Source organism: Pristis pectinata, chromosome 10 (assembly GCF_009764475.1).
Source record: "Pristis pectinata isolate sPriPec2 chromosome 10, sPriPec2.1.pri, whole genome shotgun sequence".
In the NCBI taxonomy this organism is placed as follows: domain Eukaryota; kingdom Metazoa; phylum Chordata; class Chondrichthyes; order Rhinopristiformes; family Pristidae; genus Pristis; species Pristis pectinata.
In genome coordinates, this window is record NC_067414.1 from 47,158,721 (window position 1) to 47,302,899 (window position 144,179).

General features: G+C 39.6%; 2 protein-coding genes across 2 annotated transcripts; one reads left to right on the plus strand and one right to left on the minus strand.

The window, feature by feature from the left end:
* Positions 1 to 24,690: 24,690 nt before the first annotated feature.
* Positions 24,691 to 65,748, plus strand: hsf2 (heat shock transcription factor 2). Its single transcript, XM_052025484.1, has 12 exons — positions 24,691 to 24,877; positions 25,181 to 25,289; positions 36,176 to 36,303; positions 39,568 to 39,692; positions 42,836 to 42,911; positions 52,356 to 52,417; positions 53,785 to 53,866; positions 53,959 to 54,089; positions 56,208 to 56,444; positions 57,057 to 57,162; positions 62,196 to 62,265; positions 63,018 to 65,748. The coding sequence occupies exons 1-12, from the start codon at positions 24,785 to 24,787 to the stop codon at positions 63,305 to 63,307; spliced, it is 1,509 nt and encodes a 502-aa protein (XP_051881444.1). The 5' UTR covers positions 24,691 to 24,784; the 3' UTR covers positions 63,308 to 65,748.
* serinc1 (serine incorporator 1) lies at positions 64,843 to 86,145 on the minus strand. Its single transcript, XM_052025486.1, has 10 exons — positions 85,993 to 86,145; positions 84,031 to 84,192; positions 82,222 to 82,415; positions 76,308 to 76,387; positions 73,572 to 73,709; positions 73,228 to 73,397; positions 71,537 to 71,627; positions 69,840 to 69,981; positions 66,665 to 66,895; positions 64,843 to 65,987 (listed from the first exon to the last, which is right to left on the minus strand). The coding sequence occupies exons 1-10, from the start codon at positions 86,029 to 86,031 to the stop codon at positions 65,852 to 65,854; spliced, it is 1,383 nt and encodes a 460-aa protein (XP_051881446.1). The 5' UTR covers positions 86,032 to 86,145; the 3' UTR covers positions 64,843 to 65,851.
* Positions 86,146 to 144,179: the final 58,034 nt, after the last annotated feature.

Sequence of the window (144,179 nt, forward strand, 5' to 3'; positions counted from 1 at the left end):
TGCAAGACAATGGGAAAAGGGCAGAGTGGGATTTACTGATTCTCTCTTTCCTGAAGACAGAACAGGGAGAATAAACCAAATAGACTCCTTCTGTGCTCAATAATTCCATTAATACTCAATCAAAATATTAATATTGATTAGCTACCATAACATGAGTCCTGTATTTCACATTTTTCAAAATTATAATAGTCATTTAAACATAAACTGATTATGTCAAAGACTTCTGAAAATATGGAATTCAACAAGTTCAGATAACTGGTCTTTTTAGTTATGATGAAGGATCAGAACCTGAAATATTGGCTCAGTTTCTCTCTCCATAGATGCTACCAGGTGTGCTGAGTGTTTCTAGCATTTTCTGCTTTTTTATTTCAGATTTTCAGCATTTACAGTTTTTTGTAGTTTTCATTTCCTCTTAGTGCCAGCACTGGCCAGTTCATCCACTTATAACATTACCTTAGTTTTTCTCCTTCCACAGTTGCCATCTGACCTGCTGAATTTTTCATCATTCTCTTTTATTTCAGACATTCATCAATCAGAACCAAAATCAGAATCAGAATCAGGTTTATTATCACTGACATAAGTCGTGAAATGTGTTGTTTTGCAGCAGCAGTACAGTGCAAGGCATAAAAATTACTATAACTTAAAAAATAAATAAATAGTGCAAAAGAGGAATAACGAGGTAGTGTTCATGGGTTCATGGACCGTTCAGAAATCTGACAGAGGAGAGGAAGAAGCTGTTCCTAAAACTTGGCTGTGGGTCTTCCGACTCCTGTACCTCCTCCCTGATGGTAGTAATGTGAAGAGGGCATGTCCAGGATGGTGAAGGTCCTTAATGATGGATGCTGCCTTCTTGAGGCACCGCCTCTTGAAGATGTCCTCAATGGTGGGGAGAGTTGTGCCTGTGATGGAGCTGGCTGAGTCTACAACCCTCTGCAGCCTCCATACCAGGTGGTGATGCAACCAGTCAGAATGTTCTATCAATTGGTATGTTCTCATCTCACAGTTCCAGCATATTATTTTTTTCTCCTACTTCCCTCATTCTCCTACTCCCCTTCACTTACACTCTTGCGGACAAATCAGGCATAATTCCCTCTCTTAGATGGCACTGAAAGCAATTGTGTCATCAGTACAACCTTGGTCTCCACCTGATCTCAGACATTCCCTCTGTTGTCTCCACCCTTCTGTTCTCTAAAATTTATAACACACTTGTTTCCTCACTTTTCCACTTCTCATAAAGGGCCCTCAACCTCAAATATTAACTCCTTTTACACTCTCCACTGATGCTGCCTGACCTGCTGAGTGTCTCAACATCTTCTGTTTCTACCTCAAGGATAAACCTGTGCTACAGATGGTGAAGTACGGTCTTTACATAAAAAAGCTTTTGGTGTTTCTAGTATGTGGCAAAATATGCTTCTCACTAAACCAAGATATGGTATGGATAAAAAAAATGGCTAGGACATCAATAGAGGATAATACTGAGCAAATTTTACTGACTGGTTTTATAACTCGAAATGACTTTGGGGTATTTTTTGTTGCACACAGAAATCTGGCAGTGGTGCTGGATAAGAGCATTCCTTTGAAATGCTTGCCAAGGTTAAAGCATGTGTAATGTTGGACTACTGCAACATCATTTGTCTTTGTTCGTATTGTTGATGGTAACTTGATTTATATGATTCAGCAGCCCAAAGAAACACAAAGTAAGGTAATGAACAGTGCTTAATAGGCTGCAATGCCAACAAGCCAGGAAACACTCAACTTCACTGAAAAAGAGTGACATGCTCAGGACACTCCCCTCTCACAATGTTAAATGAAGTCATATCAGCATACTGTGGATCCAAAAGGGACTGCATCCACTGAGAGAGGTGCACTTACATGATACTTAGAGTTGTGTGAGCAGTATATTAACTTCCTGTTGTTAGCCCAAAAATTGAAGTTCCTTGTTTCTTATGAGTTGTCCTTATGAGAGAGACCTGCCTAGAAACACATCCACACATCCTGTGTCTAGCTCCAGAAGTTATGATTATCTTTAGAGCCTGCAAACTCCAGTTTGTCCATCATTTGCCCGGGGACAGATGCTCCAGAGTCAGCACTGGGGGATCTAGCCATTCAGGCAAAAAAATTAAAGTAGGTAAAGTAGACAGAAAACAATTTCCATTCAGCTCAACTCCCTCTCAGCAGCCTAGCCTTCAATGTTACATTAATGTGAATCCAGCAGAGGCAGGAATGATGTCCCGGATTCTTCAGTAACACAACAATACAAGAACATCTTGTATTGATTCTACTTGATCATTAAATTAAGTAAAAATGTTTTATTTTATTTAACTGGATAAATTATGAATCCACTAAAGGTTACATTCATTTTGCAAATGTGGGTTCTAATGGAATGGTTGTTAATGTCAAGGAGTATCACATCATGCTGGGAATTAATTTAATCACATTGTTAGCTGGGAATACCAGAAGTGAACCTTTCCATGAGTTTAGCTGTAACACTTTTCAAATTTCCCTCAGGAATTCTGTCCTCACTACAGATGACACTGCATTTATCACTGCCAAAGCTTTAAGAATGGGTTTGTTCCTTGTTGTGTTTTTATTCTAAAATCCTGAAGAACACCATGCAAATGGACAACCTGCCAAATTTAATGAAACACTTCATTTAAATAGTCCACTGAGACTGGAAAAGGGGAAAGAAACTGAGATTGGTGGAAGCTGAAGATTCCCTTGGTAAACCCAGGAGGAGCATCTCTGCTCCTCTTGACCCTTAAGTTCTGAGCAGATATTTTGAATCTTTGGCACCTTCTATCTCTCTGCTGCCACTGCTTGGGTGTCCCCTCACTTCCCACTGAACTTAAGTCACAATAACTGCTGAATGTTATTTAAGTCTTGCCTATATTTCATGGACATTTAACTGAGGAGTTGATTTGCCAATTAAACTGAGAGGAAGAGGGCTGGACTGTGGAGGGGTTGTTCAATCCTATCCTCTTTCAATGACCCTTCCGAAACATATTGTTAAAGTTGAGCCTTTCCCAACCTCTTAATGGACTTCTCTTTAAGTTGTTACACAAATGAAAATTGTTGCTAAATCACTTTTTTTTGCTAATGGGACCAAACATTTGTTACATTGGTGTATTCTTTGTTTGATAGCTAATTCTGTACTTAACACAAAGACTGCAGTTATTTGGAGCTAATGCAATAAAACTCTATTTACCAATAGAGCCTAGTCATAGTGCATGCTAACCTAATCCTTGCTGATGTGTACAGTAGGTGAAGTGAAAGCAGAACTCTAAGGATGTTTCTGTAAAAGTCTGCTACTGAACTGCTCAATTTTAATGATAAGTGGGATAATCTGAAAACTAATATCAAAAATATACTATTTAAATTCTTTTAAAGGTTCGCTGACTTCTGAGAAGATCATGACTTTGTGCGATTATGGAAAACAGATCATGGTTAGCTAACAACCTATTTTGTTGTCCTGATTTTTTATTTAAATAAATGGAATATTTTTAAATTACACTAAGTCAAAATCTACTTCATCCAGTGAAAAACATAAAAACCTTTGACATAGAATTTCATATTTGGTTGGAGTGATTTTGAATCAATACTGACTTGGATTTAGTGCAGTTGGGAGTTCACATCAGAATCTCACATGTGGTACACACTCTGAACTTTCTCACTGAGGAGGGTGTGAACGATTTCATGGAATTGTTAAAGCATGGAAGGAAACCATATGTCCCACAAAGTTCATGCCAACTCCTCATAGAGCAATTCCATCATCCCTATTTTCCCAAAGTCTAGCAAGTTGTTTTCTTATACTTATAACAACAAAGATGGAGACCATTTGGCCCATTGGGCCCATGTCAGCTCTCAGGAGAGGAATTCAATTTGTCCCATTCCCACTCCTTATTTCTCTGTACCCTTGTAACTTATCCTCTCTCATACACAGCAAATCCCCTTTTGATTATTTTTGTCATTAACCTGCAATAAGGGTATTGTGGGCAAAGACATATGGGGGAAATGGGACCACCCAGAGGAAACCCACATAGTCACAGAAAGAACATGCAAGCTCAGCACAGACAGTACCTGAGCTCAGGATTGAACCTGGGTCACTAGAGTTGGGAGCCGCAGCACCAACTTCTGTGCCACCATCTAATTCCCTTTTGAAAGCCCAGAATTATTCACCACTTTACAGGCAATAGTAGCAGACTATAACTGCTCTCTGTGTAAAAGAAGTTTCTCCTCACATTCATAGAACATAGAACAGTTCAGCACAGGACAGGCTCTTTGGCCCACAATGTTGTGCTGACATAGCTATTCCCTCCTACCTACAGAATGCCCATATCCCTCTATTTTCCTCTCATTCATGTGCCCATCCAAGCCCCACTTAAAAGCCCACAATGCATTTGCCTCCACCACCCTATCAGGCAACACATTCCAGACATCCACCACTGTCTCAGTAAAAAACGTACCGCTCACGTCTGTTCTGAACCTACCTCCTCTCACCTTAAATGCATGCCCTCTGGTATTGGATCGCTCAGTAATGTGAAAAAGATATTGCTTGTCCACCCTATCTATGTCCCTCATAATTTCATACAGTTCCAACAGATCACCCCTCAGCCTCCACCGCTCCAGAGAAAAGAGCCCAAGTTTGTCCAGCCTCTCCTGATAACACATGCCCTCTAATCCAGGAAGCATCTTAGAAAACCTCCTTTGCACCCCCTCTAAAGCCTCGACATCCTTCCTATGGTGTGGTGACCAGAATTGCATGCAATACTCGAAATGTGGCCTAACCAGAGTTCCATAGAGATGCATCATAACTTCTTGACTCCTATACTAAATACCCCAATTAATAAATGCAAGCACTCCATAAGCCTTCTTAGCTACCCTGTCTACCTGTGAGTCATGGACTTGCACCCCAATGTCTCTCTGCTCTTCAACACTGTTTAGGGTCTTGCCCTTAAGAGTATACTGCCTCTTGACATTAGTCCTACCAAGGTGCAATACCTCACATTTATCCTGGTTAAAGTCCATCTGCCATTTCTCTGCCCACATCTGCAGCCGATCTATATCACACTGTACCTCTCGCCAGTCTTCTACACTATTCACAACTCCACCAGTCTTGGTATCATCTGCAAACTTACTAACCCATCCATCAACATACTCGTCCAGGTCATTTATGTGCATCACAAACAGCAGAGGTCCTAGCACAGATCCCTGCAGAACACCACTACTCACAGGCCTCCAGCCCAAATAAGTCCCTTCAACCACCACCCTTTGTCTTCTACAGGCAAGCCAGTTCTGGATCCACTCAGCCAATTCTCCACTGACCCCATGCATCCAAACTTTCTTGATTAACCAATTATGTGGGACCTTGTCAAATGCCTTACTGAAGTCCACATAGATGACATCCACAGGTCTACCTTCATCAATCTCTCTTGTCATCTTGTCAAAAAACTCAACCAGGTTAGTAAGACATGTCTTGCCCCGCACAAAGCCATGCTGGCTTTCCCTAATCAAGCTATTGGATTCCAGATACTCATATATCCTATCTCTAAGAATTTTCTCCAGCAATTTCCCTGCAACTGATGTGAGACTCACTGGTCTATAGTTCCCTGGATTTTCCCTTGTTCCTTTCTTAAATAGAGGAACAACATTAGCCACTTGCCAGCGGTTTCCTTTCTCGCCTCCCTCAGTAACCTGGGTATGTCCCATTTGGCCCTGCGGACTTATCCACCTTAACAGCATTTAGGAGATCTAACACTACCTCCTCATTAACCTCTAAATGCCCTAACATGTCTCTGCCCTCAGTTCCAATTTCTATGTCCTGCATATCCCTTTCCTGGGTAAATACTAAAGAGAAATACTCATTCAGAACCTCACCCACATCCTCTGCATCCAAACAAAGATTCCCTTCTTTAATCTTAAGTGGTCCTACCCTTTCCCTCGTTATCCTCTTATTCCTGACGTAGGTATAGAATGCCTTTGGATTCTCCTTAATCCTACTTGCTAAGGACTTTTCATGGCCCCTCCTGGCTTTCCTAGTTCCTTTCTTGAGTTCATTTCTAGCTTCTCTATAGTCCTCAAGTGCTCTGTCTGATCCTAACTTCCGAAGCTCCATATACTTGTCCTTTTTCTTCTTGACTAAGTTCATTACTTCTCTGGACATCCAAGGTTCCCTTATTTACCTAGTCATGTCCTTCCTTCTAATCAGGACATACCTATCCTGTACTCTGTGTATTTGATCCTTCATCTCTAGCTTTTTCTCAGAATTTTAAACCTGTGGCACCTGGACCTTGAACCATCTACTGGTGAGAACACCTTCCCTGTATTCACCCTTTCTAATCATTGTCATATACATTTGCATCAAATCTTTTCACAACCTTCCTTGCTCTAAAGTGAATAATCTCATTTTGTGGGATTTAATGTGAAAGTGAGAGCATATGCATCCTGAAGCAAGTTGACAAACATCTCATCAGCAGTTTAGGAATCAACTTTGAAGATTCATGCAGTTTTTAATGTGATCAGCATTTGCATGGCGCCATCCAAAGCATTCTGTAGGTAACTGCAGGCACTGTCCGGATAAACATGATTGAGCTGGCACAAGCCAATAAAGCAAGACTTGCTATGTTACGGTGTTCTGGCTGTAGCTCTGTTATGCATGGTGCTCCAGCTGCATTATAAACTTGATGATGTGAAGGGGATGGCACAAAGAGAGGCAAAATCCAATCGTAGAAGTAGATAGAGCAAAGCATTTCTTTCAGAATAGGTTGGAGGGGGAGGGTATATTAAGGGACAGGACACTTTTCTGATATAACTCCATAAGGATATGGAATGAGGATCTTCTGGGGCAAAACACCCTACTGATCAGATGCATGGAAAAGGGTCTAGATGCTGCCACGTGGCCTCAGCTCCCCGAGTGTCTGGCCTCCATATGCCTAGCTTCAGAACATTTATGATGTATGTTCCTTGTTTTGTTGCAAGAGTGTCTTCAATTTTTTGCATGCTTGATTAACGATAAAAGCAGCACAATATTCAATATGTAGATAAAGGTTCTTGATCTACCTCCCCAGATTATTTCCTGCAACTGAAACAGGAGATCCACCTTTGTCCTTTTGTCAGATCCACTCAGTATTAAAATGACCTGGCCCTGGAAGTTCTGATGGGGTTAGTGTCGGGGCTTTTGGATAGGCTAGCTGTTTCCTCCTACCACATCTTCTATGCCAGGTCACAAGAGCTCAGTTGTTCAGGGCCACAGAATTTTTTAAAACTTCCCTTCAATCAACAAGGAAAATCAATAAAAATGGAGATGCTGAAAATCTGAAATTAAAACAAAATTGCTGGAAATACTCAGCAAGTCAGGCAACAGGAGTGCTAGCTTTTACACAAAGCACAGCTGTTTTGTTATAATTAAACCAGGTACCTTGACTAAAACTAGGGATAAAACAAATACAATTAATTAATTTATAATTAAAACACATTTATCTTTAAAATTGACCTGTTCTTTTTACACTTGAGTTGATTGCATTGTTGAAAAATGAACAATCAGTTTTAGTCACCACCGAGGATGATTTATTTATCTCAGACTCTGGTGTCTGTAGCCATTGAAGCCTTTCTTATCTTTGTCTGGTTTGCTCATTAGAAATAATGAGTTTGATTCTCCAAACTTTTCTCTTATGCAAATCATCTGTGCAAGAGTGATTCTAATTAACTATTATACTGTGAATTCTTTGTTAAAAACTCAAATCACCTACCAGCCTCTGTCTCACCCCTACTTCTCACTTCTATACACTGGCTCTCTTCCCTCTACACACTCAGTCCTGATGCAGAGTCTTGACCCGAAATGCCGACCATCCCTTTGCCTCTGCAGATGCTGCTTGACCCACGGGGTTCCTCCAGCAGTCTGTTTTTTACTTAAAGCTAAACATCTGGGATTCTGAGGCCCATAAGTAAAAGCTTAGACTACAAAGGGTGTTTTGTTAAACCTCTACGTAATTGGAGTATTGCCTCCATTTCAGGTCATTGTAATTAAGGAAGCATATAAAGATAATGCAGAGAAGATTGGCTAGAACTTCTCCAGAGATGATGGATTTCAGGTATAAGATTAGACTGAAAAAACCTGCATATGTTCTTGGAGAGAAGAATGTTAAGAAGAGACTTGCAGAGGTGTATGCGTTCAGGAAATATTTAGACAGGGTAACTAGGGAGAAGCTGTTCCCAATAGTTCAGGAACTACTGTGTACAGATTTAAGATTTTAGGCAAAACATACATGGAACATATATGGAAAAACGTTTTCATTCAGACAGTAGTTATGGTCTAGAATTCACTGCTTTTAACATAGTATAGACAGAGTTAATTATTTCCTTCAAAGGGGAATTGGATAAGAACCATAATAAAGGAGTAGGAGAATGGATTGATGTACTTGCCCTACTAGGAGCTGACATGGACTTGATGGGCCAAATGGCCTCCTTCCCTGCTGTAACAATTCTATGATACTACGAAGTGAAATGAGGTCTTTCAGCTGTGCATTCCTATGAAGTGAAGAAAATCTTGCCCATAATCCAAATAAGAAGAACTTAAGGGAGCAGTGGGCCATATATTCTAATTGTCAATTGCTTTTACAATGAATTAGTAACAGGCTTGGCATAATAGCAAATTCGTATGGTGCCTTGCCATGTAATATTTTCCAAAGTGCATCTGGTTCAGTGATAAGCTCTTCCAATTAATGAACAAACAAACACCAACAGAGGGAATTAGCAGGGATGGAATCCCATTTACTTAAGTAACTGAACTTTTGCTATAAGTCACACTTGGACCAGGCTTTAGTTCTGACAAAAGTCTTAAGTCAATATGTTTTAAGTACTAAATTCCTGGCAAGAGTAACCCATTCCTTTCATAAACACATTTCTTTCTTTAGCTGCAGTGCATCACAGTGACCCAAGATGACTTGTATCTTTTTATTCTTTGCTTCAAATGTGTAATTCAGCTGTCTAATAAAGATGCTTTGACTATTTTATAAGTTTACTACGGCTCTGCTACGTTTTGTGTATCTTAGCATAATTTCCAAAGCCTACGTGTGCTACACAGTAGAACTTTCTGAGAAAACCAAGAGGGGAAGAAGTTCACAGTTGTCAAATTACAGCAAATGTATGTACGATGTGTTTACAAAAGGAAGCACACAGGTATGTGCAGTAGCATCCAATGGCATACAATGCATGTCTAGATACCACTTCCACAAAGTTTAACTGAGCATCTGCGGCCTTCAATTGGCAAGGACTACTCGTGCAAAATCAAATCCTTATATTTAAGGCAGGCTTCAACCAGACTAGGTCAAATGCTCTAGAGACTGATGTTTAAAGCCAGCTACAGAGTGGGTGTCCTGTAAATTTTGAATCTGCCTCTTGCAGCAGATTTTCCTTGGATATCCCACGACTAGAAGAAGCCTGCTGGCAACCCAGCTCCTGTACCTACCATTACCCAGAGCAGTCAATCACAACTCCTCATCAATGTCCAGCGCTACCTTCAAAGTTCTGAGCCTCCCCGAGTGAAGCTCCATCCTTCCCCCTTGCTGGGACATTCGCTACCATAACTCCTGCCCTTTATGAACCATAAGCCAGAAGTCTGCGATCTAGCTTTTTTCCTACATTAGTTTACTGTGGCAGAGTGAGCGGTGCAAAGGCCTTTGTTCACATGAAGCCTTCAGTGAATTTTCTATTTTGCAGGATGGTTTGGACCTTGGGTGCATTACAGCTTTTTCGCAGGCATCCCATGCTCAAAACATGCACTGACTATGGGTAGCATGACCTTCAAGTGGCTGGAACAACTTCTGGGTGGCTGGGTCATATCATTTTGAATTAATAGTAACAATATCAATTTTACTTTCTCATAACCAAGTATGTGAGAGTGAATGGGTTGCAGTGAAATTAGTAGACAAATGAGATTGCAGGGATTACTCTGAGAGCTGACATAGACTCAATAGGCTGAATGGCATCCTTCTATGTTGTAAGGAAAGATGTAAAGCATAAATATAAAACAGGTTATCTAATTCCCCAGAAATTAACTTCTTGATCAATGACCTAGAAACTCTGTTGCGTGATAGTACAATATACCATGAAATAGACTTTTATCAGAAATTAATACTTTTCTTATTGCTCTAATAACAGTTTCCAAAATTGCTTCTAGATCCTCTGCGTGTACTGTATTAACATAAGGAAGCACCCAGACATGCACCGTGGCATCCAATGGTGTGCAATGATTCTTTGAGGTAATTTCCAAAAAATTCTATCATATATGCTTGATACATGCATGACACACAACCACTCAAGCAGAAGCAGATCTTGCCCATGAGCCTGAGGCCTACTTAAGTTGTAAGTTAAAATGGACATGACTGAACACGTCTCAGCTTGTGGAGTCTAATTCTTGAAATCAGCTGCAGGAAGGTTCCCCTTCAGATGTTAGCCCACACTGACAATCCCTCGGGCCCCACAGCATCTACCCTGACTGGACCCTTTCCCTTTGCCCTCCACCACTACTTCTGGATCACAACTCTGCCCCTGAACAATCACATCCTAAATGCCCTGCACCTTAGCACCCAATTCCCCACCAATCCCTCGGCCAACCCCTATATTTCCTCTTTTCTAGCACCAACTCTTTACCACCACCTCCGACAGCCTTTACCCCTAAGGTCCCCTCACCACAATAAGCAACCCATGACCTTTGCTTTATTCATAATTTAATGTTCAGTGTTTTGAGTACTCTGAAAGGAAAAAGGTGTACTTACTAGACACAGTTTTTTTTACAACATATTTAAGTTTACTCATTTAGAATATTAAGATTCCTTCTCCTCAATCTTTCTCTTAATTAAAAAATGACATGCATTAGAGCTGTGTGTGCAGATTTCTTGTCCAGCAAGTTAGTCTAAAATTAGTTTGTTTCTCTCTTTAATTGCTGTCTGATTAGCTGACTTTTTCCAATATTTTCATTATAGAACCTAAACTGCTCAGGATCAGGTTTTCGAGCATCACTTCCAAGCTTATTACTAATCTTATTTATGTTTTGGGTTTTGTTCTTTATTCTATTGCCTATTTTAACATCTGAATTTGTGCCATTTGATATATGACTTCCAATTCCTACTACAGAGTATATGACCCATCTGCCACTCTCAGTGGCTATAATATCCACGTAACCTTCAGCATTAATGGCACAGAGCTAATGGTGACTTAGGGCATCCACTTGGTTAGCCCATCATCTGTCCACAGAAGCATCAAGCAAGCTGTCAATGCATTGCCTGCTTGGACGAGCAACTACTGCCTAGAAATTGATTCCCAATTGAAAGTGCTAAATGTGCAATATAACAGTGTCACAGTGTTGCAGTCTGCCTCTGAAATTCATTCCATTGACTGCTTATCTATCCATCAAGATGAATCCAGTCTCTGTGAAATCCAGGCAATGATGGATAATAAATATCTCACCATCCAGTGGGATATCACCAAGTCTATTACCAGCAATTTGAAGTGGTACAAACCTTCTGGATCTCCAGCAAGCAATTTCAACCCTGAGGGAGCTTGGAAGGCTACATGGAACACACAAGCAATAACAAACAAATGTCTGAAAAACCATGCAAAGCAGAATATCCTTGGTTTTGGTCTTCCTCAAGGTATAGGCATCTGTGAACTGTGGCCACGCAGACTGAAGCAGTTATGGACGTTAGATGCCTTGATGGAAAATAAAAACTTCTCCATTGTGCAACTGTGGTCATCAGTATCAAACTATAAACACTTAGACTCTACTCAATCCACAAACAGGGAGGAGGTTTCCTATTGATGTTGTCTGAATACAACATAATATAAAATTACAATTCTTGCCCTCAAACTGCCAACCAAATGAAAGCAGAAAATTGCCTAGATCTGTATCAATAAAAAATGATTCTCAAGGCATGAAGACCATCCTAGCAATATGTAAATGAGAGGTCACTTTCCTGGAACTTGGCACAACACCTTCAGTTTAAGGCCATCCAATGTGTTTATCAGGAGTAAGTAAAGAATTGAATTTATAGAGTTTGATAATTTCAGGGTGCCCTAAATTGCTTATAGTCAATGAGGTGTAGTCACTATTTGAAGCAGAATTGTGATGTGTGAATCATAACAACCAACCTGTGCACAGCAAGAATCCATAAACCACAAAGAGACGATTGCCATTTATAGAGTCAGATTGATGAGTCAAATTACTTTACATCAAATCTAACTTGAATGACATGATTTTTTCTGACAATTTCTCTTATTCTTACTCTCCTCTCTTGGGTTTCTCTCTCCTGCCTTTCTCTCATCTCCACTCCACTTATTTTTGATTTTATCCTTTCCTCTTCCTTCCCTTCCTCTACCCTCCCTTTTCTCCCCTTCTCTTTCCTGCCTTCCACTCTTCCATCACTCCTCCATTTCCTCATCCCTCCTCTCCCTCCCCTGCACCTTCTTCTCTCCACCACATCTCTCTTTTCTTCCCCTTTCCCTTCTGCTTCCTATCCACTCCCGAGTCCTTTTCTCTTCTCCCCTTTCAGCCATACTCTCCTCTTCCATCTCTTCCTCTCCTTCCCCACTTCTTTATCTCTCCTATCCCTGTTCTCCTCTCTCCTCTTCACTTACTTCTCCTTCTACCTTCTGGGAGTTGAATTCCAGGAACGTTAGTTCTTTGTATGATTCTTATTCATAGAACAGTACAGCACAGAACAGGCCCTTCAGCTCACAATGTTAGCTATTCCCTCCTACCTACAGAATGCCCACATCTCTCTATTTTCCTCTCATTCATGTGCTCATCCAAGCCCCTCTTAAAAGCCCCCAATGAATTTGCCTCCACCACCCTATCAGGCAACGCATTCCAGACATCCACCACTCTCTCATTAAAAAACGTACCCCTCACGTCTGTTCTGAACCTACCTCCTCTCACCTTAAATGCATGTTCTACTTTCAACTTGATCATCATATGGCACTACAGCCATTGCCTGATTCTGATCCTGTCTCACTGCCACAAGTATGCCACATCAGTTCCACACCAGGTGAAAATGCACCAGAGGGCTTTTGAGCTGAATATTTCCGTTACCAATATCATTCAATCATCAAGGGAGTTGAACTTTATTCTGAAATCGTAGAACATCATATTTTATTGATTAAGCAGTAAAAGCAAATATATTTATTCGTATTTTATGTTGCTTCACATAGGACAGATGGAACAGGAAAACTCTGTCATGACTACCATCTCATTTTAAATGGTGACCATCACTTCCGTAAGTAGCCTTAGCTCTTCACTTTCAAAGAAGCTAATGGACCCTGTCCTATTCAAATGTATATAATATTGGTATAAGCCCTCAGAACAAAACAATAGCATCTCCTTGTGATTTGAAACCTTTGGTGGGAATGCTGTTTCAGTATGCCCTGACATTGACTGAGTTACTAAAACAGAAGATCAAGCTTGGTACAAACTATGCAGTTGCTATATTCCATGGTGGAGTGACCATGTGATGAGTTTTGTTAGATTCATTAAAAATAATCAGTAAAATATAAAAATAAAGTAAAAAAAAAAGAAAATGCTGGAAATCTTCGGCATTCTGACATCATATGCAGAGAGAAAAATGAAGTTAACGTTTTAGGTCAACAACCATTCATCAGAACTTTCATCAGATCTGATACAAGCTTGTTGACCTGAAATATTAACTCCATATCTTTTTGTGATATTTCCAGCAATCAGCAATTTTGGGAAATATAGTTATTACATTTTTCACACAACTTCTGCTGCTAGATTGGCTGTAACAGAGTCTGTTTACTCCCACATATTGTATAACTTGCTTCTTCCCTATTTCCTCAGGATTAAAGTTCAAACCTGCTTTTTCACTCTCCCACTGTCCAAGGGTAAGCTAGAAGAGCTATCTTTCAAGGACAGTAGCCCTCCCTTTTGAAAGTAGTTAACCAGCTTCATGTAAAAACATATCAGGAAGGAACATTCTGTCCATGCACCATGCAAATATTGGCTTCTGCACCTTGGAAGAGATAAGTGCCCAGCCTTCTGAGTGAGGTTCGCCATTTGCACTTGCCCTTGCCCCTTTGGACACCCCATTGTCTCATAGTTACCTGGGTTGGATCTGTAAGGCTAAGACCATTCTGGACCTGATTGCCAAGGCTCTGTGTTGCATCAGGGCCTTGTGTGACAAAATCAAGTCATCTGGGAGGCCCAGAACCAGCCCCACCCATGATACCACTGTGGAAACCTTTGACAGCCATCACTGCCCCAGCTGTGACATCTGTGAAAGCTATCAAGTTTTTTGAATATTTCCGATGGTCAAAACTGCTAAAAAAAATTAAGAAATAAAATTAGTGAATTGTTTCAAAACATTAAAGAAATTAGCTATACCATTTCAGACACATTTAGATAATTAAAAAATAGCAACAAATTAAAAAGTAGCTTGCCTTCTTACCTTTATTCCTCATGGCTGTAAAATCTCCATTGAAGTGAGTTGCCCGACCTGGTGGAGGATACGTGAGCTGATGTCCCAGTGTAAATGCTGGGGAATCTCAGTAGGTTTGTGCTCTGCTCTTGGACTCCATGCAGAGTCCAGTGGCAGAGCTCACTGGCAGATTCTCCAGCTGGAGTTGGATTTAGATGCATGTGCTTCACTCAGAAGAGTAAATGCCAGCAGTCTGCTGCAGAACTGCTGGCATTTATCGGTAAGAATCAGCCCCATTATGTTTCTATTACATCTGATTTTTCTGGCTATCAGTATCAATGATAGACTAATGTAGATCTGCAGTCTATGGCCTCACTTTTAAAACTCCTAAAACTTGCTTTTAAAAATTTTTTGTTAAACCTTTCTGTAAAAGATTGCTTAAAAATATCAGGAAACCTGTCAAATAACCAGATCTTATTTCATTTTCAAAAGAAATGCAAGAAATCTCTCCATTGATTGAAGCAGATTTCTATGCACAATCTATAATCACCTTTAACATTTGTTGCAGGTTATGTAACATTTCCTGCTGACGTCTGAACGTGCTATTTTGCAAATTTTTAACATGACTTCATTTTTACTCCATATTGCTTAGAAAAAAAATTTTCACTGATTATTCTATGTCACTTTACAGAAAAATGTAGTTCAATAGAATACATACGGTGAATGACAGCACTGCCTGGTAGGTTTGGCACAGACATAGAGACATTTCAAAGCCCTGCTGAATATCAACCTCTCATGCCTTGCATTTTACTTCATTGGGTAACATAAACGCATTAATCAAAAACAGTGAAACAAATCTGGTTCCAATTTCATAATGTGCACGCAAGTAAATTTTTGAACAGGCAATCTTGCAAGCTTACTGACAACTAGCAGAGTCACAACAACTTGGATTTTCCATGTGGCAGAAAATCTGGTGGTTGGACTTTTCACCCATATGACATCACCTATGTTGATCTCTTTAGGTCAGTTTATATTAAATAATAAGGGTGCTGGTGATGAAAATTCATCTCTTTGCAACCTTGCTGTTTTGAAGGTGATTGAGAGGGCAGAAAATAATATGATGATGCTGGATTTATTTCCACCACCATAAAATTCTTCAACTCTGTCTTCATGTTAACCTTTCTACAGCTGAAGCTCACATCCATTAAGGCAGTTCACTAATAAGCTTGACTAAAGGATTGAGTTTGTGGTACTCTTTAAGAAGAGTAAGCACTTCCAAGCATGTACAGGGATTCATCAACAGATCTGAACGACTATGCCACAGTCATCACCAACTTCTTTGGAGAGGAGGGTGAGAGTTGACTTGATAGAGGTGTACAAGATGATAAGAGGCATAGATCGAATGGACAGTCAGAGACTTTTTCCCAGTGCGACAATGGCTAACACAAGGGGACATAAGTTTAAGGTGATTGGAGGAAGGTATAAGGGGGATGTCAGGGGTAAGTTTTTTACACAGAGAGCGGTGGGTGTGTGGAACGCACTGCCAGCAGAGGTTGTGGGGGCAGACACATAAGGAACATTTAAGAGACTCTTAGATAGACACATGAATGATAGAAAAATAGGGGGCTATGTGGGAGGGAAGGGTTAGATAGATCTTAGAGCAGGATAAAATTGTGGGCCAAAGGGTCTGTACTGTGCTGTATTGTTCTATGTTCTATGTTCTCTGTAGCTTAGCTGGGTGAAGGCACTGCCACAACAATGTTGGCAAATCACACACTAATGCTGAAATCCTTATGATTCATAAGGGTAGATAGGTTCTAAGTAGAAGCCAAGACTATAATGGATGCAACCAATGACCCCCTGGATATGAGCAAATCCCTAGAGGCCCATTTTGCTTCCTGATGTTCTTTGAGTGATGACAAATAAATATATTCTATTGGTCGTGGCCCCAAGTTGTGTTTAGCAGAACTGTGCAAAATAAATGATGTAACATTTGCCTGTTTTGAAATGCATCTCCCACAGTTTTGTCCATTATTCTGTGGTCAGAGAAATATCAGGACTTGCACGTGTAAGTATTTCCCTGTGCAAGTGTCAGAAAATTCAGAGCTCCCGCATGACTTCAGAAGTTTCAATCTTCCTAACAGGTGGGGGCTTAGTAATCACGGAATCCAGCAGTGAGCTGTAAATTGCAGTTATTCCCTTGCATTCACATAGTGGAAAAGCAAAGAAAAAGCTGTAGTGCTGGATATTGTTAACTCAATCTCTCTGTCCACAAATGTTGCCCAACTTGCTAAGTATTTCCAGCATTTCTGTTTTCATTTATCCTGGGGAACCTGCCCTCTGAACTTGTGCCAGATTAGACTCAATACAGGAACATTCGATTCAATGGAGTGGAATAGTTACCTGGGACCTTGGAAGGTAATTTGAAGTCAGAAACAAGTCTTTCAATCAACTCCTCCATGCCAACCAAGGTGCCAACCTGAGCTAATTCCATTTGCCTGCATTTGGCCCATATCTATTTAAACCTTTCCTACCCATGGACCTGTCCAAATGTCTTTTAAACTTTGTAATTGTACCTGCCTCTACCAATTCCTCTGGCAGTTTGTTCCAATATACCCAGCACACTCTATGTGAAAAACTTGCCCCTCAGGTCTCCTTTAAATCTTGCTGCTCTCACCCTAAACCCGTGCCCTCTAATTTTAGATTTCCCTACCCTGGAAAAAAGACTGTGACCATCCACCTTATCTGTGCCCTTCATGATTTTATAAACCTCTATAAGGTCACCCCTCAGCCTCCTTCACTCCAGGGAAAACAAGTCCAGCCTATCCAGTCTCTCTTTATAACTCAAGCCCTCCAGTCCTGGCAAAATCCTTGTGAATTTACATTTTCTTAATAGTTGGCTAAATATGAATATAAATCGGGATTTTAAGGAAAAAAGCACTTAAGATTGTTATTTTAAAAATCAAATAAACTCAATTAAGATGTATCTAAAAATACTAATGCTCACCACAATCCATCCCACCTATTCTCCTCCATTGATATTGGTGGTGAAGAACTCCGTTTCAGGTTGAACCTGTTCATGCAGATTCCCTGGAGTAAGTGCTAGGAATTGCTGTAAGTTTACACTCCTCTATGACATGGTGTTGGAGCTTAGTTGTGAAAATGCTGGCTAACACATGTTAGCAAATTCAGGACTTCTGTGTTCTGACAAACATATTGGGAAATCTCAAACCTCCTGGCAAGAAACTACCAGCATTTTCACATGAAATCAGACTGAATAACAACCAGTACCACCAATGAAGGATGAATGAGTGGTAGAAGACTAAGTAATTCAATCCTTCTTTAAAATTGAAAGCACTAAGTAATTAAGCAATCAGGAATTATGGACTCAGAAAGAATCATAAAGTCATAGAGCACAGAAACAGGCCCTAGAGCCCATTATGTCCATGCTGACCATTGTACTTATCTACACTAGTCTGATTTACCCGCATTTGGTCTGTAGCCTTCTATGCCTTGATGATTCAAGCGCTTGTGTATAGAGGTTCAAATGCTTGTCTATGGAAGCAATCAAATTACTTTTTGTTTTAATATTATAAACTGAAAACTAATCTGTGATTTACTAACATGAATTTCCAGCATTGAGAGTACTCCTGATCAGAGCCTTATTTATGTAGAATATGACCTGGAGTCCTATCAGGCAAAGACGTTACAGAGTGTGAAGGTCAGATGAAAGAAATATGTTTCTAAATCCTATATTTGTCATGCAGGTAATTCACCTGAAGTGAGCTATTAATCAAAGATCTTGAGTTGAAGATATTGTTAAAGATAGCTTTTGTTTGTTTCTAAGGTGATCCAGATAAGTACTGTGTGTCTCTTATTGAACCGTCTTATTGCTGTTCTCACAGAATGCAGCTGCAAATTGCAAGCCAGGTTGAACTATGGTGAATAACTACACATCAGATGCTAATCATTGGGCATTCAGACCCATGGGGTTTGCCAGATGTGTGGTGAGCGGCACGAGGTTTCTTCACATTCCAACTGCATAAGTTCTTTCTAAAGATGAGACTGCATGATCTAGTCCATATGTATCCACCTGTTCCATGCGCCAATGCCAAGGCTAGATGGATCAGAATCAGAGTCAGGTTTATTATCACTGAAATATGTCATGAAATTTGTTGTTTTGTGGCAGCAGTACAGTGCAAGACATAAAAATTACTATAAGTTACAAAAATAAATAACTAGTGCAAAAGGGGAATAATGAGGTGGTGTTCATGCATTCATGGACCGTTCAGAAATCTGATGGTGGAGGGGAAGAAGCTGTTCCTGAAATGTTGAGTGTGGGTCTTCAGGCTCCTGTACCTCCTCCCTGATGGTAGTAACATGAAGAGGGCATGTCCCAGATGGTGAGGGTCCTTAGTGATGGATGCTGCCTTCTTAAGGCACCGCCTCTTGAAGATGTCCTCGATGGGGAGAGGGTTGTGCCCATGATGGATATAAGGCACCTGCTGCATATTTTTACCAAAATACAGATAAGCATTGAATAAATATTTTCTGATGAAAGTTCAGTGACCTGAAACCTTGACTCTCCTCTTTCCACAAATGCTGCCTGACTTGCTGAGCATATCCAGCATTTTCTGCTTTTATTTCAGATTTCCAGCATTTGTAGTTTTTGCTCTTGAATATATTTAAGTTTGTCAGCAGAGGGCACAGTTGCTCAAGATCATAAATTTTGCTTAGTATGTAAGTTTAACAGATGATGTTATATCAAAGCTTCCAACTGATTATTCCAGTGATTATTCACTGTAGCAATGTGAATAACTGAGGTCTTACATGTTGTTGAGTTATTTGGGGGTACATTAGTCACTGGGGAGAAAATCTAGCCCTCTTTGGCATGCAATAATATCACTGGACACGGTGGTACTGGTTGTGGTCTTAGTGCCAGATTCAGAATGCCAACCCTGTAAGAACCCTGGAGTGCTTAACATGGAGTCTGGCAATGGGGCCTAGTCTTTCTGGGATTATCCAGCTTTACACCTCTTGAATCGAGACCAAAATGGTCTCAATGGGGATCGTAGAGACCATCAATCAAAGACAATTCAAGTTGCTTTTTTAAGAATTATCTCACTCTAGTTTAAAATTATTTCAAAATGTTTTTGGTGTTTTTTTTGTTAATTAACTATCAAAAAATATTAACATCAATTTGAATAGTTTTTTAAATACCTCAAAGCTGGAGGTAGGGAAATGGCAAGTCTGGGACTTTCTGCAAACTGATTTTGCTTATGCAAATGCAGGTCCTGTCCCTATGTATATGGTGATGAAAATTGACCTTGGGTTCTCTATTTTTGCATTTATAACAAAATATGGATAGAAGGGAAATTAAAGTGTAAACTAAATTAACTTTTATGCTGTAATACCCCGAAAGTCTGCAGATTATATAAATTATATCTGTTGTTCAAAATTATGGACGCTTGATTTTGTGTTTTAGAGGCAAGTGAGCATGCAGTCTGGGCTACTGTTCTCAGGCTGCTGCTTTGCAATTCCTGTTGCTCTTATGTGTGACTCTGGGCAAGGCAGAGGGGTTTGGAGCAATGAGTTCCCACTCATATATACAGCAGCAGGATTCAGGCAAGAATACAGTTGGGTTAGAAGGCAAATAAGTTTGGAAGGTATAGAACCTAGAACAGTACAGTGCAGGAACAGGCCCTTTGGCCCATGATGTCTGAGCCAACATGATGCCAAATTAGACTAAATCTCTTCTGCCTGTACATGATCCATATCTCTCCATTCCCTGCGTATTCATGTGTCTAACGTCCTCTTAAATGCCACAATTGTATCTGCTTCCGTTAAGTGCCACTATTGTATCTGCTTTCAAGACAATAAAGAGAAAAACTGGGGGAATTGAGTTTAAAAATGAAGAGAAAGAGTGAAGTTAGAAACTGAAACTTTGATTCAGATGCAGCAATGCTACCAATTAAGCAAAGCAGACAATTGAAGGCAATGCTTTGAGCAAAATCTGTGGGGACAAGTTCTCCTTATTTATGTCATCAAAACTCGAACAGCTTCTCCCTCTCCTTCATTCACCCCTCACAGCCCACTCCCACATCCCCTACTACTTTTTCCCCTACCCATTCTCTCTCTTACCCTGACTTCTCACTTAACCCAGCTCTCCCTCCTTTCCTTCCAATTTCCCTACACCAACTACCCTTCCATTGGTCATTCTTCACCCCTTCTTCACATCCCTATGCCAATTCACACCCCCATCCCTCACTCAAGCCTTGTCCCAGCCCCAATTCCTCCACTTCAACACCAACACTCCCCACACATCCCCATCCTACCCTTACCTTCACCCTTGCCCCTCACCACTCAAATCAACTCCTCACATCCTACTCCCAAACCATCTCTCCCCAATCACCCTCATTCCTATCCCCTATCCTTCTTCCTCAACCCCTATCATTCCCCTCACATTCTTATTCCTCTCCCCATCCCCTTCTCTCCTCACCACTATCCTTTCCACTGACCCCTTATCCTTCCACCCAAACACTTCTCTCCTACATGCCCTACTTCCATTTCTACCCTCTCCTCTTCACCTTACATCCTACCTATCCCCCTCACTTTCCATATAACCACATCCCTTCAGGCTCACACCACTATTCCTTTACTTTAAACCATCACACTTCACAACCCCAATCCATTCCCCATCATCCACATATTCTACTTCCATCTCCTCCACTCCCTTACTCTTCCTTTCCAACTCCCCCTTTCATCCACGTACTGTCTCCCTTTCCTCTTCCCCTCCCTTCCCCATCCCTCCTCCCACTTACATTATCCCCCAGTGACTCCTTAACCTCCCATACCTCCATTCTCTCCCATGGCCCCTCCACCTTCTTCTTTCCCATCCAATCCCTTCCCCCATTATCACCTGCCAGAATTCCAATCTCCATCACCCCTCCCTCCCATGCCAACCCCCATCACCCATCACTTACCTTCCTCATCGCCACCTATGAACTTCATCCCCCATCCCTCTTTTGTGCCCTTCCCAGCTACGATCTCCCCCACCCACCTTATCTCGATCCACCCTATTTCAATTGCCCATTCCATCTCTGTGTTTCTTCATGTTTCATCTCCTTTTCAATCCAGCATACCTCCCACATCCCTGCCTCCATTTTTCAATCCTATCCCTAAAGTACCTCCATCCACTTCTTCTACTTTTGCCCAGTCCACAACTCCCAAATCCTCCCAACTCTTCCTTTTTGCCATCTCCTCATCAGCCGTCTCCCATTTGCATCTCCCACCCCCATGTCCACATCACCCAATTCTTCCAATCTACTTCCCAGTCACCAGCCCTCTCTAACCTCTATCTCTACCTAATATCCTGTTCTTCAATGATCCCTTCTTAATCCACCGTTCTTCATGCCAACCCTCCTTCACTCTTCTTACCTCCCCATCCCACAGATCTGCATTGGTTAACAACATCCTAAAAGTACTACCCTCCCTCCCCATTACATCGATGACACCCCACTCCCTCCCCACATATCTGCAACTCCTCCTCCCTCCCTAACGCAGCCCCCTCCTTCCCTCCTCTTCACATCCCTACAGCACCCTCCTTCCCTCTCCATCACATCCCCTGTAGTTCTCTCCTCATCACATCCCTGCGCCCTCCCTCCTTCCCTCCCCATCGCATTCCTGAGGCTCCCTCCTTCCTGTTGCATCCCTGCGCCCCCTCCCTCCTTCCTATCGCATCCCTGCACCCCCTCCCTCCTTCCTTGCCCGTCACATCCCTAAGCCCCTCCCTCCTTCCCTCACCATCTCATCCCTAAGCCTCCTCCCTCCTTCCATCCCCGCCACATCCCTGCCCCTGACCTCCTTCCTTCCCTTCCCATCACATCCCTAAGCCTCCTCCCCCCTTCCCTCCCCATCAAATCCATAAGGCCTCTCCCTCCTTCCCTTCCCATCACATCCCTGCCCTCGATCTCCTTCCTTCCCTCCTCCCTTCTTTCCCTCCCCATCACATCCATGCCTTCATGACTACCAACCAGTGGCTCTGACATTCACCATCATGAGGCGCTTCAAGAGGCTGGTCAAGGCACGTATTAACTTCAGCCTCCCAGACAACCTTGATCCACTGCAATTTGCCTACCGCTGAAACAGGTCTAGGGTAGATGCCATCTCCCAGGCCCTACGCTCATCTCTGGAGCATCTGGACAGTAAAGACACGTATGTTAGACTATTGTTTATTGACTACAGCTCTGCCTTCAATACTATAATTTCAAGCAAACTCATCACCAGACTACAAGACCTGGGACTCAACACCTCCCTCTGCAACTGGATCCTTGACTTTCTGACCAATAGACTGCAATCAGTGAGGATAGGCAGCAACACCTCCAGCACGATCATTCTCAACACTGGTACCCCACAAGACTGCGTCCTCAGCCCTCCACTCCCTCTATACTCACGACTGTGTGGCCAGATTCTGCTCTAACTCCATCCACAAGTTTACAGATAATACCACCGTAGTAGGCCATATCTCAGAGTACGGGAAGGAGATAGAGAGTTTAGTGACATGATGTCATGACAACAACCTCAATGCCAGCAAAACAAAAGAGCTGGTCATTGACTTCAGGAAAGGGGGTGGTGTACCTGCACCTGTCTACATCAATGGTGCTGAGGTCGAGAGGGTTGGGAGCTTCAAGTTCCTAGGAGTGAACATTATCAATAGCTTGTCCTGGTCCAACCACGTGGATGCCACAGCGAAGAAAGCTCACCAGCACCTCTACTTCCTCAGGAGGCTAAAGAAATTCAGTATGTCCCCTTTGACACTCACCAACTTTTATCAATGCACCATAGAAAACATCACGGCTTGGTATGGCAACTGCTCTCCCCAGGAGTGCAAGAAACTGCAGAGAGTTGTAGACACAGCCCAGCACATCATGAAAGCCAGCCTCCCCTTCATGGAGGCTGGCTATAACTCTCGCTACCTTGGTGAAGCAACCAGCATAATCAAAGACCCCACCCACCTGGGTCATTCTCTCTTCTCCCCTCTCCCATCAAGCAGAAGATATGGGAGCCTGAGGGCACATATCACCAGGCTCAAGGACAGCTTCTATCCCACTGTGATAAGACTATTGAATGGTGCCCTTGTACGATGAGATGGACTCTTGACCTCACAATCTACCTTGTTATGATGTTGCACCTTATTGTCTACCTGCACTGCACTTCCTCTGTAGCTGTGACACTTTATTCTGTATTCTGTTATTGCTTTTATCCTGTACCACTTCAATGCACTGTGTAATGAATTGATCTGTACGGACGGTATGCAAGACAAGTTTTTAACTGTACCTCGGTACAAGTGACAATAGTAAACCAATACCAATACATCCCAGAGCCCATTACCCATCACATCCCTAACCCCCCTCCCCATCGCATCCCTAACACCCCCTCCCCATCGCATCCCTAACCCTTCTCCCCATCGCATCCCTAACACCCCCATCACATCCCAAACCCCCTCCCCATCACATCCCTAACACCCCCTCCCCATCGCATCCCTAACACCCCCTCCCTATCGCATCCCAAACCCCCTCCCCATCACATCCCTAACACCCCCTCCCCATCGCATCCCTAACACCCCTCCCCATCGCATCCCTAACACCCCCTCCCCATCGCATCCCTAACCCCTCTCCCCATCGCATCCCTAACACCCCCATCACATCCCAAACCCCCTTCCCATCACATCCCTAACACCCCCTCCCCATCGCATCCCTAACACCCCCTCCCCATCGCATCCCAAACCCCTCTCCCCATCGCATCCCTAACACCCCCATCACATCCCAAACCCCCTCCCCATCACATCCCTAACACCCCCTCCCCATCGCATCCCTAACACCCCCTCCCCATCGCATCCCAAACCCCCTCCCCATCGCATCCCTAACACCCCCTCCCCATCGCATCCCAAACCCCCTCCCCATCGCATCCCTAACACCCCCTCCCCATCGCATCCCAAACCCCCTCCCCATCGCATCCCTAACACCCCCTCCCCATCGCATCCCAAACCCCTCTCCCCATCGCATCCCTAACACCCCCATCACATCCCAAACCCCCTCCCCATCACATCCCTAACACCCTCTCCCCATCGCACCCCTAACCCCCTCCTCCTCACATCCCAAGCCCTCCTCCCCATCGCAACCCCTCCCATCACTGCTCCCTAAGCCCCGCCCCCGAGCGGGGTCGCGCAACCGCTGCTCTGTGACGTCGGGGCCGAACGTGCGGGTGCTCGCGGCGGCGGTTTGTGGGCGGACGGACGGACGGACGCGGGGGGGGACGGACGGACGCGGGGGGGGGCGGTCGGGCCCGGAGCCGCAGCGAGGATGAAGCAGACGGTGGCTGTGCCAGCCTTCCTCACCAAGCTGTGGGCCCTGGTCGAGGATCCTGACACCAACGAGTTCATCTGCTGGAACCAGGTGACGGCGCTGCACCTCGCAACCGCAGCCTCGCGTCCTCCGGGGCCTAGAGCTTTACCCCGGGGAAGCGGCGTCTCCCAGGCCCGGCCCGGCCCGGCTGCCTGGTGGCCGTGGATCCGGAAGGAAAACAAAAGGAGTGAAGCCGGCCCGGGCGGCCAGGCCCGGGAACGGGCCCGGCAGCAGCGGGAACCGGCCCGCCAGTGTTGCAGTCCCCGGGGGCCGGCCCGCTGCACGGGTGCTGGGTATGAGCAGGGTCCCGCTCTCTGGGTCACGTCTGTTTCTTGGTTCCCTTTCTGACTGCAGAATGGCCACGGCTTCCTGGTTCTGGACGAGCAGCGGTTCTCCAAGGAAATCCTGCCCAAGTACTTCAAGCACAACAACATGGCCAGTTTCGTCCGGCAGCTCAATATGTGTAAGTGTAAACACGCTTTGCCTTGGCGACATGTGCATCAGGCAGGCGGGCCTGGTCTCGCCCATCAAAACACCACGACAGGTCATTCAGGCGTGACTTCATTTTTTAAAGAGCCCCTTAGGGAATGAGACAGGGCAGGTGGCACAAGTGAGTGGTAGGGGAACACTTTGGATCTAGTGATCATAATTCCATTAGTTTCAAGATAATGATGGAAAAGGATAGGACTGGTCCTAGGGTTAGGGTTCTAAACTGGAGGAGGGCCAATTTTGATGGCATCAGAAGGGACCTGGCAGGTGTGGATTGGGATAGGTTGTTTTCTGGCAAAGAGATGCTTGGTAAGTGGGAGGCCTTCAAGAGTGAAATATTGAGAGTACAGAATCTGTATGTTCCTGTTGGGCAAGGCTAACAGGTGTAGGGAACCTTGGTTATCGGGGGATATTGAGACCCTGATAAAGAAAAAGGAGGTGCATTATCAGGTATAGGCAGTTAGGATCAAATGAGGTGCTTGAGGAGTTTAAGAAGTGCGAGAGAACACAAGAGAGAACTCAGGAGGGCTAAAAGAGGACATGAGGTTGCTCTGGCAGACAAGGTGAAAGAGAATCCAAAGGGTTTCAATAGTTATATTAAGAGCAAAAAGATAGCAAGGGATAAAATTGGTCTTCTTGAAGATTAGTATGGTCATCTATGCGTGGAGCTGAAAGAAATGGGAGAGATTTTAACTGTATTTTTTTGCATCTGTGTTTACTCAGGAGATAGACACAGAGTCTATAGAACTGAGGGAAAAAAGCAGTGAGGTCATGGACCGTATCTGGATTACGCAAGAGGAGGTGCTTGCTGTCTTGAGGCGAACTAGGGTGGATAAATCCCTAGGTCCTGATGAGGTGTCCCCTCGGACCTTGTGGGAGGCTAGTGCAGAAATTGCAGGGGCCCTGGCAGAGATATTTAAAACGTCCTTAGCCACGGATGAGGTGCTGGAGGATAGCCAATGTTGTTCCATCGTTTAAGAAAGGCTTAAGAATAAGCCGGGAAATTATAGGCCGGTGAGCGTGACGTCAGTCGTGGGTAAATTATTGGAAGGTATTCTGAGGGATAGGATATACAGTGGCATGCAAAAGTTTGGACACCCCTGGTCAAAATTTCTATTACTGTGACTAGCTAAGTGAATAAAAGATGACCTGATTTCCAAAAGGTATAAAGTTAAAGATGACACATTTCTTTAATATTTTAAGCAAGATTACTTTTTTATTTCTACCTTTTACAGTTTCAAAATAACAAAAAAGGAAAAGAGCCCCAAGCAAAAGTTTGGGCACCCTGCATGGTCAGTACTTAGTAACACCCCCTTTGGCAAGTATCACAGCTTGTAAACGCTTTCTGTAGCCAGCTAAGAGTCTTTCAATTCTTGTTTGGAGGATTTTCGCCCATTCTTCCTTGCAAAAGGCTTCTAGTTCTGTGAGATTCTTGGGCCGTTTTGCATGCACTGCTCTTAAGGTCTATCCACAGATTTTCGATGATGTTTAGGTCGGGGGACTGTGAGGGCCATGGCAAAACCTTCAGCTTGTGCCTCTTGAGGTAGTCCATTGTGGATTTTGAGGTGTGTTTAGGATTGTTATCCTGTTGTAGAAGCCATCCACTTTTCATCTTCAACTTTTTTTTTTACAGACGGTGTGATGTTTGCTTCCAGAATTTGCTGGTATTGAATTGAATTCATTCTTCCCTCTACCAGTGAAATGTTCCCCGCGCCACTGGCTGCAACACAAGCCCAAAGCATGATCAATCCACCCCCATACTTAACAGTTGGAGAGGTGTTCTTTTCATGAAATTCTGCACCCTTTTTTCTCCAAACTTTCCTGCGTCCTCACCACAAAATACAGCGTCAGAAGTTTGCAAAGGAACATCTAAACAAGCCTGATGCATTTTGGAAACAAGTCCTGTCGACTGATGAAGTTAAAATAGAGCTTCTTGGCTGCAGTGAGCAAAGGTATGTTTGGAGAAAAAAGGGTGCAGAATTTCAAGAAAAGAACATCTCTCCAACTGTTAAGCACGGGGGTGGATCAATCATGCTTTGGGCTTGTGTTGCAGCCAGTGGCACGGGGAACATTTCACTGGTAGAGGGAAGAATGAATTCAATTCAATACCAGCAAATTCTGGAAGCAAACATCACACCGTCTGTAAAAAAAAAAGCTGAAGATGAAAAGTGGATGGCTTCTACAACAGGATAACAATCCTAAACACACCTCAAAATCCACAATGGACTACCTCAAGAGGCACAAGCTGAAGGTTTTGCCATGGCCCTCACAGTCCCCCAACCTAAACATCATCGAAAATCTGTGGATAGACCTTAAGAGCAGTGCATGCAAAACGGCCCAAGAATCTCACAGAACTAGAAGCCTTTTGCAAGGAAGAATGGGCGAAAATCCTCCAAACAAGAATTGAAAGACTCTTAGCTGGCTACAGAAAGCGTTTACAAGCTGTGATACTTGCCAAAGGGGGTGTTACTAAGTACTGACCATGCAGGGTGCCCAAACTTTTGCTTGGGGCTCTTTTCCTTTTTTGTTATTTTGAAACTGTAAAAGGTAGAAATAAAAAAGTAATCTTGCTTAAAATATTAAAGAAATGTGTCATCTTTAACTTTATACCTTTTGGAAATCAGGTCATCTTTTATTCACTTAGCTATTCACAGTAACAGAAATTTTGACCAAACTTTTGCATGCCACTGTATAAGTATTTGTATAGACAGGGCCTGATTAGGGATAATCAACATGGTTTTGTGTGCGGCAGGTCATGTCTTACTAATCGAATAGAGTTTTTCGAGGAGGTTACCAGGAAGGTTGATGAAGGGAAAGAGGTGGACCTTTGCTATATGGAGCTCAGCAAGGCCTTTGACAAAGTCTGGAATGGGAGGCTGCTCCAGAAGCTTAAGTCACTTGGCATTCAGGATGAAGAAGTCAATTGGATTCAACATTGGCTTAGCGGGAGAAGCCAGAGTGGTAGTAGGTGGTTGCTTCCTTGATTGGAGGCCTGTGACTGGTGGTGAGCCTCAGGGATCGGTGTTGTTTATATGATGACTTAGATGACGATGTGATAAACTGAATCAGCAAATTTGCAGATGACACCTAGGTTGGGGGCATAGTGGACAATGAGGAAGGCTAGCAAAGCTTGCAAAGTGATCTGGATCAGCTGGGAAAATGGGCTGAAAAATGGCAGATGGAATTTAATGCAGAAAAATGTGAGGTGCTGCACTTTGGGAGGACAAACCAGGGTAATACTTACACAGTGAATGGTAGGGCATTGAGGTGTGTGGTAGAACAAAGGGACCTGGGAATACAGATCCATCGGTCCTTGAAAGTGGCATCGCAGGTAGATAGGGTCGTAAAGAGAGCTTTTGGCACATTGGCCTTCATAAATCAGGCCATTGAGTACAGGAGTTGGGATGTGATGTTGAAGTTGTGCAAGACTTTGGTGAGGCTGAATTTAGAGTATTGTGCGCAGTTCTGGTCACCTACCTACAGGAAAGATATCAATATGCTTGAAAGAGTGCAGAGAAAATTTACACGGATGTTGCTGGGACCTGCGTTACAGGGATAGGTTGAATAGGTTAGGACTTTATTCCCTGGAGTGCAGGAGAATGAGGGGAGATCTTATAGAAGTATTCAAAATTATGAGGGGTATAGATACAGTGAATGCATGCAAGCTTTTTCCTGGGTTTGGTGAGACTAGAACTAGAGGTCATGGGTTTAGGGTGAAAAGTAAATATTTAAGGGGAATCTGAGGGGGAACTACTTCACAGAGGGTGGTGTGAGAGTGGAATGAGCTGCCAGCGGAAGTGGTGGATGGGGGTTCATTGGTAACATTTCAGAAGTTTGGAGAGGTGCATGAATGAGAGGTATGGAGAGCTATGGTCTGGATGCAGGCAGATGGGAGTAGGCAGAAAATAAGGTTGGCATGGACTAGATGGGCCAAAGGGCCTGTTTCTCTGCTGTAGTGCTCAATGACTCTGTGAGATCCCTTTGCCCACAACTAACTCCTCACACATAAAATTAGGTGATGAAGGTAAGCCTTTGCAGTGTTGGTGATACCCCAACCCCTCGTCCATAGACGGATAGATCATTTAGTTGGAATGACAGAAAAGTAAACTAGTTTTATCTCGATTTATTTTTTATATGTTGTCAAATAATGAATGTTACAACTGAACAAGTCATTGGCAAGGCCACATTTGGGAGTATTGTGTGCCGTTCTGGTTGCTCAGCTATAGGAAGGATGTTATTCAGCTGGAAGTGGTGCAGAAAAGATTAACGAGGATGTTGCCAGGTCTGGAGTGCTTGAGTTATAAGGCAAGACTGGATAGGCTCTGACTTCTTTCACTCTGAAGTGTAAGATGCCAAGGGGTGATCTTTCTACAAATATATAAAATCATGAGGGGCATAGACAAGATGAATGCTTGGTCTTTTTTCCCGGGGTATGGGAATCTAAAACTAGTGAGCATAGGTTTAAATTGAGAGGGGAAAGTTTTATAGGTGACATAAGGGACAAGTTTTTCACACAGAGGGTGGTGGATATATGGAATGAGCTGCCAGAGCAAGTAGTAGAGGCGGTTATAATTACAACATCCAAAACCCATTTAGAGAGGGACATGGATAGGAAAGGTTTAGAGGAAACTGGGTCAAACACAGGCAAAAGTGGGACTCACGTTAGACAACTTGGTCAGTATGGACAAGTTGGGATGAAGGGCCTGTTCCTGTGTAATTCCCTTACACCATGAAAAAGTATTTTTTGTTGCCTGAAGCAGTTGTTAATCATCTTGTGTTCTCTGTTCCCATACTTGGAAACTATTTCAACAATTAACACAAGGAAGTGTGAAATAACACTTTAGTGGGAAAAATAGGGTAGAAAGGTAAGAGAGAAACTTTGACCATCGACTTTATCACTGAATTGAACAAGATGGATGGGCCCTATGCTCAACATCTGCAAAACCAAAGTCCTCTACCAACCTGCCCCATTACAACACAATTGCCCTCCCGCTCCCTCCAATACTAGAGGTTCACTGTGAGGCTTGCCAAAGCTTCCCATGTCATGGGAGTACTGAGTGACCTCTCCTCGAAGGCAGACATTGATAATGAAATTCACTGTCTTCAGTGCACCAGGACAGTTTTTGGCAGATTGAAGAAAGGGATATTTGATGGACAGTTGTACCTACTGATCAGGCACGAAACTCATGGTTTATCAGGCAGTCGTAATCTCTGACCTCGTACATGATTATGAGAGTTGGGCTATAGCAGGCATCTCAAGATCTCAAGGCATGCTGTATCTGCATCTGTAAAATGGTCCAAGTTCACTGGAATAATAAAAAAAAACAATGTCAGTCTCCTCTCCCAGGCCAATATCCCCTGCAATGTGACCCTAGTTGCTCTCGGGTGGGTAGACTACATTGTGCATGTGCCCAACACCAGTTATTAGCATCCTGAAACATACACTCTATTTGAAGCTCAGCTGTGGGAGGCAATTACCAAAGCTTAAAGCTTGAAATGCAGCATCCCCATTGACTCCTGGGAATCTGATCCATGCCCACACAAGGTGAAGAAGTTGCATTTAGGATAGTATGGAGAACCTTTAGGAAGCATACAGAAGCCCTGCAAACGGGTTCCCATACTCACCTCATGAGCCACCTCAGAACTCACAAAGTGGGGCTGCGTTAGAAAGTTCCTAAGTTTGAAAATGGAAAGGAAGTACTATGAAAACAAGAATGCATTTGAATCTTAAATCGTATAACAGCATGAGAGACAGAGATGAAAACCAGTATAATGTGGGGAAAAAATACATATTCTGAATATAGAATAGTCTACCAAATTGTGAGAGAGAGGGGTGCATTTGCAGGGAAGTTACAAATGTGGACAAGAATTGCAGCATTGGAGATGTCCTTGTTGCGATGGAGATTTCCTTTGGGCTTGTACCTGTGTTTTTTTAGAGCAATTCTCTTGGTCGTCTGCTTTTTCTGTGTACCCCTGCAAATTATTTTCTTCCAAGTGCCTGTGCAGTTAGTTTTAAACCCTCATTAATTGTTTCCAGCATACTTTCAAGTATGGCTTCCAGATCATAACCACCCACTGTATTTTTGTTAATCTAATGTTCGTCTTTTTGTCTATCTTTCCTGATCTCTGAACCACCTGTTGTGAGAACAGCTTCTCTCCATTTACTCAATTTAAACCTGTTTTCTTGAATACTTTTATAAGATAGTTTTTCAAAGCTTTTCACTGTATCTCAGTGCATGTGACAATAATAAACCAATTACCAAATATCCTCTCATCCTTTGCTTACACAGTGCACAATCCCAGCTTTAACAGTTAGCCTAATAACTGAAATTCCTCATCCAGGGATGAATTCCGATAAATATTTTCAGCAGTCTCAGATTTTCACATCCTTCCTTAATTGTAGTAACAGAAGTGGGTTGCAGTACTTGAATTGTGGTCTGACTAATATAAAGATTCTACTTGATGCTTTTATACTAAATGCCTCTGTGAAGTCCAGGCTTCTATGTTTTACTAATTGCAGTTTCAAATGATTTATGCATATGTACATTCAGATCTCCATATTTCTGCACGACCTTTAAATCTGTGGCATTTTGTCTCTATTCTCTCTTCATCATCATGCCAAAATGTATCACTTCACACTTCCCAGTATTAAATTTAATCTGCCACTATCTATCCATTATGTCCGCCTATCTATGAACTGTCGCAGTTTGTTACTATCCTTCTCAACAGATCACACCACTTGTTTTGCATCATCTGCAAATTTTAATATACTATCTTGAGCAACCAAATCCAAGTATTAAAATTCATTAAAAAAACACATTGGTCTCAGCACTGATTTCTGGGGAACATTACTATATGTCATTCAGTCTGAAAAACACGTAATTACAAGGATTTCTTTTCCATCGACCTCAATTTTACTAATCACTCTTTCATAAACACTTCTGTAAATCCACATTGATGACGTATCATGCATTCCCTTCAACAACCTTCTGTTATCTGTTTAAAAAAATCATTTGGGTTAGTCAAATATGATTTGCTTTTAATAAACCCAATTTATTCTCCTTCATTAACTCAAAATTTTATCTTTTTCTACTACTACATGCTAGTACCTGTTCCCATTCTGGTCACGTTACTGAACCCCCCCATAAGGATGCTGATGCCCTTGCTGCTGAGGTGTAGTCTGTCCACCTTGAACTGGCCCCTTCTGTGCCAGAACTGGTCCTAATGCCCCATGAATCTTCCTCCTGTGCCACAATCTAATTACCCTATCCTCCTTATATCTTGCTGTATACTATTTATGTGTGGACTTCGCAAGACTTCCTGTTGACAACAGTTATAGAAATGATTCTTTTACACCGGAACCCCTACTTCTACTGTATTTCTAAATTTTCCTCTTGACCCTTGTGTGGTTTCTTTTCCCATCATTGCCATGTTCTGGACTGTCTTCCAAGATGATGCTGCCACCACCTGTTTCTGATGTGTGCTGAGTAGTGGAATATACTCAAGATTCCTGCATCATCTTTATTGACGGCCTTCCATTTAGTATCCTGAACTCTTGCCATCTCATGGCATTACCATCTAAGAAGTTGAACTTTATGTTCTGCAATGACTCCAGTTACCCCTCAAGCGCTGAAGCTCTGTGTCTGAGCTTAAATAGCTGGAGGCACTTGCTGCTCATGGCTTTCAGGGTCATTATTGCCTTGAAGTTCCCCCATGACGCAGGAATTGCACTTGGTCTAAGCTGCCCATCTGTCATTTAGCAAACCTTGTATTTCAGTTCGTTATAACTTTATTTGGGAGCAGTACTTTCTTTCCTCGACACCAAATTCCTGGGTTTCCCCACTGTTCACATTCTGCTTTCAACTGCAACATTTACATACATGTCCTCCCCAACTTATGGCAGGGTTTTGTTCCTGAGAACTGTTTGTAACCCAAACAGTTCACAAGTCTGAAGTGCAGCCACGAAGTGAGTTCTCATGTGGCAGAAGATGCCTACAGTGGTGGATTGTCCCATAGGAATAGATGGTCTGGAGGAGCATTTTAAATAGTTTTTTTACTACTCTTAATAATACAGCTGATCCTAATAAATTTAGTGTGAGCCTATCTCAGGCTAATAATATTTTAAAAGATTTTATTGCAGACAAGGTTTTGAATCCTCTTGACAGTTTTAAAAAGGACACTGCTGCTGGCCCAGAGGGCTTGTCTCGAGAAAGGATTTGCAAAATGGACATCACCATGTTTACTAGAATGTCTTCTTGGGTTCGATGTGGCAAAATTCCAGCTAGTGTCAAGAACAGTTGCCTGCAGCTATGCAGCAACCTGCAAATCCATCCTGCCGGTCCCCCAAGCACTTGTTTGTACATACGGGCTATACATATGTCGGGTGTTCATAAGCTGGGGAGGATCTGTATATTATATGTGTAACTAGGGTAAATTAAAGATGTAATTAACAGTTTAAAACAAAACTATTTTGGTAAAGTTATTACTTCTGTATTCAGTTTTGATTCTGAGTCAAGTAAAGTCGCTGGTTGAAGTTGGATGGAGAGGGAAAGGTGGACAGAGAGAAGAAAATTATAATAGTTATCGAGCTGCTTCTTTGTACCAGGCTAGAGTTCATGTAAAGTTGACTTTTTTTCCCATCATGGTCCAAGGTTTAGCTGTTAGCCATACGGTCACATAAGATAATTCAAAAACTTCAAGCTTGTTTAGTGTCATTGGGTGAATGATCTATGTGGTAGGTTCATTTTTGCAAAATTGAATCCTGGGGATTGTAGCTACTTGAATAGATGAGTTGTAGTGAGTGGGTGTTTTTTGATGATGAAACAGAAGAATTTCCCAAGATTTAATATGAGGAACCTTGCTCTTTTTAATATTCAATAATGATTAGGGTTTGTGGTGTTACAGTTTTGAAATTTGCATACATGAAGTTCCAGATATCTGTTGAACAGTGAGGAAAGTCACACAGATTTTTAGTAGTGCTGGGTCTCCAACCTTAGTTAGCCCTTGCCTGAGTTTTCTGGTCCAGATGCAGAGGGCCTATCTTGTTGGCCCTAGCTATCCCAGACACCAGTGATAAGGCCTAAAGCAATGGTGGATTTTTAATTGTGATCTCAGTTGAGGGAAAATTAGGGATGGACAATAAATGCCAGCCTTTCCATCCAACATCCACATCATTTGAACAAATAAATTAAATAAAAATAAGCAGGGCCATAAGTGATAAAATGGAGAAGCTGTTCATTCCCTTCCTATCCCCAGCAAAATCCCTACCCTAGTTTTGCTGATATTCGAAGATATCAGAATTTTAAAATGCCTCTGAATAAATTTGTCTTTTCTTTGATATAACTTGTACCTTATTTAATATTTTTATTTAAAGGAGGAACTTGTCTTTCTCCTTTTACTTTGTATATATCAATTAAATCACCCCTTGGCTGCTTCTGTTATGAAGAAAACAATCCTAACCTGGATATTCTTTCCCTGTGACTAAATAACTAAATACTTGATTAATCGTTGGGATAGGTTGTCAGAATGCATGTCAGATTGTGGATTGCTTGTTGTGTCAATAAACTTGTTTATTCTGAAATTGGAGTTTGTTTGAATCAAAGAAGATAATGGTGAGCATATAACACTTATCAGTTACAGGTTGTCCTAGATATTGGAACCATTGTCTCCATTCAGCTGGAATCTCAATCATATTGACTATAATCTGTGGTGTTTCCCAAATTGAATTGTCTATTTGTGTACATAATGCATGCATGCTGGAAGTATGTTAATATCCATCCTTGGGTAGTGCAAATTTGATATCTACCCTAACAAATTAAGTGATGCACATTTATCTAATGCGTTCTATGAATTGTGCACAGAAAATTGGGTCTGAATGTCAGATTCTAGTAGTTCCTTTCACTGTCTTCTACCCCACACCCTCACCCCAATGTACTTTAATTATCTGTAGTCTTTGAAGTTGTTACCCAGGGCTATGGAGCAAAAAACAAACTGCTGGAGGAACTCAATGGGTCAGGAAACATCTGTGGAGGGAAAGAATGGACGACAATTTGGGTCCAGACCCTGCATACGAACAAGTTGCCTTCAACAATTTTTCACATGTAACCTTTGGTTCTTAAGTTGATCATTTAACATTTTTGCCTTTTTGTCATGAACCACTGTACTAATAATCATCAATCTGAATTCTTAATGATTTTAAATATTTTTGTCAGATTTCCTCTTAACTCTCAGGTGAACAATCTCAGTTTTTCCATTCTCCTTACTGCAGACACTTTTCATCCCTGGTACCTCTTCTCGGTAATTTCTTCATATTCTCAAAGATGTTGACGTGCATGAGTGTAACGTTCATAACTGTACCACTTTAGCTGATGTGTTGAAGATTGGCCCACAACTAGCTGTACCTTTAGTCAGTCTGACACGGAAAATGGAATAAATGCATCCAAACACTTTAGTATATTGCTAATGTACTTAGAATCATCAGAACACTGCTTGATGGAGTTGCTACCAAGGGGCATGTATTCACCAGTGCTCAGTTTAGGTTCAAATCTGCACACAACCTAAATTCCAGAGCTGAGAATGACTGCCCTTTGCAACAAAGAGTCTAACTAAAACTAGTTAATTGAGATAAGAGAGAACTTTTCAGTAGCATGTAAATTTTTTGGATATAAGATTGAGCTTTTTCTTAATAGATTGGATCTACTTGTCATGATTCGGGGGCAAAAATCATTTCTTGTGGTCTGTATTGAATTTTGGACTTAATATTCCATTATCTCCCTCCTTTCAATCATCTGGAGCAAATAACTTGCTGAATCTTTAAAGAATCTTTCCCAAAAGATGAAGTAACCTGTAAATGCTTTATAGATGGCTTTCGTAAAGTGCTGAATGTTGATGGAGGTATAGTCAAACAGGAACGTGATGGACCTGTAGAATTTCAACATCCGTTTTTCAAGCAAGGGCAGGATGACTTATTGGAAAACATAAAACGAAAGGTGAGTGCCATCATTTCCAGTGTACTGAGGGGGAAAAAATACATCTGCTCCTTATTTTTCCCTTTTGCCCATTTTGTTTCCTGTTTAATTTTGTTCTTTGATGTCTTGATGCTTAATACAGTTTGTTTCTTACAAGAGGTTGTGATTCCATTAGCTTAAATAAAGAGAAATTGCAAATGATTAAGGAGGTGTAAATAGAAAGCTGAACTAAAGAATCTAATCCTAAAGGATGCAAAGTGAATTCAAGATGATAATATTAAATCTGAAATGAGAGCATCCCCAATGAATAGCCTATCTGTAATATGAACTTTAACCAAAACAAGTTTAAATTGGATTGGAATGTTATTGCTGAATGCTGAAGTAGCGTATTTTGTTTTAAAACAGATAATTGTGGGAAAAAAAACAAATGACCGAAAGATCTTCCTAAATATTACTTATATTCAAAATCTGCCCACAACCTGTTGATATCAGAAATAAAAACATAAAATGCTGAAAGTGGTCAGCTGCTCAAGAATGTCTTTATTTCTGATTTTTTTTTCCAGAATCTGCAGTATTGCTTTTGTACTGTTGAAATCTGATTATACAACTTGGTTCCTTAATTATATTTCCATATTATGCAGTATTCAAGAAAACTCATCTTTGATTATGTACTGGGACCAATTTATTTTGTATTACAGGACTAGGTATGAGAATGTTATTAAAGCCTTTGCCTCATGAGCGCTATCTTAGTTGCGGAACTGGTCATACACAGCCAGTACACAAATGTTACTTTGACATCCCTACATTGTCTGGCCTTTCTCTTAACTGCCCTTTGAAGTACCCTGGCAAAATACTAAGTTACACCAAAACATTCAGTATAGGTTAAATGGCAGGGACCTTAGAATGTACAGAGGGACCTTGGAGTGCAAGTCCATAGCTTCCTGAAACTAACAAAGGGGATAGGGCAGTGAAAAAAAACATTTGATATGCTTGCCCTTATAAGCCTTGGCATTCAATATAGGAATTGGGATGTCATGTTTCAATTGTATAAAACATTGGTTAGACTTTACCTAGAGTATTGTGTACAGTCCTGGTCGTCACACTACAAGAAGGGTGTGGTAGCAATAGAGAGTGCAGAAGAGATTCACCAGGATGTTGCCTGGAATGAAGGGGTATAGCTGTAAGGAGAGATTGGATAGGCTGGCTTTATTCTCACTCGAATGCAAGAGGCTAAGGTGTGATCTTGTAGTGATTGATAAAATTGAGGGGTATAGGTAGGATAGATAGTCAAAATCTTTTTTCCCCAGGACAATGGAATATAGAACTAGAGGGCACAGGTTTAAGATGAGAGATGAGAAATTTAGAGAAATGGTTCTCTGCAGCAAAGACAGGAGTCCCAAATGCTCTTTTGCTTGCCCATTGCCAGGGTTAAGGACTTCAATTTGAGCTGGAGTGGAACTTAAGATTGGGAGGGAAATGATCACTTGCTGTGATTCACTTAGGCACTGATAGCATTGATTGAACAAGGAAGGAGGATTTACTGAGGGGTAAAACTGAAAAGCAGAACCACAAAGGTAATAATTGCAGAATTATTGCCTGAGGCATGTGCAAATTGTCATCAAATCTACTATTTACCTAAGCATCGGGGCAATTTACAATGGCCCATTAATCTATCAATTTGTATGTTACTGGGATGTGGAAGGAAAACTGAGCACCCTGGGGGAAACCCATGCAGTCACAGGGAGAACCTGCAAACTCTACACAGAAAGTACCAGAGTTTAGAATTGAACCAGTGTTGCTGGAGCTGAGACAGCCGCACCACTGTACCATCCTCAAGAACACTGGCACTGGGTGCTAAAGGGGTGAAATGTAAACCAAAGTATGACAGGAAGGAGCAGAAAATATAAGCAACACGTAGTAGAAATTGGAAACGAAGTATGTATTGGACTTCCATGTTTATGGAAAACCACTTGTGCTTTAAGAGTTGCTTGTGATGAGCATGGATATTGTAATAGCTTTTGGCTGAAGCAAGCAAACTAATAGAAAGATAAGGTTTCACCATGTCAATTAATGACTTGGCCATTTTTAGCTAGCATTATGCCCCACCTGACTTGGTTAATATCAGAGATATGCCAGAGGACTACTAAGGAGGTGACCTACTTGCTGGAAGTGTGGATGTTGAACACATGGGGTTGAGAGTAGTTCGGTAGAAACACCGGTTGTGGGTAGAAGACCAAAGGCAACGAACTTGCTTGCTGAAAGTTTTCCAATGATGGAGATGGTGAACATTTGAGAGACAGGCTCCAGGTCTTAAATAGATAAATGGTCACAGATTAGCTTGTTGATAATTGAAGCATTAAAGTCTTGTTTATGTTTGGCAAAGATTTTTTTGAACCTCCACTTAACTCTCAGAGGGCTGCCCACCACATTGCCTTGTAAGTTTCATAACTGGTCTTTTGTGAAAGGTCCAGGATGAGGGCCTTTTGTTACATGCCTAGAATTACTGAGCCAAAATGAAACCGGGATCATGCCTTTTAAATCAAGAGCTTAACCACTGCTATGAATTCTCAAAACTGTTCATTAAATGTTTTTATTTTCCCATAAACTCATGGTTTGTATTTGCATTTAGGTCATTGAAAGACAGCTAAATTCTAATCCTTCCCTTTTGACTAGCTGAAAGCCTTTTTCCTTCAGCAACCTATTAGCACCGCATCTTGCATCTTTTTCTTAGCCATTTGTCTATTTTAACTCATGTTTTTGCAGCTGATGTATTTTTCCTTTTTTCTTTGGAAAATTGCAATGAACCTAATATGACTAACTTCGCACTTTAATTGAAGAAAAAGCTTTATCAATCCTTCCATTTCTGTGGGTGCAGAACCCTGACATGACAATACCAGGAAATAAATGATCAATTCTTTACTAAGTTCAATGTTTAAAAAATAATAATCGATTTGAATTTGAAGCAACCAGTATTGAGCTCCTCCAGAGAAGTTAGCAAATCTGAGAGTTCGGGTTTCTGTACATATTTGAATTTTGTGTTGTTTAAGCAGCTGATATATACATTAAAGGGTATAGGCAGTGTGAAGTCTCTACATGTTTTAATGTTATGTCCTAAACTTGTAAATTATATTTTAATATATTGGAATGAGTTTCAATTTTTCATTTCTAACTGTGCTGACATTTCTCCTCAATCAAATCTGGATTTATAAGGACTAAAAATTTCTCAGTGTAAATTCACCTTTTGTGTTTGTGCTCGGTAACTTGGTTGTGTTTATGGTATCGTAGGTATCCTCAATTAAACCAGATGAAGCTAAAATTCAACAAGAGGGCTTGAATGCAATTTTATCCAGTGTTCAAGAAATACAAGGAAAGCAAGAGAACCTTGACTCAAGATTAACTTCCTTGAAATGGTATTGCTATGTACTGCTTGTTAATTGTTTCCTTAACCAGGTTGCAAAATAGGAACAGAATTTTCTGTTCTTGTCCTTGGGTTTATTGGTTCATGTAAATACGGCAAATACTAGAACAAACTGAGAATTGGATTCCCTTACAAGTATATGTGTTTCTCTGGATGTCTTCTCTGAGTAATGAGGACCAAATAAAGTGTTTGGTATTTGCCTAAATTTTATCATACAAAAATAAATTATTTTGAAATATCAGTTTGTAAGTGAACCCTTTTTTCTTTTAAGGAAGATGATGTATCTTGCATGATTTTTATATCTTCCCCATGGTTCCCCAATAGCTTGTTCTATTTTGGAAAAGATCACTTTGATCATCAGGAAATATGATAAAGAATCATTGTCTTGTATTTCAAGGTGTAAACCCCTGATTATCAGGTTTATAGGAAGAATAGGGAAAATGGTGACATGGTGGAAATGGCCAGAATTATTGAGAACGAAATCACCAGTGATAGATGTCCAGGCAGCGGAAACTTTTGGGTAAAATTAACGGATAAAAAAATTGTCTGATTGTGATGGCAGTTGCCAGTATTTCCCGTTGTGTAGTTTAAATTGAGCAATGTATAAGTTTGGAGATTAAATGAAAAAGAAATGATTATAGAAATGTTTTGACAGTTTTTAACTTGCATTTTGATTGAGTTAAAGATATTGATCTTGTCAGAAAAAAGAAATTTCTTGTGGATTTGGGATAGTCTTTTGCAGTGAGATGTAACAGAACTAATAAGGCCAGAGGTTATGATAGATTTATTAATGAGGCAAATTCAGTTAACAATTATCTAATAACAAATGTGGAAAAATGATACGATTCCAGATTTAGATACGGTCAACTACTGTATAATGATTCAAATCATCCATATTAAACTAGGCAAAGATGCTCATGGATAAAGTGACAGATAAGCAAGATCTCTTCAGGAGCAACTTTAATTCATTGCGAGGCTTATTAACCTTGAGGGGCAAGATCCACACTTGCCAAAAAGAAACACTGGATGGGTAAAGAATACCACACATAGAAAGAGGCATATAGAAATGCACAGATTGGCTGATCTTTCTGACTGGAAGAACCAAATGAAGCAAATCAGCTGCAAAAGGAGTTGGGGAAACTTGAAAATAGCCAGTGATATTTTAAATAAGGGAATAGAGAGATTAATAAATAATTAACTTTGTGTTAACATTCACAGTGTGGAAGCAGTTAGCATGTCACATTTTCCAAGTAAATAATAAAGTGGATAGGAACTGACCACTTTAAGAAAAGTGATAATAATAAAGAGAATGGATTAGAGTGAGTTTCCCAGGGCCAGGTGACTTATACTAGAGTTTTCTTTAAATGAGAATATTGCAGATGACCTAACTAATTTGATTAGGGTGCAGCTCTTTTAGATTGGGAAAAATGCACATTTGCTATTTAAGATAAGTGAGAATGAGAACCAACTGTTATGCACTAGTTTGCTTAACGTTACGAAAAGTTTTTAATTTAGACTAGCGTGACTGAATACTTCAAGTTTTTTTTAAAAGGAAACTGGATAATTTCATAAATGTTAGCTTGTGGCGGATAAAATGTGAAATTTTTCGAAGGAGTAACTGAAATAATGGATGAGGGAATGCAAATCAATTTAAAATTGACTGGTGGGAGAGAGAAAGACAAAATATCAGATTATCAGGATGTAACTGGTTGTGGGGTTGCAATTATCTTATTTATAGTCTCTTAGCTGATGCCACAAAGATAGACATTTTAAGCAGTGTAAATAGAAGCATTATATCATAATTGTTTATACTTTGGACCTAAAAAGGATAGTATAGAGTAAGTGATGAAAATCTAGGAACATTGAAGATCCAAAGAGACTTATAGGTCCATGAATTTAATCCGAGACCAATAGAATGCAGGTGCTAGTATCTAGAGCAGTAAAATTCAAAGAGGTGGAAGTTTTGTTATTGGTTGAGCAAGGTCCAGTTTGGACCACAAAGATAATAGGTGCAATTCTGGATACCATACACTGGGATGAAAAGTTTAGTCTTGGAGGGAGTGAAAGAATTTTACATTTCAGAGAACCACTTAATGCATCAGGATGTCACAAAGTGCTGTACAGTCAACAATGTAATTTTAAACTGAAGTCAATTCTGTTATATAGGAAATGTGGCAGCCATGTTGCACACAGGAAGCTTCCACAAAATGGCAATTTGATAAGACTGTTAATCTTGGAGACCTCAATTGAAGAATAATTATTTGCATGGATCCTTGGGATAACTCAGTCCTGTTTGAAATAGTGCCAGCCAATCTACTACATCTCCCAAGTGCTAGGTGGGACCCTGATTTTAAAAAATCTCATCCAATAGGTAATACCTACAACTGTGCAGCATTCCCTTGGTCTAGTTTCTTTTTTTTTAGCTCTTCTCTAGAGTGAGACCCAAAACCTCAACTTTGCATGGTGAAGGTGCTACCATCTAGGTAGGAGTGTTGAATGGATTTGCCTGAAGGATATCTAGATGCTTGAAGAGTCAAAGAGAGATTCCATGATCTTTTGTTGTATTCCTGGAATTTAAGGGTGTATTTGATTTTTTTTAAGTTTTCAAGTTATTAATAAGAATTATTTTATAAAGAGGCTAGAAACTATTTTCTTTAGTTGAGGCTAGGGCAAGGGGGATGTATGTCTTGCTCTAATTTCTTATAGGCCTTCATGGAAATACTGCAAGATGCAAAAGGTAGCAGATGTCTGAAACTTTCTTTTTTCAGCTTGCAAAATAATAACTTAATTTTAAATCTGGAATGCATTTTTTTTTGTTCAGCAAGGTTACTTGGGGATATGTGCCAAAAGTGAGTATGTGGTGGGTCACATGACCTCATTGGCTGATGAGGCTAGAGGGGCTAAATAGTCTGGCCCTGTTCCTATGTTAATTCAAAGTGGTATACAAATGAACAGAAATCTGTTGGTTTTTCTCTTCTCCCTGTCCCAATCCCAAATTATAACTCATCAAGCTATTGTGATACATAGATATTTCATTATCTTCATTTTGGTTTATAACAATTATTAGGTAATAAGTTCATAAGGTAGTGTTGCTGCCAACTTGACAATGTTTTATTTTTATTTGCTTATTGACAGGGAGAATGAAACTCTATGGAGAGAGATTGGAGATCTTAGACAGAAACACGCACAGCAACAGCAAGTAATCAGACAGGTAAAATGTTTCAACTTTGGTTCAAATGCTACATAAAATTTCATTATCTGACTAAAGAACCTTCCTTAAAATACTTGTCCTGTGTAATTAGATTACCTGTCCTTCCTAAGCTGTTTAAGATAATTTTTAGTTTTTGACTACAATGGTTTTTTTCAAATGTGAAATTGCAAAACTTGTATCAAATGTAATCTTTTTATACCAGTTACTCCTTCCAAGTCAAAATTTGTATTGAATGATTTGGAATGAATGTCTCTTAAAGTTTGACTTAAACTATTCTATATTTTTGCTATGTTGTGTGGTTTTCAGAATTTGATGCATTCTTCAAATTCTGTTCAATAAAATTTACATTTATATAGATCCTCTAAAAAGGTCTCTGGAGCAGACAGATGATATTAGATAACAATACTAGGGCAAATATTACAAGGCTTAAGATTTTATTCTAGTCCTTTCCTAATTTTGAAACATGTACTCATGTACCCTTGCCCAGTGGACCCTGCACTTAAATTCTCAATTTCTAATGTGGCTGACTATTTCTTGAGACCAGCCTTTTGGTCCCTTTTTTCTTCTTGGGCAGTTGCACATAATAATGAATGATTTGCTTCCACTCTGGTATTGTGCATTGTGAGATGGCTGATCAGGCTACTGGTGGAACTGCAGATTGGTCAGGAGTGAGGTGGTGTGCTCTTTTCTTGCCACAGAGCTTCTATATGCTCGCGATGCATAGCTTTGAAGTTCCCAAATGCTGCTCCTCCACTTTGAACTATCATGGATTATAGATTCCCAGGAGTCAATGAGTATGCAGTACTGCTTCAATGAAACTTTGAGCACATCCTTGAATCTTTTCTTCTGTCCATCTGATCTCTTCCCATGACATAGCTTGGAATCATGTATCTGTTTTGGGAAGTATGGTTTTGGACACACAAACAACATGGCTACCCCAGTGTAGCTGATTGAATGTAAATAGGTCATCGGTGCTGGATGCTGCTGTTGGTTTGTTTATCCTTCTATTGATCCTATTCTAGCTAAACTCTCAACCAACCAACTTTCTGGCTCCCATATTAACTGGTCCCACCTTTTTAAATATGCTATTGTTATGCCTTAAAAGAGAACATTGCATAATGTGAGTTGAACTTCAGCACTGTACTGTTGAAGGTGTCACCTTTAAGATGAAATATTAAATGCTGTCTCCCTCTCTGAATGACATTATCACTTGACAATGGGTAGAGGAAGAACTGTTTAGCAAGTCTGTTGTTTACCCTGAATCAGAATGATTAAAAGGGATTATCTGGTCATAGATGCAAATTGCTATGATCATAGTTTCATCACTATAGTCAATTAGTTGTGATGCACTTTGGATGACCAGAAAACCATATAAATATAGCTTCTGAACTCTTCATTGCCTCAAAGTAAACCCCTTTCTCTCCACCAGAATTCTCATCCTTCTCAAATTCTGATCCTTTGACATAATCATGCCTTCCTTCACAAGTACTTCTCTGTTCTGTTGATTGGGAATGCACTTACCCAATTATACTCTTATCCATAGCACTTACCTGGAGACTCTTCAACATTTTGGCTCATTTTCTAGCTTTTTCTGCATCTAAACCCTCCCTTGCCCAACACCTCAACTTCAGCAATCTTACCTTCATGTTTGGAACTCTTCATATTTAGCATCTGCATTGGTGATACCCAGGCTTGTTATTTAAACCACTATCGCTCTCAATTTCTCTACAGCCAGGATGTTGTGACTTGGCTGTAACATCCTCCAGTTGGGAAGATTTGAAGCTGTTGTCTCCTGCTGCCTCCACTAACCTTTTCCATAGCCAACTGTTCTATTCTTGTAGGCTGTTATATCAGACTGAGTCACACGTCAACAACTTACAAATTCAAAAGCTCAGGGTTGAATATCCTTTCATCTTATGTCACCTGTATCACCAATTCCAATTTGTGTTTCATTGTATCTCCACAAGCCATGTTTCATGCTTTGTTCAACTGTTCTCCTGCCTCCCATCTTCCACTTGCACAAACTTAAGCTCATTCAAGACTTTGCTAATCTCAAACTGTGCAAAGTATTACTGGCTCAAATTCACTTGCTTGCTGATGTTCAATTGCTATTGCCCCATCAATGCTTCAGGTTTAAACTCCTCCATGACTTCCTCCCCTCATCTCTCCAGACTTGATTATCTTCCAGTTCTAATACTCTCAGTCTGCATCCTCCACTCCTTCTGGATCATCATAGGGCCCAGTTGGCAAAAGGACCTAAAGCTTTCTCTAATCCTTTTAAGACCCTTTTATTTAAAAAAAAAACCTACCAATTTTCATGTCCTTTATTTATCATCTGTTTTGCTCTTTTTTTTCTGGTGAAGTTCTGTAAAGCAACTTTGAGATACTTTACTGCATTAAAGATAGTATAGATTAGTTTATTGTCAAATACATCAGGGTGTAATGAAATTCCTTGCTCGCATAAAGCTCACAGAGTAAATATTTTACATTGTCACAAACCAGCAACAAAAGAAACACACTGAGCATGATTCAGTGTTAAAAACTATTTTATTAATCACTACTTATGATAATACGTAAAATAAAAGTTAAAAAAAATGTTAGTATGTTAGAATTCAAAAATGTTAAACCTCGAACGTTATCCCCAAAACTAAACTCTTCGTGTGTGTGTGTGACAAAGTCCAAAACTCCCAGTTCCGGAATGGTTCTTAAAGTTCAGTTCCGCAAGCCATAAGGTGAAACATGAGCAAGGGCTTCTTCAACAACCACCGTTGTCTGAAGATAAGATGTAGATGTAGAAAAACATAGAGAGAGTACGTACGAAATCCAAATGTTCCACGATGGAACCCAAACGACACTTCAGTGTTTACTCGGTAGTGACTTCCTCACCCCGAAAAGCATCCGAACCGTGGTCGTCCACACACAAATACCTGTTTCCTTCTACAGGTCAGCAACAAAGTGAACTCCACCGGATTACTTCCAACTTCCATACATGGATTTCAGTGGCAAACACAGATATTGTTTCTCATCCATCGATAGAGAAAACAAGCAGGCTGGTGTCTCTCTCCCTTCTCTCTCTCTCCTTCTTCTTCTTCTTCTGACTTCTTCAACAACGTCATTACGTCCTTTATCTTCTATTGACGTAAGCACGCCCCACACACACATACACACACACTCTCTATCTTAAAGGGACTTTCACTGAGTCCGTAACACCTCCCACCTAAAAAAAAATTTTCCCAAGAAAATTTTAACTGCGCATACAGTTAGTAATGTTAATAATTATCATGCTACACAACTACAGACTATCAGATTAGTACAGATACATGTTTCCCATTTAACATCGGGAAAGACAATCAGCAATCACATTATCTTTGCCTTTAATGTGAGTTATCATGAGATCAAACTCTTGCAAAATTAAACTCCAGTTTAACAGCCTTCTGTTCTTGTTTTTGACTCGGCTCAGAAACACCAATGGGTTATGATCGGTATACACAGTCAATGGTTTCTGAGCGGTGCAAACATATACACTGAAATGTTGCAAGGCTAAAACAAGCGACAGTAATTCTTTCTCTATGGTGGAATAATTCTTTTGATGCTCATTAAATTTCTTTGAAAAGTAAGCTACAGGATGGTCAATATCATCAAGGTCACCCTTTTGCAACAACACAGCTCCTGCAGCTTCATCACTGGCATCTACTGCTAATGAAAATGGCTTTTCAAAGTCAGGTGTTCTGAGCACAGGATGGTAGCATAAAATGGCTTTCAGCTTCTCAAATGCTTCTTGACAAGAATCTGTCCAAACAAACTTTACTCCCTTCTTCTGAAGATTAGTTAGGGGAAGAGCAATATCAGCAAAATTTTTACAAAATTTTCGATAATATCCAACCATTCCCAAAAATCTTCTAACAGTCCTCGTACCTGTGGGAATAGGGAACTCAGATATTGCTTGAACTTTTGCCTGAACAGGAGCTTGCTTGCCTTGACCTACAACATAACCAAGATACGTCACAGTGGCATGGCCAAATTCACTTTTAGCCAAGTTAACTGTAAGGTTAGCCTTGGAAAGTCTTTCAAACAACCTTTCTAACGCAGTGATGTGATCTTCCCAAGTATCATTCCCAGTCACTAAGTTGTCAATGTAGGCATCTGTATGTTTTAACCCATGAATCACTGAATTAATCATTCTTTGAAATGTTGCCGGAGCATTTTTCATTCCAAATGGCAAAACATTGTATTCATACAATCCAGAAGGGGTTACAAAGGCTGAAATCTCTCGTCCTCTATCTGTTAATGGAACACACCAGTACCCTTTTAATAGGTCAATCTTTGTAAGAAATTTTTCCTTTCCCACTCTGTCTATGCAATCATCCACCCTAGGAATAGGGTAAGCATCTGACTTTGTTACAGCATTCACTTTCCTGTAATCTGTGCAAAATCTAACAGTTCCATCAGGTTTAGGTACAATAACACAGGGCGAACTCCAATTTGAACTAGAATGTCTAATAATATCATTTTCCAACATGTATTTTATTTCCTGATCAACAAGTTTACTTTTTTCCACATTCATTCGATATGGGTGTTGTTTGATTGGTTTTGCATCCCCAACATCAACATCATGGGTAATTATCGATGTTCTGTTTGGAACATCTGGGAACAGATTTTTAAATTTTAAAATTAATTCTCTCATCTGTTGTTTTTGTGAAACTTGTAAATGGTCCAACTTCGTTTCAAGGTTCTCCAGGATATTTTTGTTTTTTAGTTTCGATGGAACAATATTTGGTCTAAATTGGCCTTCCTCAACATCAACATCAGGCATTCTAGAAACAACCTTTACACCATCCACCAAGGCCACCACTGAATCCCTCTCATAATAAGGTTTTAGCATGTTTACATGACAGAGTTGTGTTTTCTTGCGTCTATCTGGTGTTTTGATTATATATGTTAGATCAGTCACTCGAGATTCAATAACATAGGGTCCAGAAAAACGAGCTTGCAAGGGATTATTTTGGCTAGGGAAAAATACCAACACCTTTTGCCCCACTGCGAATGTCCTAGGCCGAGCACGTCTATCAAAATATGTCTTCATTCTTATCTGGCTTGTTTTCAGATTCTCTCTCGCTAGCTGGCAGACTCTCTCCAACCGAGTTTTAAATTTTTGGACATAGTCCAACAGACTCAAGTGAACTTCCTCATTAACCCATTGCTCTCTTAACAACTCCAAAGGTCCTCTCACCCTATGTCCAAACACAAGCTCAAACGGACTAAATCCGATTGACTCCTGGATCGATTCTCTAACGGCAAACAAAAGTAAATGGATACCTTCGTCCCAATCCTTGGTGTTTTCAAAGCAATAAGTCTTCAGCATATTTTTGAGAGTAGAATGAAATCTCTCCAGAGCTCCTTGAGATTCTGGGTGATATGCAGATGATACAATCTGCTTTGCTCCCAGCTCATAGACTATTTGTTGAAAATTTTTTGACATAAAATTACTACCTTGATCAGATTGTATTTCTTTTGGCAAACCAAACAAGGTAAAAAGTTTTACAAGAGCCTTTGACACCGTCTTGGCCTTAATATTTCTAAGGGGTATTGCCTCTGGAAATCTAGAAGTGGCACACATGATGGTTAACAAATACTGATTTCCAGTCTTAGACTTTGGTAAGGGGCCAACACAGTCCACAATCACCTTCGAAAAGGGCTCCCCAAAAGCAGGAATTGGTTTCAAAGGAGCCACAGGGGGTTTTTGATTTGGTTTACCTACCATCTGACATGTGTGGCAGGTTCGACAAAACATCACCACATCTTTTCTCAAACCAGGCCAATAGAATTGTTTCAAGATCTTCCCTACAGTTTTATTCACACCAAAATGACCACCCAAAGGCATACTATGGGCCAGGTTTAAAATCTCATCCCTATAAACTTTTGGAACAACAACCTGATGAATAACTTCCCATTCCTCAGTAACAGGAACATGAGGAGGTCTCCATTTCCTCATTAACACTCCATTTTTGACATAGTATCCAGTTGGCACTTTTTCAATCTCCTCACATGAGAGTGCTTTTTCTTTCAATTCTGTCAACTCAGGGTCCTTTGTCTGTTCCACCATAAAATCCTTCCTCGACAAAGACAAATGTTTAAATTCAGGCTCACTATAAGGATGTTGATCCTCCAATGAAGACAGAAAAGTCTCAGATAAGGCATCATAATTTTCTTCCTGTTTAGGACTGTCACAAGGAACCACATCAGACTGCATCGGACTGTCTGTCTTGGCTAATTCTCTAGCTCTAGCTCGAGTCACCGCACATGATGGGTAAACATCTGGATCATTCTCAGACTCATCAATCCTTGGTTTGGTTGTTAACCGTACCACAGGATCACTTTCTCCATTTGCAAGGTCATTTCCCAATAACAAAGAAACTCCTTCCACTGGCAAACTAGGTCTTATCCCTATCTCGACTGGTCCTTCTACGAACTTTGACTTTAAAATCACCCTGTGAAAAGGGACAGACATGGTCTCACCTGTAACGCCTCGTACTAGATTTACTTCACCAGTGTCACTTTCTTCACCAAAATTTAAAACACTGTCCAGCAAGAGAGATTGACTAGCCCCAGTATCTCTAAGAATTTTCACTGGCACCTGGGGTAACTCATCATTCAGTGAAACAAAACCCTCTGATACATACGAACGGAATTCTTTTCTCACCTCCTCCAACTTTTCCGCTTTTCCCTCTTGCAAGGACTGATCTTTAACAGCATCTCCTAAACCTTTTTGATTTTTAATTGCCTGAAAGCAAGCATTGGGCACAGCTTCCTTCTTTTTCTTCAAAAGGGCACAATTAGATATCACATGGCCAGGTTTCCTACAGTAATAACAAGTACGCTCAACAGGTTTCTCCAGCCCTGGCTTCTTTTCATCTTTTCCTTTTTGATTACCTCCCAATTTAATCTCTGGTTTACCTGGATTGTCTTTGTAACTCTTTTGAAAGGTTTTAGGTTGTCCCCATTTGGATTTATGGGTTAAAGCATAATCATCTGCCAACCTAGCAGTTTCTTGTAAAGTTTCCACTGCCTTTTCATTTAAATATGTTGTTAATTCAGCTGGAACACATCTTTTAAAGTCTTCCACTAGTATCAATTCTGTCAATTTATCATAATCCCCATCTACATTTTTAGCCATGTACCATCGTTCAAAACATATTCTCTTTCCATTGGCAAATTCCATATAAGTCTGATCTGCAGATTTCCTCAAGTCTCTAAATTTTTGTCTATAAGCCTCAGGAACCAATTCATAGGCCTTCAAAATAGCTTGTTTTACCTTGGTATAATCAGCTGCATCCTCAACAGACAAAGCAGAATAAGCTTTTTGAGCTTTACCTTTAATCACACTCTGTACCATAAGAGCCCATCCTTTCCTTGGCCAGTTTGAACTCACAGCAACCTTTTCAAAATGTTGGAAATACTGATCAACCTGATCTTCTTCAAACGGAGGGACTAATCGAACCTCCCTGCTGGCTGAAAAACCATCATCAGAATCAGATTCCGAACTCCTACGCTTCATTTGTAACTCATGCTGCCTCTTTTTCTCCTCTTCCTCACTATCCAGCTCCATCCTCTTCAATTCCATCTGCTTCATTGCTAGATCAGCCTCTATCTTCATCTGAGTTAGCTTTTGTTCGGCCTCTAATCTCTTTTGTTCGGCATCTAATTTCTCTCGCTCGGCCTCTATCTTTAACTGGGTTTGTTCTCGTTCAGCTTCTATCTTTAACTGGGTTTGTTCTCGTTCAGCTTCTATCTTTAACTGGGTTTGCTCTCGTTCAGCCTCTATCTTTGCCAGCTGCACCTGTGCCTCAGAAATTGCTATTTCACTGCCAGGAAACTGTTTTAACACTTCCTTCTCAAACACCTTCTTTTCCACATAATGGCCAGCTATCAATCTCTGAATATCTGCCTTTCTCATAGACTGCTTTACTTCTGTAAGGTTTAGCCTTGTAGCAATCTTTATCAAATCATCCTTTTTCGCCACCCCCAATCCCTTTTGGGTTGGTGACTCCAAAAATGCCTTAATATCCATTGCTGCTGGTTTCCACACACACAAGCCAATTAAAAAGAATTTATCAGACCTTCCTCAAAAATCTTTGGATTGAATCCCGAACAAATCTCGTCAATCTGGGGAACGATCCCAGATGACACTCGTTAATCTTGGGAACGATCCCGGACGAGCCCCCAATTTTGTCACAAACCAGCAACAAAAGAAACACACTGAGCATGATTCAGTGTTAAAAACTATTTTATTAATCACTACTTATGATAATACGTAAAATAAAAGTTAAAAAAAATGTTAGTATGTTAGAATTCAAAAATGTTAAACCTCGAACGTTATCCCCAAAACTAAACTCTTCGTGTGTGTGTGTGACAAAGTCCAAAACTCCCAGTTCCGGAATGGTTCTTAAAGTTCAGTTCCGCAAGCCATAAGGTGAAACATGAGCAAGGGCTTCTTCAACAACCACCGTTGTCTGAAGATAAGATGTAGATGTAGAAAAACATAGAGAGAGTACATACGAAATCCAAATGTTCCACGATGGAACCCAAACGACACTTCAGTGTTTACTCGGTAGTGACTTCCTCACCCCGAAAAGCATCCGAACCGTGGTCGTCCACACACAAATACCTGTTTCCTTCTACAGGTCAGCAACAAAGTGAACTCCACCGGATTACTTCCAACTTCCATACATGGATTTCAGTGGCAAACACAGATATTGTTTCTCATCCATCGATAGAGAAAACAAGCAGGCTGGTGTCTCTCTCCCTTCTCTCTCTCTCCTTCTTCTTCTTCTTCTGACTTCTTCAACAACGTCATTACGTCCTTTATCTTCTATTGACGTAAGCACGCCCCACACACACATACACACACACTCTCTATCTTAAAGGGACTTTCACTGAGTCCGTAACAACATGCTCATACTAAATACAAGAATAAATACAACAATGAGCGCAAAACAGCAGAATGGTGCAAAGATTGTATTGCAATCTAAAGTAGTTCAAAAAATGCTAAAGTGATAATAACAAATTAACCTAGAGAGCTAGAATTAAGAGTCCAAGAACATGGTAGCACCACCAGGGAGGGGTTGTGAAAGAGGTGATCGATTCAGAAATCTGATAGCAGCGGGGAAGAAGCTGTTCTTAAGTTTAGACTTCTGGGCTTTATGTAAATATCTAAGGCTTTGGCATATTTTAAGAGATCTTTAACAACTTTTGCTTATTGCTTACACAATATTATTTAGATCTGCTAGGTAGTAAAACTAGAAAAAAAAATCAGGTATTTCTTACTGTTAGAGTAGCTCTGGTTGCTAGAACATATTTACAGCTGTATATGACTTTTAGGAGAAAGATGTTGACTTTTCAGACGTAGTTGAAAATTCAAAAATATTTACACTCCCTGTTTTTCAGATTATTAAATTTATCGTTAGTTTGGTGCAGAATAACCAAATTGTTACTTTGAAGCGGAAAAGGTATGTATGTCTATTTTGCAAATTTTTTTTGACATTAGCGTCGGTTTTCATTTCAATCATGTCCAGTAGTTTGGGAACATTCAGGTCTCCATGTAATTGCATTTAGTTTGTGAATATAATTTTAAATGAAGCACCTTTTGAAAGATTTTTTACATTATAAACAATAGTTGGTGGTATGGTTGTATCAATTTCCCCAGACTATTATATGATTTGTTTCTGGACATTCAAGTTCATAAGATTAATAATGTTCTTGACTTTACTTCTCAAGAAATTACAATATGTTTGTACAGCAAGTAATCCACATTATTTTGTACATTGTGCAATGAAATTGTATTTTGTAGCTTCTTTTAAATTTCAAAGTTGAACTTTAGTATGCAATTCAAGGCAATTGCAAATTGTCACATCTTAGCACCTCAAAATAATACATTATGAAATCTCATCAATTTTACATTTTTAGCTTCTAATTTCAAAATTAGATTGCATTCTGCCTTCTGTCAAGGAAGTTATTTACTTGTACAGATTCGTTAGGTTTTAGAGTAAATGCTTGTTAATTACTGGTAATGTAATTGAATTTATGATTGACACCAAATATCAGAGTTTGATTTGATTACTATTTTAAGTATTATTGAACTATATGCATTATTTCATTAGTCTATTTGTTTAGTAACAAGCACTTTAAAATTTAAATGGCAATGCATAGCCCTTTAAAATTTCTGCTGTTGAACTCTGCTAATTTAAATAAAAACATTGTTATAAATTGAAGCAATATGTTTCTCAAATGCAGCTTGACCCGTTAGTGAATTCCATGGTAAAATGATAGGCAATGAATGTTTAAAATCCATCTAATATTAAGGTACATAAATATTATACAGTACAACTGCCTACAGCTGGCTTTTTTATTTAGGCATTTTCTTGACAATTTACAAAGAGAGACAAGAAAATGTACATTCTCCAAGAAATCTGAGTTTTCAAGGCCCATCAAAATGTTATCCATCAGCCTGAAGTTAAATTACTTGTGAAGCAAACTGTTATTGGTACATTCAGTGCTGTGCTATGTGTGGGAATTAGATGATGCCCCCCTTTGTTTCCACTTCTTAGTCTCATAGAATTTTGTATTATATAAGTGGAAGAATGTGCCTGGCTGTGATTAGGATATAATATATTTATCAGGCTAGTATTCTCTATCAATCAATCTAGCTCGTAGCCTTCCAATTTGTCTTTCTTTGTGTGTGTGTATATTAATAAATCCTGAAGCAAGAATTGCACAATCTGGTTAGTTCACTTTTACTATTTTACGGTTGGTGCTTGGGTTGTCTTGGTTCATGTATTAAACTTGTACATACTTAACTTTTCTTTCTTTACTTCAGGCCAATAATGATTAATACCTCTGGACCTTCTAAGCCAAAATATTTTCATCACTTAGTCAAAGAAACTGACGATGCAACTCATGTAAATAAGCACCTTTTTGAAGTTCTAATTTTTTTCACTTCTTAAGATATGCGGTTGGAAATAATTTTTTTTAATTATATCGTTCATGGTAGGTACCTGTGCATGGACCAAATGGTGTGAAGCAATGTGTTAGAACCTTAGATGATATTGTCATTTGTGACATCACAGACAAGCCAACAGAAAAAACTGAAGAGGATGAAGCATCTGCAGTTTCTACTAATGAGTATGACTAATTCCCAATTAATAGATGTTTTGCATACTTTGATGAATTACAGCAAAAAACTTAGAAGTAAGAAAGGGGGCATCATGTTGTTGGGGTTATACTAGCTCCACTTGCCTACCCCCCAACAATCAGTGGGTGATGGAGGAGTATAAATGTAGACAAACCACAGAAAGGTGCAAGAGCAATAGGGTTATATTGATGGAGGATTTTACCTTCTCCAATATTGACCTGTAATGCCTTGGTGTGAGGGGCTTAGATGGGGAAGGATTTGTAATGGTGCATCCAGGACAGTTTTTTTTGAGACATTACATAAATAGTCATACTAGAAAAGGTGCTCTACTGCGTTTATTCTCGAGAAGTTAAGCTGGGCAAGTGGTGGAAGTGTCAATGAGGGAGTATTTTGGGAATAGATATCATAATTCTGTAAGTTTCAAGATACATATGGAGAGGGATAAGGATGGTCTGCAAGTTAGTATCCTAAATAGAGGAAGGACTGATTTCAATAAAATAAAACAGGACCTGGCAAAAGTAGATTGGGAGCAGCTGTTTGCAAGTAAAACAACATCCAACAAGTAGGAGTCTATTTAAACAGGAGTTCGAGGAACTTGTTGGCCCTGATATTTTACTGAGGTTGAAAGGTAAGGATGGCAAGAGGAACTTGGGTATCCATGTCTAAATATTCCAAATAGCAGCAGTAGCATAGGTAAATAAGCTGGTTAAGAAGGCAGTTGGGATACTTGTCGTCATCATCATCCTGGGGTATAGAATATAAGAGCAGGGAGGTTGTGGTACGACTTTATGAAATATTTGTTGGGCTACGGCTGGAGAGCTTTGTGCAGTTCTGGTCACCATGCTGTAGGAAAGATGTGATTGGACTGGAAGGTGTACAGGCAGTTGTCGAGGATATTGCCTGGGATGGAGCATTTCAGCTATGAGGAGAGACTGGATAGGCCAGGTCTGTTTTTCTTGGAGCTGAGCAGGCTGCAGAGGGACCTGATTGAGGTATATAAAATTGACAGGCATGGATGGTGAGAAACTTTTCTTTTTATCAGGAGTGTCTATAACCATTGGGCATAGGTTTAAGGGTACATGGTTGGAGGTTTAGAGGAAATCTGAGTTGGAATTCTTTCATTCTGGTTGGGGGTGGCAGGGAAGTGCCTGTTTCAGTGCTGTATGACTTTGACTCTGTGTATTTGCCAGCTTATTAACTTTCATCCTTAAAATTAACAGAGGAAAATCACAGGATGAACACCAAGTTCTGGTCTCTTTTTTGCATCGTATATTGCCCTTGTAAATGTGCACCTTTTCAACTGACTTTTAATATCATTAGAACATTATTCAGATTAGATCTGCTTAAGATTCCCAATAGTTCATGGGAATTTCAGATGTTTTCACAGTGAATCTCAGAGCTCTGCTGATAGTTTTGACTCAGACAATCATGAACTGCTGGGACCTACAAAGCTGGTAGTTGCAGTATTATTGATTAAAAAATATATAATACTGCTCATTCACGTACTGAGATGTTGATGCTACTGCACAAAAGGTGGCATTATACTGTGATTAAAAAGGACTTCTGAGAATACTGCCATATCTTTGCATAACTTACCGATGCCATTGGAACTGTTCTTCCAGATTTCTTTGGTATTAGGTACCCTACCTGCAGGAAATGTCTACAAAAGTGAGAGAACTTCTTCAATCTGCAGCTACTGATCTGCGATGGGCTGTTGTGTTTTAGACCAGTCTGTAAGTGATCTTTGAAAAATCAAGTGAAGAAAGTTTAGTGATACTAATAATGGGGTATCAGGAAGAAAAAGTCACTGCTATGTGCAAGTGGGTTCAACAAAGCCATGCAACAGGGGTAATTGTTATGGAGATCCACTAACTGACATTTAAATTGATTTATTTTAATTACAGGATTAGTTGCCCTTTGGAAACTGGAGATTTTGAAAATTATTAGATGCTGTCCTACAGCTCTACTGTGAGGAAAAAGTCCTATTTGTGGCTTTAATTTTCTTTTCATATATCTGTGTAGAAAAATACACAGCCTAAAAAGAGTTCTAAAATTCCATGAATCATCTGTTGAATCAGTATCTTGTGCACTTTTATTGATCTTTCCAGAGTCGTAGAACAGGATAATTCTTTGCATGAAGTGAATGCTAAAAATGGGGAACCACTTCCATCATCTGAGGTAATGGATGTATGCAGTACTGACCACGTTATGAACACTATGATAAACGACAATGTTGAAACAACGAATACTGAATCATCGATAAGTTCTGAAGATCCTATATCTATGATGGACTCCATTTTGAAAGAGAGTGCAGTTATTTCACAGAACATAAATCTTCTTGGCAAGTAAGTGAATGTGAGGAGTTTTGTGTGTGATTTTTGATATCACACAAGTTCTAGTGTCCAAGCAATACTCTTTGCAAGAAAAAGCTTAACAATGGACATGTGTTCTGGATATTCATTCACTATATGTTAAAATCATACTGTGTGCTTACTGGCTGTTGCATATGTCTGCTTAAGTAATTTCACTAATTTGTAGATTGTGATGTGTTTTTGAAATTTTCTTAGTTGGTAAATAAATGAAACAATGATTTCTGTGTATTGTAGTAACATCCTACACCATTCCTTCTAGAACTCTAAATGAAGTCAATGTATGTTCATGTCATGGTGTACTTAAATATATACTGAGTTTGAGCTCGTAGGTAGATCAACGTTGTGAATTGTACGATGTGGAAATGCAAACAACTAGCTCAAAATTATTTCATGTGTATACTTTACAACAGATGCGTGCATGTATGAATCCATTTTTTATTGTTTTTGATTAAATAGTGAGATTCACTGATTTTTACCATGGTCTACATCATAGACGTAGACTTGATCCTTGCTCAAAAACTTCCATGAACTTGAATCAATACCATATTAACATTAACAAGTATTAAATAATCTCTGGCCTTGCAGGGTAGAACTTATGGATTATTTGGACAGTATTGACTGTAGTTTAGAAGATTTTCAGGCTACGTTATCAGGAAAACAGTTCAATGTGGATCCAGATATTCTGTCAGATGTAAGTACCCGTCATGTAATTAGGTTTTTGAATATGAATCCAAATCTAAACTGCATTTTTCACTTGTACCAGATGGTAACTAACTATTCATGGGATAAAACTACACCTTAGATTTTATTTTATTTTATATATAATTATTTTGAATCTTGTTTATGGCATTTAACTCATTTTGCTAATGATCACTTTGTCTAGTAATGTGTGTATGGAAGCTGATGTGCATTAATAATATTCTAGAAATGTGCCAAGAGCAAGAATGAAATTTGCTGTATCCTGTGCTAATAAGAAGCTGTAAGCTTATTTCATTAAGCTCTGTTGATAACCAGCTGATACTAACTTCTTACAATAGATCACATTGCTTTCTGGCTTTGTTGCTTATCATGCCTTACTCAAACTTGACAGTATTTTTTCCCCAGTCAAGTCAGGGTTAGGGCCAGCTTCATCCAGTATTCTTCTTCCTCTCTTGTCAAAGACACTGATATCTAATGCTTTATTGCATTTTATTCTGTAACTGGTAGTAACTGGTCTGACTTACAGTTGTCCTGATTCCTGGAAGGCTGATTTTGTACAAGACAAAACATGGAACATTACAACACAATACAGGCTTTTTGGCCCACAATGTTGTGCCAACGTTTTATCCTACTCTAAGATCTATCTAACCCTTCCCTCCCACATAACCCTCCATTTCTCTATCATTCGTGTGCCTATCTAAGAGTCTCTTAAATGTCCGTAATGTATCTGCCTCCTCCACCTCTGCCGGCCCACCACTCTCTGTGTAAAAAAAACTTGCCTCTGATATCCCCCCCTTTTACCTTCCTCCAGTCACCTTAAAATTATGCCCCCTCATGTTAGCCATTTTTGCCCTAGGGAAAAAGTCTCTGACTGTCTACTCGATCATCTTGAACACCACCTCTATTAAGTCACTTCTTGTCCTCCTTCACTCCAAAGAGAAAAGCCCTAGCTCGCTCAACCTATCTTCATAAGACGTGCTCTCCAATCCAGACAGCATCCTGGTAAATCTCCTCTGCACTCTCTTTAAAGCTTCCACATCCTTCCTATAATGAGGCGACCAGAACTGAACACAATACTCCAAGTGTGGTCTAACCAGAGTTTTATAGAGCTGCAATATTACCTCACCGCTCTTGAACTCATACCCCGACTAATGAAGGCCAACACACCATACAACAACTTAACAACCCTATCAACCTGCATGGCAACCTTGAGGGATCTATAGATGTGGATCCTAAGATCCCTCTGTTCCTCCACACTGCTAAGAGTCCTGTCATTAACCTTGTATTCTGCCTTCAAATTTGATCTTCTAAAGTGTATCACTTCACACTTTTCCCAGTTGAACTCCATCTGCCACTTCTCAGACCAGCTCTGCATCCTATCAATGTCCTGTTATAATCTACAGCAACCTTCTACACTATCCACAGCACCATCAACCTTCGTGTCATCTGCAAATTTACTAACCCACCCTTCAACATCCTCATCCAAGTCATTTATAAAAATCACAGAGCAGGGGTCCCAGAACAGATCCCTGTGGTACACCACTGATCACCAACCTCCAGGCAGAATACTCTCCATCTACAACCACCCTCTGTCTTCTATGGGCAAGCCAATTCTAAGTCCACACAACCAAGTTTCCGTGGATCCCATGCCTCCTGACTTTCTGAATGAGCCTTCCATGAGGAACCTTATCAATACCTTACTGAAATCCATGTACACTACATCCACTGCTCTACCTTCATTAATGTGCTTTGTCACATCCTCAAAGAATTCAATCAGGCTCATGAGGCATGACCTGCCCCTCACAAAGCCATGCTGACTGTCCCTAATCAGCCTATTCTTCAAATGCTCATAAATCCTGTCTCTAAGAATTTTCTGCAGTAATTTGCCCACCACTGAAGTAAGACTCGCTGCTCTGTAATTTCCAGGGTTATCTCTGCTCCCTTTCTTGAACCAAGGAACCACATTTACCACCCTCCAATCAGCTGGCACTACTCCTGTGGCTAGTGAGGATGCAAAGATCATTGCCAAAGGCACAGCAATCTCCTCCCTTGCTTTCTATAATAACCTTGGATATGTCCTGTTCGTCCCCAATGACTTATCTATCGTAATGTTTTTCAAAAGTTCCAGCATATCCTCTTTCCTCACGTCGATATGCTCTAGCGTATCAGCCTGTTGTACACCATCCTCACAAACGTCAAGGTCTCTCTCACTGGTGAATACTGAAGCAAAGGATTCATTAAGGACCTCCCCTACCTCCTCCGACTCCAGGCACGTTTCCCCTTTTATCCTTGATCGGTCCTACTAGTTATCTCACTCTAGTAATCCTCCTCCTCTTCACAAACATGTAGAACGCCTTGGGGTTTTCCTTAAGCCTACTCGCCAAGGCCTTCTCATGCCCCCTTCTAGCTCTACTAAGTTCATTGGCTACCTTGTAACTCTCTAGAGCCCTCTGATCCTTGCCTTCTAAACCTTAGGTAAGTTTCTTTCTTCCTCTTAACAAGATATTCTACGTCTCTTGTCAACCGTGGTTCCTTCACTGTACCATCCTTACCCTGCATCAGTGGGACAAGTACTCCCTGAACAACCTCCACATTTCCGTTGTGCACTTCCCCAAGAACATCTGTTCCCAATTTATACTCCTAAGTTCCTAATAGCGTCATAATTCCCTCTCCCCCGATTAAATACTTACCCATATAGTCTGCTCCTATCCCTTTCCAAGGCTATGATAAAGGTCAAGGAGTTATGTCACTGTCTCCAAAATGCTCTCCCACCGAGAGATCTGGCAGCGATTCAATGCAAGTCTTATTTTGAAATTCAACTTGAGGTGGATTTTTACGCTAGGTATATGTTTGTATTGGCTTCACTCCTGTAGGTAAATTATTAGTGCCTTGCAATCTTTAAGGCTACGTCCTTCCCAGAAAGCAATAGTGAAATCTTGAAAGTTACATTGGAGTTTAAATTATCTGATATATTGCTGAATAACTTTTTGGGTCCAAGAAAGTCCATTACCTTGTGAAAGAGTTGAAACTAGTGACATTTTGGATATGAATGGGCTGCCTATCAGATTCAAAGTTATGCGTAAACATTCCATCTTGGAGGATACAGTTGCAACACTTACCCTCCCAAGGAAATTATTGTTTATAAAATAACAAACCATGACTACTCTCAGATATCATCAGAAGTATTACTAAAAGAACGCAACAAAATAGGAGCAGGTTTAGGCCATCAAGCCCCTCAGGCCTGCCCCACCATTTAATGTGATCATGGCTGATCTCCATTGTCATCAACTCCTCTTCTGTGCTATTTCTCTATACCTGTCTATTCCTCAATCTATCAAATATATATCTACCTCCACTAGTTCTACCACCTGCCAGGGCAGAGAATTCCAGAGATTCACCACCCTCTATGAGAAGAGACCTCTATGTACCTTTGTTTCAAATGATTGGCCCCTTGCATTGAAGTTATGCCCCCTTGCTTGAGACTCTTCCACTAGTGAAAATGTCCCAACATCTACCCTGTCAAACCCCCTTAGGATCTTATATGTTTGAATAAGGTCACACCTCATTCTTCTAAACTTAAAGGAAATGGGTAATTTTTCATACCTGGCTCAGTCATTTAATTCTATTTTGTTATCTAGCAATTCTTTATTTTTGGAGAGCAAAGTATGTGAAATATTTTAAATAATTTCTCCTTTGGGCCATGACATTCAAAAAGTGAGTTTGATTAATCAGTTTGGGGTTTTACTTGGCTTTGGGAGACCTTTTAAGTTGGTAGGCAATTGTTACTTTGCCTCTAATTTCTTCATAGACCCTCTGAATTAAATTTCTGACCTCCACAATAGATTTTCTCTTGATAAGAAGTGTACAGTAAACTATTACTAGTTGTTTAATCTGGATGTAGTAGAGCATGTACTTTTATATAAAAAAATGTATTAGAGGAAGAAAAATTGTTGGCTTTGATATTTATTTTTGAAGGTTAGATAAAATGTATGACCAAAGTGAGTGAATTCCTCTTCACAAACTGTACTTTTCTATTATACATCTGGGTGGAGAATAATCTGGTCCACTTAATCATATTTTATATCAAATGGTTTCTTGTGCAATCAGGATATAAATTATTACTACACCATATTGTTTAGTAAAATAAAATGTTCAGAAAATAATATTGAACACATTGCAGCAGCAAGGACACACTAGCTAACAATATAGAGAAAAATTATAGCCACCACATCTTGTCAATACATGTAGCTTTGTGAGGCTCTTTGGGTTTAGAAACCAAATCCAAAGGGAAATAGCTGAAATGTGGCATTTTAACTTTTCAGTATTATGTCTGGCCACTTTATATTTAAAAAGCTTAATTTCTATTTTACATGGAACCATCTGTTACTAGTATTTATGTTTGTCATCTTTTACCCTTGATATACAGTAAAGCTCTGATACTCTGGCACCCTTGGGACATTCATGATGCCAGACTTGCAGATTTTCCAGACTATTGGATATTATCCCTATTATTACTGGAACACACTTTTTTTTAATTTGCTTTGTAAGATGCTACACAGTACTATAATAAACATCCCAGCGAACCTGGTGAGTTTAAAGGGAATTTGGGGCTCCAATGAGTTTAAGGGGAGCACAGGAAATGCGGCCCTGGTGAGTTTGGAGAGAATGAGGAAATGGGGCTCTAGTAAACTTAAAAGGGAATGGGGAAACAGCACCCAGTGAGTATATGTCAAACAATCAGATAGCAGATCATTGAGTTTTTCGGTACTGCACACATATAAGTGTCTGGATGTCCTTTCTATTTTATGGTTTAAGTCAATAAAGCATGTTGTGGAGAATCTTATAGGTTAACAATAATTTTAATATCATGAATGTCATCTTATAAACAAATCCAAACTGCTCTCTTCTGGGTGTAATTTGAAGAATGGTGAGTGAGCTGCTGCTGAATATATTGGAACTAAATGTACTTACACCATGATTCCATTTTTTAAATTTAATGTGTTTACATGATTTTTTTAATGCTAGGTATCAGGAACTAAAGAAAGCCTTAATGGAACAGAATCCAAAGTGGATGAAAGCAAGTCTTCTAATACTGGTTAGTGATTATAGAATTTGTTACATTTGCCACAAGTAGTTATAATAAAAGGTGGATTTTCATGTTGTTTTTCATCTCTTATTGGACCTAGACAGAATGCCTAAATTACATCCCATTTAAGCTTGGTGAATGTGGGTGACTTGATGGGTCAGGTCATTTAGGAAGTTTGATTGCTCTCTGGCTAGTTTTACCTCAGTGGGCCATTCAATCTTGAAACTGACTGGTATTTAGGCACAGCTGTATGTAGCCAGTTATCAGAAGGCCATCAAACTCTTAGTCTATGGAAAGATTGGAATGAATAAAGTGGAATGTGGTTGCTTGGATCCTGTATCTAGTATTCTGATGGAGTGCAGATGGTACAGCCTAACTTGATCATGTCCAAGATCTTTCTGGTAAACAGCATTGCTAGGTTAGGTTAAGGCATATGCAAGTTCTTTAATTGTGCCCTCTTAGATGGAGGCACTTTGTTCTGTCGTGGGAACAATGTGCCTCCCTATTTGTAATCTGGGAAGTATTCTTAAAAGCATTTATACCATGTATGGGCAGCTTGAATCTGTTTATTCCTTCTGTTGGTGAGTATCATCTTGAGCCAGTCCTGGAATTCCAACTATTGTACTCATTCAGAAGAAATTGGATTTTTATTAGCTTATTAATTTTATGTAGATATTGATACTTTCAACAATTTTATGTTCAAAGACTCTGGAGTTTTAGAAAGATTCAAAAACCATAAATTGTATTTGGTTTATTTTCAGGTAAGCAGTTGATGCAATATAATATGTATCCTGTATTAGCATTTTTGGATGGAACTACCTCAGCTGTATTGGAAAAGGAACACATTGCTCCAGGTCATAAATATTCACTTGACGACAATCACCCACAGAGGAATGAGCTAGTAGGAGAAAATGAGAAGAAAAAGACAAGTCAACTTTTTAAATTAGAACCTCTCACGGAAGAAGAAGCAAGAGAGGAAACATTGTTTTACTTGTGTGAACTGGCACCTTCAAGTACATTAGATGGTGAAAATTCTTTACTGGACAGTTAGCCAATAAGTTAAAGGTTTGTATCTGTACATCCAGCTAATAACTAACTTAAAACTTGAAACATTTAATTTATACTGTAAGATTGGTTTGTGTAGTTCAGGTCCTATATTGCGATTCTTGTAAATATGTTGCACTCTTTTTGCTAGTATATGCAAAGTACTTTGTCGCCTGTATTCTTAATAACTCCATCAGAAATGCAGCTCTGTGTTCAAGTGACTTTTAGTACTATTGCTGTGGCATTACTGAGCATCATTTTATTTTTGTTACTGATGGCAACAATGTATGAAATTGAAAATCAGTACCCTGGAACTTGTGTAAAATTTTTCCCCAAAATCAACTTGGGATTATTAAAACACTACCGTACATTCCATGACATTTGAAAATATTAGAACTGTATGTTCTGTCCTGTTAGCTAAAGCTTGGGCAATGTTCAGTGATATAGTGTAGCTGCTTTAACCAGATCCCTAATTGCCTTAGAACCTTGAGCAGAAATGTTTTATCTGTAAATATACAGTTCCATATATTGGTTTCTATACTTTAGTTTGAGGTCTAAGAAAGTTAGAATAGGAATGAAACACTTAAACCATGACATTACATTTTGAAATTGTCCCCAGGCCTTAACTACAGTGATAGTGTTCTGTCTGAAATATTCTGGGATTTTTTTTGTGCATAAAAACATTTTGGCTGTTGGTCATTATGAATAGCACTTGCAGGGTAGGTTAAATAGTTGTCTGTTCTAGTGTCATTTGGCAATCAGCTAGAATTGGTCTATGGCAACTACATCTGGTTTGGTGCTTATTATTGGCATAACCTTAAGGGTACTTTTGTCAAACAGTGACGCATTTATATATTTACTGAGGTCAGTACAGGAAAATTTTCCTTGTCTGTCTTCCCCTTGTTAATTTGAATGTAACTTGTGTGTACATAATGTAATGTGGGAGTAAGGTTAACAATGCACGTACTTTGTGCCTCTTGTTCAAATGGCAGAGCTATGGCCTTAAAATTAGCTGTAGTACTTGGCCTTCCAGTAGAAATGAGCTTGAATTTAGACTGTTTTTGAGAGGTACCATACCATAACTTTGACAGGGTCGTAGGTCAAACAATCTATGGAATGTTAATCTTTCAAACTAACTTTCACACTGCTGACCTTGCACGAGTCTGAACCATTGAACTGGTATGTGGAAGATTTAGGTCAATGTCTGCAATTTGCTGCTTGCTGGTCTGCTAAACCCTTTCCTGGACTGGGCCTGGTGTAAGGTTCCAATCATGAACAGTTCTGCAATGCTGGTATCATCTGCCATTCAAATGTTAAATGGTCTTTTGAATACATTGAAATTTAAATTACTTTGTCTAACCTGGTACAGAAACAGTGGGTGAATTTTCCCTACTTATATGGGGAAATCTGGATAAATTTACTGTCAGGTGTGGTAATAGCTGTTGCAATTACTACATCTATATACAGGTCCTGTACTTATTGTTAAGGTATTAGCTCTGCAGAACTGCTGCCATTTAAACAAGATGTGGACCATACAGCAGCTGTGGAGATATTTTTTACTATCTTCAGTAATTTATATTAAAGAAACTCATTTGAATTACAACACAGGATTCAAAATTAAATCAATACAAAGTTGAACTGTTTAGAAGTGACTTGTAGATTGGTTTTAAATTATCCATACTCAACAGATTTGATTTTGCATATAATCAATCTAATCAATACTGATCCTGGGATTAAAGCTTCAACTAGAAATTTAGCCTTTCTATAAATAGTTACTGTTTTTCATCATGAAGGATGTCTATTTACCAATTTACACAGTCAGTAGTACTTTGAAACCCTGTTCACATTGGCTACCTCATTCCCAAGTTGGAGTTTCAATAAAGTTATCAAATTTATATTAAAGATTACTCATTTCCAAATTTAATGCTTACAATAAAATCCACAACTATTTTCACAATCACTTGTTTTCTAAATGGTTAAATTAAATGTTAGAGCAAGGCCAGCCAATGACATGTTAGCAGTACTGATTCACCTTTAAAGCTTACATTTAGGTTGAGTATATGCATTCTGAAATTCTAGAAAACAATTCCAATACTTCAGTGCAAGTTGCATTTGTCACTGCACAGCAAGTCAAATTTATTTTGTAGATAGTAATCTAAAACATACTACTGACTAGCTTTATCCTTGTCACTAAGCAGAAAATTTCTACAAACCAGTTACATGTTTCAAGACACAACTTAAGGTAAATGCTACCTTTTTCTCTTTAAATATTTAATATGTACCACAATACTTTAATGGGAAATCACTGACATTTACCATCAATATAGGTGTAAATCATTTGATGTTTGCATTCATTCTCAATTATCAGATTATCCATGTAATCTGTTAAACATTTCAAAGCCAAGGTCTTAGCCATGCAATAAAAGTGAAAAATTACCACATAACACACCCATGTTTACAATTAGTGATCTTCAAATATTGCTATTTGAATTTTAATCACAAGACAAGCTAGGCATTGCAACAGCAACCACATGCTTTAAATGTTGGCTCTTCAATCAAAATCACGAGTTGTCAAAACAAGTGGTGCAACCAGTGTCCATCCATACAGCAAGATGCAAATCCAGCTGGAAGAAATCTTCACCCACACTGAAGGCCACTTGCTGGTCATTTCATAAGAAGAATCAGGGCTGAAAGGAAAACAATTACCATTCATACACTAAGCATGCTAAACATGAATGAAGTATCTGCAAGGTAGGTATCCTTAATAATTCAGCCATACACCCTGATGTGCATTATCCACTCCACACACCACCCCCACCCCCCCCTTATGTTTGATACACAAATCCCTCTCCTGCATTATCTATGTGAAAAGTGACTTGGCTAATCTTCTAACTGATCCTTACAAGGCAACCACCCTCTGCCATAAGATAGCATGTAGAAAATCACTATGTACAGAAAGTGATGCTTTGCTCGTGCTGGATTCTGAAGAGGAGCACCAAATTTTGTGTCAACTAGGATGGTGAGCATCAACCATAATCCCTTTAACTAATGTACAGTTCAGTTCTCTCCTCAAACCAACAAATATCTGCTTTCCAGCAGGATTCAGTGAGCTCAAATACTTATCAAAACTGAGAAAATATAGCATCACCTAAAATGAATCATTATGAACAAACCCAATATAAAAAAGGTGCAAATACAAATTTATCATGCCTCAGTCAAGCTATAATACCCAATTAATTCTGAAGCATGCAAACTATTTATTCCCCCCCCCCAACAATAAAACAAGCAGCAGATGGAAGTTTAATGATACTTTGTAAGACCGTCAACAGTAAAGGAAATGTTTTGACTTAAAATATTTACATACCTATACCAGTTGGTTAGTGTCATCATAATGTAAAGGGAGGCCAAAAACAGCATAAAATGAAAGAAGGAGTAGCTATAGGTGACACCATCTTTTTCATTATCCTCTGCGCGATGTGCATTGTTGCCATCATCCAGTGAGCTGTCACTTCGAGCAACTCCTTCTTCTATAAGTGTTGATTCGTCACTTGTTAGAGTGAGTTTGTTAACCTGGCTGTTGTTTGATGTTCGAATACTGTGAAAATTCAAAAAACTTGGAGTGTTATAAAGTTATTTGCTATAAACAAACAATTGCTACACAGCAAATTGGTTTGCTTCAGTACATTATCCCAATTAATTTTCTCTGCTTATCAGTACTTCATTAATTTGCTCAGAATTGGGAGGAGTTAGCAAAAAAAAAATCGATCATTGATGGTTGCAGTGTTTACCTCATTTCCAAGGTTGTGACCTTCATGGAAAATCTGGGGGTAGAAGTTAGTTCTCTAATTTAATGCAATGAATTGCAGTGCACAATTTGTATACATTGAACTCTGTGGCTCTTCTGAAGTCTGGGGCTTGACTCCTTGATGTCACATTAACTCAAATATTGTCTTGATTTATGGGTAGTAAATCTAAAGTCAATATACAAAAGGGATAAGAGGATAATTTGCACAAAGAAAGATATTCCAGTTGAAGGTCAATCATCCCAGTCCCGAGACATTACTCCAGCAAATCCTCCAGACAACATTTTCAGCCCTAACCATCTATAGCTGCTCCACCAATAACACAGTTTTAAGTTGGGTGGTTTGCTGAAAACTGGACAATGTTAGTTTGCAATCGTGGCAAGGAGTGGCTCAAGGTCCCGTCACCACAAAGCCTTTTTACTATTTATAAGGCAGAAATCAGGAATATAGTGAAATCCTCCACTTCAGTGGACAAATGTAAATCCAAAAACACTCAAGCTAAACACCATCCAGGAAAATGGAACCCTATTAACCATCTTTACTATTCATTTCTTCAACCACAGTGCATCGTGCCTGCATTGTGCTCCATCTTCAAAATGGTACATGATTACTCTTGACAATGCCTACCAAACCCATGACCTCTACCACAAAGTATAGCTTTCTCTCCAATTTACAGACCATCTTAATCTGGAAGTATATCCCCAGGTCTTCAACAGTCACCAGGTCCAAATCCTGGCACACCCGCTCCAACAACACAGTGGAAGTATCTGCAGCATTTCAAGGAGTTACTCAGCACTTCCTTCAAGATCAAAAAGAGATGGAGAATAAACACTGGCCTTGCCAGTGATGCCTGCATCTCCAAAAATTAATTTTTAAAATCTCAAATAGATTTCAGTGCTCCTGTTAGGTCATTGTTTTTAGTGCCTGGAATTTTCAAGCATCACCTTTATAACCAAAAATAAGGATCTTGGATCACTCTAAAGACTGAGCCAAGCTGGGACTGGTGTTCTTGCATGTCACCTAACTGGGGAAGTAGGGAGCATTTTAAAATAAATAGTGGGAACAAGGGATCAAAGTTGGGAAAATGTGGTAACTAAGAATATAGAGACAAGGCTAAGGAGAAAAATTAATATGGAAACTGATAAACACACTGACAGGAAGCAATAGGACACAGCAAATCAGATAAGGTTAGAGGATTACACATTAAAAAGATCAAGACTAAAGGCTCTGTATCTGAATCTTAGCATTCAAAACTAAACAGAGCCAAAAACTGAGCATGCACATAAACAAGTAGAACCTGATGGTCATTACTGAGATATGACTACAGGGTGACATAGATCGGAACTGGTACCTGAAACTTAGATAAAAGAAGCAAGAAAAAACATGGAGTGGCAGCTCTCAACTAATGATGGTCTTAGAGGGATAACCCAACTTCAAGAAACAAGGATGTGGAAGCAGTTTAGATAGTTAATAATAAAAAGCAAAAAGTCACTTGTGGGAGCAGTGTACAGGTTCCCTAGCTTTAACCATGGAGTATACAAGAATGAAATAAGATTAATGGGAGTCTGCAGAAATGTACCACTACAAAAGGGGATTTTAAATCTTAATATGGACTGGAGGAGGAAGGGAAATTAAATGTGGAAAGTTAGACTAAATGAGTTGTTCATAGTGTCCTCAGAATGGTTTCTTTGAAGATCAAATTCTGGAGCCAACTCGACCCTGGTATTTTTAAATGAGAAAGGATTAATAGTGGCTTAATTGACAGTATGCCCTAGGCAGCAGCATATGATTGAATTTTATACTCACCTTGAGAGGAAGAATAATAGAGCTAGCTAGCTAAAGTGAAATTACCTTAAGATGCAGTGACTGATGTTTAAGGGGATATTTCAGAATAGATACATTCCAATGGGAAGAACCACCATCTGTGGTTGACTAAAACACATCAATAATAAATTAAAAGGCATATAATTGTGAAAAGGTAAAGAGAAATAATCAGATTAAATAGAATATATATTTTACAATAAGCAAAGAACGACTAAAAAAGGTAAAATTAGGGTACCATAGGAAGCCAGTTAGTAAAAAGGTTTCTAGAAATAACTTAAGAGAAATGTTAAGTGTGCACCAGAATAATGGAAAATAAAAATGAACAGATACATTCCATCAGTCTTCACTACAGAGGATACAAGTAACATCCCAGAGATAAGGAGAAGCACAAAGGAAAGCTGATCACCAGGAAGTAGTACTGAGCAAATTATTAAAATTGCAGGCTGACAAGCCCTAAAAAGAAGTGGCTAATGAGATAGCTGAAGCACTGGTTTTAATTTTTGGAAATTCCCCAGATTTGAGAAAAGTTACATTAGTTTGAAAACAGTCAAACCAAGCCCCTCATTCAAAAAAATGAGACAGGAAACTACAAACCAGTTAACATTACAAGGAAGATATTGGAAATTATTACTTTTATTTAATAGTTATTAAAAATGTTACCATTTAATCTGAGGAAGTGACAACAAACTGACAAAGGTAAGATAAGAAGATCTAAATTAGAAGTTAACAGACCAGAATTTTCCCCACTGTCCATTCACCCATTATTTTATATACATGCACAATTTACAGTCACAATACAGCCTTGGCTAACATTTATGTTTAGTCACTCCAGGCACATACCCTTCTTTTAAAAAAAATACCCCTGATCAAATTGTTAGACAAAATGCATATCTATTAACAAAAGATACTGACCTTGAATAAAGAACACACAGCAAAAATAGGACCAGTCCTACAATTCCTTGTGCGTCCCACCACTGGATGAACTGACCAGGGACATGAGTCCCTGTGCTATTGTACCCAATCATGCTCAGTAAACTTGGATTGCATTTTCGGTCTGTAAAGAAAAAAGCCTGAAAAGTAGATTCTCTTCCATGTGATTAGCTGCATTTTCAACTTGTTGTCCATTACTTATTACCAAATCTAGATATTCAAGCTGATAACATTCTCAAAACTGTTAAGGGCCATTTCAAGTATTTTAAAGACTGAATTAAATAATTTATAAGACAATATTCCAGGTGTGGTCTCTCCAATGTCTTTTACAGCTATAACATTAACATCCCAACACTTGTACAATGCCCAGCCCAAAGGCAGCAAGAATGCCATATGCCTTCTTCACCACCTTGTCTAACTGTGCCACTACTTTCTGGGAACTATGTATTCGTATCCCTAGGGGTTTCTGTTCTACAATACACCTCCACCACCCCCCCCCCCCCCCCCCCCAGGGCCCTGTTATTCACTGTGCATCTCCTGCCCTGATTTAACTTCTCAAACTGCATCACTTCACACTTGTCCGAGTTTTCCCCAGTTGATCTCGATGCTATTGTAACCATTATATAATTCCCCAAAGTGCTTTATGCAGTGGTAAAATGCATTTTCTATTCAATTATAATATACAAAGGATATTCAGGTTTTTTTTAAACCGCAGTAAATCTCAACCATTCTGGTTCATTAAAATGGGATTTTAGGAATTTTCAGTATTTTCATGATGCAAATTACTTAAAATGTGTATTCTGTAATAAGCAGAAACAGATTAACATTCAATTTATCCAATTAAACAGTCTAATCAGACAAACAATTAAATCTGCTCATTACTATTGCGTCAACAAATTTGTAGGAGGCCATTAAGTCTATGATGCCTCTCAGAGCAATCTCATCAGTTCCATTTCACCAAATTATTTTCCCAATAACCTGTTCTCTCTGATATGCCCATCAACTCCCAGGGATTCTCCTGTCAACCATTAGGGGCAAATTGTAGCAACCAATTAATCCAAGAACCAGCACATCCCTGGGATATGGTAGGAAACCGGACCAGCTAGGGAAAATCCCATACCAGCACGGGGAGAATGTACGAACTTCACACAGATCACCCAGGTGAATGGAGCTGTGAAGGAGCAGTGCCAAATGTAGCACCAAGCCACCCTTGTGATTCCCATCTTCAGTTGGCAAAGTAAAACAAAAACTATGAGAGCATTAATCCTTCACCCAACATACAATTATGGGCAAATACCAGCAGTAAACTCCCTGATAATTTCACCAAGAAATTGTTTTGTCTTTGAAAAATAACATTTCTTTAAGGCCTACTCCCATTGATCTGGCAAGTAGCAAACCAAACTGGTAAAGCAGTTTTCAATATTACTTTCTTTTCTAAATTTTTTTTAAGTGCAGAAATTCTCATTTAATTTTAAGATAACTCAATGCAATTTTCAATGCCACCCTTGACATTGCGTGGCCCAAGTGTTTCCAGCATTTTATGTTTTTTTTAAGTATAACATCATCCTGGCTCATAGTAACTGTTCTTCACACTGCAAAAGAATACCAGAGTTTGAGGCATTATGTTACTTATAATAATGCTTCTCCATTATGACTATTTAGGAAAGTGAACAAAATACCTGGTTCATTGGTCATTGCAGACCATGTTAGATACATGGTGTACAAGGTGATGATGGAGGATTGCAGCAAACCAGATCGAGGCTGGGATTCCTGAAAGTAGATCCTCAATATAAATTGCAGAATGTGCTTTGTCCATAAGGTAACTTTAAATACAAAGCCAAATAATAGACAGCAAAGGCCTTCAGTCTTATTCTGTGCTAGCCTAATTAGTCAGTAGGCTCACCATTTTGTCTTAGGAAGTTTGTACATGTTATTATGCCTGCATACTTCACTAGCATGATCATGTCTGATGATGTCCTTATTTTTGAGGAGGTCACTAGCATAGTTGTTTGAGGCATGTGTGGACATGCTATGAATTCCCAAAAAAGTATCTGCTAAGATTTTGCATGAGAGCTATCCAAAAAAGTGCAAAATAAAAGCTCAAACTTGCATTATATTTGTCATTTATAAAATTTAAAAATAAAGCATGCATTTTGAATATAAAAAGATTCACAGTTCACTGAGCAAAAGGTTCTGTTGTGAGAACCAAAATACATTAAAAGCAATTGCTCTCAATGGTTGAGCAGAATTGAAAACTAATAATTACTGAATATGCCAGCATATCTTTTTTAAAGTGAATAATTCAAAGTAGTTAATTAAAAATTTGGAAAGTTATGCCTAACTTGTATTGAACGTTGCATAGACTACAGAATACCACATACGATTCTAGATACTGAATCACTGGAGAAAGTACAGAAAAGAATTACACCAGAAATGGATATGTAGACAACTTTGTGACAGGGATGATAATTAGTTGGAAGTGCAAGACAGTAGAGTTTAAGACAGAACTCCGACTGGTTTGAAGTAGTGTTTTTTCAGGGATCTTATCATATAAAAGACCAGGCACAAGAAAGGGAAATTGCAAATGCAAATTTGCAGATAACACAAGAGGCTCAGCAAGTTGTGTATGGATAAAGGAAGTTGGAAAGTAGACATACAAATTAAATGAGTGGGAAACTTGTCTGGACTTTAAACTGAGAGAGTACAAGATCATCCACTTTGATCAAAGGCAGCCTGTTCAGAGTATTTTCCTCGGGGTGAGCCCAAGAACTGCAGGGAAGCAAAGGGGTACAAATATCCGTGTTCAAAGATAAAACAACAAAGATCTAATGTACAGGAACAAAAAGTGATTAAAATATTAATGGCGAGTTGGCCTTTATCGCAAGGGGTTTACAATGCAAAAGTGAGGAAGTGATGCTTCAGCAAGCGGCCTCGTCAAGCACCATCCGAGGTACAGTGTTCTGTTCTGGGCACCATACCTCAAGGCAGCCATTTTGACCTTGCATGGATCATTGTACAGATACACCCAAAAAAGTCACAAAGCCTTGAGAGCTAAATTTTTAAAACACATACAATAAACTCAACTTATGTTCGTGTCGGAAAAGACGAGATGTCTTCAAAAGAAAAAATTATTTGAAGTAAACTATAGGTGGGAGTTACACTGTAGTTAGTAAAAAGACAAATACATTTAAGTTGCACATTAGCCATGATCTAATATAATTCCAGGAAAAGAGCTATTGTGTTACTATGAGCTATGTGTTCCGATACTTCTACAAACACTTGCCAGGGCAGATAAAAAAATTCTTCTTGCTTTTGTTGTTGTTAATTTGAATTTTAAACTTAAAAGTCAACTAAAGTTTCTGAAACATACCTGTATCTTTGGGAGGATGGACATAACAGAGGATGCCACACACAACAGCATATTTAAACTGATGAAGACTTTGTTCTCGGTGCAGCCCTCAGGATGGGTGTAGTAGCAATAGAAGAGAACTATGGCAACCAAGGACAAAAGGTAGTTCATGCCAGTTGCCGACAGCAGTGCTGCAAGAGAAAGTACAGAAACTGCTAGCCATCTACTGCAACACTGGAACAGTAATTTCAGCAAACTTCATGAGTCTCAAATTTCACCTATTCCCTACTTTTATAAACCCACCTCACAAAACACACATCAACACTACCCCCAAGAGTTATTATTCTCCAGTTTGCTTCACCTACCTGCATACCAGCACCTAGAATTGCCTTCTTCCATTTTTTCAACCCACGATTCATTCCAGGAGTGGGCAAAATCAATGAGTAGGACCAACTGAATTAAAATGAAACAGAATGCACCAGCCATTCCAACATAGAACCAGACTGCAATAAAGTAACATAAAATAAAGCTCAAACATGGCAGTTTAACGTGAATTACATTATATACAAAATTTAACTGTACATTTAGAACATTGTAAGAAGATTCAGTTCACTAAGCAAAATAATTTTTACTGTGATAACTAAAAAAAACCTAAAAGCCCTTGAATCGACAAAAACTGTTGCAATTTCTCTTAACGGTAGAGCAAAAATGAAAACCAGTAATTACTGAATATGCCAGCTTTCTTTTAAAAATAGCAATTAAATATTTTGTATTAATAAGTAGGAAAGTTGTGCTAAATTTGTATCGAGCCTTATTTAGACCACATTTAAGACTATCATTTATAATTCTCGATGCAGAAAAGATTTACCAAGAAGACCACAGAAATGAGAGAGGGTATACATATTACAGATGGATGTACAAACCGGGTCTTTCGAGAAAAGGCAGCTTAGGGGTGACCTAATAGAGGTCTTTAAAATTATGAAACATTGAGAATGTTTTCAGTTGGGAAGAGGATGACAAGGGACCATCAATAGAAGATAGGCAATTCATAAGCAACTTCATTACTCAAAAAAAAAGTGTGAATGTGGAACACATTGTTACAATGAGTGGTTGCACTGAATAGCACAGAAGCAGTTAAGGACAAGCATGAGGGAAAAAGAGTTACAGTTTTAAAGAAAGACTGATGGAAGGAAGTTCACATGAAGCATATGCACCAGCATGGACTGGTTGGGCCAAATAATCTGCCTCTGAAGTATATCCTATGCAATATGATGCCAAGTGAAATAGTCAATTGAAAGCAAGCTTAATGTCTTTGTATCAATATTTTTACATGCAAGAACAGAATAAATAGGAGGAGTAGGCTATCTGGCCCATTAAGCCTTTTCCACCTTTCAATAAGGTCATGGCTGATCTGGCCATGGACGCAGCTCCACCAGCCTGCCTTTTCCCCGTAACCCTTAATTCCCCTACTCTGCAAAAATCTATCTGTGTCTTAAATATATTTAGTGAGGTAGCCTCTACTGCTTCTCCAGGGAGAGAATTCCATAGATTCACTACTCTCTGGGAAATGCAGTTCCTCTTTATTTCCATCCTAAATCTACTCCCTCCGAATCTTGAGGCTATGTCCCCTAGTTCTAGTCTCACTTACCAATGGAAACAATCCCTTTCATATTTTTATGTTTCTTTAAGATCTCCTCTCATTCTTCTGAATTCCAGTGAGTATAGTTCCAGACAACACAATCTCTCCTCATGGACTAACCCTTTCATCTCTGGAATCAACCTGGTGAACCTCTTCTGCACTGCCGCCAAAGCCAGTATATCTTTCCTCAAGTAAGGAGACCAGAACTGCACACAGTACTCCAGGTGCAGCCTCACCAGTACCCTGTACAGTTGAAGCATAACCTCCTTGCTCTTAAATTCAGTGCCTCTGAGCAATGAAGGCCACTATTCCATTTGCCTTCTTGATAACCTGTTGCACCTGCAAACCAAACTTTTGGAAGTGCTTGTGCATGAATCACAAGTCCTTCTGCACAACAGCATGCTGCAATCTTTCACCATTTAAATAATAACCTGATCTTCTACTTTTCCTTCTAAAGTGAATGACCTTGCATTTAACAACATTAGACTCCATCTGCCAGATCTTTGTCCACTCACTTAATCTATCTATATCTCTGCAGACTCTCTGCATAATTTGCTTTTCCACTCAATTTAGTGTCATCAGCAAACTTAAGATATGCTGCACCCTGTCCTCTTCCAAATCATTAATGTATATCATGAACAGTTGTGGGTCCAGCACCAACCCCCACAGCACTCTGCTCACCACTGATTGCCAACCAGAGAAACATCCATTTATCCCAACTCTGCCTTCTATTGGTTAACCAATCCTCTATCCATGTTAATACATTACCCCAACTCCATGCATCCTTATCTTATGGATAAGTATTTTAAGTGGCACTATGTCAAACGCCTTCTGGAAATCCAAGAATACAACATCCACCTGTTCCCCTCTTGCCACTGCACTCGTTATATCCTCAACGAACTCCAGTAAGTTTGTCAAAAAGGAACTGTCCTTCCTTAATCCATGCTGCATTTGCCTGATGGAACCACTTCTATCCAGCTGTCTCACTGTTTCTTCCTTAATGATAGCTTCAAGCATTTTCCCAACTATAGACATTAAGCTAACTGGCCTATAGTTACCTGCCTTTTGACTACATCCTTTTTTTTTTGAAAAGACGGTGTTGTGACATTCACTGTCTTCCAATCTGCTGGGACCTGCCCAGTGTTATCACCAAGTTCTAATGTCAGGGATCAGTGATACACCATACTGATTAATGTCAGTTCTGCAAATTAACTGTAAAATTATTTTCTTGTAGAAATACTTTCCCTGCTTGACCTTTAATATAGACTTTTCTTCATTGCTTTATAATATGCAAACTGTTATCTGCTCTCAACATTCTGTGTAAATTGCTGAACTCAAGATTAGTTGTTATATCCATGCAACACCAAGGGTGTATTGTAATTTAATTAAGACTTTGTCCAGATATGCCACATTATGCAATTAAATGACCTGGTAAGAATATCAGCACATCCATTACACAAACCTGTTGTGAAGGGTCCTTCTGGAATGAAGAAAGCACCCACTGTGATTGCAACCACTGTAGCAAATTTGAAGAACCAAAATCTAGAAAAGAATAAAAGCCAGCAAGATCATTGACAATCTGCAGTTCCGAACATTTATTTTAATATCTTTTTCATTGTCAAAGGAGGCATTGGACAGCAGAACAAAGATATACATCTAGATTTGCTCGAATAAATTATCACATTCCTGATAAAAAAAGATTTCATGCCATTCAAATAAACACCTTTCATTAAAATGGTAAAATGTGCAAAATTTAGCACTTTCACTCCAATACCGGGGGCCAGGAGACAAAAGCTTAAGTAATTAATTTTAATTAAGAAAATTTAAGTACATCTTCATCATTAATCACTGATGTTCTAGTCACTGTCTCATTGTATTAATATCAATAGTTCCTCAGACAGAATTTGGAGGTGCAACCAGTTAATGGAGAAATAAAAGCATCGGCCTCTTCCCCTTTGCCTATTTTATGTACACCTGTCCACAACTGTGAAGCCCAATTAATTAGCCAGAAATCTTCAGCTGAGGGAAGGGAGCAAGAAGTACATTAAAATGTCAAACTTTATGGGCACAAACCCATCCTCAGACACACCTTACTTGAAAAGCATCAAAGTCTCATTGAAAACGAGTATCGCAAGAGTCAAGAGACACTTATCAGGTCAGGCAACATTTGTTCTCATAAGGTTGTACTTCACTGTTTGGTAATCAAGAAACTATGATATATTACAGTAATGGGAAGGTGCCCAGAGAGCAGACACGACACTGTTTCATCAGAAGTTTAAGCTTTAAGGAAGTGTTGCAGAAATTTGGCCTTTTCACCCCAGAAAGGAGGCATCTTAAAAGCTATCCTACATACCACTGCTTTTGTCTTCTTAGACAATCCCTTGGATTGAACACAACTTCCTTCCATTCCAGTTCTGTGAAGGGACAAAGTGTGACCTGCAGAACCTGTCGTGGTAGGACAGGAGGTGCCTGATGGTATTAGAGGTTTCTGTACTCCCAATAAAGGGACTTTAGGTTTTCATGGCATCCAGAATGCTCCTTCTCCATTCTCAGCCATTAGGAGCAAGGGATTCCCGTAAAACAGTGGGAATGTTACAATTTTTCCCAAGGAGACTTTGAGAACATCCTCAAATCATTTTTTTCTTCCTCCTGACCAAATTCAAAAGTAAAGTAATTGTTTCGGGAGTCTAGTATCAGGCACGGGTGACAATGGCATACCCAGAGCAAGGAGAGTGTAATTAGACCTTGGTGCTGGGGATGTTGACCTGGGAGAGAATGCTGACATTGGCTCACTTATCCTGCCAGTGGATTTGAAGAATATTGGTGTTCCTTCTTTCGTGCTTTGAGCTGCCTGCTGTAGGTAGGGCATGGATCAGAAGCACACAGGTTCCAAAATAACAACTTATGCAGTAAATTTGACAATAGAAACAGGGTTAGCACAGTGGTGCAGTAGTTAGCACTGCTGCCTCAGTTCTAGAGACCTGGGTTCAACCCGGAACATAGAAACATAGAAAAAACTACAGCACAATCCAGGCCCTTCAGCCCACAAAGCTGTGCCGAACATGTCCCTACCCTAGAAATTACTAGGCTTACCCATAGCCCTCTATATTTTTCTCAGCTCCATGTACCTATCCAACAGTCTCTTAAAAGACCCTATCGTATCCACCTCCACCACCACTGCCGGCAGCCCATTCCACGCACTCTCTGAGTAAAAAAACTTACCCCTGACATCTCCTCTATACCTACTCCCCAGCACCTTAAACCTATGTCCTCTTGTGGCCACCATTTTAGCCCTGGGGAAAAGCCTCTATCTACCCGATCAATACCTCTCATCATCTTACATACCTCTATCAGGTCCCCCCACATCCTCTGTCGCTCCAAAGAGAAAAGGCCAAGTTCCCTCAACCTGCTTTCATAAGGCATGCTCCGCATTCCAGGCAGCATCCTTGTAAATCTCCTCTGCACCCATTCTATGGCTTCCACATTTTTCCTGTAGTGAGGCGACCAGAACCCAGCACAATACTCCAAGTGGGGTCTGACCAGGAACCTATATAGCTGCAACAATACCTCTCAGCTCCTAAATTTAATTCCCCAATTGATGAAGGACAATATGCCTTCTTAACCACAGAGTCAACCTGCGCACCACTTTGAGCATCCAATGGACTCGGACCCCAAGATCCCTCTGATCCTCCACACTGCCAAGAGTCCTACCATTCATACTATATTCTGCCAACATATTTGACCTACCAAAATTAAACACTTCACACTTATCTGAGTTGAACTGCATCTGCCACTTCTCAGCCCAACTTTGCATCCTATCTATGTCCCTCTGTAACCTCTGACAGCCCTCCAAACTATCCACAACACCCCCAACCTTTGTGTCATCTGCAAACTTATTAACCCACCCCTCCACTTCCTCATCCAGGTCATTTATAAAAATCACAAAGAGCAAGGGTCCCAGTACAGATCCCTGAGGTACACCACTGGTCACCGACCCTTCAACAACCACTCTTTGCCTTCTGTGGGCCAGCCAGTTCTGCAATGTCCCCTTGGATCCCATGCCTCCTTACTTTCTCAATAAGCCTTGCATGGGGTACCTTATCAAATGCCTTGATGAAATCCATATACACTACATCTACTGCTCTCCCTTCATTGATGTGTTTAGTCACATCCTCAATAAAGTCAATCAGGCTCGTAAGGCAGGACCTGCCCTTGACAAAGCCATGCTGACTATTCCTAATCATATTATACCTCTCCAAATGTTCATAAATCTTGCCTCTCAGGATCTTCTCCATTAGCTTACCAACCACTGAGGTAGGACTCACTGGTCTATAATTTCCTGGGCTATCCCTACTCCCTTTCTTGAATAAGGGAACAACATCTGCAACCCTCCAATCTTCCGGAACCTCTCCCGTCTCCATTAACGATGCCAAGATCATCGTCAGAGGCTCCGCAGTCTCTTCCCTCGCCTCCCACAGCAGCCTGGGGTACATCTCATCCGGTCCTGGCGACTTATCCAGCTTGATCCTTTCCAAAAGTTTCAGCACCTCCTCTTTTCTAATATCTACAAGCTCAAGCTTTTCAGGCTGCTGCAAGTCCCCACTACAATCCCCCAGATCTTTTTCCGTAGTGAATACTGACGTAAAGTATTCATTAAGTATCTCCACTATTTCTTCCAGATCCATACACACCTTCCCACTGCTGCACTTGATAGGCCCTATTCTTTCACATCTTATCCCCTTGCTCTTCACATACTTGTAGAATGCCTTGGGGTTTCCTTAATCCTGCCCGCCAAAGACTTCTCATGTCCCCTTCTGGCTCTCCTAATCTCCTTCTTAAACTCCTTCCTATTAGCCTTATACTCTTCCAGATCTAACATTACCTAGCTCTCTGTACCTTTTGTAAGCTTTTCTTTTCCTTTTGACTAGATTTATTATAGCCTTTGTACACCACGGTTCCTGTATCCTCTCGTGACTCCCGTCTCATTGGAACATGCCTATGCAGAACTCCACACAAATATCCCCTGAATATTTGCCACATATCTTCCATACTTTTCCCAGAGAATATCTGTTCCCAATTTAATCTTCCAATTTCCTGCCTGAGAGCCTCATAATTCCCTTTACTCCAAGTAAACACCTTTCTAGTCTGTCTGTTCCTATCTCTCTCCAGTGCTAACGTAAAGGAGATAGAATTATGATCACTATCACCAAAATGTTCACCAACTGAGAGATCTGACACCTGACCAGGTTCATTTCCCAATACCAAATCAAGCACAGCCTCTCCTCTTGCAGGCCTATCTACATATTGTGTCAAGAATCCTTCCTGAACACACTTAAACTCCACCCCATCTAAACCCCTCACTGTCTGGAGATGCCAATCGATGTTTGGGAAGTTAAAATCCCCCATCACAACAACTCTGTTATTCTCACATCTTTCTAGGATCTGCTTCCCTATCTGCTCTTCAATATCCATTACTATTGGGCGGCCTATAAAAAAACACCCAGTAAAGTTATTGACCCCTTCCTGTTCCTAACCTCCACCCACAAAGACTCCGTAGGCAGTCCCTCCATGACGTCCACCTTTTCCGCAGCTGTGACACTATCTCTAATCGACAGTGCCACTCCCCCACCTCTTTTGCCTCCCTCCCTGTGCTTTCTGAAACAGCTAAAACCCAGCACTTCAAGCAACCATTCCAGTCCCTGAGCCATCCAAGTCTTCGTAATGGCCACATCACAGCTCCAAATATTGATCCAAGCTCTAAGCTCATCCGCCTTGTTCACAATACTCCTTGTGTTAAAATAGACACATCTCAAACCTGTCTGAGCACATCCCTTCTCTATCACCTGCCTATCGTACCTACTACTAGCTTTCTCTATTTGAAAGCCAAACACCTCTTCCCCAGTCTCTCCAGTTCAGATCCCACCCCCTAACAATTCTAGTTTAAACTCTCCCCAGTAGCCTTAGCAAACCTCCCCTCCAGGATATTGGTCCTCCTGGGATTCAAGTGCAACCCGACCTCATACCTGCCCCAAAAGAGGCCCAAATGATCCAGAAATCTGAATCCCTGCTCCTTACTTCAATCCCTCAGCCACGCATTTAACCTCCTCCTCATTCTGTTCCTATACCCACTGTCGCTTAGCACAGGCAGTAATCCGGAAATTACTACCTTTGAGGTCCTGCTTCTCAACTTCCTTCCTAATTCTCTATAGTCTTTTTTCAGGACCTCATTCCTTTCCCTACCTATGTTGTTGGTACCAATATGTACCACGACCTCTGGCTGTTCTCCCTCCCCTTTCAGGATATCTTGGACGCGATCTGAAACATCCCGGACCCTGGCATCTGGGAGGCAAACTACCTTCCAAGTTTCTTTCCTGCGTCCACAGAATCACTTGTCTGCCCACTTAACTATAGAGTCCCCTATCACTAGTGCCCTCCTCTCTCCTTCCCTACCCTTCTGAGCCACAGGGATGGACTCTGTACCAGAGTCACTGCCACTGTTGCTTCCCCCAGGTAGGCTGCCTCCCCCAACAGTACTCAAGCAGGAGTACAGTTTGTACATTCTCCCTATGTCTGCATTAGTTTCCTCTGGGTGCTCCAGCTTCTTCCCACATTCTGAAGACATAGGTTCATTGGCTACTGCAAATTGCCCCTGGTGTAGGCGGATGGTAGATAGATCAGGGAGGGCAGGGCACAGATGAGGATTTGATAGGATTAATTCACACGAGTGCTTGATGGTCACTGTGGACATGGTGGGCCAGAGGTCCCACTTTCATCTTGTGTAACTCTATGACAAAAGGCTCCAGGATTGCTTCACAAGAAATGAAAAAGAACAGACTTCAAATCAAATTCAATTATAGGGGATCATTTTAAAGGAAGGACAGATAGAGACGTTAAAGGAACACGAGAGGCTGGAACAAGGATAACTAAAGTGAAGGAAAAAAATTGCGGAAGAGGATAAAGGCAAGTGAGCACATTTATTTCAATGGTCTTCATACTGAAGGTAACTTAATTAGAAATACCTTAAATCATTGTTTCAATCTTAGTAATGTTTTGAGTGAATATTCATAAGTCTACACCCCTTTATGAAGCTAGCATTAATGGAATCCTTGAGTATATCACTTATCAGTAGATCTTTCTGCTGCAGCCTTGATGTAGCTTGAGGAGGAGGGTAGAGTGATTCATAGTGAATAAAATAAAAGTGCAATAAAAACTGGCTCATGGGCAGCATCATAACAAACTTACTCCCACAACACCAGCAATTATACAGCACACTTGTAGCTGATTACCTAATCATCACATGGAATCAAACTGCTGGTAACTTACAGGCTGCAAACCCTCCCTCTCCCACTTCTTGGAACCAAAATGATGTATATTACCCATTGTGTACTGCAGCCCTTGGATCTTGACTGCTCTTCACTTTAATCATCAGCAAGGAAAACAGAAGGAAGAACATTGCCATGCCAAAGCAAACCCTGTACACAGCCTTGTATCCAACCAGCACATCACAGTTCACCTGTCCATGGACACCAGGGATGGTTGTGCCCATTCCACCATCACAAAACCCTGGAATCTGCATAGGAAGAGGGGAAATAGGAGGAATTAAAATTACTCATCCTTTAGATACAAGGAAGTTGCAAAGCAAAATTAAAAATACTTCTGTGGGGAAATAACTTGTCTTCATAGCTCTGAAACATATCTAACTAAGTGTGTTGAACTATAATTTATTTTAATCAACACGTTGCAAGACCATGCAAGGGGTATATGAAGTGATATAGTGTTTTTCCACAGTGCTCTAAACACAAATCGTTGAATTTACTTTAAAGACGATTCACATTCAATTCCCTTACTCAGGTTACTTCCCTGTAGATTTCTACTCTTCAGTCCTTGGTTTCTGTTTATTAACTAGAAATAAAAAGATACCGGTGTTTCATAATAAGTATAGGCATAAAGTGCTTATGTTCCTGGACCAACAAAGCACCAAAATACCATTATGGTATTTAAACCTTTTTTTAAGAAAAACGCATTAATGGAAGTTACAAAAGACAATTGATTCACTAACATCCTTATGGAAGGAGAGTGCAGATCTTGCCTGGTCAGACCAAAGATGTCAGTCACTCATCAACACAAGAGCTCCAGCGATTCAAAATAAGATGACTTTCAATGGTAACCAGATAGGAAATGAGTGCCAATTTTGTCAACAATGTTCACTTGCCTAAAATTAACTTTTCATAAAGCTTCTGAAAAACTTCAGTTGGGGCATCTCAATACAAAGTGCCAAGATCCACCTGCTGGAAACCTGTGCTGATTATCCTAATGGACATCCATAATCAAACCTACTTGACTTGAGAACAGCAACCAACCAGTTCATAAGTGGCCACATACAAGGTACCCATCATTGTTAAGATGTCAAATGCCTAGCAGAAGTGAGTGACAGGTCACTGTGGCCCTCTCTCCAGAAGAATCCATAGTTGATGCATTTTCCCCTCACTATGCACCATAACCCTAGATGCTTTATTGAGTGCTGGTTTGCATCAAGCCTTACATTACCCCAGCCAGCTATATACACCAAGGATCCAGCATGCTGAACTTCCCACTGCAGGAACATTTTAGCTTTGACACCACCCCAAAACACAATGATAGTCACGTTTGGGCAGAAGCAACATCCCCAATAGTTCAACCCCGATGTTTTAGCGCAGGGAAGGACCCGGCACACCCAGTTACTAAGTTCTTGAGCCATTCTACAAATTCCCAACAAAGCTTCTGAAGGCAACCCCTAGAACCACAATGAATTCATGAGGTTAAACTTCTTAGCTCAATTGTTGAAAGCAAATATAGTCAGACAAAAAAAAACAGGTGTTGAAAAGTGAGGGAAAAAAAAATTGCCTAAATTATAAAACAACTGTATAGCGTAAACAGCACAGAAATAGGGTATTTGACTAACCTGCTTTTAGGAATATTTATGCACCACTAGCCTCCTCCCATCCTTCCCCAATAATTATCCTTTAACCCTTTCTCCCTTGCATATTTAACTAGCGTTCCCTTAAATGCATCAGTTCATTAGACTCATTACCCTGAGGGCCAGCTCCACATTTTTAATCACACTGAAGCAGTTTACATCTAAACTGATACGTTTGTGCCTTGCACTAGTACAGCAAGCACCACAAGACTGCCAACAGATACTCAACCTTCTTGAGCTGCTCTTCCATTCCTGGCATTAACATAATACAAGCTACTCCCACTCCTAGCAGCAGAAAGAATGCAAAAATCAGACGAGTCACTGTTGAATTCTTCCCGCTGGGGCAGCATCCACAAAGAAGGCATGGTGCACTGCCACATAAACATGGTATCTGCAAAGAAAAAGAAATGAACCAATGAAACTATCTCCATATAGCCATACACCAAGAAAAAGTCACCTTTGGACATTGCTTTTCAACTATTCATGTGAATTTTATGAAAAAACTTCCAAGTGTTAAATGATATAATTATTAGTAATATATCTAATACTGGATCTCTAGTCCAGTGACTGAAAGCCAGTCCAGATGAAGGTTTCAACCCAGAATATTGACTCTCTATTTCCTTCCATAGACACTGCCCGACCCACTAAATTCCTCCAGCATCTTACATGTTGCTGCATGAAATTCAATGAACCAGGTTGTGTCTGTGAACAGCAGATTGCGTACACACAGCATGAATTCACTCAGCCTGGCAGTCACGTTATTCTCAGATTATGAGGTGCACATTCTTGTTGCAAAACTTTCAATATCAAGCCAGTATTAAGTAATCAGTTGATTTCCACAGAGGACATTGATACGTTTTAGTATATTTGTGCACTAAAATGGTAGATGAAACATAACATGAATTTAGAATTACACACACTGACAGAAGAAACAGAAACAATATAATGTATTGTTTTTAAATGATCAATAAACAATGGAAATAAAATAACATAAAATAAATAGAGGAACTGAATAGCAAGTCAGCCTGAATGTGTGGAGATAAAAGGGCAGATTGATAATCTATATAATTATGATTTGAAGTACAACTACAAAGCTCAGTAGTTTAAATTACTGTAATCAGTCAATAATTACATTAGAAAAAAGATTTGAAAACTTTTTTTGAAATCTAGCATAAACTGATTAATGTGTTTAAAGAATACTGGGAGGTACCATGGAATATACACAGGTAAGAAATTAGTACATTGGTGGCCAGTTTCAATATATTGGCCAATAGTTTTCCTAGAAGGAAGAGAAAAATCTCAAACAAAAAATGAGTAAGCCACAACGAGCCATTCAACTGACACCTGTGACCCAGTTAGAAACATCACGCCCGACTTCTACTACAGGCTGTTCTCTCACCCTATCAGCCAGTGATTGCATCTTGTCCTGCAAAGGGCGAGATGAAAGGCAAACCAGAAGGATGCAATCTCTGTTAACGTTTGCATATCATATAGTCACCATTATATTTAATCTTTATATACAACTGAAGCAATTTACAGCAACAACTAGAAAGGAAAATCAACAACTCAACCAGGAGCAATCCAAGCAGCCATCTCAACAACCGCCCACCCAGGCTTGCAACAAATGACTGCTGCAAATACATCCCCTGCTGCAGTGCAAACCCTTTTGATATAAAGACCAAATTAAAATTAAATCGTCGCTGCCCTCCCCGTTTGTAACAAAGACTTGTCTCGCATCCATCCAATACACTCCCCTGTAATACTGCATCATTGCCAGCCGTGGTTCGGCATCAGCCCCAGCTCTGGCACTCAGATGCTGCAGACTGGAACAGCTGTTACTACGTAGCGTTGATCCTCAGCCGGTGAAGACCGTGCGCTCTCTGAAGGCCCGTCCACCATGACTCATCTCGTCAGCCACTGCCACCAGCCAAACACGGACCAAAGGAGACGAGGCCAGTGGCACTCAATAACAACGCCCAGCATTAAAATAAGAACCCGCAATGCACAAAACGCAAAAAATAAAAAAAAATCACTGGCGGTCCGAGCCCATCCTCGGGTGCGTTGACCGTCTTTGTTCACGATTCAGACGGGGAACCGTTCCGCCGGCGAGCAACTCGTCTGCAACCGCTTTATTCGCAACCCTACTGGCAAAACGATCTGCGGGCCATTTGCCCCGGAGCCACATACGTACCCAGCTAGCGAGAGAACAAGCCCCGAGAGCGGCGCCCATCGCTCCTGCTCCGGCTGCCTGCGATGCAATGGCTCGGGATTGACAGCTTGTTTACTCGCGCTGCGCTTCCGCTCCCAGGCTCCTGCCAATCCCCGTCCTGCAGCCTGGCACACGCTTCCGGGTCTGGCCGGCGCTGCATCAGCCTCTACGCAATTACAATACCGCTGCAAACACGTTTTCCTTATTCCAATCTCCAGAATATTGAAACTGAACTGTTATTTAGAACATAAGGCCATCTGTCTCGTCGAGCCTGCTCCCCCATTCAATAAGATCATGGTTGATCTGGCCATGGGCTCAAATCCTTTCCCCCCAATAACCCTTAATTCCCCTACTATGCAAAAATCCAAATGTGTCTTAAATACATTTAATGAGGTAGCCTCCACTGCTTCCCTGGGCAGAGAATTCCACAGATTCACTACGCTCCGGGAAAAGCAGTTTCTCCTCATCTCTATCTGAAATCTACTCCCCCGAATCTTGAGGCTATGTCCCCAAGTTCTATTCTCACCTACTAGTGGAAACAACTTTCCTGCCTCTATCTTATCTATCCCGTTCATAATTTTATATGTTTCTATAAGATCCCCTCTCATTCTTCTGAATTCTGGTGAGTATAGTCCCAGACAACACAATCTCTCCTCATAGGCTAATCCCCTTATCCCCAGAATCAACCTGGTGAACCTCCTCTGCACCGCCTCCAAAGCCAGTACATATATCTTTCCTCAAGTAAGGAGATCAGCACTGCATACAGTACTCCAGGTGTGGCCTCACCAGTACCCTGTACATTCGCAGCATAACCTCCCTGCTCTTAAATTTCAATCCCTCTAGCAATCTTTCACCATTTAAATAATAATCTGATCTTCTAGTTCTCCTTCCAAAGTGGATGACCTTGCATTTACCAACATTGTAGTCCACCTGCCAGACCCTTGCCCACTCACTTAAACTATCGATATCTCTCTGTAGACTCTCTGCATCCTCTGCACAATTTGCTTTTCCACTCAATTTAGTGTCATCATCAAACTTAGATACACTACACTCAGTCCCCTCTTCCAAATCGTTAATGTATATCGTGAACAGTTGCGAGCCCAGCACCAACCCCTGTGGCAGCCCAATCACCACCGATTGCCAACCAGAGAAACACCCATTTATCCCAACTCTGCCTTCTATTGGTTAAGCAATCCTCTATCCATGCTAATACCTTACCCCCAACTCCATGCATCCTCACCTTATGGATAAGTTCTTTTATGTGGCACCTTATCAAATGCCTTCTGGAAATCCAAGTATACAACATCCACCTGTTTCCCTCTGTCCACTGCATTCATTATATCCTCAAAAAACTACAATAATTTTGTCAAACAGGATCTGCCCTTCCTGAATCCATGCTGCGTTTGCCTGATGGAACCATTTCTATCCAGATGTCTCACTTATTTCTTCCTAAATGATAGCTTCAAGCATTTTCCGACTACAGACATTAAGCTAACTGGCCTATAGTTATCTACCTTTTGCCTACATCCTTTTTTAAACGGTGTTGTGACATCCATTGTCTTCCAATCTGCTGGGACTGTCCAGAGTCCAGAGAATTTTGGTAAATTATCACAAACGCCCCTACTATAACTTCCATCATTTCTTTCAGTACCCTAGGATGCATCCCATCAGGACCAGGGGACGTCTATCTTTAGGCCCACTAGTTTGCTCATCACTACCTCTCTAGTGACAGTGATTTTATCAAGGTCCTCACCTCCCATCGCATCCATAACATCTCTATTTGGCATGTTAGACATGTCCTCCACTATGAAGACCGACACAAAATAGTCATTCAAGGCTTCGGCCATTTCCACATTACCCAATATTAATTCCCCCTTCTCATCTTCCAAGGGACCTACGCTCACTTAAGTCACCCTTTTCTGCTTTACACAATTTTAAAAAATTACTACCTGTTTTTATATTTTGTACTAATTTGCTTTCATAATCTATCTTCCCTTTCCTTATTGCTTTCTTCATGGTTCTTTGTTGCTTTCTAAAGCTTTCCCAATATTCCAGTTTCCCACTACTCTTAGCGACATTGTATGCATGAGCTTTTAGACTGATGCCTTCTTTAATCCCCTTGGTTATCCAAGGCTGGTTCTCCCCACCCTTACTGTCCTTGCTTTTGACTGATATATACTTTTGTTGAGCACCATGAAAAATCACTTTGAAAGTCTTCCACTGTTCCTCAACTGTCCCACCATCCTGAGATCATTGCCTTTGAGGTCCTACTTTTTAATCTAGCTCCTAGCTCCCTAAATTCAGTTTGTAGGACCTCATCCCACTTTTTTCCTATATCGTTGGTACTTACATGCGCCATGACAAATGGCTGTTCACTCTCCCCTTCCAGAATGCTCTGCAGCCGCTCTGAGACATCCCTGACCCTTGCACCCAGGAGGCAACACACCAACCAGGATTCCTGTTTGCAGCCGGTGAAGCTCTTGTCTATTCCCCTTACCATGGAATCCTCTACCACTATAGCTCTGCCACTCTTTTTCCTGCCCTCCTGTGCAGCAGAGCCACTCATGGTGCCATGATCCTGGCCACTTGCTGCCTTCCCCTGATGAGCCATCTCCCCCAACAGTATCCAAAGCAGTATATCTGTTTTGGAGGGAGATGACTACAGGGGACTCCTGGACTACCTTCCTGCTTTTGCTCTGCCTATTGGTCACCTGTTCCCTATCCTTCCCTAGGCCCTTAAACTACGGTGTGAGCAACTCACTAAATGTGCTATCTACAACATTCTCAGCATCGTGGATACTTCAAAGTGAATCCACGCGCAGCTTCAGTGCCGTCATGCGGTCCGTCATTTATTTAAACCTTGTCATGAATATTGGTGACGTCGGAGTGAATTTCCTCAATGCTGAGTGACGTTGTTGCTCCACAGAGCCACTGCTTTCAATGAGCCTGTTTCTCACATTTCTCCAAGCCGTCTCCAGTGTTCTGTCTATAGCTCAGAACAATGATAATTCCTTCATTTTCTTGGTGATCATCTAGACCTCTCTGTATCTTTTCCAAATAACAACATCCTTTTTTTCTGCCATGCCTTTGAGCCGCTGTGGTGGTAGATGCTTTAATCATGTCAATCCTACTTTGGTAGTTCCCATTCTAAATCTCTGCACTCCTTTCCACTTCTTCACAACTCAAAATTTGGGTCTTCAACTTAGCTTTAAAAATTGTCCACGCTTCAAAAATTCATCAGTCCATGCTCCCAACTTCTCACTTCATCCCAGAGCACTACCTCTCTTCATTGCCAGCCATTCCTGTTCCTTCTGCTGCTTTCCATATCCACTTTTCACTGCCCACCACTTCTTTGATTGCCAACTAAACACCATAACTGCCTTTCATCCCGCCTCTCCACATACATTTTCTTTTGCCACATACTTTACCTTTAATTCTCCAACAACCCATTGCTCTCCACTAATTGCAATTTTTGTTGCCAAATTTTCCTTCATCACCTAAGTGATTACTTGGAATGCCAAACGAGAAAATAATCTTTCATCAAAAGCATAAATGCAATGAGCCTTGATTTGTAATGGTTAGATGTGGAAATCAAAAGTACTCTCATGCCAAACACATATTTGAAAAGGTATAGGAAGAGTCAAAGCATAAAAGCCAGTTGAGAGGAACTTAAAGAATCATTATCGAATGTACAGGTAAAATAGAAAAAGGACTTAAAATACAATATTATTTGTAGATAGTATACTAAATACCAGGTTGATCATTGAAATTGAGAACAGATCAGGAAATCACAACAATGGTCATAATTCTGATAAGTGAGTAATTTATTTTGTGGTCAATTTCCAGATGCATTTTGGCTCAACAATCCACAGAATTGAAGCTGCATTCATGGACTGAAGACTATTCATATTTACAGAAAGGAATGAGATGTGAAATCAAATTGAAATTAGCTGGCTTTGAGAAAGATGGTTCAGATGTTACATAAGAACATAAGACACAGGAGCAGGAGTCCGCCATCTGGCCCATTGAGCCTACTCTGCCATTCAGTAAGATCATGGCTGATCTGGCTGTGGACTCAGATCCACCTGCCTGCCTTTTCCCTATAACCCTTAATTCCCCTACTACGCAAAAATTTATCTGTGTCTTAAATATATTTAATGAGGTAGCCTCTACTGCTTCCCTCGGCAGAAAATTCCATAGATTCACCACTATCTGGGAAATGCAGTTCCTTCTCATTCTGTCCTAAATCTACTCCCCCGAATCTTGAGACCATGTCCTCTAGTTCTAGCCTCACCGACCAGTGGAAACAACTTTCCTGCCTCTATCTTATCTATCCCTTTCATAATTTTATATGCCTCTATAAGATCCCCTCTCATTCTTCTGATTTTATTATGATGCCAACAAAATTCATCTAAAGAGTTCAGAGAATGTATTGTATTCAGTTTTTGTTTGAAGCCCACTCTTTGCCTTGAGCCCTGTCACTAAAGAATCTTCTGAGAATATAAATGATAGTTGCCAGGTTCCTAATGGTATCTTTCATGTGCTGAATCACTCAGATAAGAAAGGAAGAAAAAACATCTCTGCAGTAAATCTCTAGCTCGCAGCTTTCACCATTGTTGTGAAAAAAAAGTACTGAGTGGCCTAGGCAGAGTAAATAGGAAAGACCGACTTCCATTAGCTAAAGGGTCAAAAACCAGATAGCATATATTTAAAGTTATTGATGGAAGTACTAGAGTGGAAATGAGGAATAATGTTTTCTCCCAGATATTAGCAGGGGTCTGGAACTCTCTGTCAGAAAGGGTGAGAGAGGCAGAAATGATCATCATATTTAGGAAGTGCCTGGATGTGTGTTTGAAGAGCCGAAACTTTCGGGAACAAAGATCAAGTTCTAGAAGGTGGGATTAGGTTAGGAAGCTCCTCAATCAGCACTTCAGGTACCTAGAACAGTTTGCGGGCCCGCTATAGTACTCTTCAGAGAGAGTTACCTGCTACACCCTCTGTACTCTGGCCATTATGCAGGTAAAGCTGGAGAAGGAGAAAGGTGTTTTAGAAGAACAAGATAGGAGTCAAAATCAGAAGGTTTTGATTTTGATGAGTTAGGCTTAAAGTACTAAAGTGCAAAGCAAGGACTATCTCCAATAGGAGGAAATCTAACTATCTACCTTTAAAAGTCAATGGCATTAATGGCTCAATCCCTAGCACCAATATCCTTAAAAAGCAATCCCTAGTAAAATTATTGCTAGTAAAAGAGACCTACTTTTTGTTCAAAGAAGCAATTAATCTATCATCTCAATTCTGGCCAAGAACTATGGCTCAAAAATGTGGCCATGTGTCTTTCCTTCTGTACTGTTTATTTCATTATGTGCTTGACCACAAAATATTATTGTCGAGAAATGGATATGGAGGTACTGATTATATTATTGTGGGTGAAAGAACACATTGGAAGCTGAATATTTTGCAGTGAAACCTTCCAACTTCTGACTTTGCAAAGCTTTTCCAAAATCTACAAAGCGCAATTAATTCAAAATGAGAGACAGGATGATTGTAACTCCCACCATGCAGAAGAGTTTCTGTTTTTGTCTGAATCACTGTAACTCCAAACATACCGAAGAAGCACAAGTTCATTCAAGGCAAAGCAACCTACTTGATTGCTGCCTTGGCAATCACTCTAAAATTTCACGCTGTCTTCAACTGAAGCACTATATCCATAGTGTATACCATCTCCAAAATGTATGGTATCAACTCATTAAAACTGCCTCAACTACACCTAGAAAATTGGTAATTTCTACCACCCAGAATGACAATAACAGTAATTACATTGGGATCACCATCTGCAAGGTTTCCAAGTCACACAACATCCCAATTTATTTTACAGATACAAAGAACCTGAATCCTCATTTTTAAAATTATTGCTAGTAAAAGAGACCTACTTTTTGTTCAAAGAAGCAATTAATCTATCATCTCAATTCTGGACAAGAACTATGGCTTAAAGATGTGCCCATGTGTCTTTCCTTCTGTACTGTTTATTTCATTATGTGCTTGACCACAAATCATGAATACTTGACCCAATCAAATCTAGAAGTCAAAAGCCAAACAACTGTTGACCAATTACCAATATCGAAGACTATGCCTGGTCTAATACTTCCTCCCAGTGACTTTGGCCAAACTGGTGAAAGATTCACCCAGTGCAATGAAGGAGACTGCAGGTCACCCTGCCATTAGTGGCAGCAGTCTGGAATGATGACTGATTAGCAATGGCAATTAGCAATTAGCAATTTCTTTATTCATTTACAGGATCTCAGTGTTGCTGGCAAGGCCAGCATTATTTCCCATCCTTAATTTCCTTTGGAAAAAATTGTGGTTAGCCTTCTTCTGGTAAAGGAACTTTCACAATGCTATTGGGTAGGGAATTCCAAGATCTAGACCCAGTAATGAAGAAGGACCAGCAATGTATTTCCAAGTCAGGATGGTATGCAACTTGGAAGGTAACCTGTAGATGGTGTGCTTCCATGTACTTGATGCCCTTGTTCTTCTTTTTGATAGAAGTTGTGGGTTTGGGAGGTGTTGTCAGTACAGCCCGGGCAAGAAACAACAGTGCACTTTGTAGATGGTATACATTGCAGCTACTGTAAACCAATGGTGCTTCCACCAATGTCAATAGAAATTGGGGGAAACCTCTCTTCACAGATTAAAGCTCAAAGGAAGGTGGTTGCGGATGTTGGAGAGATTTTTCACTTTGATTTACATGAAACAATGGTTTACTTAAACTGCTTCAAGTTTCACTCTCTTCATTGCGGGTGCAGCACAACTGCTGTATGTGCCACATGCACTCCAGTGAAACACCGAGGCTTCTCCAACAGCACCTCAATTCCACAATCTCTATTGAAAATTAAAAACCGGAGGTGCTGAAAATCTGAAATAAAAACAGAAAATGCTGCAGGACATGCAAAGGGCTTCAGCATTTTCTAATTTTACTACAGCCTCATTACCCACATAAGAGCAGCAGAGGACTGGCAAAATGCTGCCCCCAAATTCACATATCAATCTGAATTGGAAACACGTCACTCTTCCATCATCATCACAGTGGTGTAATCTTGGAATCCCCTACCAAACAATGCTGTGAGATCATCTTGACCCCACAGGCTACAGGTGTTCAAGCAGGTAGCTCAGCACAACATTAGCGAATAAGGTTCAGTGATAAATGCTGGTCTTATCAGCAAACACCAACAGCCCATGAAAGAATAATAATATTCCTTTAGTTTGCCATTATAAAATGTTCACATCCCAGTTAACAAATGCATTAAAATGGTAAAGAAAACTTTGAGCTTCCATAAGGTTGTTTTATTTTAGTGAAATTTTAAATACCAAAAGAGAAGAGATAAAGGAAGTGAGTGCTGGTCATGTGAGCTAGAATACTGGTATGGGTGATTATCTGAAAATGTTGAATTTAATATTGAGTTCTGAGGGCTGTAATGTAAGATGCTGTTTCTTGAGCTTACATTGAGCTTCTTTGGAACAGAGTAGCAGGCCAAGACAGAAAAGTCAGAGTGGGAGTAGGATAGAAAATTAAAATGACAGGTAAGTGGAAGCTCAGTATCACCCTAGTGAATTAGAGGGAGCTGTTCTGCAAAACATTTAACCAATCTGTGTTCTGTCCAGTGTGGAGGAGAGCCACATCATCAGATCAAATGCAGTACAACAAGTAGGAAGAAGTACAAATAAATTACAAGAAAGATTATGATGTATTCAGATAGGATAATTGTTACTGATGTACAGACAATAACAGTTTCCCATTAACCTTGCAAATTCCATACTTCTCCTGCCCCACTTATAGGAGAGTCTGTAGTTCCCTCAATGGCCACATCAATCGCCTCTGAGCCCTTAAAATCGACATGGAAGCATATCATCTTCAATCCCAAGGGAATGCCAAGGAAGAAGATAATTCATATCGGGCTGGTGTTTGTTTACTTAAATCAAAGAACCATTTGTATAAAACTGCCTAAAATGCCTTTATATAGAACAGATCAAATAACTTTCCAAAGGTGAAATTATATTCTTCAAGTTATTTTAGAACTTCCACAAGAGGGTGCTCTGTGCATGCAACTGAATTGGTCTTTTGCATGTAGCGACCGCGCCTTTCACCATAGATATTTTTGTTGTCCCCTTTATTTGCAGTGATTACATTTGGAATACTTTATGAAACACTAGTTTCAGTCAAAGCTTAATTGGATTGAGAAGATTTGGATAAAACAGAGATTGACAATTTTTCATAACCTTTGACAATTGCTCATACAGCTGCAAGGTAATCCTATGATGTTTTAAAAGCAGAGTTTGTATTCATCATTCATTGATGGGGTATACATTGTGCCCTTCTTTTACCCATATCTCTTGACTCTTTTAAGTCTTCACCACTGCTTCCTTGTCTCTGAGTTAGGGATCTTTAAGAGCAATACAAAATTTAACTGATAACACAATGGACTTCCACTCATGAAGTGCAATAGCATTTTATCTTTATGGCTGTTCTACAGACATAAACACGTCGATTGGTACCTACTTGCTTTTTTCCCCTTTTATCTATAATTTATTTATTGTGCATTGGTTCCTTAACAACTCATCATGTTTTACTCGTTGAATATCTTTCAGATTCCCTCCCACATTTCCACTAGAGTTTGCTATTTTTGTCTCTTATTGACTCTTTCCTTTATTTTAATTTATCTATTGCTCCTACAATACATGATATGTGAGAATGTTAACGGCTTAAGTGCTGTCTATTCTATCTATCTGTACTTGATGCAAACTTTTCAATTGTCAATTAGAAGATTAAAGGCATTGAGATATAATGTCTGATTTAATATTTCTGCATTTAAGCTCTGTTGAACCACAACGCCTATCATGAAACCTGAGAGGCAATTACAACGATAAATACAATACTAAAACCACATCTACTAATATGTAAAATGGAATTTATGAACGAATCCTCTTCCATTATGTTTTAACTCTTTGATTCATTATAATCATCAAGATGAAGTTAATATCAATAATTCCAGAGAAGAATACATCTGCAGACTTTGCTAGCTCAGGTAAAGCCACAAATTGATAATTAAAAGTGTAATTTCTATTAGGAAACAATAGCATGATACCTGTCCAAGACATTAGTTTAAAGGCATAGTCATAAATCATTGAATACTATTTTTCATAACCCAGTGTATGGTCCCTAGCATGTTCAGGCCATTCAAGGGAACTGTGATAGCCCAGATTTTAATTTTGATTATTGGCAAATCTATGGACAACATTTTTATGTTGGCGTAATTCCATTAACACGAATTTCACACCTAGAGTCTTGAGTGATCACAAAGTAACTTTGCAATATTTGGAGCAAATTACTCCAAAGCAACTAAAATGCCTAAGAAAAATGATAAATGTGATCGAAGGGTGAGGAAAAAGATTACAAGTTTTTTTCTAGTGGTTTGTGATTTTGGGACTGAGCTCAGCTTCAGCATTTAAAAGTACAAAAGGGCAATGCTGTCTCTTCCAGTGATGTAATTCTGTGCAATCCTCAGGATAGCAAGGCAGGTCTTGACATGCCTGAAAGAATTTGCCAATAAGACTTGGTGCCAGTGAGCTGCACAAGACCATCAGGACACCCAGGGAAAACACAAATCTGTTAGAATTTTGCTACAAAATCAGCAAGAATAAACTCAGGCACAAATAAATCCAGCCTGAATCCCATTATCCACTTCCTGCACTCTTTATTACTGGATATCAATCACAAAGAATGAATCAGAATTGAGCTCCAAACACGCAAGTCCACCTATTTTGTATGTTCATGACATTTATGAAGGTCACATTCTCCCACACCACACCTCACTTCCAGTTGGGCTTAGTGTTGAAAAAACAATGTTATTTATTTATTATGATGCAAGAGGCTATTCAGCCTATTGGATCCATTGGTAATTGGTTTATTATTGTCACATGTACCGAGATACAGTGAAAAGTTTTTGTTTGCGTGCCATCCAGACAGATCACTCCATTCATGAGTACATTGAGGCAGTACAAAAGGGAAAAAAAAACAGAATGCAGAATATAGTGTTGCACTTACAGAGAAAGTGCAGTGCAGCTAGACAAATACAGTGCAATACCAAAGATGAGGTAGAGTGAGAGATCAAAAGTTCATCTTTAGTGTATTAGAGGTCTGGTCAAGAGTTTGATAGCAGCAGGATATAAACTGTCCTTGAACCTAGTGATACATGTTCTTCTGTGTCTTCTGCCCAATTGGAGGGGGGGGGGGGAGAGAGAATGATCAGGATTGGAGGGGTCCTTGCTTATGTCGGCTGTTTTCCTGAGGCAGTGAGAAGTGTAGACGGAGTTAATTGAGGGAGGCTGGTTTGCATGATAAACTGGTGTGCATTCATAACTCTCTGCAATTTTTTGTTGTCTTGGGCAATGCAGTTGCCATACCAAACTGTGATGTATGCAGATACAATGTTTTCTATGGTGCATCTGTAAAAATTGTTGAGAGTCATCAGGGACATGCCGAATTTCCTTAGCCTTCTGAGGAAGTAGAGTTGTTGGTGTGCTTGCTTGGCCATAGCGTCCATTAGACAAGGACAGATTGTTGGTGATATTTATACCTAGGAACTTGAAGCTCTCAATCATCTACACCTGAGCACCATTGATACAGACAGGGGTGTGTACTCTGCCCCACTTCCTGAAGTCAAAGACCAGCTCTTTTGTTTTGCTTACATTGAGGGAAAGGTTGTTTTCTTGACACCATGCCACTAGGCTCTTTATCTCCTTCCTGTACTCCTCGTCAATGTTTGAGATCCAGCCCAGTACGGTGGTGTCATCATGCTACTCCCAGCAGAGCACACCCATCAGTCCCACTACCATTTCCTTATTTTCCTGTACATCTGCAACTTACCTCCTCTCCTATGTCCATCAATTTCTTTTTGATTCTTTTGCCACTTACCTACACTGAGAGATGACTTATAGTAGCCAGTGCGACTATCAGCACATTTTTGGGATGTTGGTGGAAACCAGAGCACCAGGAGGAAACCGAAGTAGTTACAGGAAGAATGTGCTAATTCTACACAAACAGAACCTGAGCTCAGGATCAAGCCTAGGGCTCTGTAGCTGTGAGGCAGCAGTGCACCAGAAAAAGACATCTCTGCAGAATAACCTGATGCAAATCAGGTTATTATACCAAAACAATATCTGGATAGCTTACTGACCCATTTACCTGCCATGGAGAGAACATCTAATTTGGATTGCTTTGTCTCCACTGGCTGCCCTTCTCCGATTCTCTGATTAGACAGAAGCCTAGATGAGATGTCCACAAATCCAACACAGGCAGTGCTTTGCCAGAAACAATGATCTAAGCTGAATCTTTAACACTTACAAGGGAATAAAGTCGAGGGTACAAGGATGAAAGGTACAATTTGAAGAAGTATGAGGAAAGGGCAGAGCAATGGGGTTTTGCGGTAATCCTGACACTGTCATGGTATTCATTTGAAAAAAGCATTCAAATAATCAGTTACTTATGTGGTATATAAGTTATTTGATATTGCAATGGAACCCAGTAATAAGCTATAGCAAAGTATTTGAGGTGGTTGCTAGCCTATGGTGTAAGTTTGTTTAAGGTATCCTAAGGTTTCAGTTGTGTTTTAATTAAGGGAAAACTATCTAATTAATTGTTTTAACAGAAAGAGGCACTGGCTAGGGGATGAGTGCAAGATTTTTATGTACTATGCAAACGTTTTAGCGGCAAAAGCCAGCAAATTCCTACATGCATGGTGCAGCATAGTAAATCCTATCATGGTTCTCTGTGCAAGTAACATATGTATGCACGTTATGGATCAGGTTGCTATCGTGGAACATTTGGATTTCATAATTTCTCTCTATATTCTCTCTACATTTTCTCTTCAGTCAACAGTAGTTTTGCAAAAACTGTTGCTCACGTTTCACCTTATGACTTGCTGAACTGAACTTTGAGAATTATTCCTGGACTTGGAGTTTGGGAATTTGCCACACACACACTTTGAGTTTAGTTTTGGGGTTAATATTTAATATCTAACATTTTTACTTTTCATTATCTTAAGTAGTTATTAATAAAATAGTTTCTAATACTTATACATGACTCGGTGTGTTTCTATTGTTGCTAGTACGTAACATACATGAAACACAGAGCACTCAGCAATTACATCAATCTACGTACAATGCACTTATAACATTGTTGCTGCAACATATACACCTAGAGAACATCATGGGACTCAAATGCAGAAGATGGCTTAACTAGAAGAGCCTTTCACCGTTGTAAGTTGAGAGGCCCATGTCTGTCTGAGCTGCTATTGGTGAATGCACCAGAGAAACGAGCCCTGGAATCCTCATTGACCCTGATGCTTTCAATCTCAAGGATATGTCCTTCTGCTTTCTTGAGAGGGAATAAGGAGCAACCACATCAAGGATTGCTTAGGGTGCTTATTTCCAGCTGCAAAATATTGCTTCTCCAGATCAACAACAGTAGAAGGCTCAGGATTCACAATGTTCACACACTTAATGCATGGCATGCATGTTAGAAAATTACACCCAGTGGTCCTTTGTGGGTGGAAGTTCCCTGTGTAATGCAACTTTAGTGTTAGCCAAACTCCTAAAATAGGGAGAAAGTATTAAGATTAAACAAAAGCTTCTTCTGATAGACCAAATTTACCAACCTACCATATCTCCTAGCCCTTGCCTATTTCTGTTTCTCAGATGGTACCAGGTTGTCAGAGAAGTTTTTTGGATGTGATAGTAAAAGCTGTATAATGCTTTCGGCTGTCAGAGGTTATGAAAGATGCTAAATGAATATGAATGATGTGTTTTTATATCCAGAATTACATAACTAACAGAATTTTTTTTGCAATAAACAACATCTAGTTATATAGTAATTTAAATAGAAAACTGCACTAAGCAAATGGTGGAGCCATGTTAAATACAGTTCAGCCCTGAACTATCTAATAACTTGAATGTTTCTGGTTCATCAAGAGCAGATTATAACTGTCTCTTGATTCATTAATATTATCTGCTTCAATTGTGTATTTAACAAATCTATTACCCTCTGGGTAAACAATTTGTCTGGTGATATCTTACTAGTTTTCTTTTTGATCTTTGAATGCTTAATCAATAGGAGCCTGAATTTTCTTTGTCAATGTCTTCATAATCTTTACCAACATAAGAATGCTCAAAACCACAGACTTATTTGTATCCAAACATTATTATTACCTTCTAGAAAACAACTGAACTTAGTGACTTGGATTCATGGCTCAGCTCAGTTGGAGAACTTCAGCTCCATGTTACTCATGTTTCTGATGACCCACATTCAAGCATCTTATCAACAGGAGATTAGTTGGGATAAAGTTTTACTTTGATTCAGATAATTCAGGTAAACAGCCAAAAAAAACAGATATATGGCAGCTTTGGCTAGCTTTGTGTTGCTGAGTTATTCTTTATCCAACTCAAAAAGACTAAAGATTATACTGTTCTAGCAAAACAAATGCCAACATTAGCAGCAGCATAAATTAGAATAATCCTAGCTGTAATAACCTGAAAATGACTGTTACTCTATTTCCTGATAATATAACCATTGTCTAAAATGTCAAGTTATTTTTGTATTTATGCTCTGCATTATAATTCCTGCATGACAATTAAATGAACCCATTCTTTACAAGGGCAGTAATTTTATATTCCACAGCATCCTCTTCACCCTTTCAGAAATGAAATTTTTGCCAAAAGATATGCACACCAAAAACTTGGCAATCAAAATCAAAAAAGGACTAGAAGGTTTCATTGATTCAATCATGCAAATGATTGTTTAAGTGGCTTCGTCAAGAGAACTCCCTTACCTCTCTCCTTCTCCTGTCCATTGCCCTTGTAGAACATTACCTTTGGGGGAAGTTCATCAGCTGAGTGAACACTTTGATCAACAGCCCTCGAATGAGGCAGGAAAGCCAGACGACATTCCACTGTATCAAGAAGAAAACAAAATTGTTTTTCAACCAGCAGGACCGAGGAAGTCAAAATAAAAAGAAACCATGAAAGAATTTATTACCCAGGAGTTTATGGGGGATTGAAGAGTAGGAGAAAGTGGGATGAGGTAGATAAATGACAAAGAAGTAAAATGACTAGTGGGTATCGACAATCACTCTGCTAAATGTTTTCTACATGTTCAGTATTTTTGCTCATTTCAAATTTCTGGCATTTGCTTTGCTACTTCTCTCGACAAGGGGCTTTAAAAGCTAGTGGTGGAAATATGATTTTGTTTACCTCCATAGTTAAGAAACTAGATAGTCATAAAATTATTAATTTAACAACATTTCATTAGACAGAATTGTGAAATAAATTAACAATAGAGGTAGTGAAATAAAAATTGAGGGCAGATTTATTTAAAAGAAGGAATGGATAAGTGCTTATAGGGAAAGGATGTATGATCTTTCCTTTCTCAAAAATTATTCATAGAGTTATATAGCACAGAAGCAGGTCCTCTGTCCAACCTTATCCATGTGAATCATCAAGTACATGTCTATAGTAAATTAAATACCCATTTATGCTAATTGCCATTATGAAGGGAGATTTTTGTATTTAGAAAAACCATAACAGTATACAAAATTGATTAAAAATATACAAATTGCATTGGAAAACGTTAGATTGTTCGGCACAGCTTTGTGGGCCGGAAGGCCTGAATTGTGCTGTAGGTTTTCTATGTTTCTATTATTGGACTATTGGTGGCATTATATTTGGCCAAATAAAATATGTAAGCAGACTCTTCATTTCTAGTGTTATCTGCTTCCCTCAAAAGAAAAATCATATTCATTTGAACAAGAGCAAAAGCAAAGCTAAATTAATGTGAATGTATGGAAGAATCATAAAAATTTACAGGGAAGAAGAAGGATGTTTAGCTCTTTCTGTCTATATTGGTTGAAGTAGAGGTTTTTGGCCATATCCCACTTTCCATCTCTTGGTTTGTTGCCTTAATTTAGTCATGAACAATAGTGCTTATTATGATTTTGTAACAAAATGGCAGAACTCAAACTGATTAAGGCGCCCAGCTCTCATTTTTTCATTCACTTAGCTGTGAAATTGCATTCTGGGCTAGAGCATTGAACAACATTCATTAATGAATTATTGCCTAACCATTATTAAAGTTCCAATAGGTCCTGTGGACATCCCCCTTGGCACCTTCTGCAACAAAGTGCTTTGCTGGGATGCCACATTTTCTAGAGGTCTAAATACTTGGAAACATTAAGTAGCATAGCACATTATTAAAGCAAAGGACCCCCAGTCACACACTTACCATAAATATCCGATACCTAGTAATAACTTATGTACATCTTACACAAAAGTAAACTAGGTTTTCATATTCTGTTCCAACCGCATTCTTACCTTTCTTCCCCTTTTCCTCTCTCTTTGATGTATTTTCTTTGGATGTCTAATAAGGGGAGCAACTTTTATTGCAATATTGGAGGTGATTTTCCTTTACCAAATTCCTTTTATCTCTCCCTCCTTTTTATCCCTCTCTCAGCCTCACTCCCATCATTTCCTAATCATCACTTATACCTTGATTGCCTTAATCCTTCCTCATTGTCTCCACTCTCCTGGTTCCTAAACTTATTTGTGACCATCTCCTGTGCCCGAATACCACTGCTAGTTATAAGGATAAGAGTGAGACTATCAGACAGCAATTTCTGGAGTCCGCATGTGTAGTTAAAACACTGAAATCTGGAAGCTGCTCTTTGATTTTTCTACCTACTCCGTAAACCACGTCACACTGGTACCTCGCTGATACATTTAGCATATAATTACCCACTAAATATACCAGAAAAAGATAGGGTTGGTGTGGTTCAAGGCTTAAGGAATTGATCAGTCCTAAATACTGAAAAACAACCTCTCTGATCCAGAAAAAAATATTTTTAAGCATTGAATACTGTTCCTTCAAAATTTCATTACTGCTGTCAACTTCAATAATTTTCCTTCCTGTCTCTCAGCTATCTTTCTCTCTTAATCTCAGCTTTCTTTCCCTTTCTTTAATTTGCTTTCTTTACATGATCTATATTAAATTAACTATTTTAATTTATGCTCCCTGCTTTGAGCTCTGAATGGCTCAGTGAAGATTCTTCAGTTTGCTGTATTGAGGATCCTCACTTTTTCCTGGTTATACGTGAACAGATCCCTGTTCAGAGAATACACATTTAGAGCAGAACTATGACATTGATATAAAACGTTGGCTAGGATCTTAGTGTACAGTGGAGCATCAACGTGTTGCTGAATGGCTCCTTCTGTTTCTATCTTTTTTTATGTTTTATGTACTTTCATATATAGCAACTCTTTAGTCAAAAGCCTCCAAAATTTCTGAGTTAGCCGAGAGTATTATTTCTTCACCACTAACAGCACACTTTGTCCAATGGACCTAAGTTAAACTAGTCACATTGATGCACATTGATGATGCATCCTAGTAAAAGAATATTTTGTCAAATATATCATTCTCTGGGAATACAATATTTGCAAAACATCCCCTCTAGGGGAGGAAACTTAAGATCTTCGTTGCTGCACAGAGATCCACAGTTAATTAAATGCCACTCCAGAGTTAATAGCACACTTGTGAATGCTTCATTAATAGTTACAAGAGTGGTGGACTGGACTGACCTTTACTTTTCCCTTCCACTGAGGAACAAATTAGTTTCTGGTAGTGATTAATATGTTCATAGATTAGGGAAGTTTGGAAGGTTGCTTTGACCTTTAAAAGGTCGAGGTACTTTTTGTAGAATGAGATGCTCTGAAATGCAAAGTATAAATCAGGAAATTAGGGGTGCACCTAACACTGGTGATACGATAGTAATGGAAGACTTCAATCTGCAATAGAGACTGAACAAGCCAAATCAGCAGTAATAGCCTGGAAGACAAATTCATGGACTGCGTAAGAAGTGGTTTAACAGATCAGTCTTTTGAGGAATCAATGAGAGAACAGGTTAATTTAAATCTGCTTTTTTGTAATGAGAATGCGTTAATTGATCTGATAGTTAGTGACCTTTTGGGAACAGTGATCATAGTAGAACAGAGTCTTATATAAAAATTGAAAATGATTTAGTTCAATCTGTGACCAGAGATCTGAATAAAGCAAACTGTGAAGGTATGAGGTATGGGGTGTGAGTTGGCTATGGCAGTCTGGGAAACTACATCAAAAGATATTGCAACAAACCGGAAATGGCTAACTTTGAAAGAATTATTTATTGCAATATATTGCTATAATGTATATCTATCTGTGTGTGTGTGTGTGTGTGTGTGTGTGTGTGTGTGCGCATGTGTGTGTGTGCAGGAAAATTGCTTTAGTAGTGACTATCGAGTGAGGTTAAAGATGACATTGGATCAAAGGAAAAGGCTTACAACATTGCCAAAAAAGCAGCAAGCCTCAAGATTAGAAACACTTCTGAATTCAATAAAGGAGAATCAGGATTTAGTAGGGGAAGGAGAAAGCAAGATGAGGTGAGGGAGAAATGTAAAACTAGATCACAAGATTTCCATGGATATGTAAAAAGGGAAATGTTAAAATGGGTTCTTTATAAACCAAGGCAATAAAAATTGTAAAAGGGAAAAAGGAAATAACTGAGAAATTAAACAAATACACTGTTTGTTCACTGAAGAAGAGATGGTAAACCTTGGTAATTGGTTTATTATTGTCACATGTATATAGATACAGTGAAAAGCTTTTGTTTGCATGCCATCCAGACAGATCATTCCATACATAAGTACATTGAGGCAGTACAAAAGGAAAAAAAAGAATGCAGAATATAGTCTTACAGTAACAGAGAAAGTGCAGTTCGGGTAGACAAATGAAATGCAAGGTCCATGAAGAAGTAGACTGAGAGATCAAGAGTTCATCTTTATTTTATAGGAGGTCCATTCAAGAGTCTTCCAACAGCCAGGTGGAAACTGTCCTTGAGCCTGGTCGTGCGTGTTCTCAAGCTTTTGTATCTTCTGTCTGATGGGAGATGGGAGAAGAGAGAAGAGAAAATGACCAGGGTGGGAGAAGTCCTTGATTATGTTGGCTGCTTTCCTGAGGCAGCAGGAAGTGTAGACAGAGTCTATGGAGGGGAGGTTGGTTTGTGATCGACTGGACTGTGTTCATGGATTCTTTCTATGGTACATCTGTAAAAACTTGGAAGGGTCATTGGGGAATTGGTGAGGGTCATTGGTCATCTTCAAAAATAATAGAGATTGACAGGTTTAAAACACAAGGACACAAGAGACAGGAGCAGATGTAAGCCAATCAGTCCCTTGAGCCTACTCTATCATTATGATATCCATTCTTAGCTTCAGCACCAATTTCCCACTTGCTCCCCATTCTTCTTGATGTTCTTGTAGTTTAAATGTCTGTCAATCTCCTTCTTGAATATATTCAATAACTCTCCTTCCACAGCTCGTTGGTGTAGAGAATCCCAAAGATTTGTGACCCTCTGAGAGAAGAAGTTCCTTCTCACCTCTGTCTAAAATAGGTGATCCCTTCTTTTGAAACTGTATCCACTAGTTCTAGATACTTCCCCAGGGGACATATCCCCTCAGCATTTCAGACATCCCCTCAGCAGGTCCAACCCCTCAGAATTTTGTATGTTTCAAAAAGATCACCTCTCATTTGTCCATGTTTCTGTGGGTAAAGATCCATCCTGTTCTACTTTTCCTCAGACCTCAACACCTGCTTCCCAGGAATCAGCCTGGTAAACCTTTGCACTACTTCCAATGCAAGTACATCTTTTCTTAAATATGGAGATGAAAACTGTATGCATTGGTCAGGTTGTGGGTTCACCATACATCCCTACTTCTAGACTTCATACCTTTGAAATAAAGGCCAACGTTCCATTATCTTTCTTAATTATTGGCTGGCATGTACTAATACCCCCCAGATCTCTTGGCACTGTAACATTTTAAATAATTATTTGTTTTATATTCTTCCATCCAAAGTGGATTTCATAATATTTTCCCGTATTATAATCCATCTGCCAACTTCTTGCTCCCTCACTTTGCCTATCCATGTCCCTTTGCAGTCCCTTTGTGTCCTCTTTCGAAACTTGCTAACCAATTATTTTTGTATTGTCAGTAAATTTGGCTACAGCACACTAGACCCCTTCATCCATGTCATAATTATAGATTATAAATAGTTAAGGCCCCAGGTCAGTGTGGCACCCAACTAGTTACTAATTGCCAATCCAACAGATGCCCATTTATCTCAACTCTCTGTTGGGTGTTAGTTTGCCAACCCCAGACCATGTGAACATATTACCCCAATACTGTGTGCTCTTAGCTTGTGCAGTATGTGGCACTTTAACAGACTCCTTCTGTAAATAAATAAGTAACTCAAGGAAATCAGCATTAGTGAAAAAGAACAGTTTTGGAGTGATGGGACTGAAAGCTAATAAATCCTCAATGCCTGATTTCCTTCATCCTAGGGCTTTGAAGAAGATGTCAATGGAGATCAAGGATGCACTGGTTGTCCTCTTCTAAAAATCTCTAGTTTCCAGAATAGTTCCCATGGTTTGGAAGGTACTAACCATAACTCACAATTTAAGAAATGAGGAAAAGAAAAATCAGGGAGCTATAGACTCATTAGCCTGAGATTAGCAGTGATGAAAATGTAGGAATCTGTTATGAAGGAAATGATAAAAGAGTACTTGGAAAATACTAACAGCATTGGGCAGAACCAAAATGGATTTATGAAAGGAAAATCATGCCAGATAAATCTGCTGGAATTGATAGACGTTGTAACTATCAGAGTAGATAAAGCTGAGCCAGTTGATGTGGTGTATTTGGATTTTCAGAGGTTTCATGCAGGGGATTATTAAGGAAAGTTGGCAAACGTGGGATTGGGGGTAATCTACTGTCATGGATTGAGGGTTGGTTAAAGACATGAGAAACAAGAGCAGGAGCAGGCCATCTAGCTCTTCAAACTTGCTTCACCATTCATCAAATTGATGACAGACCTTCGACTAAATCTCTCTTCACACAGTAAATCTGTCATCTATGATGAATTATTGCTGCACTCCCTCTATAGCATGTATAACTTTTATAGTTAAAGAACTAAAACTGTACACAATTCTACATGTGTGGCCTCACCAAGCCCCTACATAATTGCGGTAGGGGATTTTTACCTCTCATAACAAAAACTTTCCTCTTGGTTTGCTGCATTGGTTTTCAGTGACTAAATAAGCAAGATCAGCTATGAAAATTTCTCAGTCTCTCACCACTTCAGAATATTCTGCTCTTTTTTATTAACAGAAAGAAAGCAGAGAGCAAGAATAAGCAGATTTTTTGCGGTTGCAAAGCTGTGACCAGAGAGATGGTGCAGGAATCAGTCCTGGGGCTTCAACTGCTCCAGATCAATAGCTGTATTTTTAATGAGGGGATTGAGTGTAACATATTCATGTTTGCTAATGCCACTAGGCCAGTTGGCACTGTGGGCTGTGAGGAGGATGCAGAGATACTTCAGGGGGATATAGACAGGCTGGATGAGTGGCCTAGGGCATGCGAGATGGAATATAATTTGGAAGAATGTGAGATCATCCACTTTAGTTAGAAGAACAGAAAGGCAGAGTATTTTTTTAAATGGTGAGAACTGGTGTTCAGAGAAAACTGTGTGCCCTTGTTCACAAATCATACCAATTGTACAGAGGCCTTATGGGACCAAATCTCTGTATAGATCTAGTTTTCCTACCAAAAGGAAGATATGCTTGCATTAGAGTAAGTGCAGTTAGGGTTCACCAGATTGATTCCTGGGTTTGTCATATGAGCAGAGATTAAATAGACTGGACGTGTATTCTCTAGTTGAGAGGAATGAGAGGTGATCTCATTGAATATTCAAGGGCGTTAACAGGATAGATGTAGGTTGATGTTTCCCCAGGAAGAGATGTCTAGAAGAGGCATTCAGTCTCAAACTAAGTGGCCTTACATTCAGGACTGAGCTGAGAAGAAGCATCTCCACCCTGACTGGGTGTTGGGGGTAAGTCTTTGGTAATCATTCCTCAGGAGGGCTGTGTAGGTTTAGTTGCTGAGTGTACTCAGGACAGAGATGACTAGATTTTTAGAAATTAATAAAGCAAGGGTATATAGAGTTAGTGCAGAAAAGTAGAAGTGAGATGAAATGTCAGCCAGAATCCTCTTGAATGGTAGAGCAGATTTGAGCAGAGCAGAGCAACTCCTGTTTCTATTTTTCATGTTCTTTAATGGAATTCTTGCTAGTTCTTGCCAGTTTTTCCCTGTCTGATATTTATTGTTCTATTTCTTGCTCTTGAGATTATGGTATTGGAAGTTGTTGCTATGCTCTTTTGGCATTGTGCTGCATAATCAACAATATTTTTCCTTTCCCTCTTTTTTTCTAGATGCTGTAGGATTATCAACATTTATTGACATCCATTAGAAGAGACTTTTGGCCTAGTTCCAAGAACTCAGCCTGAGTCAGAATCTCCATTTGTTATACAACACCACTGTAAAGGTATTCTTTACTATCAGAAAAGCTCTTTATCTACCTTTAATTAAATCTATCATTGTGTTGTGAGGACAAGACTGGAAAGATCTAGGGTGATGGCAAACACCTCTGTTTCTCTGATACAAAAGCAGAAAATTCTGGAACTCCTCAGCTAGTCAGGTAGCGAGAGAGAAAAACACAAGTTGATGTTTCAGATTGAAGACCCTTTGTCAGAACTGGAAAAGAGAAAACAAGTTAGTTTCAAGTTGTGGCGAGGATGATGGAGGGATGGGAAGTGTGAAGGGAATATCTTTGATAGGGTGATGCCAAGGTTGCTGTTGTGTTAAGCTGTTGATGAAGTCTTCTGGTTGGTAGGTTAATGAGGGCGGTTAGAAAGAGAACACAAAAGAACATCTTATCACTTTGAAATGCAGTGATATGGGAAATGACCAGTAGATCAGACTTAGATAACGTTAAAAGAAAAACTGAGTTAATATTACAGATGGATATTCTACAGCAGAATGGGCTAATTCTGATTCAGAGAAAGCAAATTACCTGAAATTGAGTGCAGTAATGTGCACTGTGCCAGGACAGAGGATGGGTCCCAATATAACAGTATAAAAAGCCACAGAGAGTTAGATCAGTGTGGGAACAGGATGGAGAATTAAAGTTACATGTTTCAAGTCACTGTCACAGACTGAATGCAGGCAGTCCACGAAGTGGTCACCAAATCTGCCTTGAGTTTGTCCAGTATAAAGGAAATAATATTGAGAGCACCAAGTCCAATACACTATTTCTCTGATGCTCTACATGTTTGAATCTCCCAGATATTATACAGAAGTTTATTTTTATCTGTGGGTGGCTCAGAATGAGAGCGATATAATCAGGTGAAATGGTGGAACTACACAAAGTGCAGCTGTTTCACAACTCCAATGACTCTGGTTAATTGCTGACCCCCAGGTTTGTTTCTGACCTCTGGAGACATCTGCGTGGAGTTTGTATGTTCTTCCTGTCACCACATGGGAGACGTTTAGGTGACCCTGTTCGAGGGTGAAGGGAGTTTAGTGGGTGCGGTCAGGAGTGTCCCGCTCAGGGTGAAGCGACCAGCCCTACAACACTGGTTCAACTCCCCGCAGGAGCCACAGTGACTGAAGACCCACATCCCAAAGACATGCTGGTTGGTAGATTCATTGATTACTGTAAATTGACTTGTAGCTGATTGGTGGGTGAATCGGGGGATTAGTGGGCTAGTAGGGGAATGGGCTTGTTCTGAGAGCTTGCATGGACACAGTGGGATGATGGCCTTCTTTTATGTATCAGGGAAATCAGAAAATCCTCACTATTTTATGGTCAAATAAAATGCAAACGTTTTGCATCATGTGGTGCAATATATGACTTGACTTGACTTGACTGAGTAGAAATTTTCTTTCCACATAATTGAACCATATTCTGAGATATGCTCCTTCCTGGACAGATAATTCATTGATATCAGATACAATGGAGCCCACGTTTGGCTCAGTGTCCTAATTAATTCTCAGAGATTTATAGCATTTGACAGCAATGTAGGGCTATTTGTATGCAATGTTCTGCCTCCCTGAACAAGCTGCCAGTTGGTTCCCAAGCCCTGGTGTATTCCTTTTCCCTTTTCACCTTCTCTTTTAAAAAATATGCACTTCTTAGTAAAAAGCAATTGTGTATTCTCATAGGCTATGCTACCAACTCTTTGCATTTAAAAGCATTTTAATCTTTCTATTCATTTCTTATAAAATAATGAGAGCACAGGTCCATATGTATTGTCAGTATACACAAAAATACTGGTGACATCAATATATAAAGCCCATGTTTATACAACAATGAGATTAATCCTTCTGTAATTCATGTCGAAAAGGTAATTATATTGCCAGTTCACTAAACTAGGTAAAAATGCTATTGCTTTGGGCACTAATCCATGTAGAGATCTAAATCCAGATAGCGTACATCTGTCCCTGAACTCTTGCAATTGTGCAGCTACTGGTTCAGAATATTCAGCAGAAAACAATCAGCCCATCTTGGATTCAAAATCAATGCATTCTCGAATAAAAACAGAAAATATTGGAAATGGTTAGCAAGCCAGGCAGTATCAGCTCAGATCATAAAGGAATTAGCTTTCCAGATTGATAACTTTCATCAAAACTATTAACTGATCTGTGTACTTTTTTCACTTCTCATCGTGCTTGATTTCTGTTTTCAGACTCAATTTCAGACAAAGGTTTACAACAATACCAGAACCACCCCCAACACCTAAAAGGAAAATGGTGCAGATAATAGAAACATGAAATAAAAAAAGAAAGTGCTGAAAATACTTAGCAGGTTAGGAAGCATCTGTGGACACATAAACCAACATCTAAAATCCTTCAAGGGGAAGTGCAGGCCAGACCAGCCCATTCTCTCTAGATGGAGTTGCAAGATCTGAAATCCTATTCCCAATCAGAGGGCGGTAATGTGACTTTGGAGGGAATGGGGGATCAAGGCTTAGGCCTTGATCAATCATGGGGATTCATAAATATTTCCTTTCTGAAACAGACAATAGCTTAAACATAAGATCCAATCTTCTATCCAATATGTTCTCAGTGGCAGAGTGGTGCAGTTAGTAGAGCTTCTTCCTCACAGCTCCAGCCACCCAGATTCACTCCTGATCTCAGGTACTTCCTGTGTGGAGTTTGCACATTCTTATTGTGACTGTGTGGGTTTCCCCTGGGTGCTCCAGTGTCCTCCCACATCCCAAAGTTATGTGGGTCAGTAGGTTAATTGGCCACCGTAAATTGCCCCCAGTCTGTGGGCAAAATGCTAGAACCTGAGGGGAGTTGATGGGAACATGGGGAGAATAAAACTGGGTTAGTCTGGGATTATTGTAGTGCTTGATGGTTGACATGGACTCAATGGGCTGACAGGCCTGCTTCTAGAACATAGAATATAGGACACTACAGCACAGTACAGGCCCTATGGCCCACAATGTCATGCCGACATTTTATCCTGCTCTGAGATCTATCTAACCCTTCCCTCCCCCATAGCTCCCCATTTATCTATCATTCATGTGTCTATCTAAGAATCTCTTCAAAGTTCCTAATTTATCTGCCCCCCACGACTTCTGCCGGCAGTGTGTTCCATGCACCCACCACTCTCTGTAAAAAACTTATCCCTGACAATCCTCTTATACCTTCCTCCAATCACCTTAAAATTATTTCCCTTCATGTTAGCCATTGGCACCCTGGGAAAAAGTCTCTGACTGTCCACTCGATCTATGCCTCTTATCATCTTGTACGCCTCTATCAAGTCACCTCTCATCCTCCTTCTCTCCAAAGAGAAAAGCCCTAGCTCACTCAACTTATCCTCATAAGACATGCTCTCCAATCCAGGCAACATCCTGGTAAATCTCCTCTGCACTCTCTCCAAAGCTTCCACATCCTTCCTATAATGAGGCGACCAGAACTGAATACAATACTCCAAGTGTGGGCTAACCAGAGTTCCACAGAGCTGCAACATCACCTTGCGGCTCTTGAACTCAATAACCCGACTAATGAAGGCCAACACTCCATACACCTTCTCAACAACCCTATTGACTTGTGCGGCAACCTTGAGGGATCTATGGACGTGGACCCCAATATCCCTCTGTTCCTCCACACTGCTAAGAGTCCTGCCTTAACCTTGTATTCTGCCTTAAATTCAATCTCCCAAAGTGTATCACTTCACACTTATCTGGGTTGAACTCCATCTGCCACCTCTAAGCCCAGGTCTGCATCCTGTGCTAGATGACTCTGACTCCATGACATAACACAATATTAATGTGTTGTTTCAAATCAATTTCCATATAAATTAGCTTATGAAGCTGCACTTTTAGGTAAGTAGACAACAGAGCAAAATTCATTTGGAAATTCATTGAAGTCTTTATTAATGTTTGTGAGCTAATGGCAGCTTTTGTGATGCATGTGCTGTGTGTGAAGTCAAAGGAATTTTTAGAGTGGAATTAGGTTTACAATTACGAACCCCTATCATGCCTCTTCAGAATATTACTGTACACTTGTAAGTGGAAAACAAAAGGATGTTGATTGAGGATGTTTGAAGGTTAGGGAAGCAAGCCTTTGTTTCAGGAAAGGGATTCCAGCAAACCACACAAGGCAATATTTTCTAAATCTGCCAGTGGAATAATTCCAAGGAGACTCAGTTCACCAGGAAGCCAGTGATGTAAGAAGTTCTATAACATGCTTCAGAAAGATATCCAGGGTAAGCATAACATACCAGTGCATTGACAGTACACCACAGCCTTCAACATTTTGCCTTGGGGTTTTTCAAAGGGTACAAGTGATATTAAGGTGCTTGCTGTCACCTGCATCAGTTATCATCTGATACCTGATGTGGGTGACAGCAGGAACAATCACACCACTTTTCCCATTCGCATGAAGTGAAAACAGAAGCAAATTTTAGGATTCATTCAAAGGGTACTGTTTGCCAGTGTCAGGATACATATAATTGTTAACCAAGGATATTTGGTGCATTAAGTCCATATGATATGTGAACGGCATTCAACTTGATGAGCCAACCATAGTTGGATTTTGTTTTGTGCAATGGGAAAGGAGTGATTGGTAATCTTGTTGCCAAGAGACCTTCAGAGGAAGGGTGCCCATAATTTGATATCTTACAGATCATTTGAAAGTGATGTAATTCAAGACAAAACTAGGGTCTTAAATCTAGACAACTGTGAAGGTATGAAAGGAGAGTAGGTGTAGCTGACTGGGAGGATACAGTGCTTAGCACCTAAGGAAATAATGCATAAGTTGCAAAAATAGTAATCCTTTACTGCACAAAAAAACCTAAAAGGAAAAGAGATTCATTCATAGGTGACAAAGGAAATTAGAAGTATTAATTTTTTTAAAGGAAGAGACTAATAAACTTGCCAAAAGTAGCATTTGGCCGGAGGACTGGGGGCATTTTAGAACTCAACAAAGGAAGATCATGAAATCTGTGAAGAAAGGCTAGATGGATTATATGAATATACCTGTGAAGAACACATAAAACAGATGGTAGGAGCTTCGTAAAAAGGAAAAGACTCGTGAGGGCAAATGTGGGCCCCTTACAGACAGAGACAGAATTTATATTGAGAAATATGAAAAGGGAAGAGGATTTAAATAACTACATTGCAAAGTCTTCACATATGGCAACACACAAAACCTGATAAGTTCTGTTAGAGAATTGAGAATCTAACAAGAATGAGAAACAGTAGATCAGTTAAAAGATAGTACTGGACTAGTAGCTGAGCTCAAAAGCTGGTAAGTCCTCAGGATCTGAAAAAAAACAGAAAATGTTGGATGCACTTAGCAAGTCAGGCAGCATCAGGAAAGAGAAACACTTAATGTTTCAGGTCCAAGACAATCCAACAGAATTGGGAAAGAGAAAAAAAAACAAGTTTGTTTTAGGTACCAAAGAAGATGTTAGTTTTTTCAATCTCACCAAAAGACCTGTTTACATCACACAGTTTTGAAAGAGTTGGCTTTAGTGATAGTTCTCTGGTTATCATTTTTCAAGGTTCTGTAGATTTAGGAATTGTTTCTGTAGAATGAAGGGTAGCAAAAGTAACCCCACTTTTTAAGAAAGGATATAAAGGGAAAACATGGAACTACAGACCTGTTAGCTTAATACTAATGGTGAGGAAAATGATGGAATCTATCATGAAGGACATAACAACAGAAAACCTTGGAAAGAATAATAGGACTGAGCAGAGTCAATATGAATTAAAACGATAGTTCATTGCACTTTATTGAATATGTTACTAGTAGAATAGAACAGGAGGAACCAGTGAATGAAGTGTATTTGGATTTTTGGAAGGCTTTTAACAAAGTCCCACACAGGAGGTTGTTCAACAAGGTTAGGCTCTTAGGAATTGGGGATAATGTGATGACATGGATTGAAAATTGATTTTTAAACAGAACACAAAGAATGGGAATAAATGGATAATCCTCAGGTTGGCAAGCTCTGACCAGTGGAGTTCTGTCTGTAATAGATTGGTGCTTGAGCCTCAATTATCCACAATCTATATCAATAATTAGACTGAGGGGACCAAATGCCACATTTCCAGATTTGCTGATGATAATAAACTAGGTATGATTGTGAGTACAGAGGTGGATATAAGTATGAGTAAGTGGATGAGAACAAGGCAGGTGGGATATAATGTGAAAAAAATGTGAGGTCATCCTCACTGGTAAACATTACAGAAAAGAATAATATTTGTAAACTGTTAAGAGATTGGGTATGTTGATGCTCAAAGGGTCCTATGTGTGAACATACTCATCACTACAGACCAGAAAGCTATTAAAGGAAAATGATACATTAGCCTTTATTATGAGAGGGTTTGATATCCTGAGTAAGGGAGTCTTATAGCATTTGTGTTGGGTTGTGGTGAGACCACATTAGAAATGCTCTACCATATTGGTCTCCTTATCCAAGAAAGGATGTATTTCAGTGGAGGGAATGCAGAAAAAATAGATCAGTCGGGTTCCAGGAACGTTGGATTTGGCATATGAAGAAAAATTGAACAGGTAGTTAATTCTCCAGAATTTACTACAATGACATGAGAGCTCATCAAAATGTTAAAACCTTAAGGGCTTGATAGCCAAGGTGTAGGTCACAGTTTCAGAATAAGGGATGAGATGAGGAGAAATTTCTTCATTTAGAGGGTGGTGAACCTGTGGAATTCTCTACCACAGCAGCTGTCAAGACTGAATATGATAGATTTGAACTGTTTGTACCAGACTGAACAAAAGATATCACTCCAGGCTGCATGATTAGCAGTGAACATGCTGCTTCTGTGGGTTAACGCTGCTTTTACTTTGGTCTGTCTCAGCAGTCCTCCTGTGTTCATAGACTATAGCTCCAATATGCACAAGACTTCACCAGGTGGAAGGATTTAGAGCAAGGTTCACTCATGTCTCTGGATCAACAATGGAAGACTACAAGGGAGAGAGTACTCTTATCAGGTTTCTTCTGGCTGCCCTTGGAGTTACATTCCTACTTTTGCTCACCATAGAAGATCCTCTTTGGCAGTCGCCGATCTGACATCCTGCCACCATGACCTGCCCATCTCACCTATAAACACAGCAGAATGTGGTTGCTTGGAATGCTTGCCCATGTGAGCTCAATATCTCGGGCCTTATCTTGCCATGGTGTCCTCATCAAACAGTTCACATGAAGTTTGTACGGCATTATGACATGGTCTCTGAACACCATCCAAGATTTGTATGGATATAGTAGAGTTGACTAAACAATGGCCTTTACTTTCATTTCTTGACTGATGTCTCTGCGGTCCTACACACTTATATAGCATTATGTCATAGAAAATCTATGGCACAAAAGAAGGCTATTTAGCCTGTTGTGTCTACACCCGTCTGCCCCAGTTCAAAAAGAGCTACCCAGCCTAATCCCACCTTCCAGCACTTGGTTCGAGTCCTGGGAGAGATATCACAGCTGTTTACACACACATTTTTTTGTAACTTTATTTATACAGCACGGTAACAGGCCCTTCCAGACCAACGAGACTGTCTGCCCATTTAAACCCATGTTAACCTCCCTGTATGTCTTTGAAATGTGGGAGGAAACTGGAGCACCCGGAGGAAACCCACGCAGACACGGGGAGAACGTACAAACTCCTTACAGACAGCGAGGGGAATCGAACCCCGATCGCTGACGCTATAACAGTGTCACGTTAACCGCTACACTACTGTGCCGTTACTTTTCACTCTCTGGATGAAAGACAATTTCCTCATCTCCCCTCTAATCCTTCTACCAATTATTTAAAATCTATGTTACCTGGGTTTTGACACTGCTCCCCCAACCCCTTGCCAGGAGAAATAGAGTTTTCCTGTTTACACTGTCAAGGCCCTCCTAGTCTTATACATGTAATTTGCTGAAGGTCACACCTGTTTTGGTGATTCTGGTGTAGATTTCGTCATCAATATGAACTGCATGTGACAGTCTATTACTGGGGTAGGGGAACCTGTCACTGTGATGGAAGTGCTACATGTGGTTTTTCTACTGCAGTTGATGTTGATTGATCATTTAGGGCTGGGATAATTGGTCCCTAAATTATGACAAACTTTTCACAACATTTAAGAGGAGTTCCTGTCTTCATGATTCATGACTAAAATGCAGGAAAAAAATGTTATAATGTAGGCATAATCAAGTTATTTAAAATCACAGGGAATATAAACCTAAAATTAACAAAGTTAGAGCACTATTAAAAATCTCAGTATATTTTTCCCCCATAGAATGGTAGTCATGTGGAAGACACTCCTAATAAAAGTAAAATTAATTGATTTGAAGTTGATTCAGTTGAAAAAGAACACCAATTGCATGTTACCTGTCTTGAAATAAATATACAGCAACATAAATTGAAGTAAAATTGCCCATTAGAAGAAGATGCTGAGACTCCTCTATGAGCTGCATGTTTCTATTTTTCACCACCTGACTCTCAGTATACTGAATAGTTGAAAGATCCTGTAATGATGACTTATATTCTAAAATTGTTACAACAGTTAAAGACTGTCTATTCCAATCTAAGCACCTTTTGATAGTTAAGTAAGTTATTACCAAGCAATTTCTGTTGAAGTTGATAATTAACATGCAAACGCAAAGCCTTATTTCCTCAACTTTTAACAATTGTTAAAGAAAATTATATAAAGAGAAAATGTAAATAACATCTTAATTGTTTCGCTTCCTTTTTTTTAATCCCTTCTTCCTCTTCTCCCTTTATTTTGACATTGAACATCATATTCTGAATAACATTTCATGGTTCAGACTCTATACTGCTCATTAATGATTCTTCAATCTGCTTAATTAAGGAGATTTAAACTCAAACGTCCTGTTCGCTCAAGTCCTAGATACTTTGTACTAATTGGATTTTGACGCACAGCAACTAGCTCTCTGTAACCCCATTGAAAATCTCTGGTTAAGTGCCTGCCTAACAACTGATGGGCTCCATTACATGCCACTCACCACAAATCTGGTCCATTGAGAACTTATGCTGTAAAATGTATTCCAAGTGAAGCACTTACATACAGTATATAATTCAGTGTAGACCTAGGCCTATCTCCTAGAGCAATGGGTTCACAGTATCTCCTTGTAATCATCTCAGATGTATCAATATTGTAGCAGTTAGCGTAACGTTATTACAGCGCCAGAGAGCCAGGTTTAATTCCTGCCGCTGTCTGTAAGGAATTTGTACGTTCTCCCCATGTCTGCGTGGGTTTCCTCCGGGTGCTCCAGTTTCCTTCCACATTCCAAAGACGTACAGGTTAGGAAGTTGTGGGCATGCTATGTTGGCGCCGGAAGTGTGACAACACTTGCGGGCTGTCCCCAGAACACTCTACGCAAAAGATGCATTTCACTGTGTGTTTCAATGTACATGTAACTAATAAAGATATCTTATAACGCAAATCAGCTGAGCCAAATGTCATAGCAGTGATGAATAAGCAATATGTAGCCTTTTCAATATTCTACTTTTTGTCATAATGAATTACATATCTAGCAATAAGAAGAAACTCATCATTCAATGTCAGATTCAGCTTTTACCTTATAACCATATGTCCAAAAAATGTATGTAATGATGCAATGCATACAATATAATATGCCACTTCTTATTAAGCTGCTGATTACTACCAAAACAAAGTTGCAAACAATGAAGCATTTCCCTGCTTCATGAAGCAAACTGCACCTTGACTAAATAGGCATAGAATCAATAGCACTCTGACAATACTTTCAGTGAATTGCCTGAATGGAAAGTGGGCTTTTCAGTTAAGATTTACAATGATTCAACTTAATTTAAAATTGTGATGCATGCCACTCTTAATTGTTACTGGAGGTTGTGTTTTAATATGTTTCTGAAAGCAATATCATTCTTAATGCACTCAGATATTCCTTCATGATTTTGCTGACGTCGACAGCTTTGGAAATTCATCTGGATTAAATCTCCAGATGAGAAGCATTTTATGAAGAACTAGATCACTTTTATTGCAATAATTTGGACCCTACCAATGGAATAATTAATCATGGGGAGTCTTCATTTGCTTAAGTATATGTTGAATTAAAAAATGTAACTGGAAACTTAAATTACAGGCATTATGACTTTTGTAGGGTCTTCAAACAACTATCTTAACAATCCATTACTGTATTATAATGAAAAATAACAGGTTTGGGTTTTGCTTCAGACCTGTCTTCATTGTGTGGATAAGGCAAGCTTGGCTGATGTCATAGTATCACAGAGGCAATGTGATGCTCACATCAAAATCAGCCAGGCAGAAATAGCCAGTCACAAATATAGACCAACATGTGCTCTTGTGCTGAACCTTTCTCTCAGGATTTTAATCATTACAGTAGCTGCTGAGTGAATATCATAAGCTTCCTATAGCTCTGCTGGTTGGTGAGTATAGGCACAAAAACCGAGTTTTTACAGACACTGACAAAATGCTATATTGGATTTCTTAAGGTGCTTAGAGTTTAAATACTATTAGCTGTGTGGATCCATCTATCACGTTAGTGTTTTATACATAGTAACTGTAGAAGAAGAAAGACTTAAAAATGTCTATCACAAATTTTAATTGCATAAAATGTAGACTACATGATTTATTCTTGTTTTTTAATAGTTATTACTGAGGCTATAATCTGTGTGCCATTATTTGGTGTGGTAGGATGTTTTATCTAATTTACTTCAGTGTATTAATGTTGTAGAGCAAGTGTAAGTGCATCATTAAATATTTTAACTAGATAGTGAAGCAGAGTAGAGCTGAAAGATAAAGATAGGGCTTTTATTTCCTGAAGTTTTTGTGTTATGTTGGCATACATGCCGGTCCTTATTGAAAGTGCTTATTACAAGCTGCTTTCAGTTCAGTGGACTGTGTGGAAAAATAGCTACTAGGTTTCAATTATTCTGAAGTGCGCTCATTTTGTTTGTCATCACAATTAGTTCCAGGCATCTAAGCGCACTGCTCAATGAAGCTAGAAATAATATTAGGGAGTGTGAAGGCAGCAGCACAACAGAGTCTGTTTTAATAGGCTATTCAGATTCCAAAGCTTAAGTCACGTTAGTAGGTTGCAGTTTGTGCATCTTGTTTGTTCCAATAATTAAGTTCAGTCATTTTGATGCTACTTTTTTCATCTGATATTTTGTTTTTAATGGAGAAAGAATTTGGTTAGTTCCTTAACCGACTTGCTTGGTAAAACCAGTTAAGTAATTCTTCCCTCCCAATGCTGCACCTCGAGCGCTACCAGGAATATTGTAAAATTAAGTGAACTTTGAGGCCAGTAGCTCTCACCTTTGATGTGTTCTGTTTGTGAATGTGATTGGTATACAAATTTTGGTGTGGTGATTTTCCAACTATTAATGTCAACGGGTGGAAAAGCACTACTAAGATCTCTGATGATTCCTGAGATATCATAGAACTGTGGAATGCAATAATGCTGAAGGAGGTCAATGTGCTGCTCTGACTCTTTGTAACATCATGTGAGCATTCTCTCAGCTGGGAGGACAAAACCGGGTGCTGTGTCTCAGCTGGTAACACTTTTGTCTCTGAGTTAAGGAGTTTCAGTTTCACATCGCACTCCAGAAGCTTGAACACAAAAATCTGGGCTGACACTTCAGTGCAATATTGTAAGAGTAGTTCACTATCTGAGTTGCCAACTGTTGGGCACACAAGATTCTACAGTACTATTTTGAAGAACAGGGAAGTCACTTCTGATGTCCTGGCCAACATTTCTCGTAATGAACATTTCTAAAACATTATCTGGTCATTATTGTATTACTGTTTAAGAGAGTTTGTTATACACAAATTAATTGGCATGTATCCTATATTACAGGGATAAGTGGTGCTGAGGTAAAAGGTCAAATACAATCTTATTGAATGACTTGCTCCTGCTTCTGATGTTCCTATTACAACACTAAGTACACTTCACTCCAGTACCTGCAAAAGGCTTTGGGATATTCTGAAAGAAATATGAACAGCATTATATAAATCCAAATCAATCTTTTAGATATAAGGCTTTCCTTTCATTCTTCTGCTGACTCGAATTGGGCCTTGTCACCCAGCAACATTAACATACAGTGCAAATCAATTACACAACTCAGATCATGTTCAGACCCTTGATTTCCCTGTCCCTCATGTATCAGGAGCAGCAATAAGAGATTGCCCCTATCAGCATCCCAACTGATATCACTATTTTCTGAAGATTAAAGCTGTAAACAGTACCCAGATACCTGCGTGATATTGGTGCCTATACTGAGCAGGGAAAAAGCAGCAGTGCAACTACATAGGACCTAATTGTTTCTAAAAGGATCAAAATGTTGTTCACTGTGAATTTCCTCAGTTGCTCCAAATGGGCTCAGCAACTTGAACAGAACAATGGAAATGCCTGATGATTCTCCAAAATTGCAGTTTCTTCCAGTCTTCCAACAAAATTTTCATGGAGAATTGGAAGAATCAGGAAATTCCTGGCAAATGTGGTTATCATGCAGCAGGTTATTTAAAACTAACAGAACTGATTTGATTGCAGTGCTCCCATGTTGAAATTCAGTGCTCGAGCCAATGCCCTCATTTAGCCTCAGGTAGTTTTTCACCCCCTCAGCTGCAAGAACCTCACCAGTGCTATTTCAGGAAATTGTTTGGTACTTGTTGTCAAGTTGCTGGTTGATTTCTGGGTGCAATACTGGAAGTGGGTACTGCTTTCTATAGTTGTTTCAAATTGCAAAACCCTATAGGGTGTGGGGTAGCAGGTGGCAATAATCTACCTCATGACCTCAGGCTTCTACACAACAGGGTTTCTGCCAGGTGTGGTGCATTAGTCAGCACTCCTCAGAGAATACAACATGAAAGAATAAATGGCAAAGGGATCTCTGAAGAGCAAATATAAGCAACCTCTCTTATTCAGTAGTTCATTGCCACAGTCACCCTATAGTCAAGGTCATTTATGTATCTGGCTTCTTCCATTCTGGAGCTGGAGATATCAGCCATAGCATCCTTTCTTTGAAGTCTGTCCCATTAAATTTCTCATCCAAGTCTTCTGCAACAGAAATGGTATACACCATAATCCTGCAGCAAGCTGGTACCTATATTATCCTTGCCCCTATGCTGGTTACAATCCAATTATATCACATGTAGAACCTCCCCCTAAATTATTGAGTTTCTAAGGTTGTTATTGTAATTGTAATATCGACTAACAGTGAGTATCTATTATTTGTCTTGTTCCTTCATTATCTGGCCAGGATGCAGTTCTTAAGTATATGACATGAAAAAGGTACAAGGATAAATTGTACTTTTACCTTTCCCAATTTTGCATATTGCATTTGGTGCTCATGATGTGGTTTTCTCCACACTGGAGAAATCAAACACAGATCACATGACTGCTTTGCATAACACCTGCATTCAATCTGCAAGGTTTCCTTAGGCTTCCAATTGCCTATCAATTTCATTCTCTATCCCATTCCCATTCTGACATTGGCCTCTTTCATTGTTCCACTGAAGCCCAGCATAAACTCAATGAATTGTAGCTCATCTTCCATGGAACAGCCCTCAGGAGTTAACGCTAAATTCAACAATTTCAGATAACCAGCCATTCCAGTTTGTATAAGAACTGGCTGGTTCTGAAAGTCATCAGCCTTCATTGTTAGTTCTGTTTCTCTTGACACAGATACTCCCTGACCTGCTGACTATTTCTACCATATTCAGTTTTTAGCTCAGGTTTCAAGCGTCTGCATTGATTTTCTTCTCCAATTTGAATTTCATGGTTCCAGCATTATTTCTCTTCCATTTTTTCTCTTTTGAGTTCCATTTACTTGTAACTCATCCAGACAAGTTATTTTCAACTAACCATCCTTCATTACCATCTTTCAGCTGCCAACACCACTTTTATCATTGTCTCTATTGCTTCCATCCTCTCACAGAAATTGCCTTTGTTTTCCCACCCCCTCTTCTCTGCAGCTTCAAGCAGATTTGATTTTCAACTGTTCCTAATTTTGATGAAAGGTCATAGACCTGAAATGTGCTTCAGGAATGGTATGTTCAGCTTCACTGGTATTGGTTTATTATTGTCACTTGTACCGAGGTACAGTGAAAAACTTGTCTTGCATACCATTTGTACAGATCAATTCATTACACAGTGCATTGAGGTTCACATCCAATGGCTTGGTGTGGCAGCTATCTATCTATGTAGGAGTACACTACAGGGTAAAACACCCACTTGGAGGGACCTTGCTCCAGCACCTCATGTGGTTCCTGTGAATTTCTGCAGAAGGCTTGTTCGGATGAAGGGTCTCGACCCGAAATGTCAACTGTCCACTTCCCTCCATAGAGGCTGCCTGATCTGCTGAGTTCCTCCAGTCTTTTCCTTGGTCTTCAACAAATGTTACCCAGGGCTACTGTAAAGTTGGCACTGAATAGACATCAGTTATTCTTGCACTCTGATCCAATGTCCATTTTCAGTAGCTATTGAAGTTATCCCCTCTATATTTAGGTAACAAAACAGGTGCATCAAAAAATTTCAATATCAGAAATTATCTTTTCACTAAGTCCATTACTTTTTGCACATCCTTCCATTGGTACATCAGACATACAAAAATTGCTTGGCTGATAACTGATTTTTACCAATGTGCATCTCAAGTTAAAACTTATTCTGGTACAAAGCAAATCCAAACTATAAGATTTCACTGTTCTTTACAAAGTTGGTAAAACAACTAGGCCAACTGAGAGTTAGATTGAACCCATCAGCACTTGTCTTTCAGATTAGCTGATGTAGGCTCTAAAGCTATTTTCTATTCCCCACAGGATATGCACAGCTGAAAACAGTTAATTAAAAATTGTTATACAGATGGAATAATAGAATAGATTTTCCTGTTATTGTGCTTGGACCATTGAATTACCCATGCTGAATTTGCAGAACCAATCAGAATTGAAAAGACTTCTTTCCCATTGAGAATCTGGCCCAATAATCTATTTATTTCATTGTTAAAAATCAGGATGGCTTCCTTATGGGTATGTAGTAGTCCCCAATATTCCTCTGTTCTGCCATCAATTAATCCAGTAAGATTTAAAGGAAAAGCCATCAGAGTTGGTCTAAGATTTTTTTTCATATTATAAGATGGCTTCTGAGGGATTGCGCATTAGTTTATATTCCCCTTCTCTCGTGATCCCATAGCAAAGGGGAAAAGCCTGTAAATCACAATCATAAATCAGCTACAGTATAATTACTTCACTGCACCCTCCTCCAGTGAAGGCTTGTTTCCCAAGCAGGAACTGAACAGAGTCATGTGACTTTATGTGGTGTTAAGCGCAGTTGGTCCATCACTAGGAAAAGACGAATCTTCCAAGTTACCAGTCTAACAAGAACCAGAGGTGTTAGTGTCAACTGTGTGTTAACTCCAGGAGAACTGAGTTCTAGGAGGGAGCAGCTAAGTTGGGTTGTGCAATTAAAAAAACTGGTGATATAATGGGCATTGCTGGAATGCAAAAAGTTAATGTATGTCCCAAAGTTTTTTTCAGATTAGCATTTATATAGTTAGGGAATATGATGTCTGGCTTCTAAACCCGATGTTCACATCATTTATAGCAACAAATTTGTTCCCTTGTGAAAAATGCTGGTAACATTATCGGCAGTCTGAATAATTAAACAGTTCACTGCATCATAACTTAGTTTTAATGTCAAAATTATCCACATACCGAGTTCTGGATCACAATTACACTGCTGCAGAAATTTGCTGAACACAGACTTCTGCAAATAAATTCAATGAGGTATAGCCACCTCGGGTCTTGAATATTGCAGTACCAAGCAACATTGCAGCAGACTTTAAGAAACATATTGCCTCAGATTTTCCTAAGTAGGATCCCCATTCATATCCACCTCTTGCATTCCCCACTGTCTCAAACGCTTGCTCTGGAACTGTAAGATTCTTCTTCCTGGCCAAGGTGGTCCAGGAGCCAAGCAACAAAGCAGTAAGCTGTGGCCAAACCTTGAACAGTCTAATCAATATTGGTAGATTAGAACAAACCCACCCATAAAACTCCTCCAAAATCCTTTGAGAGAGGATAAAGCTACAACCCCAGCTTTGGAAACTGTTTCTCAATATTAATGTCTCTGACATTCAAAAGCATTAATAGACTATTAAAAATTAACCAACCCATTAAAACATGTTGAAGTAAAGGGGTAAAATAATTAAAATCATTAGAACAAACACAAGGAGTTTTACAAAGAAATAACCAGCCTTATTCAATCCTTCTTCCCCACAGACCTTCAATTGCCATTCAAGTGAATGAGCTTACAGGTCCTGAATCAGGTCTAATCTAACCCATTTTTCCCTCGCATAACTCTAAGGGAATCTCAACAATCTTCAATTTTCCTGGAAATTTCCAGTGGAACCAGTGAGCAAGATTGGTGCATTCATAAGGAAGTGCTGATATTTCCATGAAAAATTAATTTACCAGAAAACTATCACGCCTGGAATCATGGGAAATTTGGAACAAGTTCTCTACCCATTTTTTTTTTGGCTTGATGTTTGGTATCATAGATCCATGAACAAAAAATGTTCAAGTTCCTTCATGTGTTATATTTGAATTGCTGTGATTTTTACCTCTGTGATTGCCTCTATCTTTGCATCCTTCTGTCCAGTAGCTTTTTTTAATGGGACTGAGAACCCATGGCCTTTCCTCTGCTCTCCCATTGCAACTTAAGAGGAGTTGGCCACACAGATTGTTTTCATTGCTGGTAATCCTACATACTATTGAACACATATATGATCTGGCTATTGCTATGTGCAACATCAACTAGCTTCACTCTGATTTAAAAAAAACAAGAAGGGTGCATATTCCAACCTGGGGAACTGATGAAAGATCACTGATACATCTGTTCAGTGTCAATAATCTTCCATCAGTTTCCCAGGTGCCACCATAGGCCTAAATTTCTATTCCTGATGGAATATGCACAACAAAATGAATTCATTCAGTCCACTTGTCGTTCTTTTTTTTTCATTTGAAACGGCTGTGCAGTTAGTTCTATACTCTTGCTCATTCTCCATAGATCTGCATTTTTTTGACCATATGTGTTTTTGCTCCAACTGCCTTCCGGAAGCTGCAAATGCTTAGCAAAAGTTCTCTACCAGTGTCGGTGTCACCACTTCCATGGAAGCAGAGAGCAGCGTGATTGTCAGGTTCCGGATCCTGGGGGCTGTGATGGATGTTACTATCCCTTGGAGCATTTGAAACTCGATTGGTGCCATTCATCCACTGCTTAATAGTGGGAAAGGATTCAGGGCCAATGGAATAGTGTTGGCCTGCCAAATAACTCCAGTTCCTAACTGTACCTTGCAATAAAGCTCTGACAACTTTACTAAAAGAATTAAGTAGGAATAGGGTACCTACAGGCAAATGTCATTGTATTTATATTAATTATTTGGAAAGCATTCTTGTCAAACTGTACCATAAACCCTATTTGTAGGTAAAAGTGTATATTGTGAAAGAACTATGTTTCCCTTTATCAAGATGCTTGATAAGGACCATTACTCCAGTGTAAGTGTATGCGTGTACTTGGAGGCCAAGTTTCACATCATTATCAACCCCTTCCCTGATGCATATGAGAGAATGGACCTTAAACATAAGATTCTTAAACCTCTCTCAACCTGCTCCTACCGTACAACACTGCCCTAAAATAGTAAAAGGTCCATGACGACAACCTGGAAAATGTGGAACACTTCCCACATCTTGGCAGCAACCTCTCAATGAAGACTGACATCTAGAGTACTTCTAGAGTCCTTATTAGCTTGTGGCATCCAATGAAACCTTCTGACAAACATGGTAACTAAATTTCAGTGGGAAAACACAGAGCAAAATTACTTCCTCCAGGGTTTTTGCTTTTATTTCTCTGGTTTGTTACTTTCCATCAGCTAGCCACAGTAAGTTAGTGTTGTGAAGTTGTCTGAGCAGAAATATAATAGCAGTACAGATACTAAAATGGTTGTAAAAACAAAGGCTCTGGGAGTGGATGGTCACGAATTGATATCTTGTTTAAGAAGCTGAGCAGGAAAACTGCATCGATTTGTATCATAATATTGCAGTGAAACTCTCTCTCTCGCTCTCTCTCTCTCACTCATAGCCTTTCTCATTGCTTCTCCGGGGGAAGGGTGTGAGAGACTTCAGGTTGAGGCATGAATACTGTACGTACAATCATAATGAGGTTTTGTTCCACTTAGTTTCCTGCATTGCCAGCCTGTAAATTGAATATATCCCAGTAACAGGAACAGACAAGCTTACTTTGAAATTTTCTATGTAATGAGGAGGGATGTGAAATATTCCCTTTTATTATAAATATTCCTTTCTATACATAAGAAATAGGAGCAGAAGTTGATCTTCTGACCCTTCAAGTCTGCTCCATCATTCTTCAAGATTTTTCCACTTCAATGTAATTTTCCAGCAGTATCACCATATCCTTTGATTCCCTTCATATTCAGAAATCTAACAATCTCTGTTTTGAATGAACACAACAACCTCTTTTTCTGTTCTTAATTTTCTGTTTTTATTTCACATTACCAGCTTCTGCGTGTTTCTTATTTTCAGTTTTAGGCAGTAGATGGATAATCCTGATTTTATGGGATGTCTATCCAGTCTGAAAAGTGACCAGTGCTTCTGGGCTAAAAAAAAAGCCTGTATCAACTCAAAATGTTAAATATGTATCTTTCGACTTCATTCAGGTATCTCCTCTCTGGATAATATGTTGATTGCTCAGTGCCACATAAGTCGAATGAAAAGCTTGCTTCTAAACATAATTAACTTGCTGTGGGTTTGGCTGTTTTACTTCAGATTATTTTCAGTTTTCTTGATCACAATTTCTCTGGCAGTGACTTGTCCTATCATGATTGACCCCCCACTACCCCATCCACTGGCACAGTATCACATTATGTTGTGGGACTTCAGTAGCAGAACACTAAGAAGATAAATTACACAGTTGAAAATAAAATAAAGAATTTGTTTGGCTTCCACCAAACAGTCTGAGAATATTGCACCATAATCTGCAGTTTGTATACAGTAAAATTGTTAATTATTAAAATATGTCTGTCTGTGTTAATTGGAATCATCCAATTATTCTGTGGTCTAATTTTTTAACCTGTGTGCTGGTGTTGAAAATCGTAATTAAATAAAAATGACCTACATTTAATATTCACATAATTGCACAGAACTTACTCAGGGACTTGATAATGTGAAGGGACACAAAATAATTTTTTCCTATGTTTCAGTTGAGTATTGACTGACCAAATGAAAGTCTTCAGTCCTCTGATAGCTCAGCACCATAAGCTGAGAAAGGTCCCGCAATTCATTTCGCATTGAGAACTATTCAGAGTCATGAATTTTCCTACATTATTAGCATTGAGCGGCACTGTCAGGGCAATTATATGGAACAGTGAAATCCTATAAATTCATTGCAACCAAAAAATTGTGATCAGTAGCTGCCTATTAAGTAGAAATACTGAAGTAATTCATTTAAAACAATTAAATATTTGTGTACTCAATGTGAAATAAAACTGTTAATTGGCATGTTCATCTGTTGTACATCAGGTGCACAGATGAAATATTTTTTTTCTGATAAATTTTGAGGAAGAGGTACCAATACAAAATAATAAACTCCATCTAATTTTCACAATTTTTTTCATTGAAGTTATTTATGTGTAACATTCAACCCAGCGATTTATTGAGTCTTTTTGTGAAAAGCTGACCTGGAAATCTCAGTACTAATAATAGTATTCTTTACTCTTGCTGTATTTCAACTCAAATTACTGACTACATTAGATTACCAACAAAGGGAATACATTGTTGAGGAAGGCTGTTTACTAATCTGATCTTATATGACGATATAAATGAAACCATATTGGGCTAAATCGTGATGGATCCAATAAACCACCCAGAATTGGTGCCCATGAACTCAATTATCCACACTTACCTGGGACAGTTATGGAGGGAGGATCCAGTTTAAACATTCCACCTTGATGGTGAGGCATAGTGAGGTCTCAACCGGGACTAAACCTGAGGTATGTGGTGCTGAGGCTTCATTCCCCAGAGTGGAGAACCTAAGACAGGTGCCAAAGCTGAAAGTGTAACTTTACCTTTAGACAAGGCATATAGGGTTTTTGTTTACAGTTTTTCAATGTTCCTGATGTTTTGAGACATTTAAAAGCTATTAAATACCTATTAATAATTTATGTACATTCAATATTTTTAAAAAATCACAAATTAACTTTTTTTTAACTTTTAATGTGTTTTAATTAAACAAAATAAGATAAGTAAAAGTACTTGCCATTCTCCTTCTAATTTCCAGGGCAGGAATCACCTTCAAACTGACAGGTTCTCTGGTCCTATATCAAGTTTGGTTGGCAGAAGACCAGAGAGGTAGAATCGCCACCATAATGTTTGGGAATCCCGGCGGGACAGCCCACACTCTTAGACCCTCATTGATGCCAGAGGAAGAGCAGACTGAATGATGGGCTAATATCTGTCACTCAACATATCCCAGATTTAAAGGTGGCCCATATAAAATTGGGACTTGCGTGGGAATAACATCAGTTCCCTTCGGAACCCAAGGTCACAACCAACGTGGTTTGGCCCGTTCATGTTCATGAAATTTTTTTTCTGATAAACTTTGAGAAAGAAGTATGAATATTTCATTAGAACCCCATTCTGCTCAAGCACTGAAACTGAATTTAGGTCAATTGCTTGACTTCATCATACAATCGCTGTTTGCACATGACTGATTCAAGCTGCCAGTTATTTTGGCATAATTGTATAAAATATAAACAGGGATTTTCAATTCCTATTTAATTAAATAAAATATAGTGAAAACAACAGGTATAATCTAAACCTATGAAGCTGTAACCTGCAAACATAATGGTGAGACAATAATACAAAATGATGGAAATAATTAGCAGATCAGATAACATCTGTAGATAAATAGGTGAGTTAAATCTTGCTAAAAATCTCTTCATCGTCTATGTAAATGGTGGGGGGGGGAGGTGATGGAGATGTTCTTCCTTGGAGTATTTTGAGAGTCATTTTTAAAGAAAGATATTAGTTCTTTGGAGGTAGGTTAGGGCAGGTTACCTTGAAAAGGTGAAACAAGACCTCTCATTGAACCATTGCTAATAATGGATCTGCAGTGACATTATGCAGGGAATTTCAGGATCCAGGGACAATGAGGTAAAGATGAAATGTAACCAAAATCATCATTTTTAGTTCCAGCTATAACATTATGGCAGTCTGATTCTAAAGTTTACGTGATGAACACCAAAATATTGTTTGAGTTCATAAAGTAGATTATACCAGTGAAGAGCTATCTTTCTAAATCTAGGTTGATTCTGAACATTTCCATTTCCTAATAGATGAAGAATAACAGATTAACATACTTAAAACAATGAGCTGTGCACTGTCCTCTTGATCCCTTTTATCACCGATTCACTTTTCTCAATTATTTCCAATGATAATCGATTCTTTTAAAATGCATTTTCTTCCACATATAATATTATGAATGCATTGTTACAATCAGTTATCTTTTCAAACTCCTCTATTTGAGCTTTAGAAATGATCTTTTCTGATAGTACTTATAATGCTGGTCCATAAATTGCAGAAATGTTTCTCTCTCCATATGAAAACAGAATTGTTTAAGTAAATTGTAAACTGTATATATTATTCAAACTGAGGCAAGAACACCTGTAAAGATATAGTTATTGATTAGATCTAGGCAGGCTGGAGATGGATTAAGGTTAAGTTTGAAATTGTTACATTCTTGTATCTTGCCTGACCAAACCATTCTTGATGGTTAAAATTACTTCCACAGATCGTAAACTAGAAAGTATAAGGTTGAAAATTTTATTCAGTATAAAATTATGTACAGGAGATGAAACAAAGAGAAGGAAAGATAGGATTAAGGGAAATAAGAGGTAAAAGGAAATATAAACCAAACATCCGAAATGAAAGATATTTTAAATCTCCAAAAATAACTAAGATTTGCAAAAATCAGACTTCACACTTACAAGAGTTAACTTTCAGTGCCAGAGAAGTTGTTTGGTAGTAAGTAAAACATTTCATGTAACTTAAAAATCAACTTGCACCTGAATGGACAATTCTTTTCTTATTCTAGAAAAGCAAACAAATGCAGATGCTGGAAATAATATAGATATTCGGAGAGACACTCAATAAGCAAGGCAGCTTCCCTTTTGTTCTCTCCTCCCACTGCTATTTTTCTGAATCATGTCACTGACAACGATTTTGTCAATGGCCAAATTGGAGATCGTGGATATGTGTATGACAGAAACCTGGAAAGCTCAAGTGGCAAAAATTGACTTGAACAGTCAATGGTACTGTTTGGCCTTGGGTCCAACAAGCAGCTTGTCTTCTCCTGAGAGTCTGCAGATGTGTGTAATCACCTGATGATATCCTAATACTCTGGTGTTTAGATGTGGCAAGGAAACTGATCATTTTCATGGTTGCTGCTTCCTGGCCCTCTCTATTGTATTTCTCTCTACTATGGAGCCACAGTGACTAGCAGAAAGAGAGTGCTGTGGTTCTTGGTCCTCCTGGTTATTTTCTAATGTCCACCCTTAGGCGACATAGGCATTATCCAAACTAAGATAAATCAAAATGCCAGGGATTGGAAAGTAACATCCAAATTGTTGAAAGAAAACTATAAGTTGTACAGAAGAATTGCTCAGCAGAAATATTGTGAACAAACTTCTTTCCACTGCTAGGTATAAAAGCAACTGTGAGAATTGAGCATTTATTGTCTATAACTGAGATTGTTTCAGCTTCCAGAGTTGCTGTCTTCTTGTTGGCTTGGCTTCACTGGCATATTTCAAGACTCTGGGAGATCTGCTGACCCAGAATTAAAGGGAGAACAGTGTGACTATAATTGTGGCCAGCATCAACATTTTTTACTTTGCTGTTTAACACCATACTCGTCTCATTTATTTAAAAATTTCTAAAATAACAAAGAACAACCATGTGGACATTTTTAGCATTCAGCAACTAATATTAACAGTTTTTACTTCGAAGTCTTCTCATAATTTAACTGAAATATTGGTTTCCTTCATGCATCTTTCTTCATTCAACTTAATCCACAAATCTTTGGAAAAGCCACTAGGCAGACCTGACTTGATAATTAGCTTAAAATGCTTGAAAAATTGAGATGATTCATAAGAGAATATATGATCATATTAAAATAGTTAGATTTTTAAACAGATTAATTCATAGACTCTGTTTTCAATTTTGTACTTGAGTGCAAAGCAGGCAATGCAGATTGACTGTTTGTTAAAGAAACTATTCAGTTTTTATCTCCACTGATATCAGTGGTCATAAGAGGGATTGAAAATGCATTATCAATGCATGGCACCAGCTTCATGCCCTAGTAGCAAATTGGTAATTTACCAGAAACAAAGTAACTGTATGTATAAAGCCTGGAAATTCTATTGCATAGTACAAAACTTTTGTGGTCAACATCACAGAATTTTATCTGAGACTGATCACTAAATGCGATCAGGTAGTTAGTACACCTCCTTAAATTTAAATGTGGGTCATCTGTTTGTATGAGGAAGCCACTGGAAATACACACTGACTTTATATGGTGTACAATGATGCCACATGCAAATCTATACCATGCAGACGAGATCAATGAACTGTACAAGTCTTGCACACTGAAGCAAGTGGCCCAGTCGTAAAGGGGGATCGAATATGCCTGAACATCTGCCAAGTTATTCAAGGTATCCAATTTCCCCCAACAGTGTCTCCTGTACGTGTTTATTCCAAGTAATCATGCCCACTGCCTCAGTTTGCTGTAGATATCCTCAGGCACTCCTGATCCACTTCCTGATCCCACCCCCAATCATCTCCCGGGCACCTGCAACCCCCGTTGAATCTTCCCCTCAACTGATTTCCTGCCAACCCCAATACTCCACAAACCCTCCTGAGATTTGATCTCAGTTGCCCCAGCGTAGGTCTTGGTGTTTTGTATCTGTTCACACTGGAATGTTTTAGTTATTTCTAAAAAAATGAAAGAAATGCCTTTACAAAAACTTGTTACACATGTAAAATAGATTTTTTTAACATGTACAACAATGTTTGCACATAAAAATCCACTTTAGATTCTGTTCTATTGATTTCAATTTCAGAAGTAGCACTCATTCCAAATATGATAATACATTTTGCATTTTTCATACAACAGTGAAACAAGTTTCCACCTTTTTATAAAATCTGATTCAGATCACAAGGCATTCATATTGCAAAAATCCTGGGTTGCATGAACATTCAAATAGATACAGAGCTACTGTTATTACTGAGAATCTTTGTTACACAGGTAAAGCATTGCAAAGCATGATAGTGACATCTTGTGGGAAAATAAAACTGAAGAACACCTGCATAAGCATTGGGTTTCTGCTACATCAGCCATGGATGTTGCTGTGTTGGGTTCCAGCTAGGCATTTGATTTGAATTTCCCTGGGGTTACTTGCCCTCAATATCACAAGTTTTGCTCAACAAGAAACAAAACTAACTCTGTAAATTGGCATATGATTTTTCATTTTCCCTACTTCGACCAAAGAACTGGTAGTAGAAAATCAATGGTGATGATGTACAAGGAAAACCCCGATAGCTCTGATGCTGGCATTATCCATGTGACCCCTGTTTAATTGAAGCAGTGTATAAGAGGCTTTCAATCTGAGACTTGTTCTTTAAGAAAACTAAACCAGTTTATTCTTCATAAACCTGATGCTGGCATAGGAAGCATTTATTCTGGGCTGGATTATTTCAAATGACAAATATAAAATGAACAATCTTTCTTCCACAATAGCACATTGTATACAAAATATTCAGTATCAGGCAAAGTGGATTTGTGGACAATTTTAGTGACTTTACAAATTACACAGGTTAAAACTGAAAGGCTAAAATGATGTTAATTTACATAAATAGGTGCGTATATCTCACGTACACATCTCTTCCCTTTGTTGGCTCTCTTTAAGATAAGCGAACATGGGAATGCATATAGACCTGCCAAGTGCACTTAAAGTAGCTATTCAGAATGTAGAATAGGCAATTAATTAGCAAACTGAATAGCTAATCAAGACATCAGCAGTCTTCACTCCCAATAACCCTTGGAAGCATGGACATCGAAGTCAACAAAAATTAAAGAAAGAAAAGTAACTGTATGAACTCTAACATATCACTATTTAATTGAAGCACTGCATCACAATGTTGGTGTACCTTTGATCTGCTATCAGTATTGCCACTGGTGGTGTTGCTACTGACTGATATAAAGGCAAAGTGTGGATATTTCTTCATTTCAGAAGCAGTAGCAAGATAGATATACTCTTTCCTATAAGGTCTGTGGATATAACTGCTTTACACAGAAATCAGAAAGACAGACCAGAAAAATTATTGGGAACTTCTTGATCAAGTCTGGAGTCAGAAAAGGCTGCCCTCTCCCCTCTGTCTTGTTTGTGCATTGAACCTTTGAACCTTTGAGCTTTTTGCCAAATCCATCAGGAAGGGTTCTGGCATGAGATTGTGATGATCCCAGGTATGGTGAATTCAAGTCATTACTTCCATGTACATGGATGGCTTTCCATCTTCTGCTCAGACCCACCCTCAGTTCACAGGTTAATGAACATCTGAAATTAGTGTGAACTGGCCTCAGGGACCACAATTAATGGCAGAAAAACAAGGTCCAATTACTCGAAGGTGTTGGAAATCTGCTTCAGAGGAGAGGGGGCATGCAGTAAGAGCTGGGTGGGGCAAATAACCAAGGTGAAATAGAAATTGGGAATATGGGAGTAGTGCTCCCTCTTGATCACAGGAAAGAACGTGAACAGCAAGCATGAGGCTCTCTTGGCACTGCTGTATGTGGTACAGGTGCGGCCCATTCCCTGCTCCTGCACCACAGCAGGCGCCTTCCAGTTCATCTGCAGAGCCAAAATAGATATGTTCGCAGGGAAGCAATGTACAAATCTCCAGGGAAAGGGAGGAAAATGCAGCCAATGCAGCTCTCACCTTGACGGCAAGCTTTGTGTGTGGCTGCATCAAGCTGCTTTATGTACCTTATGTACACAAATGCCAAGTGACATTCGTCACTAAGGTTTTACTTGTCCCTGGTGTTGCGAAGGGTGGGCCTGACCATGTTGCTGTCGAACATTCCAGTCAGTTGGATTGTGCCATATAATCTGAGCCTCTTAGAAAAGTTTGTGTAGGCAAACACAATGAGATGGTGGGTCATGTTGGATGGTTCTTCAAATAGACTATAAAAGTAATTTGGCAAATGTCTCATCTTCAGAACTTTCAAACAAGCACCAAGACCTCGCTTGACCAGTAGTGCTAAGGACCTTCTCCATCAGATCATTCATGCACAACTGGAGTCCTCCAGGTCGCTGTGGTGTGGATGAAATAGTCAGCCACTTCCCATGGACTATTCATTTGCCAAGAAGGCTTGGAAAGGAATGGAGTGGTCTTTAGTGAGGTTCATCCTTAGTATCCGTGCTCTCCACACTATTTCCAGGGATGCATACTGAGACAAACATCGACTGCTGATGGAAGATCATCAGTTCAGCGAAAGCCACATTTTGGTCTCCCCGAAATGTATGGGTCTTCCAGTTCAAAGTGCTATTGAACCAAATGCTGCAGACTGACATATTCCAAGGTGCAGGAGTATGTGCTGAGGGATTCACCATAAAGACTCTGGACAGCTACCATAAAGACTCTGGAGAAAGCCACTGCATGGGGTCTTCCCACCACTGGACACTGATGGGATGAGTGCCTTGTATTAACCTGTCAAACCTACTGCTGATGGGACATTTGGGACTGAAAAATTGATGCCATGTTGACATAATTTCGATATTGTAAGCAAATGCAAGATGTATAGTAAATGATGAAAATGCAATGTCCAATATTGCCTCATTGCATATTTTATGAACAAAGTATGTGCTGGAAAAAAGGTAAGGTATCAGCTTTCCTCAAACTGCCATTTTGTGGCTACACATTTCTTTACTGTGAAGCACCACCAGTAGCATAATGGTACCTACTGGATCAGCCGGCACCTTCTGATGCTAAAAGAATAAAGACATTTTGTTTTTTTCATTTTCCATTAATATGAGCATACCCTGCAAGACATTGAAAAGTATACCTGCCACATTCTCCAGGGTTACAGTGATGGTTTAGTAATCCAGAGCCTGAGTTCAAATCCCACTATGGTAGCTGTGGAATTTAAATTCAGTTAATTATCTCAATTTTTTAAATAAAAGGCTGGTAACTAGTAAAACTACCAGATTGCTGTAAAGTCCATCTGGTTCTCTTATGTCCTTCCAGGAAGGACATCTGTGGTCTGGTCAAATTATGATTCCAGATCCAGTAATTTTAAATGGCCTAACAAGCCACTCAGTTCAAGGTATTTGGGGATAACAAGAAACCTAATAAATGAATGAATAAAAAACAGTGGTTGACTTCAACTAATGTTTATGAAAAGTTTGGTGCATCTTCTCAGATCCTGGTTGTATTCTTCCAACTTGATTCATTCCATCCTATCCTTCTGTTCCTCACAGAAATCCAAAATTCATCTCTTCCAGTAACCAGCACACTGTCATATTCTGTCCATGGCATTAGCATTTATAATATTAGCCACTTTAAAATTTTCCATCTTTAGGTTTTTATAAAATCACCTTAAGCTACAGCTTGAAAGAAATATTGGGTAGAAACTTGCCCCAGTCATTTGTGTAAATATACTATTTTCTAAAGCCTCCTCATTATGTCCTTAAGAATATCAGTTCCACTTGAGTCAATGGAGTTGAATTTGAAACATAGTGTGACTATACTTCATGTTTGCAACTAGGATGAACTTTGAAGTCAATCATAACAAAGATCATAATTATCATAAAAGCCTTATTAAATCTCTCGTTTTCTGCTACATTGAAAATGGCCTTGCATTTCATCTTTCCTCTTGGTTATGGACTTAATCTCTGCCATTATATTGCTGAACCAACTCTACACTCTTTCTATAGATGCAAGGACCTCTTTGTTTAATGTATCCTTCAATATTTTTCATTTAATGTACATTCCCATTCATTCTTTTTTTCTATCAAAAATTCTTTTTTCTGTCAAACCTTTGGCAAATTAAATTATCCCTGCCACCTATCTGACCTCTGCATTAACCTCTTTTCCAGTATTCCTTGCTTCTTCCAAAACTCCTGCTATTTGAATGATTGGTGAATTTTAAGATCATGTTCTCCCTGAGCCCATGCAAGTTATATATTATTGAAAGGGAGATTCGGATACAATGCTTCCAGCCTATTTTCAGTTACTTTTGTTTCCTGCTATTTAATTTCACATGGGCCACTGCACCTGGACTTCTATAACAGGCCTTTTAAGGTGGACATTATTAATGCTTTCTGGAAATTGATATACGCTACCCTCCTGAAATGTCTTTATCCATCCACTGGTCACTTCTTGATAAGTGTTGATTAAATCTGTCAAATGTAATTTGCCTTTAATAAATTCATGCCTGCTGTCCTTGATTAACTTATGCATTTTAAGTACTCATTAATTTTAATCGGAAATTATAGATTCACCCACAAAAAAGAATAGATGAGCAAGTGTACAACTATCTGGTTTACTTTGCTTTTATTTCTTGAACAAGACGTTGCATTGGTTACTCTCCTATCCTTTGGCAAAGTTTGCAATATTTAGAGAGTTTTGTAAAATTTGAGACCAATGGCTTTTGTTGTCCTTCGTGTGATTTCTTCAACAGTTTAGAATTCATGTCATCAGTGTGTAACCCATATTGAATTTTGGTAATTATTTCCAAAATAACAAGCTACCACATGGAATGGAATGGTTGAAGTGAAGCTAGAAAAATATGTGAGAGTATTAGTAATCACTCCCAGGACAACTCAGTCTAATTTCCCAGTTAATTGTTGAAAAGGAACATTGAACTGGAAATATTTGATGTTGGGAGTGCCTAATTGAAATTTTGGAGAATGCAGAATGTCCATCATTATGTTTCACTACATGCTATGTACATTTTTGGTTATATCAAGCAGAAATAAATAATGGAACACAACATAATGTACTATGTACTTGAACAGGTGGAATCTAACAGCTTAATGCTAGAGGCTGGAGAGTGGCTGGTTCCAATTTCCAGTGCGAACATTGCACCTGCAGTTTAGAAAAGTGGATTTCCTGTGCAAAAGGCAATCAGCTGGCATGTGTTTACTACTTGTGCAAGGACACAGTGTTACAACATTGTGGTCAGTCAGACCCCACTTTCCACAAAGCAATTCCAACACCTTTGTTTTTTTTTTAATTGTTTGATCAGTTTTTTGGAGACTGAACCTATTGCTTTGTCATCTTTTCCAAGTTGTATAAATTCAGAAGAATTTACAGAAGAAAATCAAGCCATTCAGTCCACTATACTATAAAAGAGTTCTTGAGGTTGTTCCCATTTTACAGCTCATGATGGATAGTCCTGCAGCTTACGGCATATGAAGTTGTCATCTGGAAACCTGGCTATCCTTATAGTTTGGCATGAGAGCAGAATTCAGATAAAAAGACCAGAGAAGAGGCGACTATAAAGTATTCAGAAGGGAGTATGTATGATTAATCTGCATTAGCCTGCATATTACACAAAAGAAATAGTTTCAGAAATGGTGTTATTTTTGTTGTTTCTTATATATAATATAATGGTATAATATATAATATAAATTATAATAATATAATAACAAACTGATCTGTAGAAAAGGGCAATAGGTAAATGGTAGGTTTGTGATCAAGACTATTCCTGAAACTGAATCTTGCTACACAGCAGTGGAAGGAAATGTATTCCCTTTATACTTCTGATAATAACTTGTGCTTTACATGATATATGCACACTATTTAAATTACAGGGATGGTATGCTGTTTCTTCTTGGTCCATGAGAGTGCTTTATCAAAAACACTTCATGTTTTATTCATTATAGCTCAACCAAAAATTATATTACCTCAAAAATATCTGCTATAATTGCAATACCCAGTTGAGTAAAATCAAGCATTCTAAGGATAACAAATAACATTTGAGAGGTATTTAGACACACTTGTTTCTGCATTGAAGGAATTGTGGCCTTGTAATTATCTTGGCCTGGATTTTGCTACAATAATAATGGTGGAACTGCTGGTGTTCACTGTCATTACTCCATGAAAGTGTCTGCAACTTTGGTATTTTCAGGGATGTGTACTTAACCAGGAAGTACTACCAGTGATTTAGTCACCTTCCAAGCTATGGTCTCTGTCACCTTATTCAATGCAATAACAAAAAATCACATAAAGCAACATGAATTGCAGATAAATATAATGCTGTGGCACTTGAAGTAACCTGACATAAGTGTAACTTTTATTCTATTGATCAGCTAGGCCATAATTATTGTAAAGACAAAACTTTTGGACCTGAAACAAAAGTTATGAAATACATTGTGATTTCCTTCAATACTTCAAAATATAGAAGATATTGTTTTTTTTAGGATTTTCTACTTTAATCACTTGTGTATATTCCAATTTACATTTGTTTTGGCTGCTCATCCAGCTTGATGACATTATGGTTGCTGGGTGCTTGATGCCAGCGGCTTTGGAACAGGGGTAAACTCTTGTGACAAGAATTGCTAGATTTTCTTGGTGGCTTTTGTCAAGGTTGTTGGGAAGCACAAATGCTTTACCTTTATTGGAAAATTATGGGGCACTGGACATCCATTAGATACAATTGTGACAATTTAGTTAGCAAAATTCATGTGCTGATGAAATGGAACTGGAAGGTCATTGATGAATTTGTCTGGATCTGAAGTAGCTATCCAGTGCTTCTGCCCCCAAACAGCCTAGAGTCTGTGCAATTCAAGGCCCTACACCTGCTCCAAGTTTTTCACTGATTAAACATGAGTTTATGTACTGCACATCCAAAACCCCAAGCTGAGAGCAGTAGTTTCAATTCATGAAATTAATAACTTTTTTTGTGATAATACCCAAAACTTCAAGCAAATAAATTCTTAATCTTGAGTATTGCATTGCAACAGAAAGGATAGGATAATTGCTGGGTGATGCTTGATTCTCCTGTGCTCCTGTAAATTATGGTTCCTTTTTATAGAGCCAGCATTCTGCAGAGGAATACTAGAAGCAAATTGTTGGGATATTTAAAGGAGGTCACTATGCCTACTTCAGATTGAGCTGATTAAAATTATCAGGTACCATTTCTCTGATTGTGGTGGCACATGTCACATAACTTGGCTATCAGAAAAGAACTACATGGGTTCTTCATTATAAGCACTATATGTAGGTCAACATTGTTAAAGTGCCAAAAGGTGTGCTACTTATTCTTTCTGGGCCTGATTTCTGGTACACCAACATCTATCTCTCATCTATGTCCCTTTTTTTTAACCATTGGGCTTCCTCTCTGCATAATTTCAAATATAAAAACATCCTCCTTCACAGCTGGAGTGTGGTATAGTGGAAGCAGCAAATAAACTTCCTTTCATTGAGTACATTGGAAAAAATGTTGTCACTTAGAATTAGATTGATGTATGTATAAATGAGAAGTGGGTCTTTTATTTCATCATTCGTTTTGTTGAGTCCTTGCCAATAATAGTTAAATAAATGACAACAAAATATTCATATAGGTCTCCTTTGTGAAATGAATTCCTTCAAATCTCATTATAAAATTCTGAAATGTTCTAAATTCACCCACAATAGTACTCATAGTGCATTGTTCCTTTTGTAATGCCTCTGAATTCTTTCAGATTTACTCAGAAGAAACACCCACTTTCGATAATCCAGAGTTTGGCAGCATCATCAAGCTGTGTCACAATATTTAGGTTATTGCAGTGTCCATGGTCTTGTTACATGTTCATAGACTTACTCAGAATTCTTCAACTATAGAATGAAAAATCCCAGCATTTTTCTGGCTTTGAACAAAAGTAGAATTTAGGAAGTTTAATTTATTTAAATGTATTTTTTTTTAATCGATCTTGTATGTCACTTGCAAGGATGCCATTTTCTTTTCTCAGTTCCTCCATCTCCACTGCATCTATTCTCATCATAAGGCCTTCCACCGCAGGACATCCGAAATGTCCTCTTTTTTTTCCAGAAAACAGGGTTTCCACCCCACTGTTATCAATACAGCCCTCACCTGCATCTCTTCTATTTCCTGTATGTCTGCCCTCACCCCATTAACCACACTCACCACCCCTACCCCCACCCCCACCAATAACAAGGACAGGGTTCCCCTTGTCCTTACCTACCACCCCACCAGCCTACACATCCAACTCATGACTCTCCGCAACTTCTGCCATCTCCAATGGGATTCCACCACCAAACACACCTTCCCCTCTTTCCCTTCTCTGCTTTCCACAGGGATCGTTCTCTCTGTGACTCCCTTGTCTGCTCATCCCTGTCCACTGATCCCCCTCCAGGAATTTATCCCTGCAACCACGCTAAGTGTTACACCTGCCCCGACACTTCCTCACCACCATCCAGGGTCCTAAACAGTCCTTCCAGATAAGGCTGCACTTCACATGTGAATCCATCAGTGTCATTTATTGCATCCGATGCTCCCGGCGCAGTAGCCCCTACATCGGTGAGACCCAACGCAGATTGGGGGATTGCTTTGTTGAGCACCTTTGTTCCGTCCACCATATCAGCTCAGATCTCTCGATGCCCAGCCATTTTAATTCCCATTCCCACACCAACACCAACATGTCTGTCCATGGCTTTCTCCACTGCCAAGTTGAGGCTGGACACAGATTGGAGGAACAGCACTTCATATTCCGCCTTGCTAATCTCCAACCTGATGGCACAAATGTCAAATTCTTTAACTTCTGGTAACCACCCCCCTCTGTCCCTTACCCACTTTTGTTTCCTCCTGATCCCCCATCCCCCTATCTCTTTCCCCTTTCCCCTTTCCCACCGTCTCCTTCTGCCCATCACCCACACATTCCTCCCACTGGTTCCCCTCTCCACCTCTATTCCATGTTCCACTGTCCTATCAGATTCCATCTTCTTCAGCCCTTTATCACTTCCACCTATCACCTCCCAGCTTCTTACATCATTCCCACTCTTCTCCTTCCCTTACCTGCCTATTACCCCCCCCCCCCCCCCTTACCCGGATCCACCTGTCACCTGTCAGCTCTTGCTCCACCCCTTCCCCCTCTTTGTATACTGGCTATCTCCCCTCTTTCTTTCCAGTCCTGATGAAGGGTCTCGATCCGAAACGTCAACTGTCCATTTCCCTCCACAGATGCTGCCTGGCTCACTGAGTTCCTCTAGATCCTTCTTGTGTTGCTCTGAAGTCTCTTTTGTCTCCTTGAATGTTTCAAAATTTGCCTTCAAACAAATTCAAGTTGAGGTGGGGAGAACAGGTGGTTTGGGATGAACATTCGGTTGAAGCAATTGATTTTTGGATTGTGATGTCAACCTGACCAGAAAATGCTCGTATCTGAACTTAATGGGGTACATTTGGATGTCTGTAATTTCTGCTCAATGCAGTAAGGACATTACTTAGCACAGGAGAGAAGTGGTTATTGCAGCAATTATTGTCTTCTTGAGACATTGAGCATATTCAATGTTATTGGTGAGTAATGTAACATGAAAGGAGGCACTGCAAGATCTGCTTTTGGAGAGTAATATCAGAAAAGAGCATAGGGTTTTGAGCCTGAGGGCACAGAAGTTAATGCAAAGCATTACCTGTTTTGTTTACCTGTATTTGTACATTCCAGAAGGTAGCCACCCCAGGCAGAGTTCACAATGGTAAATGGGTGGCTGTTTGGTAGTGCAAGAGGAGGCAGGAAATACAAGAGGCTTCAAAAATGTGTGCCACTCACTAATCAGTACTCAGCACAGGTGATTACAGGGAGAGATGACATTCTGAGGCACTACTATTCCAAACCTCATCAACAAATTGGTAGTGGACTGAACTGAGAAAACAACAAATTGTACAAATGCAATTGCTATAGGAGATTCCACAGTGAAGGATATAGAGAGGCCTATCTGAGTACCACCTGGTCTGTTGCCTTACTGGTTCCGGGGTAAAGGACATTCAGGGGAGGGTGCAGAATATCAGAATGTTCTGGAGGGAGAATAGAGTGAGTCATAAATCCTGATACAATTTGGTCTGAATGAGATAGAAAGGGCATGTTTTGAGATACTATAGTCAGACTTTTAAAAGCCATGGAGAAATTAAAAAGTAAAACCTGAAAAGATATTAAGCTCTCCCAGTGCCACATGCTAGTAAAAGTGGAAATGGGAAGACAAGGAGGATCTATAGGTGATTATAGATGTGATTCAAGAAAGAGAGATTTGGATTCTTGGTGTATTATGTCTGGGTTTAAATGCACCTCAACAAGTCTGGGCACCAGGTTACAGAAGCAGAAGAGGAGAATTGTACACAAAGGAGTGAGAGTGCTGAATAGCATTGGAGAAAGAAATAGTTTCATGTTAGATAGGAACAGACTAGTGACTATAAACAATGCAAAAACAGGAATGTAAATGCGCAATATGTGGCAAATATGGCGGATGATCTATAAACTCAAATAACCCTGTGGGAATAGGATGTAGTGCATACAAACATACATGTGAATTAAGAGCAGGAGTAGGCCACTTAAGCCATTTAATAGGAACATGGATGATCTGATGTAACCTCAGCTCCACATTCCTGTCCAGCCCCAGTAAACTTCCACTCCCTTGCTTATCAGCTGCCTTTCTACCTCTGCCTTAAAAATATTCAAAGATTCTGCTTTCACCACCCTTTCAGGAAAAGAGCTCTAAAAAGCACAATGCTCAAAGAGGAAAAAAAAGGGTATCTCTTATTTTTAAACATTACCCCTAGTTGGAGGTTTTCCATATCCACCCTCTCAAGCCCCCTCAGGATCTTTTATGCTTAAATCAAGATTTCTCTCATTCCTTTAAACACTGGCAGATATAAGTCTAATCATGACTATAATGGTTAGACTAACACGGCTTCAAAGTGATAAGGACTGGGTGCATTCTCTTCACAGTTATAAAGTGTACCAAAAGATAGGGAATGAGTAAAGAGAGGTGAGTTAGCAGTACTAATTAGGGAAGATTAAGTACTGTAGGGTTAAAAATGAAAGAGGAGGTATGGGCAGAATCCACTTGCTTAGAGCTGAGAAGCAAAACAGTTAAGATTAAGCTGCTGTGGGTATTCTATAAGCCTCCAAAAGGTACATTAAATGAGCAAATATTCAGGGAAATTACAGAGATGTATAAAAACTGCAGTGCTGATGTTGGGGGATTTAATTACATTAAAGAGTATGTTCTCAGCCCAACTAGGAAGAATCTGGACCTGATGTGGTGGAATGAACTGGGTCAAGTAGATCAATATTTGAGTAAAAAGGATCCTTGTACCTCAAGGTTTGGATTAGTCATAGAGAAACTGGAAGAGGGCTAACCTGAATGGAATGGGAGGGAATTTAGCCAGAGTAAAAAGGAAAAAAGATTGACAGGAGAATAAAACAATGATTGATGTTTAAGGAAAACATATTTTAAGTGTTGGTTAAGTATATAAAACACCGGAATCCATGCCAGGACTTTTTAGGTGATGATGACAGATACAGAGAAAAGTGGGTGCATGATGCATTTGAGGTGAATTCTTCAAGCCAGAATAAGGCATAATGCAATATATTCAGAGGGTGCTGTATAACTCTTTGACTCTATGAAGAGTGAGCAGGAAATAATATTGGGAGAGAGAGGATATGAGAATAGAATGGCAGTTAACATTAAGAGAAAAGAAAATTTCTTCTACCAGCACATAAAGAGTAAGCTGATAGTAAGAGGCAGAATGGGACATTAGGGATAATGTTTCAAGGTGCAGGGCAAACTGGGAACACTTAATAGTCACTTTCTTTAAATCAGTGTTTACTACGGATGATGGTACCGACAAAATATCAAGAGAAGTGCTTAAAGTGGATAAGTAGTCTGATTAGGATGGCTGGCATCCCAAGTTGTCAAGTGGGGGCAGGGGTAGGGGGAGTCGGGAAGTTGGAGAAAACTGAAGGACTTGCTATAATCTTTCAGTCTTCCCCTATGTATGGGGTAGGTACCAAAGGCTTGGCAAACGAGGTACCCTTGTTCAAGAAAGAGTGCGTGGTCATTTATAGTAATTACAGACTGGGAAGCTAAATATCAGTGGTGAATAAGGTTTTAAAAATGATACTTGGGGCAAAAAATTAATATCTCTTGGAGAGGATTGAATTTGTTAAGGAGAGTCAGCAAGGACTTGTAAAAGACAGATTGCGGTTGAGTAAGCCTGTTGAATTTTATGATCAAGTTACAGAGAAGGTTGATGAAGGGATTGCAGTTGGTGTTATCTACATGGAGTTTAAGAGAGCATTTGACTAAGTACCATATAAAATGCTCGTTAATAAAACTCCAACTCATGGAATAGGAAGGTCAGATTGGATAAAAATAACTTTAGGACAAAAAGTGTGTCGTGATACATGGACTTTTTTCAGACTGGAGGATAGTAGACACATACGTTTCCCCCCAAAGGTCAGTGCTCAGACTACTTTTATTTTGATACAAAAGGTTTAATTTGGAATACATTATAAAAATTCAGAATTAGCCAATTTTTCCTATTTGGA

Excerpts from the sequence above, each read along its gene's own strand:
- hsf2 (XM_052025484.1), top strand. The coding sequence starts at position 24,785 with ATGAAGCAGACGGTGGCTGTGCCAGCCTTCCTCACCAAGCTGTGGGCC. Across the intron at positions 36,304-39,567 it reads TGGAAAACATAAAACGAAAG|GTATCCTCAATTAAACCAGA; the intron begins GTGAGTGCCATC and ends ATGGTATCGTAG. Across the intron at positions 57,163-62,195 it reads ATCCAGATATTCTGTCAGAT|GTATCAGGAACTAAAGAAAG; the intron begins GTAAGTACCCGT and ends TTTTAATGCTAG.
- serinc1 (XM_052025486.1), bottom strand. The coding sequence starts at position 86,031 with ATGGGCGCCGCTCTCGGGGCTTGTTCTCTCGCTAGCTGG. Across the intron at positions 84,193-85,992 it reads CTTGTTCTCTCGCTAGCTGG|ATACCATGTTTATGTGGCAG; the intron begins GTACGTATGTGG and ends TTTTCTTTGCAG. Across the intron at positions 73,710-76,307 it reads AGAAGGACCCTTCACAACAG|TCTGGTTCTATGTTGGAATG; the intron begins GTTTGTGTAATG and ends ACTTTATTGCAG.